Source organism: Microcebus murinus, chromosome 1 (genome assembly GCF_040939455.1).
Source record: "Microcebus murinus isolate Inina chromosome 1, M.murinus_Inina_mat1.0, whole genome shotgun sequence".
Classification (NCBI taxonomy): Eukaryota; Metazoa; Chordata; class Mammalia; order Primates; family Cheirogaleidae; genus Microcebus; species Microcebus murinus.
This window is the reverse complement of record NC_134104.1, coordinates 11,835,902-11,980,080: the sequence shown is the minus strand read 5'-3', so window position 1 is coordinate 11,980,080 and position 144,179 is coordinate 11,835,902. Positions and strand designations below refer to the sequence as shown.

At 44.3% G+C, this 144,179-nt stretch overlaps 3 protein-coding genes, 1 non-coding gene and 1 pseudogene across 5 annotated transcripts; 2 read left to right on the top strand and 3 right to left on the bottom strand.

Moving 5' to 3' along the window:
- Nucleotides 1-10,341: 10,341 nt before the first annotated feature.
- On the bottom strand, nucleotides 10,342-20,338 carry MIS18A (MIS18 kinetochore protein A). Of its 2 annotated transcripts, none has more exons than XM_076000487.1 (5): nucleotides 19,946-20,338; nucleotides 16,437-16,503; nucleotides 15,000-15,122; nucleotides 11,677-11,773; nucleotides 10,342-11,075 (listed from the first exon to the last, which is right to left on the bottom strand). In XM_076000487.1, exons 1-5 carry the CDS (start codon nucleotides 20,295-20,297, stop codon nucleotides 10,995-10,997), a joined length of 720 nt encoding a protein of 239 aa, XP_075856602.1. In that variant the 5' UTR covers nucleotides 20,298-20,338; the 3' UTR covers nucleotides 10,342-10,994. The 2 variants fall into 2 exon arrangements, with proteins under 2 accessions (XP_075856602.1, XP_012636371.2); XM_012780917.2 differs by having other exon boundaries at nucleotides 19,967-20,338.
- A 16,262-nt stretch (nucleotides 20,339-36,600) lies between these two features.
- Nucleotides 36,601-55,914, top strand: MRAP (melanocortin 2 receptor accessory protein). The gene is given in 4 exon segments (XM_012780916.2): nucleotides 36,601-36,816; nucleotides 52,449-52,548; nucleotides 55,348-55,432; nucleotides 55,434-55,914. Coding segments are annotated over 4 exon segments (504 nt in total). The 5' UTR covers nucleotides 36,601-36,710; the 3' UTR covers nucleotides 55,647-55,914.
- A 1,091-nt stretch (nucleotides 55,915-57,005) lies between these two features.
- URB1 (URB1 ribosome biogenesis factor) lies at nucleotides 57,006-128,111 on the bottom strand. Its single transcript, XM_020284712.2, has 39 exons — nucleotides 127,860-128,111; nucleotides 123,577-123,716; nucleotides 122,691-122,842; nucleotides 121,608-121,740; nucleotides 116,985-117,081; nucleotides 114,652-114,737; nucleotides 112,766-112,891; nucleotides 111,812-111,936; nucleotides 107,747-107,942; nucleotides 106,412-106,549; nucleotides 103,230-103,403; nucleotides 102,335-102,464; nucleotides 101,562-101,678; nucleotides 100,233-100,345; nucleotides 98,009-98,128; nucleotides 96,432-96,548; nucleotides 95,842-95,980; nucleotides 94,605-94,775; nucleotides 93,781-93,974; nucleotides 91,830-92,048; nucleotides 91,079-91,258; nucleotides 88,720-89,578; nucleotides 87,711-87,912; nucleotides 84,911-85,097; nucleotides 81,427-81,485; nucleotides 80,565-80,758; nucleotides 79,562-79,672; nucleotides 79,312-79,375; nucleotides 76,486-76,657; nucleotides 75,676-75,778; nucleotides 67,858-68,018; nucleotides 67,206-67,317; nucleotides 65,501-65,607; nucleotides 64,777-64,920; nucleotides 63,495-63,604; nucleotides 62,151-62,348; nucleotides 60,620-60,861; nucleotides 59,378-59,977; nucleotides 57,006-58,421 (listed from the first exon to the last, which is right to left on the bottom strand). The coding sequence occupies exons 1-39, from the start codon at nucleotides 127,990-127,992 to the stop codon at nucleotides 58,240-58,242; spliced, it is 6,807 nt and encodes a 2,268-aa protein (XP_020140301.2). The 5' UTR covers nucleotides 127,993-128,111; the 3' UTR covers nucleotides 57,006-58,239.
- On the top strand, nucleotides 99,418-99,578 carry LOC142875442 (uncharacterized; annotated as a pseudogene).
- On the bottom strand, nucleotides 115,760-115,892 carry LOC142875438 (small nucleolar RNA SNORA42/SNORA80 family). The gene has a single exon (XR_012922791.1). It is a non-coding gene; the product is annotated as a small nucleolar RNA SNORA42/SNORA80 family (small nucleolar RNA).
- Nucleotides 128,112-144,179: the final 16,068 nt, after the last annotated feature.

Below are 144,179 nucleotides of genomic sequence, written 5' to 3'. Positions count from 1 at the left end.
AACTGTCATTTTTATAATGATATGAGTAAAATGCACAGAAAATAGTGGGGAAGAATATATACCAAAATGCTAATAATGATGACTTATGGATACTTGGATTACAGGTGATTTTATTGTCTCAGTTTTCTGTAGTATCTTCTAATTTTTCTACAGTATAAGTACATTTCTTGGGTACTTTCTAAAGTTTTCGGATTGCTTCAACAGGAAGCCTCATCTAGTTAAAGAACAAATGTGCGTTTACACCTGAGGTTAAGTATATTTAATAGCACAAAAGGACAGCCTTTCGGTTTATCACTGAATAGCTATGGATGGTAGACTCAGTTTACCTCTTTGAGGATAACAATAAACGTGTTTCACAAGCTTATTTGATGTCTACTTTTAGTGAGTTTCTCTAGGAAACAGAGGACTAATCATAAAAGACAAACATTTTTTTCACGTCTATTGTGTTGGAATTCTTCTCCCCAGAGACCTTATATATTACCGCTCAAACCTAAATAGAATGAATGCACTTTTTACTGGACAAAGTCGTAAAACCACTGGGCAACCCACCCAAATTGTGCAGAAATTTGTGATCTTTTCTTCCAGAAGATCACTGGCTCTCTGTCCTTTTCATTCATTTGCTTCATTTCCTGTCCTCCCCTGAGCTGCTGTTCAAACCCACCCGCATCTCTTCATTCCTCTGCTCCCTTCCCACCTGGCTGAATCTCATCAGAGGACTGGAATCTTCCTTTACCACCTGAGCCTGTGGCTGTCATACTCCACTAGCTGGGGGAGGAAGCCTTTGTTCCAAAGGCCCCTTCCTGGGAGGCTCAGGAGGGGGGAGCCACACACTGGTTTTCCCTGGACAGTTTATGTCTGTCATCCTGGCTTAATTATTAGAAGTTCCCCCCTTTCCTCTCCCCAGTGTGCCCTACTAACGACACACACAAAAAAAGATTGTAGCCGTTCTGGGTAGGGACGACCCCCGCCCCTTTTTCTGCCTCTGCGTCTTTCATGCTAATCTTTCCCATATTTAGTGACAAACATGATTCCTTTTTCCTGAGAGGATTCTGACTCTCTTACTCCTTAACGATCATTCGCTGCCTCTCAGACTGGCGAGCTGTGTATATTTTGAATAGCCTTTTAACTGCCCGTCACAAACAGTTGAGTTCAAATCCTCATTTCAGAGCTGGAGAAAAACACACGTGAGTAAGACTCATCCTTACAGAGGAGAAAACAGAAGCAGGCTAGAACGGAGGTCTCCCTATTCACGGATTGCTTTTCCCCAACACCGTTTCTCTTAAAAGTCACATCAGGACTGGATTCTCCCAGGTTTTCCTTCGGGGTGGAGAGGAAGACAGCAGCCGTTGCCTTGGAAACTCTGGCCGGTGGGTTGGCATCCGGGGATCCACCCGGCCTGCTCTGCAGTTGACATCTGACCAGCGCTGAATAATTTAAGTTTGCATTGGTTATGCCTTTGCTAAGGAAATACGGTGATCTGGGGGCGAGAACAGGAGACCCTGAGCAAGTGAAATGACTGTAGCAAGACATCTATCTTGTTCAGTGGGAACAATTCAAATGATGACAAAAGAAATCACTGATGCATTTTAATAAGTAAGATCCTTGATGAAACGTTGGCGGCCAGAGACGCTGTTAAATAAAGTGTTCACGTGCCTGTGTTTTAATTCTAGTCCGAATTCCATGGGCTGATTCAAGAATATCTTCAAGACATGCACCTGTCAGCCACCTACAACTGTTCATTACACAGCAGCAATAGCAAATGTGGGCGGCTCTTCTATTAGCAGCCTCTTTTTTGTGTGTGGTCCTGGTTCTCTAAACGGTATTGGATTGTTCCCAGGGTCCATCAGATTACTGATGATTTGTATGGTCCTCTATCAGCTATCGATCAAGGTTTCCATTTCAGATCAATAATTAAAACAGCAAGACCATTCTGATTGCTTTTTAATATTAATATGAGAGGAAATTTACAGAGGATTCAAATGCAGCTTCCCTATTCTATAGATGAGGAAACTGAGGCTGAGAGATGAAGCCAAGGATATGCTAGTCAGAGGCACAGCGGGATGCAGACCCCAGGGCTCCAGGCTCCCAGTCTGGGGGACCTCACTGCACTACCACTTTGCCTCTGCTGTAGTCTGTTGAGTATGATAACTTCATGCACAAGTATTTAAAAAAAATCTGTTTCAGCACATGGAAGTCTGACACAAAATGTCATTGTCTGAATTTACTTTCAAGTTTTGGGAAATATTCTAATCTGAAAAGGCATGGCTTTGGATGCCTTGTCCCACACAAAATGACACTGTTCCTTAGTCTTTCCGAAGGAGCCCACGGCATTAATAACAGGCTAGGGAGGATTCCTGGGAAGTCTCCCGTGAGTCAGATGCATCGGCAAGGTGAGCAGAAATGTGCTCATTGAGGAAGTCTGACACCTCTCAGTTGGCAATTCCAAACCGAGCAAACAGCGCTAAGGACTCACAGGGCACTGGGGGAGGGGATTTGGTAGTGCATCTGAGTCACGGAAACATAGAAAATGACTGCAGGAGAAAACATGATTAACTCCCCAGAGTAAGATGTGAGTGTCTCAGGGAAGAGACTGTGGAAGTGTGGGTGTGAACAATTTAGGGGTGACTCCTGAACAGCCCAACCTGTTGGCAGTCTGGTGGCGTCTGAGGCTGGGGAGGCCTCGACCAGCGTCTTGATGGAGGAGCTTGGTTACAAGAGCGGAGGGAGAAGAGCTCCGGGTTGGGATGGGGCAACCCACCTGTTGGACGGGGCTCCTGCAGACACAGCCACCGCGCCTGTGAACGCGCCGGCGCCATGAATATTTATGCGGTGAAATGCGGCCCCTTGTGGTCTGATTCAGGAACAGTAACAAATCCGACTCAGCCTGAGAGTAATACTAACCTACTTTACAGGGTGTGGAGTAGCGGTGCTGAAAACCCACTGCGGTACTCAGGGAAATCAGTTGTTGCGCCCCAAACAGATGGGCATCAGAAAGGACCATTTTATTTGAGAGCACTGGGAAGAACTGTCCCCTAAGCCCGCTTGTCTCACACCTGAATATGCGTGGGGACCACCTGGGGTCTCGGTGGGTTCAGCAGGCCTGGGTGAGGCCGGAGAGTTTGTATTTCTGACGAGCCCATCCTGAGGGTCTCCAGGGACTTTTGGGAAGGCCCCGGCTCTTAGGGTGGCCCAGGGCTGCTGCTTCGGGGCCCCTGGAGGGCATCCCAGCCTCACTCCTGCCCCACCCCCACCCCTCACCTCCAGGGCTGCAATTCCTGCCCACACCCAAGCACTGCCAAGCCTAGGAAGTCACTTTCCTTTTGTGTCTTCAAGCTTGAGGGTGTGTCTACTCCAGCTCTGACGTTATCGTCTCCCCCCAAGAAAGAGTGTCCTCCCAGGAGACAAAGTCCTCCTCCCTGACACCAACCATTCCAGATCGGCATCCAACTGTGCCTTACAGATGCCACACTAATGAAAGCCCTGGCTTTTTCCATGGCTTTCTTGATCACTGAGAGCAGTAGGTGGTTTCCAACGCCATTTACTTCCAAATCTCCTCCTATGATTCATACAGTGGAGCATGGTTTGTAATGTCTCTGTGCTGGGCTTCTCACACACCCAGACAGCACCACTGAGGCCCACTGTAATTCCAGCATCTTCTCCTGGTGGCAGAGTTGCATTTATACCCCCACACACACACACACCCCAATTCCAAGACTCATTGTATTTGATTAGGAAAAAGAATTTTTTTAATACAGAGTATTTTTAACCTGGTGTGGGAGGAGAAAGATGGAATAAATATGACAGAATGATCACACATGGGTAATTACACATGTAAATGAGTTCAATTTGGTAATTTTCTCTTGAATTCCTATTTACACAGTTAACATTTTATTCTAACCCCACACTACCACTGCATTTTGGGGTAGTTTCCTTTTATTCTTATATGTCAATTCTGAAATATTAAAAGGAATTTAGAACAGTTTGGTATAACCACTTTTCTCAGCTTAGACTTTTTTCAGATTTTGCCATCTACAAAGTAGACAGTGGACAAAAATTCCTCTCTTCACTTAACAAGTATTATTAATTGCTTTCGTGTACAAGGTCTCTGATGGGTCTCTGGAGAAAATAATCCTAGTCATATAGGAACAGTTCCCACAAAACTAAAACACAAAATGTAAATAATAAGGTAAAAAGAACATCCTGAAGGGATTTACAAATGGTGAGATGGGAGAAATTACTTTTGGCTGAGAAATCAGCACGGGCTTCCTGGAGGGAGTGGCATTCAAGCAGGACCTTGAAGGACAAGAACTGTGTATATAGGAAAGGGTCAGGTGTGAGACACAGAGAGTCCATGGAGAGTGTTTGGAGGTGTCTACAGACTGCTGGGAATTCAGGACCAGGCCCGGGGGGAAACATCCTAAGGCTGTGGGAATTACAGACACAGGAATGATCATTTAAATCCTGGCAGACCTGAAGTATCCAAGGAGAGTAAGACAAGGATGAGGACAGAGTCCAGGGGAAGCAGGAGAGAGCTGCCGGCAAAGCAGCAGCAAGGGAGGAAAGAGGCCACTGGACACGCCAGACACCATCAACGCCCAAGGGTGACAGCACCTTGGCTTGTGACTGTCCATTGCACTGCCGCCTTTGAGTCATGTATTTTACTTTATTGTACTTAGAAAATATTGTACTCATAAAAATTTTCAAACATACAAAAAAGTGAAGATAGAATAACCCCCCCCATACCCATTCATAAGAAGCAACAAAGGTAAAGACGTGGCCACAGTCTCTCTTTTGCTGTGTGTTTACTTTACTGACAGTTGATGGCAAACCCCAGGCCCCATGGCATTCCGCCTCTGCACCCTGCATCATGCCTTGTTAAGAAATATGGGCCGGGCGCGGTGGCTCACGCCTGTAATCCTAGCACTTTGGGAGGCCGAGCCGGGCGGATCGCTAAAGGTCAGGAGTTCGAACCCAGCCTGAGCGAGACCCCGTCTCTACCAAACATAAAAAAAAGAAATTAATTGACCAACTAAAAATATATATACAAAAAATTAGCCGGGCATGGTGGTGCATGCCTGTAGTCCCAGCTACTCGGGAGGCTGAGGCAGTAGGATCGCTGAGCCCAGGAGATTGAGGTTGCTGTGAGCCAGGCTGACGCCATGGCACTCACTCTAGCCTGGGCAATAAAAAAAAAAAAAAAAAAAAAGAAAGAAATATGGACAATTGAGAAGAAAATTTCAAAGAAGGAGACAATTTTAAATTGTTGGAAGTTTTATGGATTACATCCAGACACTAACACTCTGTAGGAACTCACTGGTGGCCTTCAAGAGAGGAGTTTCAGTAAAATGCCTGGAGCAGATGACCGAAAAGCCACAGATGAAGTCATCAGTGGGCAGAGTTGGCGTGGTTATAAATAGGACAGCAGTTCATCAAGGCAGCTGGGCCACCGGAATGATCTTTGTCACCAAAAAGAGATTTGAGCAAGCTTGCAAGTTGAGATAAAGAATCAAGGGAGTGGAGGGAGGCTGAAGATGTGAGAAAACAGGTAATGTGATGCAGCAACATTCATTCATTCCATTGAATATTAAATAAGCACGTATTACGTGGCTACATTCCTTTTGGCATGGGCCATCAGATGGATAAAATCCCTGCCCTTGCAGAGCTAGCACTCTGATGGGGCACAGATAATAAACATGTGTGAAATATAATGCTCTATAGTGATAAGTACAACAAAGGAAAATAAATGGCTCAAAGGAGGTGGTGCAATGGGAAGAGCTTGAAAACAGGCCAGACAGCTCCTCGGTGCAGATCTGGGGCCAGAGAATCTCAAGGTAGGCACAGAGGCAGCGGCAGGAACTCATGCTGAATTAGCTTCATTTTATAGAAAAAAGGAAGGGAGAAGCTCATAACTTCTAGACCCTTCCAGACACTGAGACTGCTAATACTACATGAATGGACACTTTGACATACTTTACTGCTAAAATACAAGAGGACATCATCACAACTGCAGCTCAGAGCAGAGCAAGGAGGCAGCAATGCATAGAAAGAAAGCACCAGGTCTGTTTATCAGCCAAGTGGACTCCAGGCAATTTATTCAACTTCTCTGAGTCTCAGTTTCTGCACCTGTAAAATGGGAATAATTATTCCTATGTAAGAGGGTTTTGTGAGAATGGGATCATGCATGTGGCGCTCCAAGCACAGTGCTAGGTTCACACCAAATGACCGTTAAATGCCGTCTTAGAAAAGCAAAGCCATCCCAGAAAGCAGCTTTGACAAAGTATAGCTGTTTCAGAGAAAATCCTTGGAAGGCTTCATAAGACTTCTCTTCAAAATGGTTACATACTCTTCTTTTTGGTTTGGAAAATGTTATGCAATTAAACACACATCCTACTTTGTCAAGATTACTGTTGTCCTCAAACCTCCAAAATTACAAGCCCACAGCTACCGGTAACAACAAACGGAGAGAGATGTGAAGGTGACGGAGTTCCGAAGAGCTGAATTATCCCATTTCCTCACATCTGCAGAGTCAGCTCGCCAATGCTCATTCCCCTCCTTTTAACTATTTCTCGCTTCCTTTCAATCTTATGTGAGCTATAAGGTTAAAGAGCCCTTGAGGGGTCACCTTATTCGTCTCAGCCTTAAAAATAGGTAGAGTATATCAAAAAAACATGGTGGTAATTGTTTAGGGAAAAGAAGTTATAGAGTTCATTTAATTTTGTCAAGCTAATTAGCAGAGGTCCATGGGCGCCGGCTTGAGGGAAATGAGGCCAGTTCTATTTGAAATCACGTTTGGGCCAATAAAACTCTGGGTCCCTGCACTTCACTTCCTCAGAGCACCCTCACCTCCCGCTCTGCCTTCCATTTTACCACAAGGATTTAGACAAGTGTGACGATCCCAGAGATATACTCTAAGGATATAGATGGGCCCCGACTGCACTAGCACCCTCGTGATCAGCTGCATAAATAATGAATTCACCTGCAGATGAAACTCAGCTCTCACTAAAAAAATTAATGATCAGTACCCAAAATATGTCTGGGTTAGATCAAAGAATAAATTATCCTCTCTCAGTTCAAAAGTGATTACCAGCCCACTGTCCCTGCTTGTTCACGGGCAAGCAGCTGCCCAGCTATTTATCTTATTCAGGGAAAACAAAATAGATGTCTGTAACATCCACTGTTGACATAAACTTTTATTTGCTTTCAGGTATTTTGCTTAATGTCCAGGAGAGGTAAAGAAAGTGACTGTGAGCCCTAAAGTCCTAATCTACAGTTTTTCATTTTAGACTTACTAAATGGAAAGATGTCAGGACACGGTCTTTTGGGTATCGAAAACAGAAATCATTTTCTTTTCAATTTTAGCTCAAACAGTATAAGAAGAGATTCAAAATATACTGTAATGTGCTGAGAAACCAGTGGGGCGGGGGAAAGCCCTGACTTTTTTAGCACTTGCTGATTTCTCTGGTGTAACAACCTCATCATGGCCAAGTTACCAAGAGCCAGCTCAAAATTCCTGAAAATTTAACAGCTGGCTCTCAAAAGTTGTTTCTGCACACCAGTGGAGCTAGACAAAGAGGTGACTGGTGTGAGATTTCTTTCATGCCTTCTTCGTGAGTAAACTGAATTGTTAAATCACTTAACAATGTGAATTTCAGGCTATGATCACATTAAATATGGTGTGTCATCCTAGGTAGTCATTAAAACTCAAGTTATAAAAGAATATTTAATGGTGCAGAAATAGATTTAGGAAATACTTTCCGTGAAAACAATGTGCCCAGTATGATCCCAACTTTGCATATAAAAATGACTAGAAGGATATATCCAAAATGTGAATTGTAATCATCTATTAGTTGTGAGATCATGTGTAGGTTTTATTTTCTTCTTTGTCCTTTTTATATTTTTCAATTTTTCTTCAATGTTTGTTATAACTGGGAAAAAATTCAATAAATGTTGCATATTTTAGAGAAAAAAAAATACAGCATTTCAGATTCTTTTATGTCCAAAGAATCTTATGGGTAGACTGGCTAGAAAATTGAATCAGATCAATTCTATTTAAATAAGGCTAAATCTTTGTCCTTTGTTTTTGTGATGTCTTACCGTTTTAAAAGTATTGTCAAATGCATTATCTAATGTGCTTATCCTTGATGCAGGGAAGGCAGGTTATTTATTATAGCCTCATTTTGCAGATGAGAAAACAGAGGTTTGAAATGATTTAATGATTCAGCCCTGCTGGCATGGCTAGGAAAGCCTCTAAACTGAGACTTTCCCCTGGATTCCTGAATGCCACCCCTGAGACCTTCCCTCAAAAACAAGCTGAGGGAAGCTTTGTTCGTGGCTCCTTTGTTCAAGTTCTACTTGCACATCTAGACCTGATTCTGCAAGGGGTCACTCTCCTCGTCTTGCCCATTTTAAATGCCCAGAGTTTAGTCTAGAGACTAGAATCATCCAGGCAGGGCACACTCTGTCCAGGCACCAAAGCCACAGAGAACGACACCTACAGTCGACACTTTAGCTTGGAGATGATGAACATGAGTGGAGAATTTGCTGAGAACTATGCATGATGTTCTACACATACCTATTTACAACAATCTGTAAAGGACATATAACAGGTTCTGATATGTTTCCATATCTTCTAAAGAAATGGGGAGCACCCTTTAAGGGAATGGCTGAACAATTTCTGGGTAGCTCCTGTCTGAAGACTTTGTTGGGTCCTCTGGGATCTGGTGTCTGTCTCCTGCTTCTGGGTCCTCACTCCTGCTCACTGGCAGTGCTTTGCCAGGCCTCATGCACCAGAAACAACAGCACACCAGGCTTCTCACTTGTAAGGGACAAAGTAAGAATGTTGCCTCAAACAGGTTTTAGCAGATATACAGGACAAACTGAAAGAGAAAAACAAAAAACCCCAGCACTCTGACGAGACCTCATGCAAAGCAAGAAAAGCCAGGCCACCAGGCATCAGGAGACAGGTGGGCCCAGGTGGGGTGGCATGCTGGGAGAGATAGGCCCCTCTCCTGTGTCACCATACAATACAAAGAACCACCCAGTCCCACCTGGACCCCTCACAGTGGGCACTCTAGGAGGCTCAGGGAGCCCTTGCCCACCGCAGTGGCAAGGCTACTGCTTCTGCTTCGAGGGCACCACAGGCAGAGGCCAACGTGAGGACTGTCTTATGAGACACAGTGTTTCCTGGGACTCTTAGTTGCTTCAGTGGAGACCATGTGATACAAATATGTGTATGCTGGTTTCCATCTACACCCCAGGGGTGGTTAGCTAACTTCATCTGAAGTACCCTAAGCGGAATATAAGTGCAGGGATAGAAAGCTAATCAAAGGCCACTCTAGAGGAAGCCACTAAGGCATCTGAGCTACACTTATCTTTTGATTCACAACAGAGGCTTAGTCAATTAGCACCACAGGCATTAGAAATTACTTTTCATTGGTAAAATGAATTTTCAAGAAATGTGGATTGTGCAAATATCCAACAGTCCCTTTTGGCCTATTATGAACAAAGCATAAGGAATCAAGGGCCCAACTGCCTACAACTTTGGAATGGTGCCTGAAAATGACTGGAGCATTCTTTAACCTGTGTAACCAGAGTTAGTTGAATCTTGTGGCTAAAATACTCTCCCATCTGTTCTGAATAAATATTTACACAAGGTGCCACCAAAGCACCTAAGAGGACAGACACCTGGGATTGCATCAAATTTATCAAGGCAGGATGATTGTCTTGTTGCCAGTGGGTGTTGACACTTGCTTTCACAGTACCATAGTCTACCTCTTAGCAAGTTTATAAAAGGGGAAACTTAGAGAGTCCACTCATTTTTAATTAGAAGTTGTCAACAATCTATCAAAAAGAACTTGCCAGGTACACCTGTCGTCTCAGCTACTCAGGAGGCTAGATGGGAGGATCACTCAAGCCCAGGAGTTCTAAAAAAATTTTTTTTAATTAAAAAAATAAATTTTAAAAAAGAACTCAATATTTCTTCTGTTTGATCTAGCCAAAAAAAAAAAAAAAAAGAAAAAAATTAAAAAAGAACTCAATAATAATGAATGATCAAGTCAACTTTACTTAGGATTTTTTGCTCTGATAACTTTACTATCCTCAGAAACAATTAGGGAAATTCTGAGTGAAAGCTAAGTGACTCACTATCCACACAGTACTGCCATGTGACTTGATTTGTACCCAGAAACAGAAAGGGGCCTGGGGAAATTTGGGGTTACCTTTAATTCCTTGCATTATCTTACTTACATTCACAGTGCCATGTTCAGTAATGTGTACATTTCATGATATCAGGACTTCTGAACTCAATCAAATACCACAATTCAGTTTAAAAATCAACTTTAAAGCACTTTAATCTTTATTGTACTCCTGATTATAAAAATAATACACTATAAAAGTTTACATTATATAAAACTGAAAAACTAAAAATTCCCCCAGAATCCCACCGTCAGAGGGAATTCCCATCCCTCCTACTCTGATAAGTATTCTTCGAGATTTTTAAAGCATATACTAGTAAATAAACAGGATAAAGTGGAATCCTACTGTACATATGTGCTAGTCTGCTCTCGTGCAAGTTTTCAGATAGTTCTGACAAATAATTCAACTGATCAGTTTCTCCAAAGAGCTTTATGCATTTAATTTTCAGACAAGATTCAACCACACTGTGGGTAGAAAAACCTATACAATTTTCTTATCATTCATATTAAATATTGTCCCAAGTATTAAAGGTAAATTGAAGTTCTTAAAAAATAGGAAAGGAAGAATAATGAACTTGATACAGAGGAGAAAACAGTTCAGAAAATTATCCCACTTTCTTATCAAAATAAAAACTCCTAATTCCAATTCCAGAAAGTACCATAAAATGGCTTTAAAATTGGAATTTGGGAAATAATCACCTCTTCACCATAAAATACAGCTATAAAAGTAATGCTACAATTCTTCTCTTTTAACATATAAGGGTAGAGGGACAGGGCAGAGTGAGGGACACAGAGTAGAGTTCAGGTTTTGTAACTGTCAAAGGGCAATTTTGCTTCAACCTCAGACAGCTGCATTTGTAATGCTTTCAAGACATCTTCCATCTGTTGAATTAAAATAAACACATGAATATGACTAAAAATTATACATGGTAAAACATGAAAATATACATTGTTAATGCAATTTTGAACATTTCATGCATTACATATATTTATTCAGTGTCTAATATAACTATTTAGAGGCATAAACTAAATTTTATAAAACAAGACATAATTCTGTTGACAGTAATTCTCAACCCATAATCTATGGCTCCTTTATACACTCATCACCATCTTGCCTATCTGGCCACAAAAAGATGCTAACATTCAACAATAAAGCTGTTTACACCACAAGAATCCAATCAAATAAAATATTGATTTGAGCCAAAGATATTTTTCTAATTTAACAGTTTTAGAACATATACTGTTTTGATTTTGGCATGAAATGTCTTCCTTATCATTTTGTTGATAAAGCTTTAGCTTAATTTATAGTCTGGTTTCCAAAAATAACTTTACTAACAACTGAAATAAAATAAGCACTCTCTTATTATGCAAGTGCTAAGATCAAAACAGAGGACATTATGAGAATTACTGTTTGTGGAGGAGCCCTTGTTCACTGGCAAGAAGTTGTTCATACAAAGACATAAAAGGTACAGAATAAAATTACCTGTTTTAAAGAATTTTCTATTTCAACTCTGCTTTCAAGATTAAAAAGCTCTTTATCTTCTGACACAATTTGCTTTTCAGCGGACCCTAAAATATAACTAAAGTACAGTACAAAGTAAAAATATGAACCGAGCATGGTATCCCAGCTATGTGGGAGGCTAGCGTGGGAGGAGTGCTGGAGCCCAGGAGTTTGAGGCCAGCCTGGGCAACATAGTGAGACCCCCGTCTCAAACAAAAACAAAGTTAAAATATGAAAAAGGAACAAATGCCAAATTCATGTCAGTTAATAATACTAAAACTCTGTGTATATTACACTGTATGTTAGTAACAAGTAAACAAGTAAAACCCCTATTCTTGTTAATAGCAACCTACCTAGGAAGCTGGACTATATGAAGTCATGTCTTTCTCCTTAACAGCTTTGACCAGATATTTCTACATATTAATCTTTAAGCACTTCATTATTGGAATAAACTTGCTCTTTAGTAAGCTGGGTGGCAAAATATATTCACAGTTCAAAATTCTAAGGGCAAGTTTAAAGATCTTGCAAAAGTCATTGCTTTCTTGCTTTATATAACTTTTTGGAAATGTGTGTTTTCAAATTTGACTTTTAATAGTAATTTGGACAGAGGAAAGACCATGTGAAGACACAGGGAGAAAACAACCATGTGCAAGCCAAGGTGAGAGGCCTCAGGAGAAACCAGCCCTGCCTACACCTTGATCTTAGACTTCTAGCCTCGAAAACTGTGAGACAATAAATTTCTGTTGTTAAAACAGAAATAAGTAATTTATGAAGTCAACTCTTGATTACCTAAATTTGGGCAACTTCAACAGTTATCCTCCAAGTTATGCTTTGCTTGATTCTTTAGAGTTTATGAGATGCTATAATTTAGAAAACTACTGAATAGCAGAAAAATTAACTTGGCAACAGGATGAAAACAGGCCCAGTACTGGTGACTAAATAAATCTAAACAGCAAGGAAGAAAATGCCAGTGTTTCTCAAAAGAAAACTGGTTCATTTGCATTTCTTTAGAAGTTTTTCGTCACATGCAGCAACTTCAATACATCACTTCTTTTGTCAAATAAGAACAGTCTTCTCTTGGAAACCCTATGGGTTATATTCTTAAAAAACAGCACAGTAGGCAAAATTGCAGAAGGCAATTAATGTCCTATTTAGAAAGAGAAAGAGAGATAAGGTAGAAAAATTAAATGGCACTGACTAATTTATAAAACTGTAAATAAATATTATAGAGGGCATATACTTCTAAAACAAAACCAGGTTTCTTGGCATTAAAATCCTGCCCCAAGCCTAAATTCAACTGTTCAGGAAAAATAGCTTCAATACTATGATCCTTGGGCAAAAATCTTCCATGAGTTTTCTTGTATACAAATAATATCATTTTTAAAAGTTGTGTACCAACTCTACTGTATTAAGATTTCATGTTGTTTATAGTCGTATTCTCCCTTACTTAATTTCCACAAACCTTGGTAAAATTCTCACAGAGATTAACAGAGGATTTGTTTGGGCCTCAGTCTTCATTCATATATTAAGACCAAAATAGAATCTCTCTCCAGACAGACCTACACTTCATAAGGGGGAACAGTATTTGTTACATTATTCTTTTGTGTAAGGGCTACATAAAGTTTGCAGATTATAGAATTTTTATCTAGGCTGGATAGTAGTGGCTCATGCCTATAATCCTAGCACTTTTGGAAGGCCAAGGTGGGAGGATTGCTTGAGGTAAGACATTTGAAACTAGTCTGAGTGACAGACTGGGTCTCCACAAAAAATAGAAAAAGTTAGCTGGATGTGAGGGCTCACACCTGTAGTCCCAGCTAATGGGAGGCTGAGGCAAGAGGTTGGCTTGGGCCCAGGAGTTTGAAGTTGCAGTGAGCTATGATAATTCTACTGCACACTACCCAAGTGATGGAGCAAGTCTCTGTCTCAAAAAAAAAAATTGATCTAAACTTGTCTAGTTTCCAAATAGGTGGCAAAACTACAATTACGAAGGAATAATTGAATCAAGGAATAATTAGAACAGTAAAAAGAATACTGTTTTAAATTTTTTTGAAGAGGAAAAAATCTAAGATATTTAACAGGAGTGATAAAATAGCTTGAATAATAAAGTCTAGGCACTTTCTTTCCTTCTTAAATTGTTCCTCTTTTCTTATATGTAAGATTTCTTAGGTGACCTTAAAGTACTGAGGGTTATATCTTTTCCAGGATAAGTGAAAATATACTGCAGTCAACTGATTTATTTTTGTACTTTCTTTAAAGGTCAACGAATTGGAAGACCATTAAGATATCTGTGGCCAGGAGCAGTGGTTCATGCCTGTAATCCCAGCACTTTGGGAGGCCAACACAGGAAGCCTAGGAGTTTGAGACCAGCCTGGGCAACGTAGAGAGACTCTATCTCTACAAAAAAATTTTTAAAAATTAGCCAGGAGTGGTGGTGCATGCCTGTAATCCTAGCTACTTGGAAGGCTGAGGCAAGAAGATTGCTTGAGCTTATGAGTTTGAGACTGTAGTGAGTGGTGATCAAGCCACTGTCCTGCAGCCTGGGCAACAGAGCAAAACTCTCTCTCTCAAAAAAAAGATGTCTGAAATTCTATAACTGATGTCTGTCTTCAGCCCCTAATTCACAGTTTTCTAACACTTTTTAGAAATCTTCAAAATTGAAGGCTTTTCCTTGCGTTTCTCAAAAAAAGCAGACAATTCTTTACAATAGGAAATAGCTGAGCTTTGTATTTCTGCTTTTCCAGAAAACCAAAGTTGACTTCTTTCCTAACCATTTTGAAATTTCTATTTCATGATATTCTAGGAGGCTAAAAACTTGGGGAAGAGGCCAGGTTTGGATTATAGGCTCACACCTGTAATCCTAGCACTTTGGGAGGCAGAGCAGGAGGATTGCCTGAGGCCACGAGTTCTGAGACCAGTCTGAGCAAGAGTAAGACCCTGCCTCTACAAAAAATAGGAAAAAAAAAAAAAAAACCTGGGGGAAGAAAGTTGGACTATATATATTGATCCATACCATAGCTTTAAAACAATCCTATTAAACTACATTTAATTTTTAAAAACAACTAAACATTTTCACTCCAAAACAAAATTTCAGTGTTTTCTGCTATAATTTAGAGTGTCTAACTTTCCTAATAACAAATAAATCATATCAAAACAAAAAAATCACTGACTTTATTGTCAGAAATTATTACTTGAAAATATATTTTAACCAGTGTTGATTTTAGTTCTGATATTTTCATGCCAATTTCTTTGCTAACTTAACTTCTGAGACAGCAGCCATTAGGTAATCATTTGTATCTCAAACTTACCTTTCAACGGCTTTAACACTGAGGCAAAACAAGTCCCTCTTATAATCAAGATGCTTGGGAGTGCATCTATATATGTAGCCAAGATTGAGTGAGCACCCTGTGCAGTACAAAGTCTGAAGAATGCTGCAATAAAGAAATGTCATCACTTTAGGAAAGAAAGTAGCAACTCATTATAACAAAAATCCCATTGTTAAAATCTACAAACACTTAAGTTTCTAATGTTATTCTGGCCATATTAAGTTATATATACAAGATAGGAAAAAAAACGATAGTAAGATATTTGCAATGCAAATGTAAGGACAGTCATCTCCAGGCCACAATGCCTTAAGCATAAATACAAGAAACATAACAAAAGCAATAAGAAGAGAGGATACTAAGGTGGTGTTGTTTTTCTAGAATATAAACCCCTCAATCTGGCATTACGATTTGCAACTATGAGATAAGTGTTAAAGACTATGAAGTAAGTGTTAAAGACAATCTAAAGAAGATAACTACAATGAAACAAGTGTTATTAGTTCTATCTGAAATCTTATTGCCTGGCTGGTTCTCAGCCTGATGTCTAATCTCTCACTATTAAAAGATTTGCAGGGCCTGGGACTGCTGGAGCTCCTGTGTTGTTTGCTTCTGACCACAAGAAACCTTGTCTGTTTATCTCAATAGGGGTGGGTGGGTGGGAGGCTGGGTGTGTGATATGAGCATTTTATGTGCGCCATGACATGAAAAAAGTGGGTAGCACTGGTATAAGGTATCATTTGACTTTGAGATTTTATGATACAGATATTTTCTTTTTCTTTTTTCTACTTTTATTTTTGATTTTCTTCAGCACCAAGCCTAAAGACCCAAAAAGAGAAAGTCAGAATATGCTCTTAGAAATCTAGATGCCGGGCGTGATGGCTCATGACTGTAATCTTAGCACTCTGAGAGGCCGAGGTGGGCGGATTTGGTGAGAGGCCAGGAGTTTGAAACCAGCCTAAGCAAGAGTGAGACCCCGTCTCTACTATAAATAGAGAGAAATTAATTGGCCAACTAAAAATATATAGAAAATATTGGCCCGGCATGGTGGCACATGCCTATAGTCCCAGCTACTCAGGAGGCTAAGGCAGAAGGATTGCTTGAGCCCAGGAGTTTGAGGTTGCTGTGAGCTAGGCTGACGCCACAGCACTCACTCTAGCCTGGGCAATGAAGTGAGACTCTGTCTCAAAAAAAAAAAAAAAAAGAAAAAAAAGAAAGAAAGCTAGAAACACTAACATCTCAAAATCTAAGGGTAACCACAACTGCTCAAGAAATGATACATGTGAATGACTGATTTTATACTGATTACCATGAAACCAGCAGTATCCCAAGTAACCTTACTGGTAGTATTCTTTCAAGGATTTTTACTTGAAAAATAAACATGTTCTCTAACGTACATACTCACATAGATAAAGCCTTACTCACCAACCGTTTTCCTTTTCACGTGTGGATAGCTTCTGTTCCTTATCCACAGAAACATTACAAGAAACACCTAGAAAGAAAGAACTAATGTATTAATGTGGTTTGTAAATACACATGCAGATATCTAGGGAATTTCTTGTCCAACTTTTATTTCAGAATTCAGAGGACCAGAGAAAATAAGAGCCCAAAGTCTCACACACATACACACACAGGTCCAAATTAAACGTCCTGGAGTCTTCTGGGAAAAGATGGCAAAGTAAGAGTTACTTCCTTCCTTTCCCTGAAAACCAATAACATAAAAAAATAAATAAAATTAGAGGAGAAAATTCAATTGATAGTGAAATGTGGAACCATTAGAACCTCAATTCACAAACTGCAAATAGTTTCTGTCAGTGTAATTGGGATCAAGGCTGGGTGCAGTGGCTCCTGCCTGTAATCCTAGCATTCTGGGAGGCTGAGGTGGGAGGATTGCTTGAGGTCAGGAGTTTGAGACCAGCCTGAGCAAGAGCGAAACCTCGTCTCTACTAAAAATAGAAAGAAATTAGCTGGGCGTAGTCGTTCACGCCTGTAGTCTCAGCCGCTCGGAACATCACTTTAGCCCAGGAGTTTGAGGTTGCTGTGAGCTAGGCTGATGTCACAGCACTCCCAAGAATTGCACAGGCTACCAAGCAGGCATTCATGTATAAAAACAAGAAAACATTTTCAAGCACTCAAATTTGTTTTCTTGGGATGAGGGAACCATTGATGATTAATCAAAGAAACTCAGGAATGGGAAATATTTCTTATATTAATAAGAGTACTGGCCGGGCGCGGTGGCTCACGCCTGTAATCCTAGCACTCTGGGAGGCTGAGGTGGGCGGATTGCTCAAGGTCAGGAGTTCGAAACCAGCCTGAGCAAGAGCAAGACCCTGTCTCTACCATAAATAGAAAGAAATTAATTGGTCAACTAATATATATAGATAGAAAAAATTAGCTGGGCATGGTGGCACATGCCTGTAGTCCCAGCTACTCGGAGGCTGAGGCAGCAGGATTGCTTGAGCCCAGGAGTTTGAGGTTGCTGTGAGGTAGGCTGACGCCACGGCACTCACTCTAGCCTGGGCAACAAAGCGAGACTCTGTCTCAAAAAAAAAAAAAAAAAAGAGTACTGAAGTCAAGTAATGAATTCACATAAACATTATATTAAGGCCATATTATGGCTATAGAACAGAACGTAAATGTTACAAAATTTGACAAAGTAAAAATAAACTAACTCCAATTAGGTAAGGAGGGAATGAAAAAGGTTCCAAGAGCTCATTTCTTTGTCTTGGTTGGAGGAGGTGTTAAATCATTTAATCAGATTATCCAAAGCTAACAAATCAAGATATTTATAGTTTTTAAAATTTAAAAACTACTGATATAAAAAAACTAAATAACAGAAATAATAATATTTCTACATGTAAAGCAAAACAAAGAAAAGAGGCCACATGGCAAAAGATAGAAAAGCTATAAAAACAGACTACAGATAAGTGAAAGACATAATACCAAATATGTTATTTCTTAAAAAGCTATAAGCAAGGTAAACTCACTCACTCAAAGAACTTTTATGGTATCAAAAATCTCAACCCAAATATATATATGCTATTCTAATGGTGGCAAGGCTAGAAACAACCTAGACCTCCACTGATAGTGACAGACTGGGTGGATCACCAGCACCCCTATTAGAGAAATCACTTAAGTGGCACTTGCTATGCATTCTGAGTACATGACACACATTAACTTATTTAATTCCCACAATTACTCCATGTGAATATTATCCCCATTTTACACAGGAAGAGAGGGACAAAGAGGTCATGTGGCTTACCCAAGGACACAGAGTTAGTAAGTGGCAATCTCAGCAAGGGTACACCAAGCAGCTGGCAAAAAAAGTGAAGTATATCTACATACACTAATATGGAAAAATATTCAGTACATGTGGAATAAAAAAAGGTTGCTTAACAGTATGAATAATCTCAGGTGTGTTGTTAAAAATTTACATGTTTAAATACGTTCACACATGCATGGAACACATCTGTGACTATAAATGAGAACAAGGCATGTGTAATTCTGGGACTATGGTAGTGTGTGGGTCAAGGGATAAATCCTTTTTACTTTTAGGGTTTGATTTTAATGGGCGCAAAGGGTTACTCTCAAGGAATCACTACAGGAAATGTATGTTATTAGCTTATGTTTAACTACTGTAAAGGGATTCAGCAATAATAGTTCATAAACTGATGTACCCTTATGGAAGACAGCAAGTCCCAGAAAATTCCAGACCACTAGTGGACACTGGTATGCCCCCTTTATTCCCAATATTACATCCAGAAAGGAAAACACTCCACAAATAAGCTGGTGGTGAATTTCTGCCACCAAAATATTTACAGAATCCAAACAGCAAAAACATCACCTTGAAAAACACAATCCAAAAACAACAGCCTAATATTACACCAATTCAGAAAAACGTATGTGAACCACTTTACCGCTAAATACTGTGAAAACAATAAAATGAGGGAATGGTGGGAAAACATAGAGGTAACTGGTAGAACCAGGATTAAAAGCTAGAACTCTGGCCTTGTTAAAACTCTTTTAGTATGTCGTCCTGCCTCTCCAAATTTGATGGGGTTGTTGGTGCTTTTATTGCAAGTTACTAGCAACTCCATGTTTGTAACACTTGAAACTATAAAGGTATCCGATGACAGAACCAGTAAGATCCGAGAAATCAATCTTGACAACGCCCTGCAGAAAGTAGGCAGATGGAAAGTTTAATTTCTCAAATAAACTATTAAAAATATTATTCACTGCTTGGCGTGGTGGCTCATGCATGTAATCCTAGCACTTTGGGAAGGCAAGGCGGGTGGATCGTTTGAGCTCAGGAGCTTGAGACCAGCCTGAGCAAGAGTGAGACCCCGTCTCTACTAAAAAAACAGAAAGAAATTAGCTGGCCAACTAAAAACATATAGAAAAAATTAGCCCGGCACAGTGGTGCATGCCTGTAGTCCCAGCTACTCCGGAGGCTGAGGAAGAAGGATTGCTTGAGCCCAGGAGTTTGAGGTTGCTGTGAGCTAACTTGACACAACAGCACTCTAGCCCAGGCATTTGAGACTCTGTCTCAAAAAAAAAAAAAGAAAAAATTATTCACTAATTTCTGTAGGTATCAATAGTACTGGCTACATCATAAATGCTTACAATCTAATGGCCATTTTTTCTAGAGTCTTTTAAAAAAAAAGTATTGCCATTTGTTTCTAAATAATGCTCACACTGAGGCTGATTCAACCGCTCCTCTTATGGGATGGGGAACCCCAGAAAAAGACAAGTCACTCGTGAGCTCAAGTGCAGAGGTGATCCTTCTCCTCCCCGTTTGCCGAGAAAGCTAACACTCTCAAGATTTTTCTGCTTTTAAAGTTCCTGGGCAGTGCCAAGGAGCCCTCCCCCTCCAGGGCCGCCCAGGTGCGGCACACCTGGGGAGAAGGCGGCCCCAACCTCCGCCCCCACCCTACCCCGGCCCGGCCCAAACTGACTGCGCAGCAGGATGAAGTTGGTGTCCCTCTCGCTGGTCACCCAGCTCAACGAGTCGCCCAGAGGCCGCCGGCAGCCAGAGCACAGAAACACCAGCGGCATCTCCTCTGCCACCGTCGCCTCCTCGAGCCGCGCCTTCCCTGTGTTGCCCACAGACGCGTCCCCGTTTGTGGAGCTCAACATGCTTGCCCACTTCTGCAGCAGCTGGTGGCGGTTCGAGTCTTCGGAGAGCCGCTTGCTCAACAGAGAGGAGTCACTCCACTTGCCCTTATCGCCACACGTACAGCTGATGGAGGATACTCCGCCACAATCCAGGGACCAAGTGCCCGCCATTACCTACAAATCTCCCGCGCCCCAGAGCACCACGGGGAAAATGCCCCTGCGCATGCGCGGGGCGGGGCGAGGTGGCGGAAGCCTGGAAGGAGCCGAGGCCTGAGGGAAGCGGGCCGGCGAGCAGCCTCTAGTGCGCATGCTCGCGGTTGGCGACGGGCAAGCCCGGGCCTGATAGTCACTGCGCCTGCGTCAGATTTTCCACCCTAAGGAAAACTGGAGATCATGCCTTGTTCGCTTAAGGCGGTTATTCAACCCCTCGCCAGGGGGGGACGACGTAGTTGAGAAAGTTACGGGCTTTATACATTACTAGCTCCTCACCAAGACCTTCATTATGGTTAGTAACAGCGAATACGCCGCCGCACGGTACCCAGGTAGAGGGGTTGGGAGCGCACTTCCGCTTCCTGTGGCCTCGTCCTTACCTGAGATGCTGCAGCCCCTCAGACTTTAGCTTGTCCAAGAATCACCTGGGGGGCTGGTTCAAGAAAGCTTGCTGGGCCCCACCTTCAGATTCTGGTTCTGTAAGTGGAGGTTTAACCCTAGAATTTGCATTTCTGACAAAATCCCCGCCAGCCGTGTGGATGTTGTCAGCATTGGCAACTCCACTTTAAAAAAAAATGTGTGTTTGTGTGTCTGTGTGAATTGGCAAATTACAGTTGTGTATAGGCAGCTCCACTTTTGATTACCACTGCTCTAGTTTGTGTGCTTCCAAGGGGCCAAGTTTCCTTGAGGTGGAGAAAGCAGGGGTTGTCGGAAACCCCCTCATCTAACGTTCCTTTGCCCATTGTAGACCCACTGCTAATGGTGGGGAGACAAACTCGGTAAAATAAAGAGGTTTATTCTGAGCCGAATAAGTGTGACTGCAGCCTGCTGAGCCACACCCAAGAAGCCTTGAGTGAGTGCTCCCAAAGTGGTGGGGTTACAGTTTGGTTTTATACATTTTAGGGAGACAGAAATTGTAGGTAAAATCATACATCAGTACGTGGATGGTGTAGTTGGTTTGGCCAGAAAAAGCAGTACATCTTGAAAGGGAGGAGGGGGTCTTACAGGTTAGGTGGATTCGAAGATTCTTTGATTTGTAATTGGTTAAAGAAATAAAGATTTGTCTAAAGGCTTAGAATGTTTTCAGATAAGGAATTCTGCTAATCAGAGAGCAAACCACAATATACCAACTCAGTGATCTGTGAAGCAAACTGATGGTCTTTAGGTGTGACTTAACCTTTGCCTTGAATGGCCTTAGGTCCTGTTAATAATTTAGTGTCTTATTGTCAGAAGGGTCTGTTTTGTCAGTCTTATGCTCTGTGTTTTATCATTAATGCTGGTCAATCCATGTATCTAAACTCCAAAAGGAAGGGGACATAACCAGGCATGTTTGACCTCCCTTCCCTTCATGACCAGGAACTCAGTTTTAAGGTTTTTCTGGGGTCCCCTTGGCCAACAGGGTCTGTCCAGTTGGCAGGAATGGGGGAGGTGGATTTTATTTTGGTTTACACCTAGAAAGGGGCCGGCCCCAGATCACTCAAGCTAGCACTGGAAGAGAAAAGTTGAAGAAGCTGATATGGGCAGCGGCAGTGCTTCTGGAAGTGCCTCTGCTGTTCAGATCAAGGAGCCATTCGCCCTTGCAAGGGATGAGTGTCAGGGTGGTAAGAATAGACTTCCTCAACACTCACAGAAAGCCAGCCTCTGACTTTAAAATACCACAGGTCAGGAGAGAAAGCTATTGGAGAACAGACTGGACATGCCACTGACAACCTGGCAGTGGATATGGGAAAGCTACCCCCAAGGACTTACATCTGTTCCTACTATGCTCTGGGTGTTCCCCAAGTCACTGCCCACTTTGCTGTGTTAGGTAAACTATTTACATAAAAGTTACTTCCAATTTTTGCTAATGGCGTCTTTTTGCCACTAGCAAAAAGCAAAAGCCTTGGAGTCTTCTAGAAGCCCTGGGTTGGCCTACCCCTCCCTCCACAAAGTAGTAAGCGTGTAGGAAACTGTGGAAACACTATTTCCTTCCCTGAGTCTGATTCTTCATGGAGTAAATGGGTCAGTACAGCGCTGGATTGTTAATGAAGATCAAGTGATATAATACACATGAAAATAAATTGTTACCCATAAGCATACCATGTTCTATAATTAGCTTCCAACTGGAAGAAAATGCTTCAAATATTTTAGGTTTTTGGTTTTTTTTATTTTTGATCCATAGAATTTCCATCTCTCCTGCTTTCATGGAGCTAAGTAAGCCTGACCTTCCTGCACTGTTGCTTTTAAGCACAGTATCTCTGGCACAACATTGATACAACCCCCACTCTTATCCTGGAATAAAGATTGCAATGTTGATTAATAGTTTGGACTAGATGCTATCATTTCTTCATTGAGATTCTGTTTGCAACTAACATACCTGCAGAATTATCAACGTCCTAAGAGGGCCATGGCAGAACACAGAGGGCACGCTCAAATTCCAGTTACATGGGAGGGTTTCTTTGCAAAGATGTAGGCAGCATGTGAGAGAGAACCATGGGGGATCGTGCAGGAATCCAGATTGGAAGCATTGGAACCCACACCACCCCTCCCTCAATTCACAGGGTTGCGGGGAGAGTTTACTTACTAGAAGCCTGAAAGTAAGAGATCCACCTTGAGAGGATCACCTTTCCATCAAGGGTCACAGCCAGCTGGTTGACCTCGCAGGGCATGAGGCAGGAGATTAAATTCTCTGACTTCACTTTCTTCTCTACCTCCAGTTTCCTGCCGGAACTCCCCATGGCCCATATCCAACCAGAGTCCAGAGGGTGTGGAGCATATTGATGTCATCCGTACAGGTCCGCCTCCCTCTGCAGAGAGCAGGGGGCAGCATGCATGGGAAGAAATCCTAAATACAGCCTGTCCTTGTGCTGGTCCAGGGGCAAGGGGCAGGCCATACTCCCTGAAGTGGTTCTAAAGGCATAGTGGGAAGCAAAATGTGGCATTTCCATTTCATTTCTATGCTGCAGTCTTTTCTTACTCAACATGTCAGTTACTCAGACTGCCCCATTCAACCCTCTTTTTGGCTTGGCTCAAAACCCTTGATGTAAACAATAAATAAATGCTAGTCTGATTTAATATCAATGGCTAGCACTGGGGGAGGGGAGGAGAGAGAGAGAAAATGAGACTATAACTAGAGGAGAGAAAGAATAAGGAAAAGGGGAGAAGAAAGAAATGAGACCTTGACAATTGTGCTGGAAAAATGGCTTTCTAAAAGTGCAATCGGGGAAAATAAAAAAAAATAATGGCTACTGAATACAATCGCAGGCTAGATTTTAATTGCATGCACTTCCTTACATTTATACATAAGAATGACAATGAGATGTGACAACAGGTTGCTGGAGTCTGTCAGCTGGTCTCTTCAGTATGTGGAGAGCCAGCTGCAGCTGCATGTGAGGACCGCTTGATCCAACTCATATTGGTAGAAATAAGTCTGGGAGCCAAATGGCACCAAAGGCTACCTTCCCTGACCAGCTGGCACCAAGAGAATGCCATGCCAAGCACTCAGCCCCCAGGGACCTGCTGCCACAATCTAAGCCCTCCTTAGAGGGTAAAATGCACTGTGGGAAAAGTGTGGATAGATATTTATATCTCTGTTCCAAGAGTGAAACAATAACTACAGGAATATACTCTACCTTCTTAAAAATCCTCAGAGGCAGGATGTTCTTTAAATAGATCTGTTTCCTTCTCCTATTTAGTATGTGGAATCACGATTTTCCGGTTGTTAACAGGGATATTTGGTTCTCATGCAAGTTAAAAAAGAATAAGGCAAAGAATGTGATTTTCATCAAAATCATAACATATTTGAGCTGAGAAAGAATCCTCACATCTTAACCTGCACGTCTCACTCTACAGATGGAAAAGCTGAGGTCTGGGGTGGTCCAAGAGTCATGGATCTAGTTAGTGTCAGAGATTTGTGGACCTCTGAGCCGAGATACATCTGGTACCCTTCCCCTCCTGGGAAAACTGCTCCTCCCTTACTCCAACAGTATGGCTACGGTGGGTCCCATCCTGAAGGTCTTATCCTCTTCCATCCCATCCCAGAGGTGGGCTATATATCCTAGCCCTGGAGGCTAGTCTCACCTTCCAGGACATCACAACTGGTCCAAGGTGAGCAAGTGACTGAACTAGAGCCAGTCTAGGTCTACCTGGAACTTTTCATGCCAAAACTTGGAGCGGTAGTCTTCTGTTTACTCTTTCCTCTTGAATCATGAGCCCAGAGCTGTCATAAGCTGTGTCCCTAGCCACATGGAACAGCCTGGCATGACACTGACCCCAAGAGAGGCAAGATGCAAGGTGGACCCCCAGAGTCCTAATGGTACCTCACTTCCCACCACTCTCCCTCCAGCTCTGTGGCTACCTTCATAGCATGTTAAACCCCACTGATGTTTAAGCTACTTAGAATTGTGTTTCTGTCACTTCCTCCCAAAAGAATCCTGACTAAATACATATTCCAGTCTAGAACCTAGGTCTCTGGACCGCAAGTACAGTGTTCACACCGCTAGACCAAATAGTTGAAATTTAACATCATATACTTGATAGTGCCTTGAAGTTTTCAAAATACAGTCTTTCAAAGGGGCTAACTGAGGAATTACAATATCATGTAAGAGAAGAATACATTTCCAATATAAAATTCTTAAGACAGCCCCACACTTTCATTCCAGGCACTCCTTTGTATCACCCTAGTTCTGTTCATTTTTCTGAATACAACCAGAGGAAGGTCTCAATTAGAGAATGACAGTTTTTAACCCCTCTGCCAAACATGTATAAATCTCCCTTTTAACTAAAAAAGTGTTCTCTAAACTCAATACAGACTAATCAAAAAGTGGGGGTTGTGACTTCTGAATTTGGAATATCAGAGATGCTTAAGATTACAAATTATGTATTCTTGGAAAGATTCAAGGAAATGTTGCATTAATAATAGAAGGATTGAAAGATAAAGACATTCACAGGAAATGGAATAAAATAAGAAATGTAAAAGGTAAGAAAAGAGACAAGCGGAATAAGCAGTCAGTCCAGGAGGGCCAACATCTGACTAGTAGGTGGTTCAAATAAACAGGAAAGACAAAATAAAGAGAAGAAATAATACAAAGTCCCAAAGATTCTTCAGGTTGAAAGGGTAAACTAATTGCCCAGCACAAGGAATGAAATAATCTCACACTAAGGTTTAGCATTGTAAAATACCAGAACTCCGAGCTTAAGTGAAGTGTCCAAAAGTTTCAAAGAAGAGAAAAAAGGCACAAGAATCAGCTGGCATTAGACTTCTCGTTAGCAACTTGACTTAAGAAGCTAGAAAGTTCAAAGTTTAGTGGGCATATGATATTCAGACCAGAGTTACATACCCATTCAAATCATGATCTGTGTACAGTTGACATTTTCAGATATAACTGAACTTCAAAGATTTATCTTTTATACATCCTTTCTTATTTGAAAATGTGCTGCAACAAGAAATGTGGGAAGATGGTCACAATAAAAGAAAAGCAAATATTTAATATATGAAAAGATACTCAACCATGCTTATTTTTAAACTACATCGAAAACCAATAGCTCACCTATCAGCTTGATAAAATCCAGAAGTTTGACAACATAATCTGTTGTCCAAGAAAACAGGCACTTTCATATGTTGCTGATAGGCATATATAACTTCTGTGGAAAGGAATTTGGCAATTTCTAATACAATTACATGTATCCTTGGACATTTGTGTGTGCACACGCATATGTATATATATCACTTCCAGGAATTGATACCAAAAATACACTGGCAAAAATATGGTAAACGTGAACACAAGGCATTGTAGCACTTTTTGCTACAGCAAAGACTGAAAACAACCCAAACATTCATCAACTATAAATTGAATGAACAAGCTGCAGTGCATCCACATTATGAGCACATTATTATTTGTAAAAAATAGGATTATCTCTACATACTATGGAGGGGTCCCAAGAATAAATTTTTAAATGAAAAAAGCAATGTTTAAAAAAAATGTAATTTGCTAATGCACAGCTAAAAAAGGGTGGAGGGAAAGACATAAATATACATATATATTATATTTTTAAACATTGAAGGATATACAAAACCTTTTAAAAAGTGTTTACTTAGGTGAAAGTAACAGGAAGACAGTAGAGAACTAGGAGCTAGAGATCTACAAATATACCTTGATTTGTATATTTGGCTTTGGCATCATGTAAATATTTTACATAATTATAAAACAAAATAATTCTTTAAAAAGTAATCTTTAAATATTGAAATATGGAATATATACAGTGAGCAGCATAACCTTATAAAGAAGAACTATTTTGAATGATTTTTAAACATGAATTTGATTGTACATATCTTATGGGAAATATCTTAAAGATAAAAAAAATACTGTTCTCCTTCAAAAAAAGATCTTAAACTGTTTTCAGTAATCATGCTCTTATTGTTGTTAGAATAGATATTGTTATTCTGAGATTGTGTGTATAATGTATGTTGAATGATTATATTATTAATAGTATTGTTGAGAATGGGAGTTTAAGTTTTAGAGAAAAAAAGATATAGCTAAGAAAGATACAGTTGAATAAAAAGTCTATGCTTTCATTGTCTGTTGCTGGGTCATTAAAAAATAAAAAAAAATTAGTCTACGCTTGTGATTTTGAAGTGGAAGTATCAGTATGAATTCATGATTTTTTTTTTATCTTAAAAAATAAATACTTCCTAGCTCTCTACGTCAAATAGGCCTAAACATTGTAAACAACCCAGTAGCCATAAGCACCCCTAGCCCCTAGGTTGTGGTAGCTAAATACCATTTACTACTAATAGGAACTTGGATTCCTTGGAGAAATGGCTGAATCCAAGGTCTAGAGCAAGAAGTGTACAAAATGAGGCTGGAATATCTTGTCATTCCAGAAGGCGAAGGAGCTATTAAACAAACAACATACTAATGAAACCAACATGAAGAGTTTCTCACTGTCCAAAAAAGCAATCTTTAAGGTGATGAGGTAATTTGTGTATCAGTAAAGATAATAACTATAATGGATTGAAACACATCAAATAGATTTAAATTCACAAATTCATAATTGTTTTTAAAAAGCTTCTCATTATTCACTGTTGGAAGATGCTAAAAAACCCAATCATGACTTTGAAAACTGACCCCCGCCCCAAAAAAGAATAAACTAAGCATTTTTCCCATCTTTCCTATATGAACTATACCACTGGTAACAAAATAGATCATGGGGGAAGGCTTTTTTTCTTTTTATAAGAATAGCAGCTAATAAATGAAGAAAGAATGGTTGAGTAAGATCACTATTTTTACAGCCCTTGTGAATTAAAGGATCCCAGCAATGATTATCACAGTCCAGTAATATCATAAAAGAAAGAGAAAGCCAGACATTATGTGCCTCCTGAGAAAAGGATGCCGAACCACCTTTGAGGTGTTCATGCCCCAAAATTTGAACCTAAATTTGGTCCAGCTTTAAAATCTAATTTCACATTCCAGGAAATACAGGGAGGGGAAAACATGACTAATACCACCATGGGATAAACAGGCAAACTCTTCAGGGTAAATAACCTATTTCTTCAACAAATAAATTGCAAGTTCAAAAATAAACTAGAAGTTTTCACACTTCTAGTTTATTTTTGATCAGGAGCAAGGCAAGGGTGTCCCCTCACTTCTTTTAGATATCAAACTGGAAGTACTATTTAATGCAATAAGATAAGAAAAGGAAATAAAAGGTATACTGATTAGGAGGGAAGAAATAAAACTTTCTTTGCTCGCAGATGACATAGTTGTCTATGTAGAAAATCTGAACAAATCAACAGAAAAAAACTGGAACTATTAAGCAATTTCAGCAAGGCTGCAGAATACAAGGTTAATATAAACGTCAGTCACTTTCCCATGTACGAGCAATGAGCAAGTGGAATTTGAAATTAAAAACACAATACCATTTATATTAGGATCCCCCAAATTAAATATTTAGGTATAAATCTAACACAATATGTACAAGATCTATAGGAGGAAAACTATAAAATTCTGATGAAAGAAATCAAAGATCTAAATAAATGGAGAGCTATTCCATGTTCACAGATAGGAAAATTCAATATTGTCAAGAAGTTAGTTCTTCCCTACTTGATCTATAGATTCAATGCATTCCCAATAACAATCCTAGCAAGTTACTTTGTGGATATCAACACATTGATTCTACAGTTCATATGGAGAGGCAAAAGACCCAGAATAACTAACACAATATTAAAGTAGAAGAACAAAGTTGGAGGGTAGACACTACCCAACTTTAAGACCTACTATAAAGCTATAGTATCTATACAGTGTGCTATTATCGAAAGAATAGACAAATAGATAAATGGAACAAAATAGAGAACCTAGAAAGAGACCCACATAAATACAGTCAACTGGTCTTTGGCAAAGGAGTGAAGGCAGTATGATGGAGACAAGATGGGAAGGATGAATAGGTGGAGCATAGAAGATTTTTAGGGCAGTGAAACTACTTTATATGGTATTATAATGGTGGATGCATATTATTGCACATTTGTCCAAACCCATAGAATGTACAACACCTAATGTAAACTATGGTGTTTGGATGGCTATGATGTATCAATGTAGGTCCATCAGTTATAACAAACTGATGTACCACTCTGGTGGGAGGCGCTGGTAATGGGGAAGTTATGCATGTGTGTGGGCCAGGAGTATATAGTAAATCTCTGCACTTGCCTCTCAGTTTTGCTAAGAACCTAAAGCTGCTCTAAAAAAACAAAACTTATTAAAAAGAGAGAGAGAGTAGAAGAGAGAGGAAACCTATATATTTAACAAGACTTCAAAGTCCTATCAACCAATTGCAACACATCGACTTTATTGGCTTCTGATCTGAGCAAATTAACTGTAAAAGAAATTATGAGAAATTTCAAATGTACGATTAAGGGAAATTTGAACATTGACTAGATATTTGATACAATTAAATAATTATTGTTAATTTTTAGGTGGGAGAATAGTATTTTGGTTTTGTTAAAAAAAAACAATAGAGTCCCCTTCCGAAATACATACCGGAATATTTATGGATGAAATGATACATTTAGAATTTGTTTTGCAGTGATCCAGAGTAAGCAGAGTGGGTAGGGGTACAGATTAAACTAAATTAACCGTGATAATTTGATAATATTTGAAGTTAAATGATGGTTACGTGGGGTTTCATTAGTCTTGCTGCTATTGCTAAAGTTTGAAATTATCTATGATAAAAATTCACTTTTTAAAACATCATGCGAGGCCAGGCGCGGTGGCTCACGCCTGTAATCCTAGCACTCTGGAAGGCCAAGGCGGGCGGATTGCTCCAGGTCAGGAGTTCGAAACCAGCCTGAGCAAGAGCGAGACCCTGTCTCTACTATAAATAGAAAGAAATTAATTGGCCAACTAATATATATATAGAAAAAATTAGCCGGGCATGGTGGCGCATGCCTATAGTCCCAGCTACTCGGAGGCTGAGGCAGCAGGATTGCTTGAGCCCAGGAGTTTGAGGTTGCTGTGAGCTAGGCTGATGCCACAGCACTCACTCTAGCCTGGGCAACAAAGGGAGACCCTGTCTCAAAAATAAAATAAAAAAAAAATCATGCAAATTTAGCATTTACCCCGCTACGAACTTATGTTTGTTTCAATATTAAAATGTAATTTTATATCAAAAGTCTTTGGTAAAAACAGATGCTCCAGAAGGAAGTGCCATGTTTATTTTGAGGATGTGTCTGCCCACAACATGGCATTGTTGGGCCCCATGTGATAGGCTGATTAATGGCCTCCAAAATATCCATATCCTAATCCCCAAAACCTGTGAATTTTACTTTATGTGGCAAAAGGGATTTTGCATAGGGGTTCAGGACTTTGAGATGGGGAGATTATCCTTGACTATCTGCGTGGGCCCAATGTAATCACAAGTGTCCTTTAAAGAACAGAAGATGTGGAAGAAGAGAGATTTGACTGCAGAAGAGGAAGAAAGTGAAGTGATGACGGAAACGGGAAAAGGTGACGTGACTGGAGACCACGAGCCAAGGGATGAGGACAGCTTCCGGCAGCTGGAAAGGGCAGGGAAATAGAATCTCCCCCAGAACCTCTAGGGGGAACCAGTCCTGGCAACACCTTGCTTTTAGCCTCTTAAGATTCATTTGGGACTTCTGGCCTCCAGAACTATATGATAATACATCAATGTTTTTTTTAAGCCACCAAGTGTGTAGCGATTTGCTGCAGCAGCTGTAGGACACTGGCGCATCCCAGTTTGCAAGGCCCAGAGGGTACTAGACAGAGCATGGCCTGGAGGCTGCCCTGGCTGGCTGTATCCCAGCTCCTTGACCGGAAAATGAGCTTCCCAACACCCGAGGCCTAGTATTGTGAGCATCACAGAAAGCACCTTGTTCAGGTGATCATTCAATAAATGTTTGTGCCCCTCCCTTTCTCTGCCTTCTGGCTTCTCCCCGTACTCAGTGTGTAGTCCCAGTGACTGTTAATGAGTATACACATGTCCTGTAATAGAAAACACTCTAGAAAAAAACAACTTCACCTTCAAGCTTGGGGTTATAAATTATTCTTTTTTTTCTTTTTCTTAGACTCACTGAATCAGAATGGAGTTATAAATTAAAAGGGGAAGAAAAACAATGTTAACAGTCAAGGTCTTTGGGGTATTTGTTAATATAAATATGCCATTATTATCTGAGAGCTGACCTTGGTGGCAGTATTAGTTTTTACTAAAGTCCAAGGGGAAAAAATCTTTTAAATTGTTTTTCTACCAGGATATTCTCATGGATATTTTAAAATCAAGATTATTATCGGTCCAATAAATTTCACCTTAGCGATCAATATTTTGTCAGAAAGAAGTGAAAATTTCAAACTAATAGAATTTAATTATCCTCAGTTGGAAACTGTAGCAAGGAGGGAAGGAAGGAAGGAAGGAAGGAAGGAAGGAAGGAAGGAAGGAAGGAAGGAAGGAAGGAAGGAAGGAAGGAAGGAAGGAAGGAAGGAAGGAATTTATCTATGATTTTCCGATTTTAAAAAAGTCACTAAAAATGTAAAAATCCTCCCCAAACCCCAGCCAACTTCCTAATTTCAATTTTTAGATTTACTTACATAAACTTGATGACTATTAGGAAAGCCTAGAAACTTCTGAAAACTTGCACTTGAGCCATGCCCCGCCCACCCCAGCCCCAGTCTTTGTGTTACTCCCTAAGAGGTACGTCCAGTGTTTGTCCTACCACTTCTCCAGAGGTGGCCGCAGGAAAGGAAGGAGGTTCCGACTCATCTTTGCAGGTGGCACCCAGTGATGTCGCCAGGACACTGTCAGCCTGAGGTCTGTCACATCTTAGAGATGAATTGTACTCATGAAGAAGAATCCCTTAAAGCTGGTATGTAAATTCCAATAGTTGATAAATGTAATTCCTTTAGAAAGAGGCAATCGACCGAAGATTCTTTATATTTGGGGTTTTACTGTTATTTTTTTTGAGATGGCCCTTTTTACAACAATATTTAATTTATTTGCAGACTTTTTTTTTTAAGGTAAAATTTATATACACTGGAAAGCACAGATCTTCAGTGTGCAGTTCAATGAGTTTTTAAAAATGCATACAACTATGTAATTCATATCTGTGTTGAAAAACAGTCATGGCCGGGCGCGGTGGCTCACGCCTGTAATCCTAGCTCTCTGGGAGGCCGAGGCGGGTGGATTGCTCAAGGTCAGGAGTTCAAAACCAGCCTGAGCAAGATCGAGACCCCGTCTCTACTATAAACAGAAAGAAATTAATTGGCCAACTAATATATATAGAAAAAAAATTAGCTGGGCATGGTGGTGCATGCACCTGTAGTCCCAGCTACTCGGGAGGCTGAGGCAGGAGGATCGCTTGAGCCCAGGAGTTTGAGGTTGCTGTGAGCTAGGATGACGCCATGGCACTCACTCTAGCCTGGGCAACAAAGTGAGACTCTGTCTCCAAAAAAGAAAAAGAAAAACAGTCATGCATCACTTAATGATGGGGATACATTCTGAGAAATGCTTTGTTAGTGATTTGGTCACTTTGTAAACATCATGGAGTGTACTTAAGCAACCCTAAGTAATGCAGCCTACTACAGCCTAGGATGTATGGTGTAGCCTATTATTCTTAGGCCACAAACCTGTACAGTATATTATTGTACTGAATACTATAGGCATTTGTAACATGATGGTAAAGTATTTGTGTATCTAAACATAGAAAAGATATAGTAAAACATACGGTATTCTAATCTTATGGGACCACTGTCTTTTTTTTTTTTTTTTTTGAGACAGAGACTCACTCTGTTGCCCAGGCTAGAGTGCTGGGGCATCAGCCTAGCTCACAGCAGCCTCAGACTCTAGGGCTCAAGTGATCTTTCTGCCTCAGCCTCCCGAGTAGCTGGGACTACAGGCATGCACCACCATGCCCGGCTAATTTTTCTATTTTTGGTAGAGATGGAGTCTCACTCTTGCTCAGGCTGGTCTTGAACTCTTGAGCTCAAACGATCCACCCGCCTTCAGCCTCCCAGAGTGCTAGGATCACAGGAGTGAGCCACTGCGCCCGGCCAGGACCACTGTCTTATACGTGGTGCACTGTTGACCAAAATGTCCTTATGTGACACATGACTGTATAAAGCATTTTCATCACCTCCAGAAAGTTCCTTTTTGCTCATTCTCAGACTCTCTCCAGTTGCCATTCCCAGAGGCAATCACTTTTAAAAGATTTTTTTCACATATTAATAGTTTTGCCCATCAAGCATTTACATGTATGGAATCATACTGTATGGGGCTATATGTGTCTGGCTTCTTTTCTTCAAAACTGTTTAGCATTCTTAAAAACAATCTTTAAGATTTCAGTTGTTCTTTATACTCGTCAGTATTTTTAATTTTACCCATTCAGTTAGATGTAGGACTGTCTCCTGGTTAATTTGCTGACTAATGATGTCGGGCACTTTTTCATGTTCATATTGGCTATTGTTACATATTTTTTTGTGAAGTATCTGTTCAAATCTATTGCCAGTTTTTTAATTGGGTTATTTGTCTTTTTTTTATTGTTAACGTATTCTGGGCATAAATTCTTTATTGGATATATAATTTTTCAATATTTCTTTCCAGTATGTGGCTTGCCTATTCATTTTCTTAGTGATCTCTTTTGAGAAACAAATGTTTTAAATTCCAGAAAAATGTAATTGATCAGTATGTCAATTTCTATTTTTTAAAAAGCTGCCGGGATTATAATTGGGATTGCGTTGAATCTATAGATCAAATTGGGGTCATTTGGCATCTTAATAACACTGAATTTTTCAACCGATGAGCCTGGTATCTCTCTCCACATTTTAGGTCTTCTTTTATTTATCTTAGTAATATTATACTTTATAGTTTTTAGTCTTGCACGTCTTTCATTAATTTTTTATTTCTATGTATTTTACATTTTTGACACTAGGAGAAAACATTTATAGTAGTATGAAAAATTAATACTACACATTAGTAAATTACACTTGAAAAGAATGTGCATTCTGCAAGTGTTTGGTACGGTGTTCTATGTAAGCAATTAGAACTAGATGATTGATATTATATTAGTAGCTCAAAGTGCCACAAAGTGGGTGTCTTAAACAACAGAAATTTATTTTATCACAATTCTAGAGGTAGAAGTCCAAGATCAAGGTGTCAGTACAGTTGGTTTCATTCTGAGGCTCCTCTGAGGCACAGAGCTCCTAAAACCCTTGGAATTTCTGAGTGATGGGGTACGTCTTCATTATTCCATTATTCCATTATGAGGAGCGTCTTTCATTATTCATAATAAGCCACTTTCAACAATCTGAGTTATGCTAATATGGCGATTCCTGGAGGATGGGGACAAGTTGTCAGAGGAATTAACCAGGTGATTGGAGGGTTGGAACTTTCACCCCCACCCTGGACCTCTGGGGAGGGGGAGGGGCTGGAGATGAAGTCCAGTCGCCAATGACCAGGGACTTAATCAGTCACACCTGTGTAATGGAACCTTTGTGAAAACCCCAAACAAGGGGGCTCAGCGAACTTCCAAGTTGCTGAACACAGTGAGGTGCTGGGAGTGTGGTGCACCTGGGGAGGGCAAGGAGAATCTGTGCCCCTTCTCAGTGCCTTGCCCTGTGCATCTCTTCCACTTGATGTTCTGAGTTATATCCTTTTATGACAAACCAGTAATCCAGTAACTAAACTGTTTTCCTGAGTTCTGTGAGCCATTCTAGCAAGTGACCCGAGGATGGGGTCGTGGGCACCCTCAATAATGGTGGAGTATAGCTCTCACCTGTAATCCCAGCACTTTGGGAGGCAAAAGTGGGAGGATCACTTGAAGCCAGGAGTTCAAGACCAGCCTGAGAAATATAGCAAGACCCTGTCTCTTAAAAAAAATTTTTTTTTTAATTAGCTGGGTGTGGTGGCACACACCTGTAGTCCCACCGCACTGAGGAGATTCAGGCGGGAAGATCTCTTGAGCCCTGGAGTTTGGAGTTACAGTGAGCTATGAACAGGCCACTGTACTCCAGCTTGGGTGACAAAGTGAGACCCTGTTTCAAAAAAAAAAAAAAAAGAAACACAGCTGAATATCTGGGACTTGTGATTGTCGTCTGAAGTGGAGGCAGTCTTATGGGACTGAGCCCTTAACCTATGGGTTCTGTGACAACTCTGGACAGTTAGTGTCAGAATTGAGTCAAATTCACCAAAAGCCCAGACTTCACCACTACACAATATCTACACGTAACAGAAGTTAACTTGTACCCCCTAAATCTATTAAAATAAAAAATAAAATAAAAATAAAACATGGCCAGGCGCGGTGGCTCACGCCTGTAATCCTAGCTCTCTGGGAGGCCGAGGCGGGCGGATTGCTCGAGGTCAGGAGTTCGAAACCATCCTGAGCAAGAGCAAGACCCTGTCTCCACTATAAATAGAAAGAAATTAATTGGCCAACTAATATATATACAAAAAATTAGCCGGGCATGGTGGCGAATGCCTGTAGTCCCAGCTACTTGGGAGGCTGAGGCAGGAGGATTGCTTGAGCCAGGAGTTTGAGGTTGCTGTGAGCTAGGCTGATGCCACGGCACTCACTCTAGCCTGGGCAACAAAGCGAGACTCTGTCTCAAAAAAAAAAAAAAAACCCACACTTAAAAAAAAAATAAAACAACAACAAAAAAGGAATTGAGTTAAATTGGAGCACACCCAGTTAGTGTCTGCTGAGAATTGGAAATTGCTTGATGTGGAAAACCACATGCATCTGGTATCGAAAGTGTACAGCGTAGAGGAAGCAGGAATTTTCTTTTACTTTTCAAGTGGACCTTTTGCCTCCGCATTTTGGAAACCCAAGAGCTCATTCCTCCTTTTCTTATCAATTGAACCGCCTCTGGGTGATGCCCAAGGAATGCCTCAGGTGAGGCAGACCTGGCCCAAACCAGCAGAGGGGCTCAGGTTATCTGGGTTGACTTGTCTACGCTGTCAAAGACCAGCTTTACTCTGGCAGTGTCGACCTGAATCAACAACACAGGAAAGCTGGGGTAGTGGAGGGAAAGCCCCCGTAAGCCTGTGTTCAGAATGTTTGTCTTGATAGACTTTAATGATCTTGGAAGACCTAGTGTGTAACTTGGAGTCAGTCCCCTACAGAAACCCAGAAGAATCCTCGTCACTCGTAGTGTCAGCCAAGCACCGGGTGGCCCCTGTTTCCCAAGAGCTCGGGCTGGGTGGCTCTTGTCTGGATCGATCTGAACAAATGCAGCTGACTGGCTGGTTCTTTGGGGCTTAGATAAAAGGTGAGAGGCGCACACAATTGGGGCAGGGGGCTCTTTTGGTTTTCATTCATTGTCCCTGAGAACATGAACCAGGTTACAAGTTCAGAGCCGATAGCACTCAATTTCTGCCCTCGGATATTGAATCTAAGTCAGTGAGTAGTTTGCTAGTTGCTTAATAGCACTGAGAATTGCCTAAATCAGTCAAGGGCACTCGTTGTGAAAGTTGGGCTTTCATTTTGATGTTGGTAACTTTTCCAGTATTTAAGGCAAAAAGCGATTGTCCTCTGTCGCCCTAGTGGGCATCTTCTCTTTCGAGAGGCATGGGGCGTCTGTGTCCTGCGTAGCTGTCTGTCCTTATGCAGGGGGCATTCGGGAGCCCGCCTCCCAGCTCTGTTTGCTTTGGAGTTTTATCAAGAAGGGGCAGGATGGGAGGCTCTGTTTGTATGCTGAAGATGTCAGGCACACCCCCTGACCTTTCTTCCAGCGAAACGGCTCTGATAAGTGGGCAAGCCTTGAGCCTGGAGACCCACAGACACACTTGATGATTCATTGTTCATACAGAAATCACTTGGGCAATCTCCTCCGCGGGTTCCGCACCCGGCCCTGGAGGCGAGCCCTCTGGCCCGGACACTGGCTTCCCGGTGCTGCAGACATGGCCAACGGGACCAACGCCTCCGCCCCGTACTACAGCTATGAATACTACCTGGACTACCTGGACCTCATTCCTGTGGACGAGAAGAAGCTGAAAGCCCACAAACGTAAGTCTGAACTAGGGAAGCCGGGCAGGCAGGGGGTTGGCCCAAATGACTGGGCACTTCTGGCCTTTTCTGTATTCACTTAACTCTGGTAAATGTCACAGGTAAGCAACAATACGTGGCCAGGGCACACGTAGACATAAATGGCCTGGCGGCAAAACTGTGTCTGTCGTCTTCTGTACCAACTTTGGAATCACCCTGCTAAGAAACTAAGACCCTTTGGAAGCAGAATTTTTTTTTTTTTTTTTTTTTTTGAGACAGAGTGTCACTCTGTCGCCCAGGCTAGAGTGCAGTGGCCTCATCACAGCTCACCATAACCTCAAACTCCTGGGCTCAAGCAATACTCCTGCCTCAGCCTCCCAAGTCACTGGGACTACAGGTGCATGCCACCACGCTCAGTTAATTTTTCTATTTTTAGTAGAGACAGATCTTGCTCTTGTTCAGGCTGGCAGAATATTTCTTTTAAGATAGATTTCTTTCTTTCTTTCTTTCTTTTTTTTTTTTGAGACCAGGTCTTGCTCTGTCGCTAGATTTCTTCTTGATAAAGTTTAATTTGTTTGGGGCTCCAGCAAGCCGAGTGAGATTTGTAGATTTTGCCTTTTCCATTGTTTGTGTTTAGGTTTAGGAGAGTTATTCTCTCCACCCCTAAGATGTAGGACTTGAGAATTTCTATTAAAATGCCATTAAATGTTTAATCTTCATGGTTTCTGCAAGGACAAACCAGCATGAGTTAGAGTCGGCATCCTTTCACTCATCTGCCCTCCTGTTCCTTATCTCTTGGGTAATGTGGCCCTTTGTGGACAATCTTCTCTGATCAGTCCAACTACTAGGCAAAGATAACAAGTGAGCTACAGAAATGAGCATGAAAAACAAAGCAAAAACAAAAGCCTGGAATATTGGATCTTAGCACTAGAAACCTGTCCATTGGCTATGGCTTAAGAAGTCTTGGGCTCCTTGGGTCTTTCACTTACTCTTGTGTCTATTTCACCCCTATTGTGTCTATCAAAGGAATGAGGTGCCTTTTCTATGGAAGACAGAGAGTCATTTACACACCCATTCAAAACTGAATGTGACTAATAAAGTGAGGGAAAGCCCAAGTGGAACTCTTGGGGACAGCCATCTAGACTATCTCGTTAGGTAGCGTTCTTGTTTCCAGTTTCATTTACAACTTCCAGATGTCCAGTGCAGTACCCGTCCACATCTGCTGAGGACTGACCATGTCCCCAGCGCTGTGCTAAAGCTTCTGGGGGGATGGCAGGCTTGGTGTGTGTTTTCCAATGCAAGGTAGATAATCTCGAAATCGAAATGCAGATTTTTACACGCGCTGTACAACTCACAAGAAGCAAGACCCATAAGAAGAAAGAGGCAGAACAGAGATAAAAGCTCACTCTTACATACTGCCAAAAGTTTAGAACTTCAGGATGCATATTGATCTGAACAAAACAAATGTAGGCTTCAGAAAAGTTTTCTTTTTTTCAATGAACACAAATTAGATAAAATTCTGGGTCAGCTTCAGTCACTCCCATCTTTTTGGGAGCCAGACACCCTGCTGGGTCACCATGTGGGCTCTGAAGCTTTGGGGAGGTGGTGTCAGTTTACCATTTTAGTATTCACTATCTCAGCCTTCTCCCTCTTAACCCATAAACAACTTCCATTTCTGGGAAAAGAGGTTAGTGTTCTCTAAGTTACATGTGAGCTTTGAAAAAGTGTTCTCTCTTGCACACATGAACTAGAGTTGGAAGTTTACAGCCTGCTGATCATAGAAATGAGGCAAAATAAGCAAGTCCCCCCCTAAGCTCCCAAATCTGACAAAGATCACCTCAGTGAGGAAGATGTAGCCAGGGAAGGGCCAGTCGCTGGGTCCCCAGACACCCTAAATATTGGGGGCTTGACACCTATAAAGACCAGTTGCTGGGACCGCCCCCCACAAAGATTAAACAGCTATTGGTATTTTTATAGAAGTTTTTCGAGTTATACATCTTAGAGGACAGACATCATAACTTCCTTCGAATTCTGCATATAGACAATGGAAAATGTGAAATCTATAATTTGAAGAACGTCACCCAGGTTATTGGAAACCCAAGGAAATTAAATTCTATCAAGAAATCAATCGTGGCCGGGTGCGGTGGCTCACGCCTGTAATCCTAGCACTCTGGGAGGCCAAGGCGGGTGGATCGCTAAAGGTCAGGAGTTTGAAACCAGCCTGAGCAAGAGCGAGACCCTGTCTCTACTAAAAATAGAAAGAAATTAATTGGCCAACTAAAAATATATAGAAAAAAATTAGCCAGACATGGTAGTACATTCCTGTAGTCCCAGCTACTTGGGAGGCTGAGGCAGTAGGATCACTTGAACCCAGGAGTTTGAGCTAGGTTGATGCCACGGCACTTTAGCCTGGGCAACAGAGTGAGACTCTGACTCAAAAAAAAAAAAAAAAAATCAATCTTCAAAAAATATTTTGTTTCAAAGGTGTCTTAGTTTCTGAGGAGGTTAATTCCAAGTTTATTATAGAAGATAACTGATACCATTTTACCCACTAAGCCCGTGAATGTCAGGGGTCTTTGACACACACACAGAGATGCTCCTTCAGGCCTCTTTTATTCCTGTTTGTATCATAGGTATCCCAGTCTTTATGCCTTATGTGAATTTAATTTCTATTTTCTTTAAAAGAGAAGTTTGGGGCCAGACAAAATCCTCCACTCCACAAGAATATTTAAACCCCAAATAGGTGGTTTGCGAGTTTTTTCTGGGGGACAGGCCAGGATGCAGGGGCTGTGAGAGGCTGGGCACAGGGACTCCTGAGCCAGCCCTCTGGATTCATGTCTTAGCTCTGCCACTTACTGGCTGTGTGACCCTGGTCAGATGTGTCAATAAAGCTAGCCAGCAGGAGGAGAGAATTAGAACCCACCTCTCCATGGGAGAAGTGTTAAAAATGGGAAGCAGTCTTCAGTGCATCATCAACAGGGAACATATGGCAGATGGTACTATGTGGTTTACCGCAAAATAATAAAACCAGAGCAGGGGGAGCTGGGGCATCCTTGAACAGGGCAGCAGGTGAAGCCCACCCAAGGCGACCTGGGAGGAGGTGAGCCGTGGAGCCGTGAGGACATCTCAGAAAGGAGCCTTCCACGCAGGGACAGCTGGGCAAGGGTTCTGAGGCAGCCGAGTACCTGGGGTTTTCAAGGAACAAGAAAGTGACCGTTATCCCATATTTTTGGAAACTACCCTGGAAATATTTTTTTTTCTTAAAATGGAAACCACTTTATTTCGTAATATGATACAACCCATAATTCAACAAGAAAAAGAACAGTAGGAATATGGGCAAAGGATATAAAAAAAGAGTAACAGAAGAGGGTATTCAAATGGCCCATGCATATGAGAAATGATCGGCTTCACAAGTGGTCGAGGAAATGCATTGGGGAAGCGCAATGAGGTGCCCCATCACAACCGCTGGATTAGCAGGAATTAAAAGATTGATATTCGAAGTGTTGGGGCAGGAAGTATAGAAATTAGAATTGGCATACGGTGCTGATGGGATGAAAATTGAGTCTAGCATTTCAGAGAGCCACTTGGCAAGGACTGGAAAAGTTGAAGATTCCCACGGGACACACAATTCAGCATTCCCCGTTGTAGGCCTGCTGCAATGCTAGAACCCGTGGAGTCCACTGTTTGTGGAGCCAGAAGCTGAAAATGAGCTGATAGTCACCAACAGGAGATGGGATAAACAGTGGTTGTGTTCCTACAACCACTAACACACAGCAGTTACAGTGCGTGAACCAGATCTACACGTGTCGATATGAATTAATCACTAAAATGTGATCAAGGAAAAAAGCAAGAGGCAAAATGATACATCCAATAGAATTAAATGATATGAATCATTAATAATCATATCATTTGTAACTACATCGACTTAAATTATAAATGAATGTATTATAATTAATTGTATACTTTGCATAATTTTTTAACATACACATAATTGCATAATTTATGAGCATAAACATCCACATGTTATGTTGTTAATGCGGCCACACATGCACGGCAGAGCACCACTGTGCACATCAGTTCCAAGGCCGTGGTTTCCCCTGGAGGGGGCCCAATAGGATAGACGAGGTTCCAACTGTATCTGGAATATTTTCATTCTGTTCTCGTAAAAAAAGAATCTGGATCAAATATGGCAATGCGTGTGATGGTTTTTAGAAATATATATTTTAAAGGTGAAAATGCTCTTAGTGAAAGGTTTAGATAGTAAATTAATTACTTCACCCCACCACTCAGGAAAAAAGTCAATATTAACACATCTCAGTGCCCAGCCAGCTAGAGTTTTCCTGTGTCCGTACACTCGTGTACACAGAGACACACACGTGTGTGTGCATGTGGACATACATGCAAACGCACGCAGCCACACCCCCACACAGATGGACTCCTACTCTACACGCTGTTTCCAATAACCTTCTGCCCCCCGATCCTGAGGGGAAACTGAGAACTTCCTTGGGCCGTCCCTGTCTTCCCTGGGCCTGTCTGGGACTGGGGCCCAGTGGGTGGGCGGGGGCCACCCTCCCCAGTGGAGGGCCGAGCTCAGCAGGAAAGGACAAGGACCCTGAGTCTGTAGAAAGTTGTGTTGTTGTCAGCTGGTATCAATATAAGGGTGGTTTGATGGAATTTTAGACATTTGATTTAGTTCATTTTGACAAGAATCCTCTTTTTTAAAAAAAATTTATTTTGTTTTTTTGGTTTTTTTTGAGACGGGGGTCTCACTCTTGCTCAGGCTGGTCTCGAACTCCTGGCCTCAAGCAATCCTCCTGCCTTGGCCTCCCAGAGTGCTAAGATTATAGACATGAGCCAGAATGAAATATTCTTATTCTTCTTTTTTAAATCAACTTCCCTACACTCTGAGAAGAAAGAAATATATTTGAAAAAATAAATAAATGTTTACAGGCAGCCACTTCTACCCATGTCACCTTGAGGCTGACAGGCTCCTGGCATCAAAACAAACACTCGCAGCACGGTGATGGGAACCAAACAAACTGGTCACCAGCCGAAGACTATTGTAGGTGGCAGAGGGGACATGGGAGCCCGCTGAGTCCCAGGAACAGTAGCCACGGCAGAATGTCCGGGGACCTGGTCACAAGGGCGCTGAGCGTGGGCGTAGCTGAACTGGCAGAGGGACCCAGCATGTCCATGCGTCAGAGCACTGTCATGACCCCCACATCTCCCATGCTCAGTCTGGGGGGAGGGACACCTCCGCCCCCAGCCTCTTGCGTCTTCCACTGGCTTCCTCCTCTGCGTCCAACGCACACATGCTGCACATCCCACCGCCCCGCTGGACCATCAGCCACTGGCTCTTCCACCTCCGGACGCCACGCTTCCTGAGCGAGTGGCCACCAGCTCCTCTGCTTCCTCCTTCTCTGGGTCCCTGCAACTAGGCTCTGCGCCCACCTCCTGCAACACCCCTTCAGAAACCCCCAACCTGCCTCCCTCACGTCCTTCCTCCCCCGGCCTCTGGGAGTCTCTGTCTTCCATCTCAGTCTCTATTTTTTTTTTTGAGACAGTGTCTCACTTTGTTGCCCAGGCTAGAGTGAGTGCCGTGGCATCAGCCTAGCTCACAGCAACCTCAAACTCCTGGGCTCAAGCGATTCTGCTGCTTCAGCCTCCCAAGTAGCTGGGACTACAGGCATGCGCCACCATGCCCGGCTAATATTTTTTTCTCTATATATTATTTGGCCAATTAATTTCTTTCTATTCATAGTAGAGACGGGGTCTCGCTCTTGCTCAGGCTGGTTTCGAACTCTTGACCTCAAGCAATCCGCCCGCCTCGGCCTCCCAGAGTGCTAGGATTACAGGCGAGAGCCACCGCGCCCGGCCTCATCTCAGTCTCTGTCTTCTCTCCCTCGCTGCATTCTCCTTGGGGCGACTGTCTGGCCTAAATGTTTGTGTTCCCCCAAAATTCATGTGTGAACCCCAAACCCGCCAGAGTGATGGTGTCAGGAGAAGGGACCCTTGGGAGGGCTCTGCCCTCGTGAATGGGGTCAGTGGCCTCATAGGGGGCTGGGGAGACCAGGGTTCTCCCCTCTGCCCTGCGAGGACACAGCAGAAACACCCTCTATGGAAGCAGGCCCTCGCCAGACGCCAGCCTGCCGTCCTTAATCTTGGACTTCCCAGTCTCTAGAACTGTGGGGAATAAATTGCTGTTGTGTATAAGCCACCCAGTGTATGCTATTTTGTTACAGCAGCCCGAATGGACTAAGACGACAGACCCACCTTCTAAGTTTTCCCAGGACAGTTCCAGTGATAGCATGGAAAGTTCTACATCCTGGGAAAGGCCAATGCATCAGGATGGTCACCCTAATTCTCCTCTTCCTCAAGTCCCACAAACATAGGAACAGAGCTGCCACTAACTCGTATCGTAAAGAAAATTCGAAAAAAGCCTCTTCCTCTGGGCACACAGCTAGTCACAGCCCGTTCGGCTGGGCTTTCTTGAGCAGTGCACAACCTGTGCGACTCTTCACAGTGTCACTGTGCAGGAGGGACTCCAGGCTCAGCCTCGTGCCCTGTCCTTACTCTCTGTTCCTGCTGTACCCAATAAGCCTGAGTCCCCCTATTCCTTCATGTGGGCCGTCTGAAATTGGTCCTGTGAATTTAGTTCTCCATTCTTCCCAGTGAGACTCACTTCCTCACCATGCCAGAGACACATGCTGCTTTTGCTTACCTTCTTGCCTTTGCTTGTGTTTAACTCAACAGTCAAAATTGTGTGACTGTCCGTTATGGGCTAGACATTGCACTGGGAGCTCGAGGCACAAAAGCAAAAGGACTAAATCCGTGCCCTTGACTTTTGTTCAAGAACTATTTTGTTACGATTATTATCCATTGTATGGTGACGAATTGCCAAGTGGATTACAGACATCGTGACATTCCTCCACCAAATGCTTCACTAGGAAACTATTAACAAAGAACGTGAAATCGGTACACCTAAAACATCCCAATCATTGTTTCTTAGTAGCGTTTAGTCCTCAGTCTATATTCAACTTTCCCCAGCACGTGCCTACGAGCTGCTTTGTCCGACCCACGTCGATGTACTGCATCTGGTTGTGATGTCCCTTAAGACTTTTTGTTCTAGAAAAGCCCTTTCTGCAGAGGACACTTGATAGGGAGATCAGACAGGCTGCTCTGTATTTATCTGCCTTTGTCCAGCCAAGTGGGAGACAGAGGTCATTAATAAGCTATTGTTCGATTGATGGTGTTATGCCGGAGGTTTGCAAATGGTTCTAGCCGAGCACAGGACACCCTTAGGGAGAAGTTAAGAGGTCTGGGGACAGATGGGTCCCAGGGGGTGCAGGAGGCTTCCCAGGAAAGATACAGTGAAGCAAAACAGTCAAAGGGAATTTGCCTGATAGACAAAGGGCCCACGTTGGTAGAGAACAGTTCAATTCCCTACATAGAGGAGCTGCCTTTTGAAGGATGAAGAGGAGGGCGTTTTCAGGAAGAGTGACAGAGTTATAGCTACAGGCCACAGATTCTCGCAGGCCAGCCTCAGAGGACTTCCTGCAAGCTGTGGGGAGTCAGGTAACACTGTGAGCAGAGACGAGACAAGGGCCAGTTTGCTTGTTAAAATCATCCCTCCAGTTTAAGGGATATTTGAGGGTGTAAGGGACACCTGGCCAGGACTAGCTGTGAGCTGCTGGGGCTAGACGTGTAAAGTTGGGAAGATTCCTGCCCTTAAGAGCTGGCAGTCTGGCAGGCAGAGGCCAACAGAATAAGTGAGTAAGCTATGGTGTCCTAGAAACAGAAGCATGCAGGGGTACCGGGCCCAGAGAAGCCAAGTGGCTTGCTGAAGGGGGCCCAGCTTGATGTTCACAGAACTGGGGTTCCGATGCCTCCAGGACTCTTCCCAGGACGCTTGTAGTGATCACTGGGCAGATTCTTACCAGGACATAGGATCCAGGGAATGGAACCTGGACCCTGCTACTGAATCCTGCCTGGCACATAATACACCTTCGCTGAATGGATGAGTAGGGAAACCAACATGAAACAGGCAGCTTTTGCACACGTTATTAGCTTGCACGATGAATGTCTGTGTCAGCTATCCATTTATTGCCCCTCAGCTCTGAATGCACCCTTCAAAATACGCTGAGATAAACGATGGGGTTGTTTTCAGTGCTTCTCCTTTAAAGCGAGCAGACAGGGCTCTGAAGAGGCATCAGAGGAGGGTCAGGGTGGGGTGGGGGTGGCAGTGCAGGTGCGAGGACATCTGATGGCACCAGCCCCAGTCACTGGCCAGAGAGTGGCCCCTCTGACATCTTGCAACCTCAGTGGGCCAATAACCTCTGTGCAGCCTGCACACAACCACCTGTGGCTGGGGACACACACTGTGTCCTGGCTGCACCCCCACACCTGCTCCCCACCAGCGCTCTGGAAGGTTGGTTATTTATTTATTTTTTTAGGCTAGTCAATAGAAGGTTGTTTATCGTTGGTCCATCAGCTTCAGATCAGCCCAGGCCCTGGCTAAACCAGCCACCACCTCTGCTATCTGGTGGGCGAACTACACCTTCTCCAAAGAGGTCTGAACCCCATCCAAGATCATCTTTCCTTGATTTTAAGGGCCAAAATTCATATGTGGAAGTTCTCACTCCCAGGCCCTCAGAACGTCTCATTATGTGTGTGTGTTTTGTACTCCCTTCTCATTGGCCTAACGATGTTTTCCTGTCATTAAATATTCTTCAACAAACTTTATAAATAACTGCATGATGTTCTAGAAATTTATGGCTTTGAACATATAGAATGTTTCCTGGATTTTGCTATTATAAACAATGGCCTTGGGGAGAGCAAAACTTCTTCCACCACTGTGTGTCAAATGAATATCTCCTGTGTACTTTTGTTCTCAGCATTTGAATTCAAATAAGTCTACTAAAAAAATTCTAAAAAATACAGAAACAGGCTAGGCATGGCAGTTCATGCCTGTAGTTCCAGCACTTTGGGAGGCTGAGGCCAGATGATCACTTGAGGTCAGGAATTCGAGATCAGCCTGTGAAGACCCCATCTCCACAAAAAAATTTTTTAAAAAATTAGTCAGACATGGTGGCACACGACTTTGGTCTCAAATCCTTGGGAGGCTGAGGCAGGAAGATCACTTGAGTTCAAGAGTTGGAGGCTGCAGTGAGCTATGATCATGCCACTGCACTCTAACCTGGGCAACAGAGCGAGATCCTGTCTCTAAAAAATGTTTTAAAAAATGCAGGCCGGGCTCGGTGGCTCACACCTATAATCCTAGCACTCTGGGAGGCCAAGGTGGGCCGATTGTTTGAGCTCAGGAGTTGGAGACCAGCCTGAGCAAGAGTGAGATCCCATCTCTACCAAAAATAGAAAAAATTAGCCAGGTATGGTGGTACATGCCTGTAGTTCCTGCTATTCAGGAGGCTGAGACAGAAGGATTGCTTGAGCCCTGGAGTTTGAGGTTGCTGTGAGCTAGGCTGACACCATGGCACCCTAGCCAGGGCAACAGAGTGAGACTCTATCTCTAAATAAATAAATAAATAAATAAGCAGAAACCATTATTCACACTGTGCATGAGACCCTCTCTCTAAAAGATTTTTTAAAGAATGCAAAAACAGAAGCTATCATTCACACTGTGAATGATAGACATCACTATCACTATGTCACTTTTGCTTTCTGTAATAATCAGCTAAAGGCAGTGTCAGGTGGTCTCAGGGATGCTCTGTAATATGCCTTTAGAGGCAGGGTCAGGCCAGCATGAGTTTAGGTGAGGGTGGACAGCCACCACGCTGCAAAGAGCGGGTCACCTTTGCTGGCTTCCTTGCTGATGAATCTTTCACCTGGGTCCCCTTGTTGGTCAAACAAACTGGAAAACATCACACTCCAGTTCTGGAAACCTCTGTAGCAGTGCATGTCAAAGACAGGAGAGGCTGGGAGTGGCTCTGAGAGCCCAGGGGCGCTTCAAGGTGGGCATAAAGAGGCAAAGCTTTGGCTCAGAGGTTCTGGGTAGAAGGTCCCCTGGGGTCGCAGGCTGAGATGTGGCAGGCCAGGCTGGGTTTGAGAAGAGTCAGAATTAAAAGAAAAATACTCAGGGATCCTATTTTAACTTAACAAGCAGGATGGGTGTTAAGATTTTTGTGTTCATATCCATATGCTGGAATATATTCCACCATGGTTGGGCAGATATTTGGAAACATCTAGGGATTTATGCTTTTTTTTTTCAATGCCGAGTTGAAGGCTGTGGGCTGCCCTTTCCCAGGGAAAGTGCCTGTAACAAAACCTGGTGTGATTTTGTTACAGGTATGTTTTGCAAGGAAGTGAAAATCACTGCACCCTTGTGATTTTTGGAGGTAGCTTCTGACTGTTTCAATGAAAAGTTAAGAATTTCCCCAACACTGTCGACAAGGTGAAAAATGCACATCTGTTTTCTGAGGCTCTGCCTGAATGGACTGTATGTTTGATTTTTCTATCTGTGCCCTTTTCAGAGGCTGAGTTTAGATGAAAACCAATCCCATACTCTAATCTTATAATAGCAATACAGATTATTCTAACAGGATGAGTCTCTAGGCACTGCCAATCCCACATTCTAATCTTATAGCAGCAATACAGATTATTCTAATAGGATGAGTCTCCAGGGACTGGCTTAATGTTCACTCGCAGAGAAGCAGCAAGATGGACTGATTCCCCTTGAGTAATGCCTGGCTTTAATGCTCTATTATTTACCTTTTGGGTCAATATATCTCCTTCCCTTTAATTAGGGGGTAGAAAGAATTTGTCATAGTTCATAGTGACTTCCACTGATTCGCTGCCTCTGGCAGCTTCAATAATAAGACAGTCTGTTCATCTGCTTCTCCGAGAGCTGCGAGCAGAACAAAAACACCACTAACCAATCTCTTCTCAACACAGTATAGAGAATTCAAGGTACAGATTGAACAAAGGACCTGCATGCAACTTTTTTCTCTCATTCAGAGCAATCGATTTCAGGCTACAACTTTAACTGTGACTTCAAACTCTTCAGCAAATGGTCAGCATCATGGGCATAACGTTAATTAGTGAAAGTGATTTTTATTATTATTATTATTATTATTTTTTGAAACAGAGTCTCACTCTGTTGCCCGGGCTAGAGTGCTGTGGCATCAGCCTAGCTCACAGCAACCTCAAACTCCTGGGCTCAAGCAATCCTCCTGCCTCAGCCTCCCGAGTAGCTGGAACTACAGGCATTCGCCACCGTGCCCGGCTAATTATTTTTATATGTATATTTAGTTGCTCAGCTAATTTCTTTCTATTTTTTTAGTAGAGATGGTGGGCTCACTCTTGCTCAGGCTGGTCTCGAAGTGCTGAGCTCAAACAATACACCCGCCTCAGCCTCCCAGAGTGTTAGGATTACAGTTGTGAGCCACCATGCCAGGCCTAAAAGTGATTTTTAAACAACATCCCAGAATGTTTACCTCTGAATACATTTCCAGCAAACTACCCCAGGGAGGTACTATGCTTGATAGATTCTGTTATTGCTCAAAAACTTTTTGGAATTGACTTTTGATGGTCACAGCACATTCTATGAAACATACATAGTAATAAATTATGTCTATATTTTGAGGATGGATTTTCTTTCTGAAAATAGTTAAGATTCACCCAGAAACAAGTCAGGTGAATGAACTGGGTGATTAAGCTGATTGATACCATCTGGGTATCAAAAATGAAATATAATCTCATAAAATAGCAAAATTGTGGGGGTGGGGGGAAGGAGAGAGAGAGATTGATTTACAAACTAGTCCTTGAAGGTAATTCCAAAAGAGGAGTTCTATAAATGTTTGATCAATATAAGTATTTTAGTAAAAATGATATGACTCCATCGTAGAGAAAGGATGATTCTTTTGAAGGTCAGCCTTCATCTGGATTTTTAAGTTCTGGTATGTTCATGGAGAAAGTTAAGTTTCTTTACTGACATGGTAAGAAAATTGATTACAACTAACAGAGTACCCAATGAAACAGAAGCTGGTTTCTCTGTTATGTAAAAGTCTGCAGAAGTGGGGTGTTGAGTCGAATCCACAAAATCCTTAGGGTCCAGCTTCCTGCTAGCTCATTGCTCTGCCATCCCTAGGATGTGTCCCTCATCTTCATGTTGCAAGCCATGCTCTGGCCATCATCACATCCACATTCAGGCAGCAAAATGGAGTATGGGAGTTAGAAAAGACAAACTGTACTGAAGTTTAGCCACCCTTTGACGGTTCCACTCACATCTCATTGGCCAGAAATCATCACATGGTTCTAGCTGAAAAGCAGCCTGGGAAATGTAGTCTTAATCCCAGGCAGCCATGTGCCCAGCTAAAAGCAAGGGTTCTACTACCAGGGAGGCACGCAAGAGCAGACATTAGGATTGACAACTAGCAATCTATGCCACAGCTACCTTTACTTACAGCTTACATTTTAGTGAGCTTGAAAGACAAAGTGATATCATAACTTGCCACAAAACGCTCTTAAACAGAAATAATTGTATTTCTAGTTAAAATCATTTCATGGCCATTGAACAAGAAACTGTTTGTATGTGCATTATATATACATATTGTTTTATTTAATTATCCTAATACCCCATATAATGGCTACTGGCATCCCCATTTTATAAACAAACAGATTTCAAGATGTAAAAATCCCAGATTGAGCAAGATGACATACATAGCTAGGAAATGGCTGAGGTAGAACTTGAACTCAAAACTATCCATCTCCAGAGCCTGGGCTCTTAACCACATTGTTATTCCCCCAAAAGGGAAAGATCTTGAAAAAGCTGATTGTTTGCTAGGACTCTGGGACTCACATGTTGGTAGTGTTTGGAAGAATGCCAAAACTAAGATTTAGCAGTTTTCACTCAACAAAACTGAAGTGCCTTCTATGAGCCCTTTGATGGGATGAATTTGTTAACTCTAAGTATGAAGCCCTTCAAACTGTCCAGAAGTGTTTTCTCTGCTTTTTCATTTTTTTATTTTTTGAGACAAGGGGGCCAATTTTTCTATTTTTTTGTAGAGATGGGTGTCTCACCATGTTGCTGAGGCTGGTCTCAAACTCCTAACCTCAAGCGATCCTACCACCTCAGCCTCCCAAAGTGTAAGGATTTACAGGCTTGGGCCACCGCACCTGGTGCCCAGAATCATTTCTTGCCACTCCACTGATGATATCTAATTCCCTTCATCCCACCAGTGTGGATGGGAAAGGAAGGAAAGAGAGGAGGGAGGGAGGAGAGGAGCAAGGGAAGGAGAAGGGGGAAGGGAAGGAAAGGAGGAAAGAATGGGAGGACAGGGAAGTTTCTAGGGCTAGCCCAGTTTCATTGTCAACTCAGCCTGGGTCTCCTTGTTGTGAAAAGATGGGGATGTTTAAACATTTCCATGGCTGGGGAATAGCAGTTCTTGCCCTTGGAACAAAATGTTCTCTCCAAGCACTTGGGTGAACCTTCAGTAGGAAGAGGAAAAAGAACCGTATTTTCTTGGCTGCCTTTTTCAACAGAGCATGATGAAAGCAATTTTATTATAGTACCGAAAATGGCTAGTGGCTGCCGATCGCCTTTTTGGTCTGACAAAATTTAAATTCTACTCGCCTGAAGACACTGTGTTCCATGAACAGTGTGGTCTCATTTTGTGCTCAGTGTCTGGGAGTAGTGACAAGGGCTAAAGCAGACAAGCCTGAGCCCGGGAGAAGGGGTGCTCTCAGCTGCTACATTTTTGAAGCTGTTTTCTTAGAGTCCCTGGCTGAACGTATGTAGGTATGAAAGACCTCAAATCCAGCATTATTTTTGTGAAGGAAAAAGAGCATTAGTGTCTGCAGGAATCTAAAACATCCTTACAGAATAAAATCCCAAACCAAATTTTCTGCAGGCACATGTACTCTTATACTTTAAGGGTTATGAAATAAATTGTGACTCTTGGGGAGTTAGAATAATGACCAGTGGGCGGGCAGGAAGTGCCAGGAGAATTGGAGGCTTCTTTAACAGTCCTTCAGCTTAGGACAGACAGTCCACTCTCATTTCCCATCCTCCAGGAGCCCAGAGGTCCCCCTAATCAGTTTACTGCTGTAGGGTGCCACTGTCAGTTTCTCAGCTCAGGACAGGAAAAAGAAGCCCTGAGAGCCAGCCTGGCAGGGGTGGAGGGTGTCTTTGCTGAGCTTGTCCCTCTAGAGCAAGGGTCCTCAAAGTTTTTAAACAGGGGGCCAGTTCACTGTCCCTCAGACCGTTCGAGAGTGTGCACCGTGGGCCCGGGACGAGTTGGCTGCAAAGCAGGAGAGGCAGCACACGGCAAAAACACACGGAGGGCCGGATAAATGTGCTAGGTGGCCCGCATGTGGCCCGCGGGCTGTAGTTTGAGGACGCCTGCTCTAGAGTGTAAAGACCAAGTTGCTGATGCATTACAAGGCAATGGACACTCACGATTCACAGTTTTATTATACTCTGTTTTCAACGTCAACCGTTAGGTTCAAGATCAACTCACAAGTCCTCAGTTTCTCCTTCCATCCACCCAGGCTCATGGAGAGCAGAGATGACACCCTTTACTCAAATACTTCACCCTCAAGCTTCTACCCCCACCTCTGTGTAGAGGTGTCACATCTCTAACAGCCCATCCATTCCTTCGGTGGTTTGTCCACGCCCTCATTCATTTGTTCACTCATCAGCATCTTTTCGTTTGAACACAGCGCAAGGCTGTGCAGGGCTAGTACCGGAAGTGCAGCAGGAGTTCAGAGGAAGTGAGGGGTGAAGGGCATCAGCAATTTCTCATGTGCTGGTTTGGTCCCTCGCAGAGCCTGGCTCACAATAAACACTTGTTGAATCACCATCCTTTGGTTGCCTCTTTTAGACATGCAGGTGGGTGTCTAGAATATCCCAGCTTGGGGCATCTTGTTCTGGCGGTCATCCAGTTGGTCTGGACAAGAGGCTTGCAGACACCAATGACGCACCTGTGCCCGTAGCCATGGGCAGCCACCACGAAAAACTGCCCCACTGCAGCTGTTCCCTGGCAACTTGCCAAATGTCCCCAAACTAGAGGCCCCAAACTTGCCAAATGTCCCCAAACTAGAGGAGAAAGTCCCCTCCTGACCTGCCAGATGCTACCCAGGGCCCCAAAGAGGCTAAGTACGTTCCCTGATTTTTCCTGGCCCCTCTAGCCTCAGGCCACAAGCACAGTCATAATACCGGCTGCAAAAGTGCTTTTTCTTTCCTGCCACTGCCCCCGAGATGAGAAAGGGACTTGGTCTTTCTTCCTCACCCATCCCCGGCCTGAGCAGGTCTTGGCTAACTCCCCTTAGCAGTAAGGGCCCCGGGCCGCACTGTCCTCCTTCCAAGTCTCGAACCCTTGGGGTCTCTGAAGCTGCTCCACCGAAGGCCCCTGGTAGGTGCTGCATCACTCCCAGGGACAGGAGCTCCATCCTGTCACACGGAGCTGCCCATACATAGCCCTTTCTTCTCCCTCCCGGGAGAGAAGGGGAAAGAGGCCCACCTCACCCTTCAGGTCGTTCCTCTGAGTGGAGCCATACAATTTTATTCACTGTTTTTTCCCTGAGAAAAAGCCACTTCCTTGCTTCCTTCTTCTTTTTATGGTTAATGGAAAGACTTCCCAACAAAGCAGACACCTACACTCAGGGCCCTAATCAAGCTGCATCTCTTCCTCCTGCAGATTCTGTTGTCATTGCCTTCTGGGTGAGCCTGGCTGCCTTCGTGGTGCTCCTCTTCCTCATCTTGCTCTACATGTCCTGGTCAGGCTCCCCACAGATGAGGTAAGAAGGGGCGTGGGTATGTGGGTAACTCAGATGCAAGAATGGTGAGCATCGGTACAGGCTGAGAAGCCCTCATCCACAATCCTCAGGACCAGAAGTGCTTCCGATTTCAGACCTTGGAATGCTGGCATTATCCTTGCCGAAAGAACATCCCAAATCCAAAATCTGAACTCTGACATGCCCCAGTGAGCATTTCCCTTGAGCGTCATGTCAGTCCTCGAAAAGTTCTGGATTTTGGAGCATTTCAGATGTTTGGATTTGGGATGCTCAGCCTGGACACCCATGCAATGGAGCAGCACCCAGCAATAAAAAGGCATGAAGCACTGATTCATGCCAACAGCACGGATGGATCTCGAAGGCATCGTGCTAAGTGAAAGGAGCCAGACACAAAGGCCACATGTACCATCCCATTCACATGAAATGTCCAGAATGGGCAAATCCAGACAGACAGAAAGCTGGGGGGAGGCCAGTTGCAGGTGGGGTGATTGCTATGGATTTCTTGTGGGGATGACAAAATTGTTAGATTTATGGTGGTGGTTGCGCAACTGTGAATGAACTAAATAGTATCCTTTAAGTGAGTGGGCCTTATGGCATGTAAAATACATCTCAGTAAAGCTGCTACAGAAAATAAAGCCAAATAACCCCTCTTTCAGGTAAGTCTTGCCAGCCACCAGGAAAATGGGGCCCTAACTCAGGCACCTACAATCACCATCTCTCACTGAGTACCTGCTGTGCACTGCAGTGGTTAAATGGAGCAGAAATCCAGGAGCTCCAAGTAGTACTTAGAACCTGGCCGGTTATGTTAATTCCCCTGCACTGAACAATTAGCTGCGGTGACATCCCATTTTCCCTTCTAGGTCAATCAGCCCCCACAGCTGCTGCTGACCTACTGACCGTTCTTACAAGGGACCCTACATCCTGTCATAGCTGACCAGACCAATGGTGGGCAACTGACCCAGAGAGGGTCCATCCCCTAGACACTGGCCAATGCCCTGTGTCCTGGCAGAAGAGCTGGGCCCAGGTTCCTGTCTTTGGAATTTGCATTCAGGAACCTGAGAGATGGACCACGCAGTTATGGGGGTCTGTGCTGAGTGGTCCAGGAGCAGGACGAGGGTTGGTACCAGTATGGACCTTCATGTCCCTGTGGACATAAGTCTTTGGCAGAGGAAACCATGAGTAACGTAGGAAGCTCGTCAGAGAGAGATGAGCAGAGCTGTTCTAGAGAGGAAGAGGTGAGGGGCCTTGGAGCCCCTGAGAGAACCAGAGGGCAGGCTCTATACCTGATGGGGTCCTACCCACCCCAGTTCCTGTGAGGAACCTGGGAATTCATGCAATTTCAGGATGATTTAGTCCATTTAGTGTTGCTGTGACAGAAATCCTGAGACTGGGTAATTCACAAAGAAGAGGTTTATGTGGGTCACGGTTCTAGAGGCCGGGAAGTCCAAGAGGCATGGCGCTGGCCTCTGCTCGGCTCCTGGTTAGGGCCTCGTGCTACCGACACCACTACACTGGGGACTAAGCCTGCACATGGGTTTTGGTGGGGACAAACCATGTCAAGCCATAGCACAGAGCTCCCTCGGAGGGGCCTCTGACTCTTCCCCTCCTGGTGCTCACCCTCCCCTGGGAGTCTCGCCCACCGGGTCTGCACACACCAGGTCGTTTCTGCTCACCTTTGGCCAGGCATGGGAGGCAGAATTGGAACAATGAAGAAAATCCATTCTGTTTGTTTTTAGAACTCACACTGAATTTAAGCAGGTTTTAAGCCCCCTCTCCCCAGATACCTGAGGGATAAACGAATGAAGTCATCTTTCTTTGCCACTTTTCTGAGGTGAAGTCCTGTGTCAGGGGCAGTTTGCAAGGGTGGTCAGTAATCCTCCCGGCAGAAAGTTCCTCTGTCTGGTGGGCACATGGGGGCCGCCTCTGCCAAGTGCCACTTCAGCAGTTGGCACAGGCCTCCTGGGCTTCAATTTCAAAGGGTCAAATTGATGACGCTGTTCGTCCTGACCGGCCGCAGGGCTCAGTAAAGGAAATGCTCTCGAGGAACTTGGCAACAGACGTGGAATGCTTCTGGCAGCAAAGCTGATCCTTAGCGAGGTTTAGGAAAGAGAGTCCCTCCCTGAGGAGTTGATCTCTTGGGAAGGCAGGCACAGCGGGGTGGCAGGAGGGAAGGTGGGCATGTCCTAGGCTAGCGCCATGTGGCAGGAGGCCTCTGCCCCAGCAGGTCCCTCCTGGTGCTCTTCGTTCACACGAGCACCGTAACCACGTGCAAGCTTGTTTTATAGCTTGGGCAGCCATCAGTACATCACCTCATTTCATCCTGATGACAGCTACTAGGAGATTACTGTCCCATTTTATGGATGACACCAAAAGCAGGCGGGAAGTGGTGGCGGGGGCTCACACCAGGCAGCCATGTCCCCTGCCCCAGCACCTCCCAGGGGCAAGAACCATCCAGTAGGGATGCATTTCTAGTCAAGATACAAGCTGGCTTGGGGGCCGGATAGGAAAAGAGCTATGCTCAGATACGTGGCTGGAGGGAGGTCAAACCTGTCCCACTTGTAAATGAATGTAAGAGGAAGTGACCCCGAGGAAAAGACTTGAGGCCTCGGTCCAGACAAAATATGTCCTCTCTCTTGAGCTCTCTCTACGATGGCCACCTCTGTGAGGCCCTCCTGAGGGGTGGCTCCTGTGACCTTCCCTACAGGCTCTGGGCAGGTAGGAAGGTGTGGCAGCAAAGCGCCCGGGACGGACCCTCCTCCAGCCAGCTCCTCTGACGCCTGCCTCATTCTGCTCTGTCCGCAGGAACAGCACCCAGCACCACCACACCTGCCCCTGGAGTCACCGCCTCAACCTGCCCCTCTGCATCCAGCGGCACCTGCAACGCCACAAGGCCCCCCCAGGGGACCTTACAGGCTCCACCAAGCTCGGTGGAGGACCCAGGGAGCAGAGCTGGCCCTGACCAGTGGCCGCAGCAGGACAGCCCCTCAGCCTCGCTCCCCCAAGCCAGGAGCTGGCCCTTGATGGGGGGCCCCAAGGCATCAGCTGACGTCAAGGACAAGCCCAGGGAGCCTGTCCCGGTGACAAAACCTGTCAATTGCTGAACTGACACCAGTAGATCATGGCCATAGCTAAGCGAACAGTGCATCAAACCAACCTGGACACACACTGTCTTTCTAGAGGCCTTCTGCACATAGCAGAAAGTGCGACTACAGGAGGTACACCACGTGCCTCTGACAAAGGCGTGCACATGGTCCTTCGAGCACAGAAGAGTTGTCCCAGGTACTGATTTTATTTGGCACACTTAAGCTGCTTCCTTATGGCTTACGTTCACTTTGGGAAGGACGGGAAAATAAATATATATAAAGTAAGAGAAAAAGATACTCACTTACTAAGCTTTAGGATGCTACTTACCTGTTCCTTCTGTAACATTTCCTCAGCCCCAAGTTCACCTGGTCCATCTGTAGCTTGGTTGGGGCACTGGGGAAGCCACAAGGGCCCCATCCATCTTCCACTGATGCTCCTGCTCGCCCAGACATGGTGGTGTCTGCCCTGCCAGGTCAGGGGACCTGAGTCACACCCCTAACTCCCTGCAGACTTTCAAAGACAGAGGCCACGAGGCATCTCTCCTGCAGGGAGGGCAGCCAGGGCCCACAACCAAATGCTATCACAGAACGTGAGGAGCTCTTGAAGCCGCAGGAAGGGTCCCATTCCGGATGTGACTCTATGTGACCACAGATCTGAGATGCTCAAAGGATCTGGTGCTCCAGTCCCCGCAGCCCTGTCCCAGGGGAGGGAGACAACATCACACTACAAAGCCCTGAAAACCCACAGCTTTCAGGCAGGGAGGGGGCTGGTGGATTTTTAAAATAACTGCACCACCCATTTTGTACCAGAGCATTTAAAATATAATGCAGTGGGGACAGGCCCGGCCTCCCCACCCTCCAGGGAAGGCGGGAAAACAAGCTCCAGAGACGCTGAGAACGAGTCCTCACTTTACTCAGCTGAAAGCCAGCTCTGGAGCGCTCGCTGCCACCTACCATAGCATGTATCTGACTTGTTTCTGTCAGGTACCACCCACTGGAATGCTCCTGGAGGGCAGCCCACCGCAGAAAGGGAGGAGGGGACAGAGTCACTCCAGTGCTGGCGCTTGGGCACCCAGGGAAGGCAGGCAGGACCAGGGAGCTCCAGGGCAACTCCCCCTTCCCCAGGGCTCATGACAGGGGAGGGCAAGGTGTCGCCATGTCAGCTGGTATGAGCCCACCCCAGTCGTTGGGACCTAGGAACCTAGGAGGCAGTGGAGGCCTGGAGGCCAGGAGGGAGTCGTGGAAACCTGCCCCCCTCTCCACCCCTCCCTGCGCTCCCAGAGGCCTGGAGCTCAGGGTCTTCCCCAGACCACTGTCCTTCCAGCCAGCCCCTCAGCAAAGCCAGCAGAGCTGCCTGCAACCAGAGGAGTCTCTGCACACAGGCTGCAGAAAGGTAAAACAACAGGGAACCAGGAAGGGAAGAGAAAGGAAATGCAGCCTTTACTGGAACAGTGCTTGTGTGAGTGCGGCTTGGATTTAAATGCAGGATTTCCACTTCAGCCTAGTCTCGAGGAATACTGCTGCGAGGTTTTTGGTGGGGGCAGGGAAGGAGACAGAGGAGGGAGGTGATCCTTGCTTTTTAGACAATGCACCCTATTTGTGGGGAAGTGATGCATGCAAACAAGCATCACTCTTGCCTTGGTTAAAACCGCAAGTCACCTAAACACACAGAAAACATTCTAAAGAACACTGGTGGCATACAAAGGGTAAACGTGTAAGATGAAACCAAGCCATTTCCAGCACTATGTGTATCATATGGCAAATAAGACAGCCACCTCCTAGGTGACAGAGCAGACCCCAGGAGCCCAGTGTGTGCAGGAGGGTTTTAAACAGACAAGAATTTTATCTGTGAAAACTGTGAAATTTCATATTGACTTTCTTTTCCAGCTACAACACCAACTAATACATGAACCTTAAAAGTCAAATTCTGACCTATAAAACGCAAGCCTCTATGGAATAAAAATAGCCTGTTAACCTCAAATTAGAGCACAACACAAAAACCTTACAAAAATAGAGATTTATTAATAAGAAGTAATAAAATTCAAAATCCCCTCCTTGAACCATAACTTTAAAAAATACAGGGTTGTCTTTGCAAAGCAAAGACTTTATACTTTAAGGATTTAGTGTAACATCCCTTTATTTAATAAAATAACAAATGCTGGCAGGAACCAATTTATTCAGAAAGTCACACTAAACTTTGTTACAACTTCTTAGGAAAAACCCTTCACAACTCTCTGCGCTCATCAAAAAATATCAGACATATTTTTTTGACATTTTTAGCTTTAACATCCACGAATCCCTTCTGCACTCAGAAGTACTATAATACCTCGACTGAAGGTACTTCTCTGAAGAATGAGAGAGAGGCTCTTCCCTAACTGGCCCGAAGTGCCCCACACTCACCGCAGCTCTGTGCTTGGGACACAGGCCCTTGAGTTTATGATCCACTGGTTGGTTAAATAAAGTCTTCTCAACTCTTCTCGTCAGAGAACTGCGTCAGCGTGCTGAACCTGCCATTTCACACGCCTTCCCCAGGAACGCCCGACCGCACCAGCCTTCTAGAAGCTGCCGCTCGAGGCGCTGGTCACCGGGCGAGTCCGCAGCCAGCAGCGAGTCACACGTCCGAGGCAGCGGCAGCGAGGTCCCTGCAGAGCACGACAATGGCCTCCTGCCCACTGCTGGGCACATCCTCTGCGGCGTCACAGACCATTCGCACGTGGGCTCGCAGGGTGTCTGGCCGCTGCGCCCCCAGCCAGACGTCCTTCACGTACAGAGACACCAGGAAGGCTGCGGAGGCTGAGGGAGGGTGAGAAACAGGCCGTGAGGATGCACACCTCCCTCCTCAGCGCCTAGCAAGTCACCCGCCCTCGACGCAGGGGCCCTGCCACCCGCCCAGAGGCACCACGCCACACGTCTGCCAATCGAATAACTGACTTTCGCATTAATGTTTTTTGTTCATTTTATAATTTGTGTCTTCTGATGAATGTATGTGGATCCCCTAAAGAAAGGTACAATAAGACAAGTCTCTTCCTGGTTCTAGCCACCCATGCCAAGAACCAGAACTGAACTCAGAGAAGAACCTTCCAGAATCATTTCATATCATTTCCTCAGTGGTATGGATGAGGAGGAAAAGAGAAAGTTTTCACAGGCAAAAAGATTCAACTCTCAGACTTCGGCCATTTGAGAGAAAGTGGTCATGCTGCTGCCCCCCCACCCCGTGAACTCTCTCACAGCCATCCAAAGCCAGTGCAATTCGCTTATTCATTCGCTACTCATGCATTCAACCTCTAGGCTCCTGCTAAAGGCCAGGTCCCTGGAGCGTACATGTGTGTATCTGAGTGCTTGTGCAGATGCACGTCCGTATGTGAGTGCGTGTGTATACACACATACACATCTGGGTGTGGTGTGAAACAGTTCATTTGGGTAATGGTCAGAAACCCTACTGCTTTGCAGGAGGAGGAGCCCCTGGCGTGACACAGAGGTTTTGAGTGGGGCCTTTCTCCGCTGCCAACATGACTGGCACTGCCGGGTTCCCCTGAGAGCCAAGGCAGAGACTTCCTTCCCTTCACGTTCAGTGCCAAAGAGTAAACTCCCGGCAACTCCCAGAACTGTGGCAAGGGGCCACCTAAATACCTAAAATCCCACGCTGAGGAAGTTTCTGGCAGAAACCTAACAGGCCCTAAGGAACAGAAGCTACTCCACCCCAAGCCCACTCACATGTTTCTTCAGCCTGACGGAAGAACCAGCCTTACCTCGCGTGGCTCCCTCCTTCCCGCTCAGGGAGGAAAGGGAGAGGGCCTCCACTGCGGCGTGCAGGGGGCTCCCGGCCCGGCCCTGGGCGGCCACCAGCTGCAGCATGACCGTGTTGAACAGGCAGGCCACATCCTGTGCGGGCCCCGCCAGGCCCTCGGCACCGCAGAGCCGGCTATACAGCCTGAACAGGCTGCTCCTCACGGCACTGTCCCTGAGAAGCTCAGCCACAACCACCCGGTGTGGCAAAATGTGGCCCTTCAGCCAGCCGAGGAGTCCTGCAGCCTCTGCCCTGCTGAGTGGGTGCTCGGCCACAGACCGCAGCACCCAGCTGGCCGCCAGGGAAGCGGCGGCGTCCATAGGACCCGGTGCCTCACTCTCGGGGCTGGCCCAGTCTGTGAGCTCCCGAGCAGGCTCAGGGCTGGGGATCACTGGCCCCCAGTGAGTCAGTATGGACCTCAGGAGGCCTTTGCACGTCTCCAAGTTGGACGCCTTCAGCCCAGGGTCGGTCACTTCCTCTGCCTTCCCGGGCCTCCTCTTTCGGCCCCGAGGGCCTTTGGCTCGGGCTGTCACGACAGGCTTGTTCTTATCCTTGAGCATTTCTGTTAAAAAAACAGAGCATTTCTGTTTAAATGCACAGAGAAGAAGGGTAATGGCACTGGTGTCCTTCCTGCCCACACAGATCCAGAGTTGTGGGGGGTGGGGTGTGTGTGTGGATGGGGACAGACAGGAGGGAGGGAGGGGCAGCTGACTTATGCTGAGCACTTGGCACTGCTCCCACACTTGTAGTGTGGTAAGTGCATAATATTTCACTGGGACTGTCAGCATTGCTATTATAATGAACTCATCAATCCTTGCAGCATGGGCAGGTGCCATCATTATCCTCTTTTACATATGAGGGATCAGAGCTTAAATCCAGGAGGCCCGGCACCGGTCTGTTCTTTTTACCGTACACTATATGGTGAGGTGGGGACATGTAATTCTTAGCCATTCCCTGCCCCCGTTCCAGGTGAGCACCCTGACGCTCGGGCAGGTTACGTGATTTATCCAAAGCAAAAGGGCGGCTAAGCAGCAGAGGCTCCCCACCCCCTCCCTAGAGCTCCAACACAGAGGTGTCCCATCTCTAAGCCTCATCAGCTTTGGAAACGCTGCTCAGAGAGGAAGTGAGAGAGAGACACACACACTGGCTGCTCTGGTTGGGACTGGAGCACAGTTTGGGGACAGTCACGGGCTCACACACTCACTCATCAGCTCCCTGACTTGGCACTTCTCAATGGCTGCTCTCAGGTCTTCTTGAAGCTTAATGTCTCTTTCGATGAGGCTCCACTTGTGCAAGAGGACAAGGACGTCCTTGGTGGAGAGCACTGTCTCGTTCACGGTGAATCGGTTCATGTCCTTGAATGCCCGTATGACGGTAACCCTGTACCTCAGCACTGAGTCAAGAGTCCCGAAGAAGGCGATCAGCTGGGTGGAGGCCAAGGTGGGCCTGTTTGGGAGCCAATGTTACAGACTGAGCAAAAGCTGCCTCTTGTCCTGGCAGCCAGGACTGGGGGCGGCCCGTCAACACTGCATACCCAGAGGTACAAACAGTCCATCCAGGAACCAGGTTCCCTTTACAACAGATATCTAGTGGGGGCCCCCAGGACATAGAACAGGAAAAAGTGAGCTACTCCACGGAGGCAGAAGGGAAACCCAAAGTCTGATCTCCACCCTGAAGGCACAGAAATCTCCTGGGAAACCCTGGCTAAACCAGGTAGCCAAGCAGAGAGAGCTTGAGGGTCAGGGTGCCAAGAGCCCAGCAAACTTCACTCCAGGTCTGCTGATTTCCCTCAGTTTCACGGCCTATCAGCCTCACGTGAAAAAGGCCCAGGAAGGCCCTCGGACAGAATCACCACCCATGGCTACAAACTGGAGTGAGTGATGGTCACCAGCAGGAAGACCTCTCTGAACGTCAAGTAATTTTAAATCCTATGATGTATGTTCCACATAATTTTAAAAGTAAAATCATTATTTCAAATCAGTTCACAGACACCAACGTGTGTCTTCTGACAACCCCAAAAGAAGAAACATGACTATCGCATTGACTTAATTTAATTTAGAACAATATAAAACAAAATGCCCTGCTCTTGACAAAGATATTTTTCACTTTGAGATCACAATCCGTTTGCTATCAGTCTTCTGGTTCTAGTTAGCATACCCCAGCTCCCAAATCAGAAATATTGAGTGCACCCAGTGTATTTTCCACAACATGGTGGAATATGAGAAAAATTTAGCTATCCTGAAAAAACCAAAAATATAATTAAAAGACATCAGATGAAAATACTGAAATATTCCAGAAAATTCATGGACAAGTGAGTCTTTGCAGGCTAATAAAGGCAAAAAGACAAGTTTGGGAATACCCTGTCTTAGGTTAGGGTCATGGAAAATATGTTCTTTCCACAAAACATCACTTTATTTAAGTGTTTGAATCAAAACATCAAGGTAGCAGGTTTACCTGCTACCTGCTATGACAAATTCTAGGTTTCTAAAAGTATAGTAAATACTCAGGGCCTTGACAGGAAGCCTTTTGAAGTTGAAGGGCAAAGAAGGAAGGAGCTAAATAGATGTCCTGATGCTACCTATATGTGACACTGGCACTCTGCCCCAATCCACACCAGGCCACTGTCCTGAGCACACCTGTGGAGTCGCAACTGGGACGTGGTGTCCACAGGTGACAGACCAACACAGCACCAAACAGATGCACCAAAGGGTCACCCTGGTGGGGGGAGGGCTCACCTCAGGTGCTTCATGAGTACGACAAGAACATAAAGGAACTCGTTGACCAGGTGCAGGGCAAGCAGCTTGGGGGGCTCCCGGGCACTGGGCTGGCCGGGAGGCTGGCTCTCCAGCTCCACTCCTTTGTCCCCCAGGTTGGTCACCCACAGTGTATGCAGCAAGGAGATCACGTTGGACAGCAGAGAAGTCTCCAGAAACCTGAAACCAAATATGGCAGCTTTCAATCTTGGCCACAACCTTGCCTTTCAATGAGATCAGACTGTCGGAGGTAGGGTGGTTGTGAACCTCAGAACAGAGTATGACAATAGTGGCAGTGCTGAGCGTGCCCCCTACTACCAACAGATAGGCTGCCTGCTGTGCAAATGCAGCTTTGATACAGGACAAGGCCCCCTGCTCCTTCCTAACCAGAAGACTGCCCTAAGTCCCTCCAGAACTTCCAGAGCCACTGCCATACTCTCATAAAAGCTGTCCTGTTCCTGACAACTCAATTTCTAAAACAAAATTATCAGCTAAGGATAATTAGCCAATTATGCAATTTATAAATCTTAAACAGTCCTGAAGTTGATGTTCAAAGACACAACTTAATTCTAGACTTAGGATATTACTTTTTTGTTGTTGTTTGCAGCTATGTTTGGCTATATCACGTTCTTTAAGAGAAATTTTAGAAAATACTTTTTAAACATGCACAAAAGGGCCCGTACACTCCCCAGCTAACTATGGCATTTAGTTCTTGGAAAGGCAGAGCCCTCGCACCGAGTGCTGTCTGCTGTGACGCGGCCTTCGCCTTTCCAGACAGCCTCAAACCCAGCAATCAGCCCTCATCACCATTCCAGCACCAGCTCCTCACCGAGCACCCAGACCACGTACGGACATCGGAGCCCTGTAACTCACAGTCACACTGGGGCCTTGGACATGCCTTCCTGAAACCGGGGGCTTCTGCTTTCTACCTCAAGCAGAGGCTGCAGTCGTTAAAGCCTCAGGTAACAGGACGCTATCTCAGACCACATACTGCTGGCCTGCACACCAGGGGAGTTCGAAGTGCACGTAACAGAGCCAGAACGGCCGGTGTGAACAGCAAATGTGAACAGCAGCTAGTGTCTGTCCTTCCACGGCAGACAAGAGACACTCAAAAAAAAAAAAAAAAAAAAAGCATTTTTGTGGAGGAAAAACCATTTTGGCATTACCAGGAGCCATTTTTACCAGGCATATGGTGGCATGAGAGGACACTGTGTTTCAAAGTGCATGGATTTTACTGGACACGTCGAACTGACAGTAATGATGATCGCCGTCTGCATTCCACTCTCTTCCCATCCGACACACACCCCTCATACCAAAGGTACTTACCTGCTCTCAAGAATGTGTAAGATCCACGTTAAAAGGCTATAGTCCCGTATGATTTCATAGGCAGATTTGGCAACCTGTGCAGCATTCTGTAGAATTTCCAGAATACAATTCTAAAAACCCAAAACAAAATATTACTCTTTCGTGGGAAAACCTTACTTACTTGATCAAAGGAACAATTTTTAAAATGTAATGGTATACTATAATTACAGGTGCCTGTTGCAAATGAAGTTTGCTTTACTAAGTCTGTTAGAGTGGTGGCCATACAGGAACCCACCTTTCCTCACAGGTGACAGCCAGAGGACACAGACTCCTATAGCCATCACAGCCCCGGGGGGAATGCCCACTTCTGCAAATCTGTTATGTGGAACCACCCACAAGCAAAGATATGCCATGGAAACTAAGCAGCCCAGACATGCAGCAGCCTGAGCAGGAAGAAAATGTGGGCAGTTCACTTTGTCCTCCAGGTTTTACCACCTGGAAAGGATGACACAGAATGGGACTGCCTCCTGCACTGTTCATAGGCTGCTTAAGAATTCTCACACACTGTAAGGAACGAAGCTACCGTAATATTCCAATTCAGTTTATTCAACCGCGTTTCTCAATTCTCACTTGCTCTTATTTACCCACATTTTACGTAATATCAGACGTATGAGATGAGCAGGCTAGAAATTAATCAAAATACCAAAAGCTTTTCCTATTTACTTCTTCCAACTACCTGTGGCATTTAGAGAACACACGGATCAGCTCACGGTTCTAGGGGACAGAGCGAACGCACAGGCTCCCTGATTAGCTCAGGGAGACAGTTCATTCCACCCTGACTCCTGCTTCCCGGCCAAGCTTTGGTGACTCACAGCTTCTGGACAGTACGTGAAATCCTGGTGGCTCAAGAGCTCCTCAAAGTCCCTCCATCACTCACGGGGAGAATCTGTTTCTAGACTTCTTGGCCAGCTCCTAAGACTCATGATTACTGCTGATCAGTCCCTCTCTCTCGACGGCAAAATAAAGAGGCCTTCGTATCAGCCAAGGCCACAGTGAAAAGCATTTCATCAGAGGACAAATGATACTGGGAGTTACAACACTGCGGCCTCGGCTGAATCCGCTGCCCCGCAGCCGGGCAACAGGAAGAGCATCAGCAGTACCTCACCTTCCCTAACTGAAAGCTGGGTTTGGGTCTGTGGTGTCCAGGCTGGGAACAGAATTTCCCCGGACTTGGCTTCTAAATAAAACCTTGAGGAAGGGTACAGACCTTTGAGCGGTAAACGAACTGGCAGAAGCCACGTACCTGTGCCCCTTCGTCACACAGTGGGCTGTGGAAGAAGGACAGGATAATGTGAAACACGCCGCGCCGCGCGTACAGCTCATAGCAGTGCTTGTCACGGATGCCCTGCTGCAGGACGCCGAGCACCCACTCCTGCTCTGTCTTTTGCTGTAAACCCAGGCACACAAGAAACGGTGTTAAACAAGTGAAAGCCCCTTTATCCGACAATTCTTCCAACACGTCTATTTTCAAGTGGTGGCAAAGACTGTGCCACAGCAGCCTTGACCTCCCTCTCTGATGATGTTATTCTGCGTCCCTAATTTCATCTTTCTTCATTCCATTTCTTTTTTTCTTTTTTTTTTTTTTTTAGTTGCATTTGAGTTTGCATTCATTCCATTTCTTCAGGAATAAAGGACCAAGTCAAGTGTAAACACTGAACTTCAGTCGGTCTATAAAAGAATATTTAATATTTAACCCAGTGATTCACCAAGAACCATAAAACTCAAGACTCTAGAGTTTTAAAGGTTTGAGAAGCTACGTAAAAATTAACTGATGGAACGAAGACACTCCTGCGCACCAGCCTGCGTGAGCTGTTAGTTTTGTGACCTTCTTGCTCTCACGCTGCTTGTGCAATCATGTTGGCTGCTCAGCAAACAGCACTGATGGGGAAAATGTCAGAATGACAACAGTGGCAGAATAACTCGACCCAGGAGTCTCTGGAGGACCTAGAGGGCTCTGGAAGCATTACCTCAAAGTCGGAGCTGTAGAAGAACCGGTAGAAACCTGGCACTTTGTCCATGTTCAAATACTCATGTGAGAGCAGGAACTTGCTGATCTTCAAGTACATGTGCTCCTCTGAGAACACAGACAGACAAGTCACTTAAACGGGCACTGGCAGGACACCCCATGGTCTGGCAGAATCGGGGGTAGGTATTTTGGGGACAAAAGGCCCTGGTTCTTATGGAGTTTTTGTCCCCTTGCCCAGATTACTAGTTCTCGAGAACGAGAAGACAATGAGATACCTCAATTCTACACTGAACACAACTTCCTCTCCTGGCTCAGAAACCACTGCTGGGGCTCGAGCCCTTCGCAGACCTCACCCTCTCCCCAGTTACTGTCCTACTGCACGAGCTCAAATCAGCGGGTGGGCAGAGGGGGACTGGGCTACACACATGACCGATCAGGGCTGATACCACACCCACCAGCCCCACCTGCCTCCAGCCTCTCTCTGAAAGAACTGTCACAGCAGGGGAGGCTCGGGCACCTACCTAGTCCCTGGGCTCTGGAAAGCAACAAGGCAGGAGGACAGACACCTCTCTGCCACTTCCCCCACCCTTGGATCACGGGCTCCAGTCTGTCCAGACCAGTGGCAGCCTCTGAGTCCACCTGTGACCACTGCTGCCCTCCCTACATGAGCAGGGACAGAGCTGCATATGGGACCAAACCACCATAGTCTCGGCTAATTCTTTTCTTTCCTCCCCAAATTTATAAGGTAAGGATAAAAATGAAATGGGAACAGATGAAAATCAGATCTGAATTCTAATAGCAACTGATTACAAACTAATTACGGGGCCCTGGCTTGGGGCCTCAGTTGGTGGGTGTGCGGGGCGGGAATCAGTTGCGGGGGCTGTTTCCTCATCTGAAATGTGACCACATTACACTTAAAGAACCTTGTGGGCCCTGATGACACAACATTCTACGATTTTTCTCTCGATAACCTAAAAATAGGTCTTATGAAGAACTAACTTCTCCTAGTCACACTACCTTAGCAGTGGTACCCGTTCTCACGAGTAACAGAAAGGAGCCGTGTTCCGTTGCCTTGGGTTATACGTGCACAGTACTCAGAGGCCAAAGGCTTTCTACCCTAAGCACGAATCAGTGATTCATAATTGCAGTCATGGTGGCGGCAGCTAACACTGACGGGCACGGAGCATGGTCCTCGTCACCCTCACAGCAGTCCTAGAGGCAGGGGTGCTATTATCACCTGCATCATGCAGAGAAGAAACTGAGGCAGGGAGAGGTCCAGGACACTCTGACTTGAGTCTGTGCTTTTAGCCCTGGGGTTACAGTTCCTACGCTGTGATCAGCCCAAGTTTTTATTTCAGTTTTATCTGCTTTCACCACAGTTTTATACAACTACAAGCAGAGATGACTATGCGTCCTTTCCCCCGAGAACACACTGTTCCACACCTTGCTTTTCCATTTAACTTTTTCTGGGTTTCATCCCCCAGGGGTCCACACAGCTTCCTGATACCCATCCATTAGTTACTGTCCTTTACCAATGGGCATTTACAGGGCTCCAAACCTTCGCCGTTATGAAAACTGAATGACGCTGAACATGTCATTTCTCACAGATGTGTGATCAACTGTATCTGTGGGATTAATTCCTAGGAGTGGACCTTGCTCAGCCTCAACTTTTCAGTTTCTCTTCAACCTAATTCTATCAGCAGTACCTGGTTTCAAAATCTGCAAGGCTGCTTTGGCAATGAAGAGAGCCAAGGTAAAAGTGAGTCTCATGTTCTGAGTTCGAATCCCATTCCGGACTACGTCCAACAGGTAAAGGAGCTTCAAAACAGAAAAGAAAACAACAGACGAGCATTGTCAGAACTTTGGCCGGTCTGGCCTTGGACAGCAGACCCACGGCTCTGCAGCATGTGCCTGCCCCTCACAGTTCAGGGACCACCGGGGACAAAGCACATGGTAGCAGATGCTCTGCTTGCCACCATCTCAGGAACACCTTTTGTTTTCCTTCTCGGAGTCAGGCGTGTGCTCGACGGCAGAGAGAAGACTGGCACCATGCCCTGAAAATCCAACCCACTCTTAGCTCTCTACCACCAGGGTGTGTGGGTTTCTGAGGTTCAACGTGCTATGGCTACCTTAGCAACTGAGTTCAGACAAAAGGAATGTTCCACAGAAGTCAAATCGTTTTGTCTATCCACAGCACAAGCAGAGAGTCTGTAAGGAGAAACCTCTCCAGAGGGCTGAGGATCAAAGGCAACTGCCTGCATCACCCCTTGAAGGAACAGACTCTGGCTCTTTGGCAGGTCTCCTGGTGCCGGCCAGGCCTGCCTTAAGCCCCAGAGGATGTCCCCTCTTCCTACTTACCTGGGGCTGCTCCCGGAACCGTGCCCCCTCCAGGTGTGAGTAGTAGGCTGCCAGGACATGGTAGGCCGCGGCGCGCATCTGGGGGTCGTAGCTGCTGAGGGCTGCGACGGTCAGGCCCAGAGCATTGGAATCCAGAAATTTCCGACAATCCACCACAAATTCTACAGGAAACAAAATACAGCATTAAACACATACAATGTGATTTCAGGATTCTTGTGTAACCTGGAGAATTAAACTTCCTTTTGCATCTTACCACTATCAGCTACTTGTGCTAGGCACAAGGAATCTCGGCTCCCCCTAATTTCTGCTAAAGTCAGACAAAAGACTTTCCTCCTTTCTGTGGTGAAAATTACAGTGCCTTCAGTTTCTAAAATGTCTGTATATCCCAACCGGGATAATCTCATTACTTCTCATAAATGCCCAACGAGCCAGAGGGGAATGAGGCGACACTGAGCCCCACTGCTGAGATGCTGGAGGCCTGGGGAACACAACTAGGGAATCAGCAGAGAAAACCAGCCCCCCATTTCCACCTTGTTCAGCCCACTGCCCTGAGATTCTTGTCCACAAGCACCACTGAGGAAAATATGTAAGGCAGTGAGAACAGGGAAATTCAGCCGGCACAGACCAGCGTGACAAAGGATCCACTTCCATCCACTCTGCAACCCTAGTTCTTTCTTCAAACAAATAAGAAAAATCTCAGGGAGGGCCAGGCATGGTGGCTCATGCCTATAATCCTAGTACTCTGTGAGGCAAAGGCGGGAGGATCGCTCCAGGTCAGCAGTTCTAAACCAGCCTGAGCAAGATCGAGGCCCCCCTGTCTCTCCTAAAATGAGAAAGAAATTAATTGGCCAACTAAAAATATATAGAAAAAATTAGCCAGGCATGGTGGCGCATGCCTGTAGTCCCAGCTACTTGGGAGGCTGAGGCAGGAGGATTGCTTGAGCCCAGCAGTTTGAGGTTGCTGTGAGCTAGGCTGATGCCATGGCGCTCTAGCCAGGGCAACAGAGTGACTCTGTATCAAAAAAAAAAATCTCAGGGAGGAATGGCCCACCAAGCTTAAGCAAAAGCCACAGTAAAAAGTGGCCGATGTCCACCTGCCACCAGTGAGGCCTTGAGAAGCTCTCAGTCACTCTAGGAAAGGACGAGGCTGAGAGAGAGGAAGCCAGATACTCATGGGAACCTGCCTTACCACAACCTTCAGGGCACCGTGACTGCTCTGTAATAAAAACCCAGGCCTTTTCACAAGGTAAACACTGTCAAGAAGAACCTCAGAATTGATAGGTCACCTTGTTCAAAACTGATTAAACCAATCATAATTACCCATAATGATGTTCTTTAGATTGAGTTACCAGTGACTTAATTAGGAACCAAATACAAGCCAACTGAGATAACTATGCCAAATGAGTAATCTCAGAATACACTATTAGTAAAATATATTCCATCGATAACATTTTTTAAAAGTTAGAAGAAAGATTGAGCATGTTAAATAGACACACAGAAGATATAAAAACCCAAACCAAGCTTCTAGAGACGAAAACTGCACTGAATGGGATTATCAGATTAGACACTGCAAAAGAAAAAGATTAGTGAACTTGATGACAGTAATCAAAATTATCCACAACAAAACACAGAAAGAAAAAATGATCAGAACATCTGTAGGCTGTGGGACAATTTCAAACAGCTTAACATATGTGTGTAATTTAGGTCCCTGAAAAAAAATAAAGAAATAATCACCAAAATTTTTCCAAATCCGACCAAAAAACTATAAACTTACAGAGCCAAGAAATGCAATGAAGCACAAAGAAAATCATTGTTTGAGACCAGTGAGATATATATATATATATATATATATATACACACACACACACACATATAGCTTAAAAGTAGCCATATAACAGGAATAATGGAAGATTTCTTATTAGAAACAATCCAATCCTAAAACTAGGAGGAACATCTTTAAAGTACTGTTAAAAACAACAACAACAAAAACCCTGTTAACCCTGAATTTTATAACCCCATCAAAATCTTTAAAAAGTTAAGACTTTTTCCAGACATACAAAAGCTAAAAGAATTGGTCACCAGCGGACTTGAACTATTATAAGAAGCCTTAAGGAGCATTTTAGGCAGAAGGAAAATGATACCAGATAGAAATCTGGATCTACACAAAGGAATGGCAAGCCAGAAATGGGAAACTATGTGGCAAATATCAAATATTTATTATCTCTTTAAAAAATAATAACTTGGAGCAAAAATAACAACCTATTATGGGTTTTTTAGCATACTGAAGTGTGATGTATAATAAGAATAGCACCAAAGCCAGAAGCAGTAAAATGGATCTACACTTTATACCTTACTGTTTTAAGGTTCTTATACTAATATGTAAAGTGGTGCCATCTCACTGAGGGTAAACTATATTAAACTGCAGATGTGTACTATAACCCTAAAGCAACCATCAAAGACAAACACACACATAAGTTGTAGCAAAAAGCCAACAAAAAAGGTATTATAAAATGGAGTCAGATCATAATTACATTAAATATAAATGATATAAGCACCCCAATTAAAAGGCAGAGATGGTTAGATTAAATAAAAAGCAGAACCTAAGTACATGCTACCTATAAGAAAATCACTTTTAATATCAAGATACAGATTAAAAGTGAAAGGATGAAAAAATAATCAGATGACTCTTGGGCTCCAATGGCTTAGGAACAAAACTTTCTTATTTTTTTTTTTTTTTTTTTTTTTTGAGACAGAGTCTCGCTTTGTTGCCCAGGCTAGAGTGAGTGCCGTGGCGTCAGCCTAGCTCACAGCAACCTCAAACTCCTGGGCTCGAGTGATCCTTCTGCCTCAGCCTCCCGAGTAGCTGGGACTACAGGCATGCGCCACCATGCCTGGCTAATTTTTTATATATATATCAGTTGACCAATTAATTTCTTTCTATTTTATAGTAGAGACGGGGTCTCGCTCTTGCTCAGGCTGGTTTTGAACTCCTGACCTTGAGCAATCCGCCCGCCTCGGCCTCCCAAGAGCTAGGATTACAGGCGTGAGCCACAGCGCCCGGCCAAAACTTTCTTATTTTTAAAAAGTGATTATTTTTGATGTGGGGAGGGGAGAAACTCCAAAGCTTTAAAAGCATCAAACTGTGGATAAAGTTATATTGTTTTGGAAAAGATGAAATGTGTTTAGGAGACACCTACATACCTATATAACAAATACACATAAATGGAATAATACACTTGGGAAACAGAACAGTCTAAACATTTAATATTATACTCACTAAAAACAGCCAGTATTCAGCTCGCTGGGATATTTTTAGTGATTAGTGATATATAAGACAAATGGATTTTCCAAGTGTCCATGAGGAAAAGTCAATTTCATGCTTTGTGGTCATCTCTGCTATTCTATGGAAGTCTTGGCTTTGTAACATTTATGGAAAAGAGCTGCCCTTGGGATATGGAAAATATAATAGGCTATTTAAAAATAGTTATAAATGCCATTCTCTTTGTTTCAAGAACCTCACGAATAGCAATTTGGCCTTCCAATAACAGATCTTCAGATCAAAATGTCTTAACCTGGACAATTATGAAGGATTAAAATAAAAAGTGCACCAGTTTTAGTGGGCTTTAGAAGCAGTGCAACTGTGCTGTTGGATCATCAGAAATCTTCCTTAAGACTCTTTTTCCACAACATCCCCCAGAGGTGTACTGCTGGGTAAGGCTCATCACAAGTGAGAAAAGTCCACAGGGTCTTTCCTCTGGTCATCTGGTGACGAGGCTCAGAGAACTGCAAATGGGCCTTCCTGTTCTGGCTGCTTTGTGGCATGTGTGAATTATGAGCTGCAGATTTCAACCCAGTTCTGTTGAGGACAAGAGTTCACTGTGGAAAAAGCATTTGTCACTGCCATTGCTAACAGCCTTGGCTGGCCCCATCTTCTGGCCAAGGACTCAAAGAAGGGAAGCAGTAAGGTTAAGAAAATAGGTTCCCATTTTCAGCAGGGTTGAAAATGGAACAGTGAGACCATAGTTACTCTGAAGACTGGCAGCCACACAGAAAAACTAATCGCATGCCCAATTTAGGATTGCAAAAAGTTTAGCAATGCCTGGACCCAGGTGCCACTGCAGGAAGTAAAAACATACTGTGAGACCTTTTGCTACACTCAGTACAGCTAAATCTCACAGATACTATGTGGGATAAATGGAGCTCAACAGAAAAAAAATCACATCATGTATAAAAGCATTTAAGTTCAAGCACAGGGGAGAAAGGGGCTTGAGGAGCTGCCAATTTGCTTTATTCCTTATCTGGCTATTGGATTTACCTAACCTCAAACCATGCATATATAATTTGTGTACTTTTCTGTGTGTTACACTTCAACTAACTATAGTGCTAAGAATTTTCCTTTGCCAATGAATTGATATCCTTCCGTTTGGTAGTCAATGAAATTTGTTTACAAATCATTTTTTGCTCAGGATGACAAGTAGCTCAGAGCAACATCTAATAAACCTACTTTTGGGGGAAGGGGTGTTTTGGTTTTTTGCATATCTATTTCCCTTTCCACCTCTAGGCTTTTTGAAATGTTCTACTTCCATGTGAATTTTTAGTGTAGTATTTTAAGCAAATGCTTTTCAAGATTAGGATAGATATGCTCTACACATTTTTCTACTTGATTATACCAATAAAACTTAAAATAAGATGTATTCTGAGATTTAAAGGTAAGAAAACTGATGTCTAGTACATATTTCTCTAATTTGAAAGACCATGTACTAGTTAATATTCTTCAGAAATGGCCTTCCAGACTCTGCCCCACACCAAGAAGAAAAAGTACAGTATTCAAGATTTTGTGCAAAATACCAACCTCGGCCGGGCGCGTTGGCTCACGCCTGTAATCCTAGCTCTCTGGGAGGCTGAGGCGGGCGGATTGCTCGAGGTCAGGAGTTCAAAACCAGCCTGAGCAAGAGCAAGACCCCGTCTCTACTATAAATAGAAAGAAATTAATTGGCCAACTGATATATATATATGTAAAAAAATTAGCCGGGCATGGTGGCACATGCCTGTAGTCCCAGCTACTCGGGAGCCTGAGGCAGTAGGATCACTTGAGCCCAGGAGTTTGAGGTTGCTGTGAGCTAGGCTGACGCCACGGCACTCACTCTAGCCTGGGCAACAAAAGTGAGACTCTGTCTCAAAAAAAAAAAAAAAAAAAAAAAATACCAACCTCATTTTCCTACTAAAAACTTTCCAAGCCATTGCCTTCTGTCTACTAAAAGCTCTATTTCAAGACAGAGGAATAGACTAAGTGATTTGTTATAATTCACAGAAGTTACAACGTTCAGCAACCTCACATTTTTAGGTTGCGGAAAATTTATTTTCATGTTTGATGAGAAGCAGACGCATCCAGCACCATCAAGGCACAGGGGGAAATCAGAAGCGCTTCCTGGCCAGAGATGAGTAGAAAGATCTGTCTCAGTTAGCCTGCTGCTTAATCTTCACCAGGGCAATTAAGATATCCACTGGCTATTACCATAATCTGACACTTGTATGAAATGCCTCCTGCTCTCTTGCAAATAAAACCCAGCTTCAGCAACACAGCACAGCGCTCACCACGGGGAGCCAGAGCCAACACAAAGGGCTATTGTGGGGAAATGGCTATGGAAAGCCAGCCCCCTTTGATTCTTTTAAAGGGGATATAAAAGCAGTGGTGGAGGATCAGCAAATCTTTACATAAGTAGGATCATTTGCATATATAAAGGAAATTTTCAAGTTTAAAAGGAGGGAAAACAGGACAAATTGTGGAACAGTCTCCCTGACGCATCTAACTCTACCGTAGAAAGCAGCCTGGGGAGCCCTTTAGGGATCGTGCTGGCTCTGCGAAGGGGCACATAAGTGAGACACAAGCCTCCCTCCCACCACCACACCCACCTGGGTGCTCGCAGGCCTCTAAAGCAAGCTGGCCCCAGGAGAACAGGCAAGAAGCTAGGACCGTGGGTTCCCTCCAGAACGAGAAAACTATGACCAGAGGTCAAGTGAGGAAGAATTTTCACTGTATACCCTTCAGCGCCTCCTGAACTTGGAACTGTGAACCTATTATCTAATGTTAAATAACTAAAAATTGGACTTCTAATTCTGTGAAGATGGAGCAGATATACTTTTCGCTATTCTTCCTACAAAGTACAACTAAAAACTCTGAGCTTTATACTTAAAACAAGCCCTTTGTGTTGGTTCTGATAAGATGACTCTGAAAGGTTGAAAAAAGTAGAACAGCTAGTTCTTGGGTTGTCTTTTTGCCTCCTATGTCCTAAACTAGAGCTGAAGAAGCAAAAGCCCAAACAAAAGTCTGTTCCATCTAGCAAAAGGAGCGGCCTAGAAAAATAGAAAACTTTTACACAATAATTGCCCCACTCCTGGTCATGCCAGCAAAGGCAGGTAGGAGCCCAGGCTCCTACCCCTGCCCGGCTAGGAGGTACCCCAAATCCCCTGCCAGATGGCATCAGAGAAGGCCAGCTAGGAAGGCAGGACTGTCCTCCCCACTGGACAGTAAGGAAGGTAGGACTGTCCTCCCCACTGGACAGTAACAACACACCTCTCCTGCTGCCCACTGTCAGAGTAAGCCTAGCAGAGAGCAGGGACTTTCACCACTGCCCAGGCTGACAAGGCTCCCCTCATTTCTACCCCTCCCTGCCAGGGAAAGGTCTATGCAGGCCTAGCAGGCAGCTGGGACTCACCCCCAGGCCCAGCACCCGTGAGGAGGAAAGACGCCCTTACCAATAAATGGGAGTTGAAACAACTGCACCTCAATGGGCAACAAAATATGAACCTGGACCTAAACTTCACCTCTTGTATAAAAAACTAACACAAAATAGATCATGGGCTTAAATGTAAAGCATAAAACTATAAAATTTTAGAAATGAACATAAGAAAAATTCCTCAAGATCTAGGGATAAGCAGAGTTCTTTGACATCAAAAGCAGGATCCATAAAAAGAAAAAGTGATAAACTGGACTTGATGAGAACTAAAAACTTTGGCTCTGTAAAAGATCCCATAAAGAGGAAGAAAAGCTACAGACTGTTAGAATATTTGTGAACTACAAATCCTTCAAAGGACTAGTATCTGGAATAAAGAACCCTCAAAACTCAGCAAAAAAAATAAATAAAAAGTAATAATCCCATTAGAAAATTCAAGAAAGACATGAACAGACATTTCACCCAAGCAACATGCAGCCGACAAATAGGCCACAGGGTGGCCACTAGACACACGCAAATTCCATTAGCCACTAGAAACATGCAAATTCAAACCACGAGCTATCACTACACCATTTCAGAAGGCCCCAAACCAACAGATCTGACTTGGGAAAATCACTGTCTTTGCTAATGTGTGCACATGTATGATTTTCATTTTCTCTCTGCCCCCCCCACCCCCCGCCGCCTTTACCCACAAAGACTCCCACCCTCAGGCCACTAGACATAAAACACAATTTCTAAAATATACTTAAACTAAGAAAAAGCCAACCTCAGCAGGCTCTGACTCATTCCCAAGTATAAAGTTTCTCATTTCTGTTTGTATTTGATCACTACCTAGTAAAAATTCAGAAAATGCTTATCATTAGGAAAACATCAAGGACAAAGGGACACTCCCAGATTTTAAATTCCAATTTTTTTTTAAACCTGTATATTCAAAACACTAACTGTGACTCTGCTGAAATGAACAAAAGGGTAAAAAGATGCCTGAAGATCTTTTAAGAATTATTTTCAAGCTGCAGCTCCTCGCATGGTAATGATGCCAGTAACCACCACAACCAGCCTGGCCCCGAGAGGAAGCTGCGGTTACCTGGCCGGGTCAGCTCACTGAACAGTTGAAGGAGAAAGCAGGGGTCGTATAGGCTGTCGAGATCCACTGCGCTCTTGTCTTTGAATATCAGCTCCTGTGCATCCTGATAAAGCAGAAACCAACAAAAATGTGCAATTCAACCACAAAAATGTAATACAGGCTGAGTACCCCTTATCCAAAATGTTGGGGATCAGAAGTGATTTGGATTTCAGATTTTGGAATATTTGTGTATACATATTTTCTGAATGGGACCTAAGTCTAAACAAGAAATTCATTTATGTTTCATATATACCTTATATACATAGCCTAAAAGCAATTTTATATAGAATTTTTAATAATTTTGTGCATGAAACAATGTTTGCATACACTGAACTCTCAGAAAGCAAAGATGTTCCTGCCTCATGTCAGTGCTCAAAAAACTGGATTCTGCAGCATTTTGGATTTCGAATTCCCAGGTTAGGGACACTCGACCTGCACACTGTTAATGTTTATCCACATTGTCAGAGCTCAAATTATTTTGAATATTTAAGGACATAAAGCAAAAGTGGTTCTGTAAAAAGCAGTGCTTACACATGACATGATAGAATCTTCATGATTTGCTCCAAAAAAATATTTTTTGGGGGCAAGGAGTGTTATAAACGAAACAAGTATGGCCAGTGCTCATAACCACCGAAGCTGGGTGGTGAGCATACGGGAGTCCAGTCTCTGTACCTTTGTATATGGCTGGAAATTAACACAAAGTTGAATAAACAAAGCTGAGGGCATAGAGGAACCCTTGAAGGAGAAGGGACAAAGCAGCACCAGCCGCACCTCAGGGGGCAGCAGCCTCCGCTTCTGGGGGAAGTGCAGGATGGTCTGCAGCATCCGGTCCCGATCCAGCAGGCGGAGGATGTCCCCGACGCTTGGCTGCTGCCACAGCGACTTGCCCAGGCTCCGGCACGTCTTGTGATGTTCCACGGCCGCTGGGCCCCACAGTAGCACCCTGCAGCCAGAAAGGGGAAAACAGACTGGTCACAGGGTCCCTGAGGAAAAGAATTAATAACAATGGTAATGATGATAATGAACATAATAGGTAGCGTTTGTCAAGCCACTAGTTCACGTCAGGTGCGGTTCTGGGCACGTTGTGTGTGTTATCACTTAACCATCATCACAGCTTATGAAGTAGCCGGTGATGATGGCGACGCTGAGGGTGGGTGACAGTGTCAGTGATGATAATGAAGCCAGCACCTACACAGAGCTTATGATGTGCCAGGCCCTATCCTAAGCCCTTCACATGTATTAATTCACTCAACCTGCACAAGAACCCTATAAGGTAGGCACCATTATTGCCCCCCTGTGCAAATGGGAAAAGAGGTACAGAGATGATTAAGAAAGCTGCTCAGCTGATCACCTGCCCAGTGGTCAGCGGCAGGGCCAGGACTCACACTCGGCAGTCTGGCCCTAGAGTCCATGCTGGATCACAGTGGCAGAATCCTGACTTTCTCCCTGCTTATACATGGTCAGGAGTGAACCAGGCCTGCCCGCACAGGCCTTCCAGCCGGGTCCACCGTGTGCACACCACGCGCAGCCTGCACACCACAGCCCCCAGTGCTGCTGCCAGACGCCCACGTCGCCTTCCTCCTGGAACACGACCCAGGCCTCCCTCTTCCTCCCCTGCCCCACCCACCGCCCCACCGCTGCCAGGCCATTCCCCTAAAATGATGAGTTCCACAGCTCTGATGAGAGCCAGTTCTCTGCTGTATCCTGGAGAGAAAGGGAAACGCTTCGGTCTGGTACTTACGCCCTTCCCAGCCAACCCATCTGGCCTTCCCGCCCCCCGCTTCCCTGCACGAACCCTGTGATCCAGAGCTGACCTACTCCCCGTTCTCTGAAACGTCCTGACTCTCCCACCTCCCATCCGTCACGTGTCTGTCCTCTCCCGCTGCTGCTCCGGGCGCCTCCAATGACCTCACGGCATTCAGATCCCTCTCTCACCTTCAAATGCCAGCCCAGGTGAGAAGCATCCCCGGAGCACCCCAAGGGCATGACCTTGCTCTTATGCTCCTGTGACAGCTGGCTTACACCACAGGTGAGAGTCAACTGCCACTTTAAAAAGGATTAAATTTATGACTGTCTCACACCCTCGGTAGATGGGAAGACTGTGTCTTACTCCTCTTAGTTTTCCTGAGCGCTGAGCCCAGCACCTCATAAAATACCAGGCGCTCAACAAACATCAATTGAATTAAATGCTTCTAGATGAAATTCTTCTAAATACAGACTTGTTTCTATGCAAGTAAGCAAAAGTTACTAATATTAAATAAGGAACAAACCCTTTCAGAGGGTGCTGGCTGCTAACCCCGGTGTCTGGCAGGCAGGCGGCACACACTGGGTGCTCCCTGCCAGACCGACCACCGACCGGCAGGGGAGCCACCCCTGGACGCCCAGAGCTCCCGGCACAGGTCCCCAGACTCTGGCCTGCTCCTTCAGCTGAGGGGATATTTACCTGGAGTCTAAGGAAATGCTTCCGTAATCCTTTGAGACACAAAACCCATGAGCTCCACCTCCTTGATTTGCTGTTTTTCTCTTGGGAGCTGAAACTAGACTCCCTTATAACCAGCTCTAACCTGTTTATTCACTGGGCATCCCCATGTGACTTTCCCAGTGAGAGGGTGCGCTAACGCAGATAAGGATAGTCAGAAGGACTCTTCCTTGTGACAGAACTTGCCCCGTTTGCTCTGCTCTCCCTCCCACATAAGCAGGGACAGTTCCACTCCAGAAAGGACACAACTGACACAGTACCAGCTCCCAAGCAGCGAGAGAGCCAGGCCAGCACATAAGAGGGGGTGTGTTCTGAACTAATGCAGCTTTTATCTTTAAACCAAGCACTCTGAAATGGAAATAGTTTTCTCCTCCCTAGAGCTCTCCTGAACTACTTTCCCTGGCCCAGTCGGCTCACCTCCTGTCTGAACACACAACATCCTCTCCAGGTACATACTGGGCAGATGTCAGGGTGCTGGTCCCAGAAGATGAGAAGAAAAGAAGGATCTAGGGCAGCACAGAGGATCCAGCAACAGCACATCTGATCAAGTCCCCGCTTAGCCAAGGCAACTACAGAGATGGGGCAGGACCCACAAGGAGAGGCGTCAGGCTAGCTGCTCGGGACCAGAGCTGCGCCAGCCAAGCAGTGCCAGGGAGCCCGGGAGACACTGACACGCATGCATGTGTGTGCACACACAGACAGGATAGACCAGATTTTGTGTCCAGTCATCCCTCCTCACACTTCCCCAGAAATCTCCAAGGCATAAGTCGTCCCACCTATGTAAGGCACAAAGAGAAAGGTTTTCAGAAAAACTAATCAAACAGGATGAGCAGCCCCAGGGGAAAGTGAGCCTGGAGGCAGATGCATGACAGATAGGCACCCATCAGTCAGCAGGGTCTGCCCAACCCTGGTGGTCCCCTGCCAAGAGACACAATCCTCATGGTGGGAGGCCAACCTTTTCTGGAGCAGCCTACACTGGGGCCAGTGTAAGCAAGGGGAGTTCCATCCTCCTTGACCTTTCCCTGAGTATCAAAATGGAACAAAAGAAAGTCTCATGTCTGGAGCCTGCTGAGTGGAGAAAGGTCTAGATTCTTGGGACCGCCAGCCCCTACACTCACCTGAAGTTGATGAGGCTGAGCTTGTTGTGCTCATATGCCCGGAGCAGAAGTAAGATCTTCTGGTCTAGAAGTCAAACAAGGGTCAGGTTAGAAAGCTGAACCCTGCACACACACTCCAGGATACACCACTTGGTCCTCACACCCCACCCACCACATCACAAGGTCCTGACACCTGCTGCTCGCACCACCAGACCCTCGTGCCCAACCCCTCTCCAGGTGCCACCCCCCTGCCTGGTCCTCCTGCCCTCACCCAAGATGCTGAGAGTGGCACCGTAGGCCCCGAGAAGCACGGCAAAGTGGCTGCTCTCACAGACGGAGGGGCACAGCCTCACCACCGCTGACATCAGGTCCACGAGCGCTTCTAGAAGAAAACAACACTGAAACAATCACACAGCATCTCAGGGGACGTACATGCTCTGAATAAAAGTCGAGGAGGAAGCACCACAGGGAATATTTAAATGTCTGACATATCCTCCTTTGAATCATGGTGTTTGGACTCATCTAATCCCTTCTCCATTTTTAAAAAATTATAAACATGTCTTCACAATCACCTATTCTTAGGCCTTTGACAGGCTGAATATAAGTCCCACTCACTCCTCTTCCAAATTTTAAGCCACCTAAGATTTTAAAATCCAAGCATTTCCCCCCCATGAGTATGCTACCAAAACCTCTGCTATTTCTGTCTCCGTCTGAATAGAAGGGTGGAGCCCTTTTTACTTTTCCTACCACTCACACCAGTCATTTAGCTAATGGCTGTCATTAATTATCAGGTTGTTACAGACTAATCCTGCGGTGATTCCTGACAGTTTTGGGGTGTTAATTTTGCCTCTCTAAATAGAGCAGTGAACGTCAACAGCCACATTCTAAGCCTTTTTCCTTGATAAAAGTTTCAATCTTCCCATGAAGAAATTTCATGGAACTAATCAATTTCTCTCAGGTCAGATACACACAATTTCCCCCCACATCTCCTAACTTCCTCTAACTCCCAGATTCTAACCTAGCTCGTGACACAGCAGTAAGAGCGCAAGCAGACTTCTGTCAGTCAAACAAGGCCTTGGAAACAGGTGTGCATGTGCTGTCTGACTGTAAGCCAGAGGAAACATTTCTCAATCCTGGATCTGGCAGACACAAAACACTCTAACACTGTTGAGACTCTGAGAGCCGTGGGAGACAGGCTTTGGGGCACAGTGAGTCTGATGAAATCAGGAGATGAAATCTGGGTCTGAAATTGGAGGGTGGTGGTGAGGGGTCACCTTTTACTTGAGCGTCTGGGTTGTCCCCCTCTTCAGACTTCAGCAGACTCGGTAGAAACATAGAATGCTGGGTGAGCATCATGTGGACCACGGGGAGTGGGACGAGCTTTGTGCTCATGGAGTTTTCTGGGCGGTACAGGAGCTGTATGGCAGCGTGGAGGGTCTTTAAAAATGTGTGGTCCTGATACCGAAACCTGGGAGGCAAGAGTCAAAGGGAAAAAAACTTCACTAAAGGGGAATTCTATTTCATACAAAACAATAAAAAAAAAAAAGTTCCCATCATTTTATTAAGAAAATTTTCAAACACAGCATGAAGTTGAGAAATTTATAGTGAATGTCCCTGTACCCAACACCTAGATCCTACCACTGACACAGCACGACACTCACTCTACCACAATCCATTGGCCACCATTCATAGGGAGCCCTTCTGGAAACAAGGCAGGGATACAATGCATTTATCTCCTCTATGACTTGAACACCAAGTAAACTTCCTGCTTAACAGAAATGCCAGGAGGTGTGGGAACAGCAGAGCTGAGAAAGCTGACACCCAGCGCCCCCAGCCCACCTCACCCCAGCAGCCTCCCTCTTCCTCACTTCCAGCTTACTCAGAACTTTCCTGTATTTCCAAAATATTCTAGTTGTTAAAAAGCCTGCTTCTCTCATCATTAGAAGCACCCTGCAAGTCAATAGGCAAATCATTTAACTTCTCTAACAATCCTCATCTTCTATCTCTAAAAATGGGAGGATACTTACTCTACCACAGGTATTAATTATGCTCATAGCAAGCTACAAAAGAGGTTTTGCATGATCAACGACATTCACACCTTTACTAAATGGCACCAAGAAAATAAAATCAACTTACTTGAGTCCTGTCTTCACAAATTTCTGCCAATCACCAGGATCGACTTCACTAAGTGCATGCTACAAATAAAGTAAACAAGAAATATACATGAAACATCTCAATTAATCTAAAAAATACTGAAAGGCCCCAGCTGCAGAACCTTTAGGAAGGCACCTACTTCCCCAGGTCTGATGCCTCCTCTATAAAACACAGGATCAGAAGGTTGAGAAAGAGGCGCTCAGTGTCCCCTCCTGCTCTGACACCTAGGATTCCACCCAGCAGCTCCTCTGCTCAGCCTCTTTGTGCCCTTCCTTTTTTTTAGTTGGAGAGCAGGCCTACAAATTTATCAACACATGGGGTGAATCAGAGTGATAACCTCTCTTTGTGTAATTCTTGATAAGCACTTGACAGCTCAAACGTACAGGGGTAGAGAGCAGAACCAAGATTAATCTTAAAACGAAAACTAAAATTCAGAATATGGAATTAAAGTCAAAGCCATTCAGTAAATATGAAACACAGTTATCTAAACAATCCACAAGAGCATTTTTTTGTTTTTTACTTTTGAAAAAACTGGTTATTTCTGCTAATATGCTGACATTTTATTAGCATACCTATGATCACCAAATAGGCAAAAGGAAATTTTGAGTAGTCCTGTTATTTTTTCCTTTGCCTACCATTCCCAGACAGAACTAATGGATTTCCAATTAGCTTTTTATTAAACAGCAAATGAAAACCACTAGTGTGACACCTTCACCCAGCCCCCAGGTCAAAGGGCACTGGCTACATGACATGACGAGGTCTGTGGGACTAGAGAATCGATGCTGGTGCCAGAGACCCACTGAGGGCATGTGTGCTCAGGCTGCTGTCTCTACCAGGCTGGCCGTGTGGTGGAGATGAGACCACAGTGCAGAGGCTACAAAGGAAATCCAGGCACTGCTGGACCCCTCAGCCGAGGCACACCTCACACTCACCACATTTTTAAATATATGTTCTCTTTGCCCCAACAGTTCCTCTTTCAGGGATTCACCAGGAGATACCTGATCAAGTATGTGAGTATTTCAGAACATGCATGACGTTCATCACAGCGTTCTTTGTAACAGCAAAAAACGGGAAGCTACCCACAGGTCCAGCAACATACAACTACCTCAATGTGTTATGGTAAATGTACCCAGGGAAAGACCACTGCACCACTAACGAGGCAAGTCCACACACACTGTTGTGGGACAACATCGCTAACTATTTTACTACACTAGAAACAAAACAAAAAACCAGGCTACCCATGGTATGCATACTATTAAATAAGATCCTATTAATATAGAAAATTATACATAGTTTTATCAAGTATACATGCAGCAATACATAGCAAGATCTCTGGAAGGACATTCACCAAATTTGCAATGGGATAGGCTCGATAAGATGGAAGATTTTTAATTTCTTCTTTCTATTTTTTAGGATTGCTTATGTATGCAATAAGTATGCTTGCTAGCTTTATAATCATAAAACCAGGAATTCCAAATTTTGTGAGAGTGGCTAGGAGGGTGAACATCATACAATGGAATACTACTCAGCAACAAAAAGTAATAAACTACTCATTCCCATAACGTGGGTGAACTGGGAAAGCATCACTGAACTAAGTGGACATACAGAAGTATACATACTGCATGAGCATACTGTATGATTCCAAGTCTTCGAAGGTCTAAAACAGGCAAAATAATCGAACGGTGACAGAAATCAAAAGAGTAGTGGCTCTGGAGGAAAGGGGATTTGGGGATGAGGTACAAGAAACTTTCTGGGATGAAAATCTCCTTGATAGGGTACACCTGTATATGACTTGCATACATTTCCCAATTAAAGGTTTCCCAATTAAAAGGTTAGTAACCCTGGGTAAAGATGAACAAGCATATAGCAAACACATTCATAGGTCACAGACCAAGTCGTTTGCTTATTTGTTTTGAGAAACTTGATAACGTGTACTTTCTGACTAAGTTTGTGCAGCACAGGTTTGTAAATGTCTTGAAAGTCTTAGGTTCAGAGTTTAAACACAGGTCATAGACTCTATGACTATTAATGCCAATTTTATACTGTGCATTGAGGAATAACACACATACTTATATTAACCTTCAGGATGTTAATTATTTCCATACAAAAATATAATATTTATAAAAAAGGACACTTTAATAGGAGGAAATAATGACCAAATATTTCTAAATTTTATGAAAACCATAAACCCATAGACCAAACAGCTCACTGAACCCCAAGCACAAGAAACTTGAAGAAAACTACACTAAGGTGCATCATAATCAAATTGCTTTAAATCATGTTTTAAAAAAATCCTAAGATCAGGCAGAGGAAAAAAAGACATAACCTATAGAGGAACAAAGATAATGACAGATTTCTGATTGGAAACAAAGCCAGAAGATAATAAAGCAACATCTTTAAAATGCTTGAAAGAAGGAAAAAAAACATCAACCTAGAATTTTACACCCGGTGAAACTTCCCAGCTCATTTTATGAGGCCAGCATTACTTGATTCTAAGACCAAAGATATTACAGGAAAATAAGATTAGAAACTAACATCCCTCATGCACACAAATGCAAATGTTCTTAATATTCACAGATCAAATCCAACAACATGTAACAAAGATACAGATACATCATGATCAAGTAGGTTTACCCCAGGAATGCAAAGTTGGCTTAACATTCAAAAGTCAATTAATAGGCCGGGCGAGGTGGCTCACGCCTATAATCCTAGCACTCTGGGAGGCCAAGGCGGGCGGATTGCTCGAGGTCAGGAATTTGAAACCAGCCTGAGCAAGAGCCAGACCCTGCCTCTACTATAAATAGAAAGAAATTAATTGACCAACTAATATATATAGAAAAAATTAGCCGGGCATGGTGACACATGCCTGTAGTCCCACCTACTCGGGAGGCTGAGGCAGGAGGATTGCTTGAGCCCAGGAGGCTGAGGTTGCTGTGAGCTAGGCTGACGCCATGGAACTCACTCTAGCCTGGGCAACAAAGTGAGACTCTGTCCCCAAAAAAAATAAAAAAAAAAAAATCAATTAATAAAATTCACTTTATTAATAGACTAATCAAAATATAAGACCTTATATAACATCTCAGTAGATGCAAAAAATCTAACATCCATCCCTGAAAAAGGATGGCTCATTAGTTCCAAGGCCACCCTCACCTGACACTCTGCCCCTAGATACGGCCCTCTCACTTTCTATAGGGCCATGTTCATGCCACCTGCCTTGCAATGTATATTTGTAAGACCTGGTTTGTCTAGCACATTTAAAAGAAATGTTTTTTTTTTATTTTTTTTTGAGGCAGGATCTAGCTCTGTTGCCCAGGCTAGAATGCAATGGCATCATCATAGCTCATTGAAACCTCAAACTCCTGGCCTCAAGCGATCCTCTTAACCTTGGACTGGGATTACAGGTGTGAGCCACCATACCCAGCCTCCCTTAAAAATTTAACCAGGATCTCTAAGAAAAGGCACCTACCAACAGCTCATCTAATCTGAGCAGCATCTGCTTCTCCTGGTCCTGAGTACTGTCATCATCTTGCTGGCCACCACTGAAGGACACAGTCAGCCACTTTATACAGGACTCCAAAAGGGTCCTTCTCCAGGCACACAGCTCTTCTGCTGACCCTGCCAGGGCTGCTGAGACACAGTCTGCCACGACCCACCTGCAGCAGGAGACAAGAGTCACAGAGTTGAGCCATGATCAAGAATGTGGTTGAAGAAGCAACCTTTTGAGATTTGTCCATCTCCAATTAGACTCTTAAAGACATTGAATGCTTAGAAACTAATAACATTGGGGGAAAAAATGACTTTTTAATTTTTGGTTTTCTGGTTTCTTAGACTCTTTGAAAAGATTTCTGGTGAGAATGGGTAAGTTTTGTGGTTCACAGTAAAAACAAATCTGTACATATTGCTTGTTTTTTTGTGTGGCTTATTATTGTACTTCTGCCCTGGCATGTCACTAAATGAGGATGCTGTGTGCTGTGCATGAGATTTTTAAAAGGGGAAAATTTTACTCTGCAACCTAATGGTAACATTTCTGTGTCTCAGTGCCCAGTGCATGAAGTGCTACATGACTAGTTTTTGTTTTATTAGAAACTTCAAATTCAGCCCCATCCCTTTTTCCCCCGTTTTGAATTTAATGAGTTGGTTAAAAGTAACAAAAACACTTGTGTTAAGATTAAGTATACATATTTGGTTGCTACATAGACTAAAATTCTGATTTCCAGATGTTGAGGGCCAAATAACTGTATTTTAGAAAATCTATGATGAAAAAAGAGTATTAGCATTTATTGCAAGGTTAGGATGCATACAGTAGATGTTATCCATATGCTCAGCTTATGGGAAACTTTGTTGATGGGGATGCATTGATTTTCCCTCAGGAGTATTTGGAAGCATTTTTAAGTACTAATTAGGGCAAAAATTTATAACATGGCTATGTTTGTAGAGCAAAATTGGCTTTCCGAAATTTTAAAAATTAAAATCTCTGTGGTTTCCAATATTATTGTTGCAAGGCTGTATAACTAATTCTTTTTTTGGGGGGGTCTACTGTTGTTTAATTCTGCTTACCTGGTAGACAGGATAACATATTTTAATTTAAAACTATCTGGAGATATTTTCCATTTCTAGAATAGCTGAACTTTAAAAGTAAATCATTTATTCATTTTTAGCGCAAAATCATGCAGTGACATCTTAATATTTTCTATCAATCTTTCTGTAACTTTGTGAATCTAAGGGCTAACAGTTTTTAAGCAAGAGGAAGAGAATTTAAAAATGTCAAGTATTTTAATCGGCCCAAGCCTTAGTACCTAAGTATCTTTCCTATAATGATTTATTTTGTCTCTAAGAATCTCTAATTTTTGATAGCTTTTTATAATTTTGGTACTTCAGAAATCTTGGAAGCTCCTAAAACTACTATTTAAAGCAATATAACCATTCTAGATGTCAAAAGTGTAATTAAGCCATGGACAACTACTTGCAGTACTTCTCAGCTAAGGATTTTAAAAATCCAGCTCTCAGCTTGCTTTTGATGTGCCATGTAAAGGCACGTTATACCCCTTCCATCTCATCAGCATGATGCTTAAGCATTTGCTGTTCTCAATTTATCACGGCAAAGCTGTTTTAACTTGATTTAAAAATCTCTTTGCAGCTTCAAGCATTTTGAATTCTAACCTTCAGAAGAATTTCTATTTGTAAATATGACTTTATAATGTAAGGTCTCAGAAACAGCTATTTTTCTTATGCAAGTACCCAGAGTACAAGCATGTGATAGGAATGTGACCATGCACAACCATATCAATGACTGTCTATGTTCTCCTTGGTGAGGGGGTAAAACATATGACTGAATTAAAAGAGAAACCTAAAGCAAAAACTGGAAAAGCTAGGGATTTTTCTGGATTACAGCTAGCAGCAGCAAATGTTTTCTGTAGACTATGCTAATACTATAGTATTTGTTTTAAAGGCTGTTCTGCATGTTGTTTAGTGCCAAGGTAACTACACAAAAAGAGCAACATTGTAAATTGAGGTTGAATAATGCATGACTTTTCAAATAGTGAAAAGTAACATGAATCAGAAAACTCAAGTGCATTTTAGGCCACTTGAAATCAAATCTATCATACAGGATTTTTTTTTTTTTCCTATAGTCTATCAGTTACCAATGCTTAAGCTGATCTGCTGCAATGAAATAAAATATAAATTGGAAAAAAGTCACAGAATTCGAGGGACAGCTTAAACCCTTCTGGCTTCATGTACCATCTAACGTCATGAGGTCCATATGGGACAGATACACCAAGTCCTGCTCCCCACACGACCTACTCACATGAACCACAGCCTTCCCTAGACTCTTAATCAAATGCCAAAAATGTACCAGAATTTCTACAACCAAGAAAACACGTTAGCATACCAGAAAAAGTGTTCACACTTTGTCTAGATCAGGGTTTCTCAACCTCAGTACTACTGGTATTTTTAGGTCAGAAAATTCTACCCTCTAGAAGCCAGAAGCAACACTCTCTCACCCCAGTCATGACAATAAAAGGGGTCGGGACATTGCCAATTGTCCTCTAGGGGAATTGCACCCCTGAGAACCACTGTTTTTGGGGAATCTGACTCGCCCACCACTTGATGAGATGACCCGCTGGAAGGAAGGGTTCTCACAGGAACCACCTGCTCATCGATGCGCACAATGGTACCACAGCAGTTTTGCACTGATTGATTTTATAAATGCTAAAAGGAAACGTGAAGCTGAGAGAATAGCCATCAACCAACCTAGGCCTTCATACCTCTTGTGACTGCTCGGAGCATGCAGCACACTGGGCAGGCGGCCCACGAGGACACTGAGATCCTTGGCTCTTGCAAATGGGACCAGCTGGGCCAGGACCTCCTCATGCAGCCCAGACTTTGGGGGCCCATCTGCGCTGAGAAGCCTGTTCTGCAGCCGTCTCCACAGGGCCTTCCTCAAGACGGGAACGACAGCGGTGTACACTAGGGCAGAGACACGAGGGAGGGATCATTACAAGAAATGGTGGTACCCAGTGACCCTGGTGGCCTGAAATTGACGTTGGCAGAAGTTCAGACACCGTGGCAATTGGCAAACGCTATAAAGCCATCTCCTCCCAGGGTCCTCCTCCTCGTCAGCCAGTGGGCCCTGGGCATAGCCCTGGTTCCATGCTCTCGATTAGACTGTGTACGCCAAAGTTCTGGATTCCCATGGGATTCCTTCTTCAAGGGCAGGGGACAGGGAGGGTAAAGGTGCGTCAAGGAACCCTGGCTGCAGGGGGCTAACTTTTTAGAACACCTGTCATCACTGATAGGAACTTATGTAAAAACAGAGGTAAAATAGTGAATTAAAGAAAATCATTCATGCACTCGATAAAAAGGAATTAAATTCAACCTGAGGTAATCAAACAGTGCCTCAGACCTGAAACCCAGCGATGGAGAAAGAGCTGGACCTGCTGCTTGAACTCACATCAACTTCCCAATGTTTCCCTGGAAGGTGGGGAAGTGGGATGGGACCATGGATGGATCAGCCTTGAATATCCCCACCTCTAGCCCTCCCCTGCCCCAACTTCCTGTCAGGCAGCCTGGGACTGATGGGGCCCAAGAGGCGGCATGAGGTGAGGTGGCGACAGAGAAGCACCTCTCCACCTCTCCCAACTCCACAGCCAGGTCAGATACTAGAGAAGAAATGGAATTACTCCACATCCCAGAGCATGAAGTTCTAGGGTTTAAAAATGGACACCTGCTCAGCCCCTCCAACTCCCAGCTGCCCCAAATCAGCCTCTCCCTTACCTCCTGCTGGGCGCATGAAGTGGCCGGGAGTCCTGCACTGGAGGTAGGAGTGGAGGAGGGGGAGGAAGTCGTCCAGGTCCTCCTCCTGCAGGCCGAGCCCTGGGCCAGCCTGCAGGCACCAGCGCTCAAACCACAGCAGGTGGGTGCCGCTGTGCTGAAGGAGCAGGGCAGCGATGCCCAGGGCCGCCTGTGTCCGCCGCGCCAGGCAGTAGTCAAGCAGGTCGACCCCGACTGCGGGGGCCAGCGTGGGGTCTTCCTGCAGCATGTGGAGGAGGACAGTGTCCAGCTCGCACATGGCCAGCGCAGGCAGCAGAGCCCCCAGGCCTCTCACGTACTCGGAGGACCACAGGAGCTCGCCGCCCGGCAGCTGATCCTGCGGGCGGCTGCTGAACAGCTGCACCAGGCTCTTCCCAAGAGCGCTCAGGTGTCTCTTTTTCCCGGGCGACTCTGTGGGTTGCTGGGTCACCAGGTGGGCCTCGGGCAGGCTCAGCAGGGCTAGGGTGACCTCTCGGAGCTGGGCGCCCTCCATGTATGGGTGTAGCTCCCTCAGGGCCTCCAGCTGTGGCAGGGTCTTTGACAATGACGGGGCTGGGCCCCCCCTCCTGCTCTGCAGCTCTTTCAACACGCTTTGGGTGATGGCTTCTGAGTACCTGGCCAAGAGGCCCAGCTGATTGATGTTCCGCAGAATCGGGGCGCTCACTGCCAGTAGCTGAATGACGCCTGCACTGAAGTCAGCGGCCAGGAGCTTCACGAGGATGGGGCTGAGGGTGTGTGGCGGGAGAGCCTGCTGCTCCAGGGCCAGGAACCAGCCCTCCAGCGTGGGGTGTCTGAGGATGGCCACCAGCACCTCCTCCAGCGTCTGAAATGCAGTGAGGAGGCATGGACATCACCCAAGGCATGGGGTCAGGAGAGGGGCAGTGGCTGCCACGTAAGAATTCACTGTCACCATACGGGACAGAAAGCAGCTTTCCCTGCCCCATTCCACCCTCGAGCCTGAGTTCCAGTCCCCTTCTCAGCACCCCAGCCACGCCCAGGCAAAGCTGTCACCCCATCAAAACATAACTGCCTCCCCTCCGTGCCTGTGCATACCGAGGGCAGGACTGTGCGGTGCCAGGGCCCTGTCCAGAGTCAGGAGCCTGGGGAATCCAGCCTGGACGCATCTACCACATGGCAATATCATGCCCCACAGTCACTCAACGGTCAGGATGGGCCATGGAGAAATGCCAACATGTGGTTAGGATCAATTAGCTGCTGCTTTCTCCTCCCTGCCTTGCCCTCTTAAATAAATCCTGTTGTCGGATGTGGGTGTCTCCTGACAACTGGGGTGAGGTGGTCACATCTTAGACGAGACCATGTGTCTGGGGACAGGGATTGGGACTGAACCACTGTGAATGTCCACGATGCCCATCTGAAGGTAATCCTGTTCCCCTAAAGAGGAAGTCTGGGGCTCACTGCACCCCTGAGAAACTCGCTCTGACCCGGCCAACTGAGTTTAGTGCTGCTCCAAAAGCAGCTGAGCATCCTTTGAGGAATTAGAGAGTAACTCGTTTCAACTGTTCTTCACAGCCTGCTGAACACCATTCCTAGCTGATGAAGCTACACCAGCCCCCGGGGACAGAAAAATATTTTCTTTCCTTATTTATTCTTAAGGGAAGCAAAGAGGAGCCTATCACACTTTCCAACTGAGCTCTGCCAGTTAAATACAGAACAGCATGATTCCATGTTAGGAATGTTTGCCTGGCTGACAGGTGATCCCACCAAAACACACACACACACACACACAAGTCAACTTGGACATCAAAAAAAGAAAGCGACGTATTTGAAGTAACTTGTGAAATGAGGAACATGTCTGCCATCTGAACCCAGTAGACAGGTTAGTTACATGGCAAACCGTGAGAGAAATAGTCACCCTGACCCCAATTAAAGAGCCTGCCTCATAAGACCAACTATGGGAGAGAAAGCCTTGCCCTCCTCGGGGCACTACATTTACTGTGCGTATTCCTGTAAAGAGCCATACCCACTGCCTACCCTTTATTCAACACAGGCTGCAACTATATGGGAGGGAAACATTCACCAAGTTTCTCGAGGGCCCACCTCGCACAGTGTGAAGGAAGCTGCCTGCGGGAGGGTGACTGTTCGCAGAAGAGTGGCTGGATGGCAGAATGCCCAAGTTACGCCCTGCTCATCTCTGGATGGGGCCTTATGAATGGCTTTCAGTATCTCTGCCACAGTTTTCTGCATTGTCCTATTTTTCTACAATGAACACAGACTTGCTTTTCATCAGACGTGAAGAGAAAGGCACTACCCACGGCTTTATGGGAAAAGGCTAACTGGCCCCCGTGGAAGAGGGAGGTGGTACCTGGTCACTGGCCAACTCCAGCGAGGCCACGGACTTCATGTCCAAAAAGAGGTTGGATTCGGCCCGGGCGGCCTCCAATTCCTGCCGGTTCTGGGCATCCAGCTGCTCACAGTGGACGACCAGGCGCCGGAGGAGATCCAAGAAGAGCTGGAGGAGGGGGGGGCCGGCACTCCGGCGCAGCTGTGGGGAAGAAAGCACACGACCCTCATCAGGGAAGGGCCGTCAGCCACCACACAGACAAGGAGGCTCAGGAGGCAGGCTGAGGTGGCACCTCCTTTACACGCAGCCTTTGTACAACTCACCCATCACCTCAAAGTCACGTCTCAAATAGAAAACTTGCCTTCCTAAATATTGATGAAATACATAGGTCTGTTTTGACTAAAATGACAAGGACGGGCCTCCCTCAAAACCTAAACCAAAAACCTGTGAATATCAGGGACAGAAGCTCAAAAATGAACTACTAAATTAATAAACTTAGGACAGAGGGAAGCCTGGCCACCGCTGGCCCAGTCCACTGTGGGTGGGAAGGGCCTTGTCCTGACCATGCGCTGCCCTGACGACCAAGTGCTGCCCCTGGGTCCCCGTCTGCAGCTGCTGAGGGACACGTAGGGTTTGCAAATGAGGCCTGGAGAGAACGGCGCTCACACGGCCTCCACACACTGTCCCTCAGTGTGGGCCCGACTCAGAGCAGGCCAAGCTCTCTGGCAGTGGGGCCCTGGGCCCGTGTGGGGGCTGGTGGGACAGCACTGACCTGGCTGAAGTTCTCCACAGTGCTCCTGAGGTAGAGCAGCACCTGCTTCACTGCGCGCAGGATCTGGTGCATGGGGAGGCGCAGGACGCTGGCCTGCAGCTGCGTCTGGATGTGCTCGTCTTGGAGCATCTGGCTCTCGTAGGCCGTCTGCAGCAGGGCGGCGAAGGAGGCGGCCGACGAAGCAGCAGGGCGTGTGGTGCTGCCCGGCACCTGGAGCGGCTGAGAGAGACGGCAAATGGCCAGGGAGGAGAAGGACGGATGAGCAGATGGAAATAGTCATGGGCAGAGCACAGGAGACATCTCACAAGAATCACACACTATCAAATACCAGACCACACACCATTTTATTTAAGTTCCTACACTGTATTGGTCACACGTATTTTCCTAGAGTGTATCACTGCTGACAGAACGTGAAGGCACCCAATCAAGAGGTATCCACACACCTTGGAGAACAGACCCTGCTCACAGGAGCCGTGAGTGACAGGAACAGGATCTGAATCACAGGAATCCTGAGAAATCAGCCTATGAAGGAGCTCACTCTATGAGCAGCTTGGCTTCCAAAGGCCTCCCCAGGAGCCTCGTATTTATAGAATGTCTTGCTCGAAGAACAGGAAGACAATGGATAAACAGAAATTTCTTGCATCCTTTTGCTTCAAATTGAAGCTGTTCATTTCTTCTAATGTCCTGCCTTCTTTATTTACCCAATGTGGCTTATATCATTGTAACTCAACACACTCAACTTCCTAAGGGTAGCAAAACTCAAGGTTATATGTGCCCTGGAACTAGGTAATCCTCAAAGTGTGGTCCTGAGACCAGTAGCAGCATCACAGGGAACATGAGAAAAATGCAAATTCTCAGGCCCCACCCCAGACCTACTAGATCAGACAGGCAGACCCACTGGGGCCCAATCCCTCCAAGAGTTCTGACACATCCTGAAGGGTATGAACCAATGCTATGACTTACTCAATATAAACACTTATACTTCGTGCACCCATAAGGGGCAGCGTGGAACTTCTAGTGGTTCCACCTAAGCAAGCTGCTGTCTGGCTATAACCTTGGTCTCTGCGCAGAGGAAGGTGGCAACAGCTGTTAAGGGAGTGGGCTCTGGATCCAGACTGCCTGGGCCAAATCCTGGCTCCACCACTGATCGGCAATAGAGCTACTCTTGCCTCGGTTTCCCCATGTATATAAAGGGTAGTAAGAGTTTTGACCTACTCCTCAGAACTGTGAGGATTAAATGCCTTAAAACACACACAGCACACTTAGTATGGGGCCTGGCATGCCCCCTAATAAACAAGAAGAAAACTTGCAATTAATGTTACTGCCCCTGCCAAGGTCACAAGACAAAGCAGTCCTAAGCTGTCCGCTTTTGCAAATGCAGCTAAAACTGAATACACAAAAATGCATACTGTAAAGTTAATTTCTTGCCCCGGCAGAACTTGTAGATACTCTGCATTGCAGCCAACCCAGTTAGAAGAATGGAGTCCCTACCAAAAGGAAACATTTTCACCCCTTTCCTTTTCCAGTTTTAGTAGAATGGAGCCTGCGGGGGCCCTTGAGGGGCCAGGTCTGACAGCTGAGCATGGGAGGTCTAGGGGCAGGCTGCGTCCACAGAAGGGAGCTATGAGACAAGCGTGCACAGATCACTCAGGAAGGAACAAAAGAAAAAGGCAACCTCCTGCCCACGCTGCAACAGCGATTAGCCAATCATCATTATCATGGAGCCAGTAGAAAATTTAATTTGGCTGCATCACTGAGCCCTTTGTGTTAGTTACATTAGCTGAGTAGCAGTAACACCATTGAGCTTCTTCTCTCACGCAGGGGAAATTAGAAGGTTAAGAAATTTCACCCTGTTTGGCTACCCCGCTGCACAGCTGAGGTACAGCCACCTGCGGCCCTCAGGAAGAAACCCCGCACAGGAGCCGTAACCACAGGCTCAACTGCAGCTCACCCAGGCCTCTCGGGCTTGCTCCGGGATCCAGAGGCTGTAGTATCTGTTAAACAGAAAGAGCTGATGGCAGCAAGGTGGGCAGGGAGGCTCAAACTTGTCGTAAGCCTGGAGCAGAAGACACAGAGCGAGAGGGTCCCTCTGGGTGTGGAGGAGGTCAGTCAGCACCGCTGTCAGATAGGCCACGACGCTTTCCACTGCAAAGGAACGGGAAGAGGCTTACTGGGACTGCCTTTTGTAATCCACCAACACTATTTCCTCCCAAATACATACAAGACCCAGAAAAATTCATACCAACTCCACAAGGGGTCACACAACCACAAGGGAAAGTAGGTGCTAATGCTGCAGACTATACTAGGCTTCATGTTATTAAATATACAGCACATGGAAAAACTTCAGGTCCCAAGGCCCCCAAATGAAGACCCAGGTATATAAAAGGGGAAGGCAAAAGCCACCTAGAACCAGGACTTGCTAGAGGCTGACCAATCTATCTCTCCTACCTTGGCACACAAGCCTCTCTTGCAGGTAGATCGGGATCACGGGATCACATGTCTGATTTGGTCAATTCCATGCCATGGCACCCCGATTGACTGTCCACTGTCTCCGTGGACAGAGAGCCACATGCTGAGATGGCATAGCTACAAAATGGGAGCAGCCTGGATCCCTAAGCTACCACCTGGAGGAGAGCCACCCAGAAGGGCCACCTGGCTTACACTAGACCATAACTTTTAAGCCAATGATATGTTGGAGCTTTGAATCCCACCTCCCACCCCACACAGACCCAACGGACCTAATGCGGCCAAAACATCCTGACTATTCTCAGGTACCTGCTTCATTTTCTGTCCCGAGGAGCAATTTATTCCTGGCTTCCAGGGCCGCGGGGACCACAGCACTGAACGGGAACGTGAGCAGGATCATGTCTTCATTTAACAAAAACCCAATTTCCTCATCCAGGCCTTCGCTGCCCTCCACCAGGACGTCCACCATGTCGAGCACATCTGAGCCAGAAAGAGAGGCAGCTGAGGCAAGGGTCACCAAAGCACTGCACTGCAAACAACCCCACCTCGAGGAAGAAGAGAATATTTGCAAAAAGGGGAGGAAAGAAAAGCTAAATTTCTCTCGGGGAGAAATGCTTAACACAGTTTGATCCTAAACAGATGAAGACATTGCCTGGAAGGTCTTTACGATCTTTGCCTGACAAAATGTAGGATAGTCAGTTGAAGTTTCCTTAAGTGACACGAGAGGCCCAGGAATTTTAACCTGGATATTCAGGCAAATAAGCCAAAATCTGAGAGGCAAAAAGTGTGAAGGTTACAGCACAAACCAAAGCCAGAGTGTCTGGGTTCAAATCTTGACTTTGCTACACAGCAGCTGTGTGAGCTTAAGTGAGTTCCCAAACCTCTCTGTCCCTCAGCTGCCTTATTGATACATAAAATGAGGATAATCATAACACTCTCCTAAGTTTTTATTTGTAAAGAGCTTAGAATGGTGCCTGGCACACAGTAAACACTGCACTTATAAAAACCACCCAGCAAGTAAGTTCTACATCCCAGTAAACGAAAAAATAAGGGGATTTTGGCCAGGTGAGGTGGCTCACGCCTGTAATCCTAGCACTCTGGGAGGCCGAGGCGGGTGGATTCTTGAGGTCAGGAGTTTGAAACCAGTCTGAGCAAGAGCGAGATCCCGTCTCTACTATAAATAGAAAGAAATTAATTGGCCAACTGATTTATATAGAAAAAATTAACCGGGCATGGTGGCGCATGCCTGTAGTCCCAGCTACTCGGGAGGCTGAGGCAGGAGGATCGCTTGAGCCCAGGAGTTTGAGGTTGTTGTGAGCTAGGCTGACGCCATGGCACTCACTCTAGCCTGGGCAACAAAGCAAGACTCTGTCTCAAAAAAAAAAAAAGGGGGATTTCATTTCCAGAATAGGCTAATCTTTGAGGCAAAGAAATGGGAGATCTGCACTTTGCCTGAGGCATTAGTGCGATTTTTCTCCTCTGTCTCTAACATGCCACTGTGGCTCCCTCTCCAGACATCCCAGCGGTGCAGAAGAGCAGTACATACCATCAATGTGGGAGATGGGAATGCTGACATCATCAGCATCTTGCTTCGATGCAGTGGCCTGCAGGGTGCTTGCTTCTTGGACATAGTCAGATGCTTTGTCTGTGTATGAATAGGGATTCGCCACCAATGTCAATAAGATCTGGACATCGAAGAGCCAAGTGGAAAGCATTTAGACAGTCACAAGTGAAAAGAAGAGAAAAAAAAAAAGCCAAAAAAAAAATGCCACTGGTCAAAATCAAGGGAAGCGCTAAAATGTTTAGTTCTTAATTAGAACAATTTTATTGCAAAGTGGTTTTTCTTTTCAATTTTTTGTTGTGAGATTTAAAAAAATATCTTTTAATATACCATTGCTTGTAATATCGCTTTTAATATACTCCCATTTCCTTATGCAAAAACAAATTCCCAAAAGGAAATTAAACAGCATGCTGTAATATATTCCTACTTCACACATTCTGCAGTCTCAGCAAGAATCAGGAAGTAAGCCAGGATGGGAAGCCTTTTGGCGCTGGTGCATCAGAAATGCCTCGATTACACCAAGAACCTAATAAAATTATCTCTGAACATGCTCCTTTCCAGGGATATGTGCTTACACGTTCCAGAAACTGAATCACAGTCTCTTTGTTCTCTTCCATGGTGCTGTCTAAGTGCTCCAGCCACAGGTCCAGCTCCTTCCAGGTGTGCTCAAACACCCCTGTGTCCTGCAGAATCTGTCAGGAAGCAGGTATCGGTAGAAAAGTCACAATACACCCTGCTTTCCGTGGGAGCTGAAGCATTTCATGGTGCTCCAGCACCCCACAGAGACCCAGGGAGCACTAGGGGGGGTGAAAATTTCATCTCAAGTTTTACTCCAAAAGCAAGTCTTTCAAAAAACATCCCCCTGTTGAGGGAAATAGGAAGTGCAATCATTCTGTACTCCATCAAAGAAAACAGAACTCCTTGTCTGGATGCTAAATATCCCTTTTCCTAAATAATTTCCATAATAATAAGGGGAAAGATTAGGCTGCTACTTAGGAGGCTGGTTTTCCACCTGGATTTTTCACAAAGACCCAGGTAAACGTGATGACTTCCTCCAAGGTCACAAGCCAGTTCCATGTTGTCACTGAGGTGTGGCACCTCAAAACTCAGACCTGGCCAAGCAGCATCCACTGTCTTCAGCAGAACAGAATTTGGTATGAGGCAGGACTTGAATCTACAGAAATCCCCAAATGGCCTGAAGAAGGAGACTCAGTGTCTCAGGGGCTTCCGCACCAAAGATCTGATTGTGCCCACCCCACCTATCTATAGTTAGTGACCAGGAAATCTGGCTGGGGTCAGGTTCACACCTGCACCACCTGTAAGGAAATGGCAACCTGTGAAGGTCAAGACTTTGATGGCCTCATTCTTCAAGTAGCTCAGGTGAGAAGGTTAAAGTGCAGCAAGATCATCAGCACTTCAAATAAAGGTGAAAGGTTAAATCCCTGTACTCTAAAAACAGTGAATGTGATTTTTGTAGCACCTCTCCCCGCCTCCCCCCCCCCAAGATGTTTGCATAAAACCAAAAAACTAGATTTCCTACTGCCACAGCAAGATCTGATGTAGCCCTGGAAAAACAAGTATCAGCAAAAGAAGGAAAAGTAAACAAACTCTTTGTTCCCTTCCACTGACCTTGACCCCACACCCCCTCCGCCCCCAGGCTGTAGGTGATGGATGAGGGCAAAAAAGTGAAGGCCAGAGCCTGGTAATGAGGAAGAGGCACTGCCTGTTGGCTCCCCAAGAGAACAAAATCTAGTATTTATTGAACCTACCATGTATTAGGAATGATCTACTACTTTATTACATTTAATCTTCTCTGCAACCATAAGGTTTTATCATCCTCACTCACCATGGGAGAACTGAGTTCAGAGAGGTTAAGTAATTTGCCCAATGCACCCAGGAAATAGCAGAACCAGGATTCAAATCTACGAATCAGACTTCAAAGCCCATGTTTTTTCCAATTCCCCACACTGCCTCTCAGGAATGCAGCTAAGTTTAAGACACAGTAAATTAAAATTGCCATAAAACCTCCTATTTTAAAATTTACAAAAGTCCTGGTACCTCCTCAATTCAACAACCATTTACTAAGCACCTTCTATAAAGGAGACCTATGCAAAATGCTTTTCAGAATTAGAGGCTGGTACAAAATGCTCACCTTCATGATCAGAAGTTTGGTTGATGACTTCAGCTGTGAATGACTACTGGTCACAAACATTTTCATCAGTAAGTAAAACACTGATCGCTCGCCTCCAATAATTTCTGCATCTGGGCCTTCCTAGAGTTTGAACAATATTATTAATATATATTTTAGTACAGATATTATACAAATAACACATAATTATATAATATATTACACAAATAAAGCACTTGCTGAGCAAACAGGTGACTACACACCCAGTATGCTGCCAGATCCTTTACTTCATCTCATTTTAACTACAACTCGGCAAGATTGCTATGATTTTACATATAAGGAACCTCAGAAGTTATGTAAAACTCTTTCAAAACCCCTAAATAGCAGGTGTAGTAACAATAGAGTAGTAACAGTAAGCACAGGCAGCCCTCTTCCTATGCTGGACTGTTTTAGGCTCCTCACATAAACTGACTCACTTAATCCTCCCAATGACCCTTAAGGTGGGTGCAGTTGTTACCCTATTTTACACAAGTGAAAACTGAGGCTCCAAGAAGGTCACTGGCTATTTACTGGGAACCGAGCCCTGGCACAGCCACTGTGCTGCCTGGTGGGTGCTAGGAAGGGAGGGACCGCAGGGCTGTCAGACTCCATCAAAGGATGTCCTTGTTGCATTTTATCAGGAAGCCGGTGCTAACGTGTAATTGATTACTTATATATAATTTATCCTCCCAAAAAGGCCTTTAGGCTTAGAACACTCATCTCAGAGAAGCACACAGAGCTCCAGATCCCTAACCCAAACTCCATCAAGTCTGTGTTTCCCTGCAGCCCTTTGGCAATGAGGATGACCCTGAACCTAGTAAAGTGTTGGAGTTAACTTATAGTGACCCAGTAGATTTATCTTATAAGCATAAGGTGGGGCAAAGGATATAAATCAGTATCTTAATATCAGTTCTTTCAAATTAAGAGGCCTCTATTCACTTTCCAACTAAATCATCAAGGTCCCACTGACCCAGTTCAGCTGGAGTAAAAACCAATCCACAAGGAGCCTAGCCTGTCACCTCTCTGAGGTCAGCGGCAGTGACCTCACAGCTTGGTGTGAGGGCTGTAAGCTGGGCTCTGGGTGGCACTGCCCAGGTCCCATCCTGGACCCACGACTCTTGGTTGGGACCTTGCAGAAGGTTCCTAACACTCCATGCTCAGCTGCCTTGTCTCTAAGTGGTGTGAACTGAGTGGCCATGTAAACATTAGTGTCCTATCTGGATACTGCTAAGTTCTCAGTAAGAATTACCCTCAGATGCAATGCAATGGAGCCCTAGAAAGAAGGCTTAGGGGAGAAAAACACAGATCCCAGAGCCACAGCATTCTCCAACCTTTCTGAAAATGTCATGTAAAAATGTAAAATGCCAATGTAAAATGCCAATAATGCCATATTGGCATGTAAAAATGCCAATAATATATTTCCATACTATTGGTTTCTTATAAGATCTAAGTCATTAAAAAAATAAATCAGTCCCATGCCAGAGCAAACTGTGGCCCCAAACCATTGCTTGGCCTGTGCCCATAGGCTGCTGGCACTGAAGCAGGTTGCACAGTGGGAAAAAATAAAAATTAAAAAAAATAATAAATCAGCTCAGATTATGAGAAACACTTAGACAATGCTTAATTTTGCTTGATCATTTCCCCCCTCTTTGCATGGAAGTGCTATACCATCCTGGGCAGGTAAGTAACTGTTACATCCTAAGCTTCCCTTTATGATTCAACATTATGTTTTCTGAAAAGTCCTAAGACGTTATTACAGACACAGGAAATGCTAGCAATGTTTTCTGATTCTTCCTCCAGCCTGAACCCTCTTTTGACTTGGTATTTATTCCCACCTCTTTCTTAAGTTCTTCTAGAATGAGGACAAAGGGGAAGAAATATAGTTTATCTTCATTCCAAAAAGGTTTTAAAATGATCAGGAAGATGTAAAACAGTCAAGATAAAAAACACGAAAACTCCCTATACCCAATAATAAGATATATTTGCAGTGAGGGCAAGGTAAACACCATATTCTACAAGCAAACAGGCTCCCAGGTCTCCTGGTTCACAAATCAGGGTCTGGCCTCTGCTCTGGGTCTTTCTAAGATGAGGACCATTAACCTCGTCCATTGTGCCCCCAATTCTGCCCAGTCAGAAATTCATCAAGCCAAGAAAGCCATGGGCCCCCATGTCAGCTATTGGCAGAAGACTGGAGATCTCTGCTTCCTACCTGTGCCTTTAACCACAAAAACTTGTTGGCGGGCAGTTCCAGGGCCACCTTCAGCATGTGGTGCTGTAGGATGGGCGGCACTTCCTCTCGAAGGCCCTGCTCAGAGATGACACCTATGGGTGGAAAAGAGGAAACTGAGAAACAGTCACGTGGAAGCGAGTGCCCAGCGACTGGGGCCCTGGCCAGAAGGACCAGATAAGGAACTCCATGCCCAGAAAGAAAAAGGGAGGACATAGGGTTCTGCTCCCCATATCCTGAGCTCACCCTCACACGGGCAGTGCCCAGGCATACCTCTCCAGACCCGTCGCCTCTGCCCCCGCGATCTATCCAAAATCCTTCAGCAAAAAGCCCAAATCCCACTTGCCCACAGAAGCCCTTCCCTGCCGCTCAGCCCATGCTAACCCCACACAGCCGGAACCGCTGCACCCATCATGCTGCCCTCCACTGCGGCTCTCGCTAATGCTCTCCCCCCTTGTGTACAGCACAGGTCTTGCTCCTCGACAGCAAGCATTTTGTGGACAGAAACTGCAGCCACCCGAGCTGGACTGGGTCCTCATCCTCTAGCCTGGACACTGGGTTTCTCCATTGCTTGGGAAGTACACAGCTACTAAATGTTAAGTGGCCACATTCTAGTAGATTTCATATTCCCACAGCAAAGAGAACTCTTCATCCTCAAACGATTCACATGTTAATTATAGCTCTTGAGAAGGATTATTTCAAGAATGGTATTTTTGCAAGTTTTCTTCTGTAGGCCCAATTATAAAGTTCATTGCATTTTTACTTTTATTTTTTTCCATATGTGAAATGCAAATTGAATAAAGTTGATTTTATTAGATAAATTTTACCACCAACGAAACGTGACCAGACATGCATAATGTTACTTTTACAAGTCTGCACCTGCCTCACTGGGGTAAAACAGAGAAGTAATTATGTCAAAAGTGTCTGCATGAACAGGATGTCCCTTTTGCAGGGTTCTCGTTTCTGCTACACACCCTGTACCCCTGCTCCCTTGAAAAGTGACTTTAGAGTTAATGTCACGTGACTTGATTTGTGGCTCATTTGCGCAGGTCACTCAGCACTCAGAAGCTGGCTGGCTGCTTCTCCATTCTCACTACTACTCAGTGTTCATCTGATACTTCGTTAAAGAAGATTGGCTGTTTAAAAATGTTGGTCCCAAGAAAATTACCCAGGCTAGTGGATCACACACGCCAGCGAACTGCCACTAGCCTTCCTGAGCCTCAGCTCCGAGGACTCCATTCCAGTTTATCAGCACTTCCTTCCCCACCGGCAGAAACAGTGGGGGACTGTCTGCAATTCCTCGAGACCCACCTTTCAGGAGCTTGCTGAAGTCAAAGTTGTACTGCATGACCACGTGAGGGACCACCTTCTGGTAGAGACATATGACTTGGAGCAGAACGGCTTTCAAAAGAATGGTTTCTGCATCATCTACACCAAACAAAACAAAAAAACCCAGCTTAAATTCAAGGACCTATTGCTGTCCTCTATCATCAATAGGTGAGCAGCCAAGCCAGTTATGACATCACATCACAGCCAACAGCACGCTAAACCCCAATGCTGTAAAGAGACTACCTTGTAGCTGGATTTAAGGAGTCAATGCTGTAAAAAAGGTTAAGACTGTGCAAAAGACCTAGGCTTAAATGCTGTTTCACTGCTGTGACCTTGGACAGGTGTCCTCATCTGAGTAATAGGGACACACAGCAGGGCCTACCTATATAAACCTTAAGATGCAAAGCCCACTGGTCAACCAGGTCTTAGTCAACACATTTTAATACAAGGGGGGACCATGTAGCTCACCTCTATCTACAGAGCAAGAGAGCCCCCTGCCCACTGAAAGTCCTGCACATATGGTACCCAATGTTCAAGTCTTTACACAATGCTTAGATATCAATTTCTAACAGATGATTATTTCAATCTACAATCCCACTCTAATTTTCCTCACTAAGCAAAAAAGGACAGACACATTCATAGCCAGAGGTGCCGTGAAATGAGAACTGCTCCAGGACCCTCCAGACAGGAGCTGTCCCAGGCTGCCAGTGTCAGCTCTGTGCCAGGCAAACAGCAGAGGCTCCCCAAGCCCTCACCGCACTGGGGAGCCACGTGGGCAGCCGGAGGCTTGTCACCCCTTTTCTTCCCTTTCTCATCATCCTCTTTGGTCTCTTGCTTTTTTAGTGACTGCCAGACCCACACAATAGTGTTCAGGTCTGGCAAAATCTAAAAGAGAAAAAGAAGCAAAAAAAAAAAAAAAAAAAAAAATTAGTCATATTCAACAATAAAGGAAAACAAATAAACTGCACATATTAACAAGAAGCAGAAGGGAGGGTGCAAGTCTATGTGAGTGCGAGTGTGACTGTGTGTAAGAAGCACACGGGAGGATGGAAAGAGAACAGACCCTCCTTTTTTAACTCTGCAGTATAATTTCTAGAACTGCACACTGTAAGGATTTGGTGGACAAGCAAGTGCTGATGATGAAAACAGATCCCTTAAGACTCATTCATCTGAGCAAAAGACACTGTGTACAAAGAAACAGCTTCTCAGGGCAGGCTCGGGGAACCTGCCCTGCATGACCAGGGCTCTCAGAGCAGCCGGCCAGCCTGCAGAAGACCAGACCTCCTTATTCCCAGAATCTGCCACTGCACCCATCTCACAGGGGCCACGGTGCAGTATGCATAGCGGCAGGTGGGGGCAGGGGCACAGCCACAGACCCGGATGAGACCCAAGGTCCCTGCCAGAAGCAGAACCCTGTGTCCTGTTCCTGTGGGAGAAAACATGTGTCGTTTAAATTCTTAGGCTGCACAAGCACTTTCAGACTATGCTCTAAGCGTGTCATACTGCCTATAATCACAAGCGGTAGGCTTTCTTGGTCTACCCTTTACACCTACACAATGCTGCCCACTCACCTGTCCCACCCTGCAGCTCCCAATGTGGCCTTTTCTACCTGGTGTACTAGCAGAGTCCAAACCTGGACTTGATGCCTACCTTGCTCAAGGCTTCTCTGAACAGCTGCACAAATTCTTCCATCATCACAGCCGTGTACACGCCTGATTCTTGCCACACATCTTTATTCAGGCAGTAGTCAATTGTTTTTAATGCTCTCTTCAAAATGACAGAAATAAGGGATAAAGCTGTGTGCTTCACTGATTTGCTGTCCAGCTGGGAAGAAAAAGAGTTAAATCCACAGATGTATCTAGGATATGCTGGTGGACACAGACTTCCCAATCCCTGGGCTTGGCTGGCTCTTGTCCCTTCTTGGGTCACTCCTCGGGAAAGCCACAGGAGATGGATGGTCTTTACAAGAGGTGACCCGGGGACCTTGCCCTGCTGATATCCCTGGGTCCGACCTCAGCAGTTGCTGGGAAACTGGCCACTAAAGGTAGAGTCAGACAGAGGTTTTGTTTTTACTGTCTACTTTTCAGTAAGTCTTCTCTGACAACCACTTAGCTAACAGCAGCCAGATCTCACCAGAACCCACTCCCCCACTATTAAAAGCATCAACATCAGGTGGAGGAATGGCAAGACAATGCTCCAGGTACTTAGCATGAAAAACCACCTCCAGGCTCAGTAAGCAAGCAGCCCACATCACACACCTCTGGCATCCAAAGTTCTCTACTTCTATTCGGAATGACAGCCAGGAGGGTCACTCACGGCAAGGACTATGTCAGGTTTAAGAACCTGTGCTTCGATTGTTTACAGTAGCACAGTTCACAATTGCAAAGTTGCAGAAATAATCCAAGTGTCCATCAATACATGAGTGGATTAATAAAATGTGGTATATGTATACCATGGAGTACTATTCAGCTATAAGAAACAATGGTGACATAGCACCTCTTGTATTTTCCTGGATAGAGCTGGAACCCATTCTACTAAGTGAAGTATCTCAAGAATGGGAAAACAAGCACCACATGTACTTACCAGCAAATTGGTATTAACGGATCAACACCTAAGTGGACATATAGGAATAACATTTATCAGGTGTCGGACAGGTGGGAGAGGGAAGGGGATGGGTATATATAAACATAATGAGTGAGATATGCAATGTTTGGAGGATGGTCACGCTTGAAGCTCTGACTCAAGGGGGTGGGGGGCATGGGCAATATACTATACATAACCTTAACATGTGTACCCCCATAATATGCTGAAATAAATAAATAAAAAGAACCTGTGCTATCACCAAAAAGAGGAACGAGTCCAGGCCCTGTCTAGTCACAGTGTGTTCCTGGGCCAGCAACAGTGATGGCATCTTTTGCATTTGGTAGAAATGCAGAATCCCAGGTCCGGGCCCAGACAACTCAAGCAGAATCGACACCTTCAAAACCCAGGTGATCCCACATACATTAAAGTCTGGGAAACCCTGGCTGGGGTACCGCAGATTGACTGTGAGGTAGAAACTAACAGCTTTCTGATTTACTTTTAGCTTAATACCCACAACACTGCAGTGCCCCAGCATTCCAATTAACTGCGGTTTCAGTCTGTGTGCACACTGTACACTAAAGCAGGACATATGAACTATCCTAAGCCAATAATGGCTCCCCCATAATCACTCCAAAGGCAGGCCCCAAACAAGTGTTCACATGACACCCAAAGGGCGTGGAGCACAAAGCTCAACCAGCCTGGGACCCTGCTTCCAAAGACCTTCTTGTTTTCTGTTTCTAAAATAAGCTAAAGCTTCTCTTTCTGATTCTAAAATGCATGCAATTAAAAGTTTTAAAGATAATACCATTAAAGAATAAAAGAAAAAAAAAAACAACAACAACAACTCATAAGCCCAGCTCCCAGATGCCCTCCCCTCTGACCTGCATGAAAACATGGTCTTGGCTCCCGGAAAGGCGCTGTGCAGGGAAGGCCGGGCTGTGGCTCGGCAGCTCTGGCCCCGCACAGGACGCAGCAGCCACCAGGAGGAGGGGAAGCTGCATCCTCTCATTCCTTGCGACCACTCTGCCCAGGGGATGAAACACCCCTTTAGAGGACAACCCCTCCCTTCTGGAACAACAATGAGAGGGGAGGGGACTTCCAGGAGCACTTGGAGGGGAGCACAAATGCAGCCCATAAAGGAGGCATCTCTGACATATTCCTTTCAACTCGATTCTCCTATAAGCTCCCTGGGAAATACTGTCTCCCACATTAATTAAAACAGTTGGGCACACTAACTGCGTCCTAATTTTTTCTTATGATGATTTGAAAAACAGAACTCAAGACCTTTCTGCCTAGTCCCACACAGACCTCCTTCTCTCTACACCTCACCCTGCCACCCACGCTCAGTATTAAAAAATGGTTCGTCCTAGTGCACAGTCTCAAGAGTCTACTCCACTTTACAGTGACTGTGCCCGTCACCACTGGGGCCAACTTGTGCCTGTGCGACCCATCACAGCTGACCCTGTTCCCACTGATGTCACACAACTCAGCCTGCCAGGGAGGATGAAGACGCCCCTCTGAGCACCTGGCCTAACACCTACCTGGGCTTGGGAAGGGCTGGTCGGGCCCAGGACCCAGCAACTCACAGCCACTCACCTAAGCCCATGATGCTGTGGGGAAAGAAACATTTGCCTCTCATAATGTGGCTTCTGAAGGGACTTGGAGACCTTTATAATAAATAATGAAATATGAAATTTAAGTATCAATTTTTGCCATGAGTATGCCCTCCAAAAATACCTAAAAACAGTTGCTCCTCAAAGTAAATGTTGTCTGGACATCTTAACACCATTCATTTAAACCACAAAGGAAAGGATTTGCTAGTAAATTTCAGTCCTACTCTGTTCAGAAATTCTAAGCTAATGAGTTTTTTTTTTTTTTAATTATCCAGCCCAAACTGTCAGCTAATAAGATTTTAATAAATGAACTTCTCTTCCTCTGATTCTGACATTCTTCTACTCTCGGACAGGACCAGAGAGGCCTGGAGGGACCCAAGGGTGCCCGCTGTGTGATGAAGCAGAGCCAAGGACGTGAAGTCAGTCTCCCCTGGGAAGGAATGCTCCAAGGTCTCTGTTCCAGCCGAGTGGACCTGCCACTCGTGGGCTCTTTCAAACTAAAGCTCTGTCCTGGAAGTCTCACTAACAATATACCACCAAATATGTCCAGGCTGGCATTCACAGAACAATCACACAACACAGACAGTGGGTTTGGCAGGAGAAAGTTCTAGAAGCCAGGTAACCACATGGCCTTACATTTAATGCTTGGGTGAACATGATCTTATTGCACACAATGGGCACAGTGGTCACCATCACCATTGCCAGGAGCCGAGGCAAGGGGATAAACTCTCTGGTCTGAAACGCCCGGGAAATCTCTGGCTGGGCCTCATAGATCTAGGAAAAGGAGAAAAGAGAGTTAGTTGGTGCTGGAAGTAAGTTTCCTGAGGCTAATTTTAGGCACCCAACAGTGAAGCCATTCATTCCAATCAAATAATTACAGTGATAAAGGTCCAAGATACTTTACAAGGAACAGGGTTCAGAAGATGAGCCCCCAAATCCACTTGTTAAAGATAAGTCAGGTGACAAGACTGGCCATTAGCAAAGAAGTGACCTTCAAAGCAGAGCTTGGCCTGGGGTCTGGGTAGTCTTGTAAAACCTCTGATGGCAAATAAAGCACTGCTAGAACAGCCAATGGCATCATTTACCAGGTACTGCTACAAGTGATGGGCACCTGACAAATCATGCCACCTTTTTAAAACTTCCTGACAACTCTCTGGGGTAGGAACACTTTCCATTAAAAATCAGATGTGTTTATAGGTGATAAAACTGGACCTCAATAAAGATGAGTAATTTCCTGAGGGCCATACACCTAGTAAGCAACCAAGCAACAGCCCAAGATACACATGGGACTGCACATATAGGCACTCAAGTAGAATTTAGGGAACACAAGAATAAAAGCTTGTTTAAGGGTAACAAGTAAACACAGTCGTAACATGGCAATGGGTAAATTTCCTCCATGGCCAGGCCCAGGCTGAAGTCCAAGAAAACAATCCCAGGTATTTTAGCACTAGGCTGGCCATAAATCAGAGAGAGAAAGCTTACCGAGCCAGGCATTACTGCCAAAGAACTGACAGTAATGTCTCTGTGGGTAGATGGGGTGACGCTGACCTCTACGATCAAAGCGAAGTTAACGCATCTCCACTTAAACAAACAGGCCAACATTTCACAGCTTATTTCAAGTTGTTCTAAGTACTTCAAACAATCTTTAAAAACTACCCAACAATCCAGGCATTTTACTAATTCCAGCCTGTGCTGAGACTCAATAAGATTTTACTCTAAAGCAAAAAGTCTCAGTGAACAAGATAAATTGGCTCAACAGATTCAAAGAATAAACCTCAAAATTCAGCTCAGTGAAAAGCAAAATGCTAGAGAGGATAAGGACACCAAGTTTACGTTGTCTAAAATATTCCCCTTTTATCCCTAAAAGTCTTCAATTGTACAGTTTATCAGATCAGAATGCCTGCCAGGCCCCCAACTCCTTAAGCTCTGCCCCCTACATAGCTAACAAAGTTCTAAGTATCATGATTTTACCTTGTTTAGAAGTTTGATATTATTTAACCAAGTGGACTTCTCTCGTGGGAGAAAAGAAAACGTTACTTCCTTAAAATACTTGTGCAGTAAGTCTGGGCACACTTTAAGGATGTTCACCACCAGCTCGGCCACCAGCTCATCATCTGCGGCAGTCTTCAAACCCAACAAGAAGTGCAAGAGTGTCAGGTTTCCTCCCCTGTTAGAGAAAGAGATGAGGGGGAGAGGTTAGCAGGGAATGTCCTTAGAACTGTGACATAACGTTCGCATCTGTGACAAGACGGTGGCTGAATCTCCCGCATGGTGTAAAAGGGACTTTTCACAGCCTGTGGGACTCCAGCTCTCCACCAAAGGGCTTTCCTTTCCATCCTCTACTGAGTGGCTGAAAAAGTCTAACTATCTTGCTCCTATCTCTTCTTCCCTTCTTCCTCCCTTGAGTGCAATTTGATTTCCAAAGAAGAGGGGAAAACCCATTCTCTCTCCCACCCCAGCCACCTACCAGTCTGCCTCAAAGTCACGGCTACTGCAAACAAAGGGAAAGTCAGCAGGAAAAAAATCCACACCCCAAATTCCATTTTGAGATTTTACTGACCTCCTTCCTCCAACCACGTATGACAAAAGCATTATGTAAATATGTAGGTGCATGTAAGTATAAAAAATACAGATAAGGCATTTTTCTCTTGAAAAAATGAAGTGCTCATGAATTGTCAAATGGTCCAGAATGCTATCAAATTATTTCTAAAATTTTACAAGACAGTATAAGGTCTTTGCACAGATCTTTTGCCTGTGTTCTCTGTTTCCAGCTTATTTCAAATTCCTACACCTTCACTTAGCAGGTGAAAAGAACCGGGATGGGGGAAAAAAATCTACTGTAGAAAAATATTCAAAACTTGCCCCAAAAGGGGTATGCAGTCTTTAAAAATGTCAGGTGATAAAAGTAAGAAGCAGGAAAACCTACACAAAGTAAACCTTCCGTAAAGGGAGCCACCATGCTAGGGTACTAGGCTATACCTGCCACGAAGCCTTTTCCTGTCTGCTTGACCTAGGAAGTCATAACATCCAAAAAAAGACTCAGAATCTGCCTCATGTGTACACTATATGCTGATTGTTTCTAGGGCCCTCAGTGTCTTGTATCCTCTTATAAGTTGAGTGAAACTGCAAGACTGTATGACAGCTTTAAGTGTAATTTAAAAAATTTAAAAAAACGGAATTAGAGTATAATTCTGATCAAAAAATCCCTTCTTGTATGAATTTCATTAACGAAATATAGTTTGCACTGTCAAATGACCAGAACTACACACACACATTATTTTAATCAACAACAATGTAATGAAACGGAAAGCCCTAATATTTACACAGTGCATGATTCATGCCAGTCACTGCTCTAGGCAGTCACCACACTCCACGTCTGAGGCAGGTGCTAATTTTACTCCCATTTTACCAACAAGGTAACGGAGGCAGAGAGGATGCATAACTGGCTCTGGGTCTCAGAGCTAAGTCAGAACTGAAGCGCAGCTGTCCTGACTCCAGAATCTGCTCTCTTAACCTCCACGCCAGGAGTCGGCTAACTAGGCCCTATCTTTGCAAATAAAGTTTTACTGGAACACAACGGCACCCATTTGTTTATGTCTATGGCTGCTTCTGTGCTACAGCAGCACAACTCAGCAGACACAACAGAGCTACATATCCCAACTAGCCTAAAATACCATCTAGCCCTTCAAAGACAAAGTTTGCCAACCCTTGCTCTACACTATAATACTTTGCTTTCAATGAACACCTACTCTGTGCCAGGCACTGTCCTAGGAACTGAGTATCCAAAACAGACCAGTCTCTGTTCTCCCCACTTCTCACCGATCATGAACAAGCAAATAAATAATAAGTCAGCAAATAAAGAGACAGAAGCCTAGGCCAAGCAAAAGGACAGTGACAGTGGAGGGGCTGCCTGGGAGGGCCTCCCTCAAGTGGTGACATTTACAGAGACCTGAATGAAATTAGGGAGTGAGCCACAGGACTACCAGGGAACCAAGCACTTCAATTTTCCTAAAGTTTTCCATTACTGTCCACCAACAAAACTCCTTCTTCTCCCCTAAGCACAAACATTTGTCTTTTGTCCATGGCTTCAATTCACATAAACCACAGCTTAGTCCAAACAGACCACACCCACAAGTGGATGCAATATGCTCATTAAATGATCATCTATTTCATGGGTCTGGTTATGGAGAGAAGAAATGCTTTAAAAATAGGAGAAAATGCAAGTGTTTTAAGCATGGTATTATATTGCATTAGACTATAAAAGTCTGCTGTTACATTTTAGCAGGAAAATGAGCTCATTGTTACTGACCAGAGAAAAAAGGGGGCAAAAAAAAAAGAAATGATGTGGCCAGTTAAATCATAATAACCTCAGAATCAAAACAAGTCCAAAGTCATAAGCAGCCAGAAAAATTCTCACCATGTTATCCCATTCTGAAGGAGTCAGTCATTTCCTGACTGGTTGAAACTAGAAGTAAATCAAATTGCCTAAATCCTTAGAACAAAATGCTACGAATTCAAGGAGTAAAAGATGTCATTCACAATGACCAAAAAATATGTCCAATATTTTAATTGTCAAATGAGAAAAAAACAGGTTGATGAACAGCAGCTCATTTTGGTTATTAAAAAAAAAATTACATGGACCTGTGATATGGTTTGGATGTTTGGCCCCATCAAATCTCATGCTGAAATTTGATCCCCAAATGGAAAAACAAATATCACATGTACTCACGTATAAGTGGGAGCTGAACGATAGGTATATGTGGTCATACAGAGGGACATAATGGACTTGGAGACTCAGAGGCAGGGAGGGTGGGAGAAGCGTGAATGATCAAAAAATTACTTATTGGGTACAATGTATTCTACTGGGGTGAGCAGTACACCAAAAGCCCTGACTTTACCACTCTATAATTCATCCATGTATCAAAAATCCACTTACACCTCCTTAATCTATTGAAATAAAAAAAAATCTATATTTGTAAAACAAAATTTTTTTTTGATCCTCAGCATTTGAGGTGGAGCCCAGTGGGAGGTTTGGGTCATGGGGGCAGATTCCTCACAAATGGCTTGGTGCCCACTCCCCAGGCCTGCCCCCAGTACTGAGTTCTGGCTCTATTAGTTCCCGGGAGAGATGCTGGTTTAAAGAGGCTGGCACCTTCCCCCTTCTCTCTTGCTCCCTCTCTCACCATGCAACACGTCTGGTACTTTTCACCTTCCACCCTGATTGGAAGCTCCCTGAAGCCCTCAGCAGAAGCAGATGATGGCATCATGCTCCTTGTACAGTGCAGAACCATGAGCCAAATAAACCTCTTTTCTTTATAAATTACCCAGTCTCAGGTATTCCTTTATAGCAACATAAAGCAAATTAACACAAGCATATTGTAGTTACACGACTGCAAAGAAAAAGTTGCGAAGAATACAATCAATATTGTTAGATTTGGACTTTGTTTCCTTACTGATGAAATGTTATAATTGTGAAGCGTGAAACAAAATGTAAAAACACAGTTTTGAAATCCTAACTCATTAGCAGCCTGTCACTGAGGGAGGACTATTTAGTTATGAGTACTAGTTTTGGATTCCCTGTGTTCAACACAAGCTATTTCACTTATCAGGGTAAGTCTTGACCTCTCTGTGACCATTTTCCTCCTCTGCAAAATCAAGGTAACATGGAACTTACCTCAGGACTGCCACAAGACCCATGTCAGAGCCAACCCTCTCTAAGGCCAAGTAACAGACTTTCTCTTCGATCCAGTTGATACCATCATCTTTAGGTAAAACATGCACACCACCCTGGGTGAAATATCCCATCATCTACATGTCTAAATTCATGGCTACTCTGAGACCCCTGCCCTGAAGGCATGCAATGATTACAGGATCTCTGAGTCTCCAACTGCTCATCTCTAAAATGAGTTAATGTCTACAATTCTACTTCTAATCTACTACAATTTCATTATTTAACCAATTTTCACTAGACAGTCATACATATGATGACTTCCGAGGAACACACACCCTGGGGTTCACAAGAGTGTCATACTTTACCTGCCAAAGGTACCAAAAGATGCATCATAAAAATTAATTCCATGCTTCAGCGAACAGCAAAGATCCATCAGGAAGTTATGAACGAGCTCCCTCACCATGCTTTTCCCTGCATCTTCAGCAGAAACCTATGAGGGTTTTCAAAAAAGTTGACGAAAATCTCAAGCTCATAAACCTTAGTAATAGCTACAGAGTGAAAACAGGACAGTATCACCTGCCTGATGACAACTTACAAAACATTTTAAATTAAGTACTTAGTATCTTTTCAAAAAATAACCCTCCCCCCCGAAACAGATACATTGATCCAGATAAAAGAATACTCTTTAGGGGCAAGTTTAAACCTATGTTTTTAAAAGCTTAAAAATGACTTAATTTCTCTTGTACTTTTGAATAAAATTCCACATTTGGGAGTGTTTTTATGAAGCCCCTGAGGCTTCCTGGTAATAGAGCATACAAAAACATGTTCAAAACAAGAGGACACGGGCAAGTCTCCAAGATAAAAGGAAGTAAAATAGTGGGCTCTTGAGAGGTAAATTATTATAAAGTTAACAGGAAGTCTGAGCCTTCTCTACTCTGGCCAAGTCCATGTGCAGAAACACCCTGAGGAAAATTAAAATGCACATTGGCGCTGGGTCAATGTGAGAGCAACTGTTTTAATTTAGCACTTGAGTTAACTATTGCAAAATAAATTATACAAGGCAGTGAGGATCCCAGACACACAGGATTGTGAAGTAAAACAAACAAGCCTTAAAACTCCAAAAGTTGGATCTGAAAGAATGGAAGGAGGGAAAAGGAGAAGTAAAGCAAGGGGAGAGAGAGAGCCTGGATGAATCCCACAGATCTATCAGGCAAGCACTCCAGGGAAAATTAAGATATTGTTCAGCCAAAGGGAATAACAGTTTTCTCTGAGGATCATACACCATCATGAGGTCAACTGAGACCCAAAAGTGACCGCACCTTGTCGTTTTCTGGGTTCACATCAACGGTCCCATTCCAGCTGTAGAGAGATGCTATGTGGTTCAATAACTGCCCAGTAAAGAAACGCACTTTTTGGGTTTTTGTGATATTTGGATTCTGAACCACCTAAATACAACAATAAAACAAATGAAGTTCAAGGAATTCAAATATTTTTAAAATAGTGTTTGCTTTCTTACCATTATAAAATCAAAGCATGCTAATGGTAGAAAATTTGGTCCAAAAAACAGGATAAACATAAACAGAAAAAAATTCCCCCAAATTCCCAATCATTCTAGGATACCCAGTTACTATCTTGGTGTATTTCCTTTCAGCCCCCACATACACACACAATATTCATGTATATGTACTGACTTTTTTTGGCCTGAGATTATATTTATATGTGATTTTGTGCCTGCTTTTACTTACAGAGCATGAGCTTTTCCCACATCAATAAAAATTCATTTAGAACATCATTTTGGAGGGCTAAATGCCATTCTATCCTACGAGTGAATGATAACTTATTTAACCAGTCCCCTGGGGTTTACAATCAGGTTGTTTCCAAACCCAGCCTATTCTCCATATTGCCATGATTAGCATCCTTATGCACAGTCTTCACTGCAGCTGACTTATGGACTTGGCACGGATTCTTATAAAAAGGAATTGTGGCACCAAAGTACTCAGCTCCACCCAAACCTATCCTTCCCTCCTGACTCTCTGAGGATGAGGCCCAAGTGTATATATTTCAAATACATTCCCCAGGTGGTTCCCAGGAAACCCTCCCTGCCCCAGTTCAGAACAACTGTATGTCAGGGTCCATGAACATATTTAAGACCTGTGACATATACTGCCAGAAACGCTATCTTCCAAGCAGGCTGTAACAGTTCCTCCAGGAAAGTATCTGATTCAAAGCTACTTTGCTAGCACTGAATATTACTGTTTTCAAAAGTCAATGCTATATTGGTAGATGAAAAAACCTGTATGTCACTATTTGCATTATTTTAAGGTTTCTCAAGCTCGGCTCTATTGATAACTGCGGTGGGGACTGTCCTGTACATGGTAGGATGTTTAGCAGAACCCACCAGACGCCAGTTGCACCTCCCCAGCTGTGTCAACCAATCAAAAATGTCTTCAGACACTGCCAAATGTCCCACGGAGAGTAAAATCACCCCCAGTTAAGAATCACTGTTTTAAATACTATGAAAATAAAGCCTTTTCATGTTTATTAGCCATTTTTATCTGAGCTTTTCACAACTTTTCAGATTGAAAGGGTCAGAGTGGGGGTGCTTCTGTATTAAATGATGCTTTTGTATGGTGCTCGCAAAAGGCAGAATATGGAACAGGCCACAAAATAATATTCTGCTAGATGTGTAAATTATTATTTGTAATTTACAGCTCTCAGTTATTATACTGGGTTACTGTGAAATGCTCATCAACAGCTTTTCTGCAATTCAGTAGAACAGCAGCCTTGCCTGAACATCAGGGGCTGCTCCAGTTACACTTAACCTTCTAGTCCAGGATTTGCTCATCACCAACAACAAGTTTTGGCTTCAGAAACAGTTCTCCACCCAACCTCTGTAACAGGGGTCCTCAAACTTTTTAAAAAGGGGGCCAGTTCACTGTCCCTCAGACTGTTGGAGAGTGCACACTATGGGCCCAGGACAAGTCGGCTGCTGAGCAGGACAGACAGCGGTGGCAAAAACACCTGGAGGGCTGGATAAATGTGCTAGGTGGCCCCCATGTGGCCCGTGGGCCATAGTTTGAGGACGCCTGCTCTATAACAATCTACATAACATGGTGTAGCTGTAGTGTCAGGCAAAGCACTAGAGAGCATTTCTTCATTCACAAGGAGAAAGTAGACAACAGAAACAGTGATCACCAACACATACCTTTGTTTTCAGTGTGGATAACAAAATATTGATAGTAGAAATCCTATCTTCCTTTATGCCTGAGCTAAAAATGCAAGGAATAAATTCTGAAAGTAAAAGTTTCAAAGCATTAAAATTCAAAAGTATTTGAAAATGAGAACAGAGGAGTGAATATTACTATGTAAATTGTACAAAAAACAACTCCATTCACCTTTTTTTTAAGTTTTGTCTTTTTTAACTAAACAAATTCACAGTAGGAACGGCCACCTTCTGTGACATAAGAAATCAAGAGTACCTAAAGGTGAACCAATGACAGAACTTGTAAAGCGGTTCAGTAGTTCTTAGTTCCATTTTACTTTCCTTTTCTCACATTAAGTAAAATTAACATAATACTGTTTGTAAGAGAATGTACAGTATAATAAACTAATAAAATTTCTTGCTTAGACTTGCTCAGAGGTATGTTTAAAGTGATGGTCATCATTTTACTGGTTGATGGTAGAATTTGGGGTGATCTTGTTTGTTTGCTTACTTTTTGCTTTCTCTTCATACTTTCTGATCCCCAGGGAAACAGCCACCAGAGCTTGACACTGGGCCATCACTAATGCACTGGTGACAGTGAGCAGAAACACCAAAGCAATTATAATTTTACTTGCTCCATATGTGCTCATGCGCACATATAACTTCTACAAAAGCCAATTCCTTATTTTTAAACAAAGAAAAATCAGAAAATGCCAGACAAAAGGATAAAACTAAAAATCAGTAATAACCCCACTACCCAGAAGTTAACACTGAGTTAACTGTTAGCCTTCTTATGTATCCCTACTGTCCTACTAAACTTTTAGTAACTGATTTTACACCTGATCGTATATCACTTAAAAAACTGCTACTGTCATTAAGTACAATCCTAGATCATCTTTAACAGCTATATTCTACCTTGTGACTAGTTTGCTCAGCCAGTCCCTTCCTGGTAGATAGTTAGAAGTCCAATTTTCAGCTACCATGGAAAAAATATTCCCTAACAAAACCTCTACTCACATCCTCAATTATTTCCTTAAGATAAATGAACAGATGTGAAATTGCTAGATCAAGCATCTTAAAAGGTGTTTTTTTTTTCTTTTTTCCCTTTTTCCACTGTGTGACCCACTTCAGTGCCAGCAGCCTATGGGCAGAGGCCAGGCAATGGTTCGGGGCCAGTTTGCTCTAGCATGGGGCACTATGAGAGACCCAGGGGGTATAGGCCTCTCAGAAATCCAAACCCATGCACAAGCATCTTAAATGTTTTGATGCATATAGCCAAACTTCCTATAAGAAACATACTGCAGTACATTCCCGCCCTCTTCAACAGGGTAAATGGTTGGTACCCATTGTCCTTAAATAAGGCTAGATGGCTGAGATGACCCGGGAGAATTTTAAAGAAACTGCTAGCCCTGGCAGCAGCAAGACATCCTGAATCTAGTTCCCGGTAATAGGCCAGAAAAAAAAAAAATTTTGTCTGCTGCATCATGCAAAGAGAATGCATTTCTGTTCCCATGTTGCTCTACCACAGCAGTGATGGAGCACCTCACAACTCCAACCAAGCCGACACCACCCTTAAAATGGCCACAGCAGTCACATCCTAGAGAGGGCTCAGGTTTCCCAAAACCTGGCAGAGGTGGGAAAAAGGCTGGAGACACGACCACCCTGACTACAGCACCCTGCTACTCCTCCTCCAACAATTCCCAGAGTTCTGGCCAGGACAGGGGACCAGTCCTCATCTCCAGACTGCATGATTCCAGGTAATCTTACTGAGCAACTGCCATGTGCCAAGCTAGGTGCCGCCATTGACTATCTCACTGAATCTCTTCATAAAATGTAAGCGGCCCTAACATATTAAATGATGCCATGCCTCACTCTGGGGGGACAGCCACAGAAGGTAGTCAGGCTGGAATTTCCTGAAGGCCTCTGACTGATGTTCTGGCAACACGGCACAGAACTGCCAAAGTAATTAAACTTTATTTAAAATGCAATTCCTAAGGAAAGCCAGGTAGCCAGGGCTATGAATCTGTGCATGTTCTAGAGCCATGAAGCCTCCTTTGTTTGCCCAAACTTGCTGCTCTGAGGTGTGCGTTTATGCTTTGTTACGACAGTACTATAGATGGCATAACAGGAACACTGCTGTTCATCCTGACAGCGATTATCAAAACAGCATTGACAAACGCTTTGCCGCCCCCCCAACACACACACACCCTCAGTCCAGTGTTCACAGCAGCTGCAATGGCTGCAAACTTTTTTCTAACCTGGAGAAAACGGTTTGCAGGATTTTTTTAAAAACAGTCGCAAATGAGTTTTCGTAAGAAACAAAGGGGAACACCTACCTTTCACTTCCAACACTTGCACTATAGTGCTGTCATCACCAGCAATTAAAAAGGAGAGGGCAAACTGAATGTAGGCCAGCCGAACATCGTGCACTCCCTGGAGGACAGAGGCGACCGCATGTCACATGCACATTCCACACAGAGTCAAAGGAAACATGAACGCAGTGGGCCTGCATGCACTTTCATGTCAACATCACCAGGCCCCAATTCTGGTCCCCAGTCATCAGGGGATGCAAGTCTGAAACCAATGCTCACTCTTTACAGAAAGCAAAGGGTTTTTCTTTGCTCTTCCCCCTCAATCTTTTCTACTTTACCTTCTCTTTCAAGCCCTATTCTTGATACAAAAGTATGGGTAAGAAATAGTTGCGTCCCCTTCCCCAACTGTAATACATAAATGTCTTTAGTTGACGGACCACTTTGGCATAGAGCAAGATTCTCAGCCTGCCTGTATCCATCTCTTCTTGTTTGATGAAGAAAATAATCCACAGCAATTCTGAAAATCCAGAAAGACTGGTGCTGCTTTTGATAAGACACCAATGTGGCATGTCTGGTTTTTATTAGATATTGTGAATAAGTTCTTAGTTCATACCAGAAACCAAAGCATAGATGTTACGAACCCTGCGTGGCCTTCCCAGGGCTGTAGTCCGTACTGTCCCATGTGCATCAGGTGTGACCCAGGGCAGCGGGCACACTCAGTGAGGGCCCAAGGCCACACAGCAGCCAACACTTCCGGGGAAGTCATTAGGGTCACTTGATCAGTTTCCCCTCCCAGTATGGTTACATCAAAGCTGTGTTTCATTATCTCTTGTTTTACATCTAAGGAACCCAAGGCTGTGGTCATTGCAGGTCTCTCATCAGCTGTTCTAGAACCAGCACAAGTATTCAGATTCTCCACTGCTTAAACTAGAAACTTTTTCCTGCTTCAGTTATTCCAAAGGCCCCTTAATGCACTGCCAAGAAATATGTCAATATCACAACAAATTATTGCCCTGAATGCCTGGAAAGATTAAGGAGTATTCTTTGTCTTCCAGATAGTTCCAGCCCACTTAGCAGTAGAGGTGGTGCCAGAAGTCACAGTGATGACGATGACAGTAGTGATGTTTACTGAGCACTACTATGTGCCAAGCACCATGCAAAATGCTGCACATCTATTATCTCACTTACTCCTCATAACAACCTGAGGTAGAGATGCTTACACCACACCCATTTTACAGATAAGAAAACTGAGCCTTTAAAAACTCACTCAAGGACACACAGCTACCAAGTAAGTAAGTACCAGAGTCGGGGTAATAAATTGTACAAACATACTGCTTTACACTGACTAGAGAAATTCTTTCTTCTTCTGACAGTTCCTACAGCATTTTCATTTCACTTTTTCTCAGGGTGCAGGGAGCATACTTAGCACCAGGTAGGTCTCTGGGCACATACCTAATTAATTCCATCTTGTTTTGTTGGGTATATATATGCTTCTTCTGGAGAAAAGGAAGGATATCCAACCCATGCTTTCTAACGGACCATGGCCTTGCACATTCATATTTAACGAGTCTATCTCTATTCATGTTACATAGCATTTCAGCAAGACCTTATCAGACCAATGTGGGTTTATTCCAAATACATTGAGAGCCCTAAACTATTATCTCTATTCTGGGGGACCTATCCACATGCCTCTTCACAACAAGGAATTGGGGTGCGATGATAACCAGTATTGGGAATGAACTACATACACTTCCTTAGAGTGCCAGCAACATTCCAATGCCTTCAATGACCAACTCAATGTTTATAAAACACCCATTGTACTCAAGATGCCGTCATCTCAGGCTAAAAGAGGTGGCAAAGATAACTAAGACACTGTCCCTGTCATCAGGAAGATTAAAGTGACCATTGATCCCAAACCATCTAGATGCTTCGTCATTCAATAAACATGTCACCTAATTCAAGCAGTTAATTTGGTATCTTGGTCTACATATGCCTTGTGTTTCAAATGAATGTTGGTAAAATGCTAAAACTTGCCAAGCAAAATTTAATTAGGTTTTATCCTTTGCATGCTAGTAGAAAGGTTCCACTTCTTTTTTGGGGGGATGGGGGAGTGAGGGTTATTGCTGAAGTAACAATATTGGGAGTCAGGGCCTCGGAATGCTGGTCCCAGTTTTTCTGCCATTCTAGATCTTTCTATCCTGCTTGTACCAAGCAGAATTGGACTGGATCCTCTCATGGGTCCCTTTATCAATGAATTGCTAAAGCAAAAGGGACTTAGTTATCACCTTCTGGCTCTCACCTTGTATATCCCAGATAACCCCAAATTTCAGTTTCCTAACACTGTGGAGGAACTAGGTGAGACCCCCAGAACACAGCACCTGCCTGCTCCAGGCTCACCACTGCCGTGGCTCCTGCTCAGCTCCAGGCCTCCACCCTCCACCTCCAGCACGCTCCATCAAAGACAGCCGTCTCCCCCTGCAAGAGGACCACACGCCTGCTCCTCATTCCTACCCTGTGACCTCACAGGGTTATTATCCCAGGAAGAAAACGTCCTGAACCCTTTAGGGCTCGTTCTACAAAACACTGTCTAAAATAGACCAAAACATATTTGGTAAAACTGCTCTTTGGCACAGGATTTTAACAATGCTTTCTTTGGCTGGATGAATATATCCTCTTTCTTCATGAGGCTTTAATAATTCCCTCCAAAATGCTAAAATGCACTCATTGAAAAAAAAAAAAAAGCAGAGGGTAGGGTGGGGCAGAAAAACTCAAAAGATTCAAAGAGAGTTAATTAACCAAATGCAACATGTGGACTTTGTCTGGTCTGAACCACAAAGTGCAAAAACATTTTTGAGATAGGAAAAACCTAAGACCAAACTAAGTAACGGATGGTACTGTGAAATTATTAATGGTGTTAGGTGCAATCATGGTACTGTGATTTTTTTTTTATCTTCAAAAGGTCTTTTTCTGTTAGAGTACCTGGTGAAATATTTATGAGGACTCATGATTCACATCTGGGACTTGCCATAATAGACACCCCCCCCCCAACAAACTGACAAGGTTGGGGGACAGAGGCTGATGCTGGATGGCAGGTCCGTGGGGGGCCTCGTGCTGCACTCTGTATTTTTGAATGTCCCTGACATCTCCTATATTAAAAAAAAACTTAATGTCAAGACTCCATTTCCTACAATATATAAAGTATTTAAGATAATTAATATAGAAGATTATACAAAAGAAAGTAAAAACACTTTCTACTTGACAGTAACTCCCATCTTGCAGATCCTAGAGAGGTCAAAGAATCTGCACGGATACCTGAGATAAAAGAGCTTGTGCACAGGGCCAGTGTTCAGGAAGGGAAGCCTTAGGTGGGCTCTCCTGTGGTGTCTGGGCTTGGTGGGTGGCCTGGGTACTTAAGCCTATCTTACTTAGAAGGCTGGGAGGGCTGACATTGAGAGAGAGAGAGAGAGGGGTGGGAAGGGGAGGGTATTTGATGCAATTACTGCCAGGCTTCCTGCCAGGTAAGACCAAAGAGCCATGGTATTTGCCCCAGTGTGCAAACAGCACACACATTCTTTTTATGAGAAATGCACTTAAATGTCAGCAGCCATTACTCACTGAATGGAATCTGTTGACATCTTAATAACACATAGTATCTAAGAGACACTAAGACCTGGAATTTTCTTCTTCGGAGAATACCTTATTCGTAATTCCAGCAAAACCTCAACACCAGGCCAATCTCACAGAGCCATAACAGTTACTTGGTGCTATTATTAACCCTCCCGTCTATTTCTTGGCAATGTAAAAACTCTTAATTCCCAGGAATACTGAGAGAACAAGGCAGCATATGGTTCCAGAGAAGCAAATCATTCTAATGAGGGCTGGTAACTGTCTACCTATTCTTTATGCTCACGACAGAGGGTGACTGTCACCGGGACTGGTGATAGCACCAAGTGCCAGCAGAGAAGCCTATTTGGCAAGAGGGAAGAGGCCTTTGACAACCTGTAGCTAGCGCACTCATCTCTCAAGCTGATGAGTCCTCAAACTGTGCTTTCCCCCCAAGAATCTTTCCAAACCCAAGTGAAACCTCCAGAACCATCACAGAATCTTTCTTTCACATCTCTCCTGAAAAACCACCCATCCACATTCTCTTTGGCACAATCCAGCCCCTACCCATTACAAGATTACAATCAGGAGGCACAAGTCGCTTATTAAATAATGAGCCATAAAAGTCCTCTTTGAGGACGTTACTGGCTTAGAATTCCAAGGGTTCTTTTTCAAAGTGGACAGAAAGAGAAAACAGAGGACTGGGACCCACTATAAGCTTCATGGCCAGGAGGCATGTGGAAGTTACTTCGCTTACTCAGCAGAAAAGACACTCACAAGCTAAGTCATCCTCACAGCCAGGAAGGCACCATACCACTGACCCCCCCCAACACACACACACCAGAAACTTCCTCAGATGTCCCCATTGTTCAAGCTCTGCTGGGCGACTGGCCTCATCGCCAGGCAGGATTGAGGCCTGCCCTCCTCACAGACAGATGCTGTGGCTGCCATGGCATGCCCCTCTCCACAGAGGCTTCATTTGTCTGTGTGGGAATCGGGGGCAGGGAGACACATGGGAGGCACGAGACACTCAGGCTTCCTCACCTTTGAATCCCTCTTGGTCACCAGGGCATACAAGGTCTTTTTATTCAAATCAAAATGGCTGCAGACATCCCTGGCAGCTTCGGGACCCTGGGTCACCATGGCGGCCATCAGGTTCAGGCAGGCTCGTGCCAACCTGCACAGGGACAGGGACAATAAGGTCAGACAGTCAAGAACAGCAGAAGCACAGAGCCACTTCACCATGAAGCCAACTGCACATGTGGTTGTATAATTTGCTACCCCCAAACCAGAAAAAAGAAGATGACATGTTAAAAAAAAAAAGGGCATAACAAAAACTTCAAAAAAAGGCTAAAATTTAATACTGAGTAGGATCAAGATCCAAAGAAGACGGAAATTTCTCTTGAGTAAATCATCACGTGACTGAGACTACACCTCAGGCCCTGTGTTTGTGGCACACAGAGAAAGACTTCTTCACAGAGGCGTCTCCAAGAGAGCTCTTGGCTGCCTTTCTGTTCTGCAGTTACCCAGAATCTGTGATTTTCTGAGCATCTGCTACATACAAGGCCCTGTTCTAGGTGCTGGGAAAGTGGCATTTTATAAACAAGCAAGGTCCCTGCCTGCATGCACCTTGCATTCTAGTGGAGGGAGACAGTCAGCGGACAGTTATAGAATATTGTGTGAACAATACAGTTGTACAAATAGTTATGTGTCTCTATGGAGAAAAATAAAGCTGGCTCAAGGGATAGAAAAGGACAATGGGAATGCCATCCAACATAGGATGGCCAAAGGAAGCCCTGCTGGGTGACACTTCTGCAAAGGCCTGAGGGCAGAGAGACAGCTAAGACTATCTGAGCTGTCTCTCTGCCATCAAGGTGGAAGGAACCAGCATTGGAAAAGCATGTCTGGGGTGTTCCTGGGACAGAGAGAGGGACAACAGGTAGGAGGGGAGTCAGGGATAGCAGGGGCTGGTCCACAGAGGAAGGAGAAGCAGAGACATAGTCATGACAACCTCAGAAACAGCTCAGCGCTCCTCTGCAAGCAGAGGTAGAGATCACACTCCCTAGGGGAGAGGCAAGCAGACCAAACCCAACAGCTTAGTCCTTTGCCACCCTGTAAGCAACTCACCTGTACCCCGAGGCATACAGGGCCTCGCAGATGAGCTTCATGTGGTTGTTCATCAGCTTTTTCACAATGTTGGTTCCCACAGTATGAAAATGTGAAAGATCACTTGCTGTCCTCAACAATATGGCCTCGAAAACTTGAAATATTAATAGCATCTGCAAAGCCAGAATTGAAATGCTTAGACATCATCTCATTTCTTTCCCTCTTATGCTTCTCTTCTCTTAGCCACAGTTATTCACAGACTTAAAACCTTCAACGTGCGATTATTAGGCTTACCCAGATCCTGAGCAAAAGGTAACAAAGGTGAGGTGGGGGTGGGAGGTGGTGACAGCTTGGCAGGCTGACCTGCCAGACCCAGGCTCTGCACTTAGCCTTGCTCTCACAGTCTAGTGAGACAGAGAACAGCTTACAATTACACAAAATGAAACGAAAGGAGAAAATTTTCTTAAGGACTGGGCCTCACTGCTTTAAGGTCTACAGCATCATACCACGAACCCTGAGATTTCAACAGGTTCATAAATACCCCAAATTTTTAACCTCTTTGGAACCAAAAGACAACAAGTAATTCAGTATGTGTTCTGAGTCTATGACACAAAGTTTTTACCTGTTTTTTTGTTTAAACAAACCATATGGAAACCAAGTGTATTTTGACTAAGAATCTATCATCCTTCCTTATGGATAATAAGAAGTTAGCAGTTTCCACTAAAACATTTTCAAAAGTCATGGAGGCAAAAATGAATATCTTCCTATTACACAGGGACAAAGTAGAATTTTCTATAAAAAGTTGATAATGTCTTAGAAATTTATATCCCATTTCTCTTCATCAAGCTTAACACAAGAGTAGCATTAACTTTCTTTGTCTTCACCAAGCCAGTAAGGAACAACATACTTCACTTTCAGGTCGCTTCTCTCCACTCAGGAGCTGGAAAATTTCAGCACACTCAACAGAAATCTTTATATAACCTTCCACAACATCGTACATGTCTTCTCGTGGTAGCTTCTTGGCAGCAGATACAAATGCTTCCAGGGCTGAAATAAGAATTATGTTCAAAGATCAACAAGGTCATTCTCCTTGGAAATAATCACAGCCTGCTTTCTGTTCTGTGACCCTCCCCAACCTAAATACACAGCACAGAAGCTACTGTGAATGCTACAGACTTAACTGTTTCTCCCCATATTCATATAGTCGTAAGAGGCCCTAATCCAATACGACTGGTGTCCTTATAGGAAGAGGAAGAGATATAAGCGAGCTAATATCTGAACTCCCACAGCTCCCCCCACCAATGAGGAGCCGCCTGTGTGCCCGCTGTCCACGGAACTCTCCCTTTAGAATCTGAGCTCTAGAAAACTGCCTCTCTCTGTTTCAACACTTTGCCTCTCTTTGGTTTATACTTCAAAAGGAAAGGACTAAATATTTCCATTAAAACACTCTTAGTCATTAACAATGAGTAAAATGCAAAATACCAACAGCTTTTACAGAATTCAGTCTTCATATAAACACCAAGGTAGGGTGCTCTGCTTTTGAAAGCCCCCCCCCAGTATCCCCAAGGGACTCTTCCTCTGCCTCCTCTGGGGACACAAGTAATGGGTTCCTTCTCTCCCACACTAGCTGTCATCTTGGAATCAGATGGCAACCATGAAAGCCAAATGCTTCCTTCAACCTCTCTGCAGAGATTATAGTTTTGAGATCCTTTTGTGTTCAGACCAATCTCTATGTCCCCTTGAAGCATGAGGCCCAGAATAGGACTTGGTACTGCAGGTGAGGCCACCAGCTGGGCGGAGCAGACCAACAATACCTCTTTCTTTCCAGATAGCAACTCCGTGTCTCTGATTAGTACCCTGATGCGCACACAGTGCTACTAAGCAACATCCATCCTGGGACTCATGACCTGGACCTTACGCCAAAAACATACCAGTAAGAAAGTAAAATGGAGCCAGATGCTTAGGCATGCATCCTAGCCTGATTTACTAGCTGTGTGGTATTGAGTAAGCCACTAAGCTCTTAGCTCTGGGTACCTCTGGTAAAGTGAGAACAGGACCTACAAGACAGGGTTTGTATAAAGTATAAAAGGGCCAATTTACATGTAAAGCATCTAGCATTGCACTCAGGGCCAGGTAAAACCTCAAAAATTAAAAAGCCCCTAGTGGTCCACAGCAGCAGCCTTGGACATCTGGTCACATTCAGCCTCTGCCATCTGCCACGAGATGTTTTCAGATCCCGTTTTATGCTGCAACATTTTCTGCAGCAACCATGCTCATTCTTTCAACAGCTACCGACCCAGTAAATACTGGGTGGGCAGGCACTGCTCTGGGCACTGGGGCCAGACTCCATTGCTGCCCGCCTGAGGCGTAGTCTAGTGATGATTATAAGTAAGGCCTATGGGTGTTCTGGCAGAGGTGGCCATAGGTCACAGGGGCGCAAGCCTCACAGGCACTCCAGAGCCACTCACAATACATACTGTCTCCTCAGAAAAACACAGAATGTAAGTGACAGCAAAGCCTATTAATGCAAGAAGAGCAGTGCTAATACTTACTCTCTTTTAAAGGAATCATTTGCTAAACTCCAGCACATAACTCCCACAGTCCAGGGTGCTAGTGGGCGGGAACTGCTGTTCTATCACATTTGCCATCTCTCTGTGTGTTCATCCTCCAATTCACCATTTACTGAGCACCTACCGCATGTACCAGGCACCAGCCGTGCCTGCCACCTGCTGGTGAACAAACTGAAAATGGCCCCTACCCACATGGTGCTCACATTCTAATGGTAGAGACCAATGTACATTTCATAAACATTTATTAAGCACCTACCACAATCGCTTAAATCAACACATATTACTGTAGTAACTGCCATACAGCAAAAGTTACGGATATAATGAGAAGCTAAACTGGGAACATAATTTAGGTAGAAGGTTGGGAAGGTATTCTTTGAGGGAATAATGCCGAACATGAGAATGGTGAGAATGGTGAGAATGGCAGGGCGGGCAGGTGGGGAGATGAGACAGTGGACTGGGGGAGGTGAGTAAGGGAGTAAGTGGGGAGGGCAGCCCGAGATGAAGACAAGTCACAGGATGAAGAGATGGTAATGACTTTGGATTTCATCCTAAGGGCAGCAGGACACCACTGAACAGTGTCATGATAGAAGTGAAATGACATTTTAAAAGATCATCTGCCTGCTGCGTGTAGCACAGGCTATAGGGAAGCAAGAGTAGAAAAGAGACCAACTCTAGGTAGCTGCTGCTAGGACTGATGCTTGGACTAGAATGACGACCAAGATGAGAGGGTAGCAGAGAGGCTCCAGAAATACTCAGGAGGAGAACCGCCAAGGCCAGGGGATGGACTAAGGCAGAAGGAGGTTTCTGGAAGGAACATCCAGGTGATTGGAATTATCACACACAGGTTTCCAGTGGGAAACTCCAAAGCCATGTTTAGATAGGGAGATCAAGGGTTTTAACCTCTGGTATACTCATATTTACAATACAGCCTTTTCTCTATCACCAGAGAAGTCATGGGCAAAAACTTCCAAAGGCACTGGCTTGGAGCAGAATCTTCTTGATCTGGGAACCTCCCTGAAGCTGACATTGATCCACTCCTAAGCAGCCTCTGGGTCTCCACCAGTCTAACCCTGCAGCTCTCATTCGTCTACTACATGAAGGCAGCATAATCAGTAACCTTCCCTCATGCCCTAAAGACAAAATCCCCTAACTCAATTCCACTTCCCTGATCTTTCAGTGATCCTATCACAGGAAGTTATAAGAACATATCAAAAGGGAGAGAAACCAAGATAGAGATCAGATTCAAACACAAATCCAACACAACCTCACATGAGGGATTCACACTTTCACCCACTGACTTCAGCTTTGCCCCATCTTTCAACTACTTCACCTACAGCCATCACCTGTCAACCCAGGTTTCCTTCTGACACCTGTTCAAATGATGTAGCACCTGAATGTCACAGTGCTCTCTGTGCAAGACCATGAAATATGGATACTACATCTTTTCAGTAATTAAACATACTCTCTCTTCTGCCAGGAAGGCTCTTGTCCCTGTCCCACCCTTTTGAAAAGCCACCTTCTCAGGGTAGCCTTCTTTGATCTCTCATGTTAGATCCAAGGCCTGTTAGGCACCCTCAGACACCATGTACCACTCCTTTGGAGGACTTTTGTTTGAAACTGTATGCATGTGATTTTATTGGTTAATATCTGCCTTCCCCACTTGACTGTCTATGAGCAACCACAATGGCAAGGCCAATGTCAGATTTTTATTCACCATTTTATCTGTACCCTAGCAAATAAAAGCCCCTAGTACCTACTGAACGAATACTGAAATGTATAAATTCTGTGCCAAAGTAGGTATCATCTTCCTAACACTGACTAGCAGGTTCAGGTATCAAAAGTTTAAAAACAAAATCTGTAGAAAAATTGGAAACTGAAGATACTCTGGCCATTAATTTATTCCTGGAACCTGGGAGAAACACTTTCACTTTTATTTTAGCACAATGTTTCCACATGGCAACATATTCAACTGTGTTTTTCCCAAATTGGATTACAAGTAGTTGTGAAGGGGGGGGGGGTTGTCACACTTTATAAAAAGTGAAATTCAATGACAGAATCTGCTTCATCTCAGTCACTGGTCCCATCTTGGTCAACTGACAAGTAGTTGTGGTGGCTTCTGGTAGCTTGTTACATGCTATTGAAAATGGTGCTGACAGCCCAAGGAGTAGCAAACGGTCCCACTGAACTGCCCTGAGCTGACTCAATAAGAACTCAACAAACCTTTGTTGTGTGAATGAGTGCGACGCTTCATTTACTTGCCTGACAACTGCAATAAGGTTTCAGAGCTTGCTGAGGGATGCTGCCTGCACAAGGGAAATGCCGAGCCCTGTAAAACTGTCACAACCAAGCATGTCGGGGCCCTCCTGCTGTCGCTGACAGCTCAGGGCAAGGAAGCGCAGCACGCAGCCCTGCAGCTGCCCCGGAAGGTCCGGGGCCCTGGACGCTAGTCACCAGGGCCCCAGTTTACTGCAAAATGGGAGGCTTGGCACTGACCCTAGGTGACCCAAAAGCTGCAAAAAAGAGAGGTTGTGCTGGCACACAGGCGGCCCCGCCGAGACCCAGGCCGGGAGGCCACCTCGCAAGCGGTGCTCCCTGCCTTGGCCTGCCGCCCCGCACTCACCTGGCGCGGTGTCCTGCGGGTCCCTCAGCTGAGCCTTGAACCGCACGCCCGTGAGCTCTTCCTTGCCGGCCCGCTTGGCTGCGCCCGCGGAGGAAGCCTGGCCGCCCCGGGCCTTCCTCTTGGGGACCCCCATGGCCGAGAGGGCCGGGGCGCGACGGAAATCACACACCCGCGGGAAACTGGCAAAAAAAAAGGCACACAGACAGCAGACACGCGACTCCGCTTCAGATGCGGGCCAGGAAGAAGCGTGGATTGGCGGAAGAGGCGGGGCCTTGAGAGCTGAGGCCGGCGGAAGGGGCGGACCAAGGGGGCGGGACAGGCGGAAGGGGCGGGGCCTATGAAAGGGGTAGGTTAGGGGACGCCCGCTACACTCCAGCCGGAATGTCACGGCTTGGGGCTCACCGGGGCGCGCCTCCTGCCCCTGGCGGCGCTCTCGGGGGTGCTTGGCAGGAAAAATTCCCAGACCCTTCACCACCCCCGCCCCTTAGCTTATGTCACAACCCCAATCAGACCGGCTTGTCTCGTGGGATGTCGTCCCAGATTGTCCAGCCATGCTTCCCCTAAATGATGGGTGGGAATACTTGCACCGTGTGCCCTGCAAGGTGGGAGGAGAGGGTCAAATGAAGTAACGTCTGTGAAAACCCTTCCTGGACAGCGTAGGGCCTCCACATCTAAGTTGCTGTCACTGAAATGGTGACAGCAAAGCCAGCCCTACCCAATCCTTGGCGCTGTTATGAACAGCAAATGATGCAAAGTATGAAAAACTGCTTCGACAGGGGGAAAAAAAATACAGTGTGGTTTTGTAATTTGTTATTGATGGACTTGTGAGTCGCATTAAATGATTTGAAATAAAATGGAGATGAAAATGAATACAGGCTGGTTCATTTTTTCAATACAGCTTCAATCAATACTTGGGTATGTGTTCAAATAAATCATGAACCAGCTCATTAGACAGCTGATTTGGTGATTCCTGGAATTCTCCTTCATGTTGTTATCTAGTGTGAGGAAATACCATCATGTTTTCTGTAAGCAGGTGCATTTTGAGCATCTGAGGACATGGTCTTTTGTGGCCTATTGGGGTTTTCAGAGTTTCTGGTGGGAAAAGCACATTGTGTTCACTCTGAGTCTCTGGCCTGGCAAGAGGATTGTGCCTGTGGAAATGCCTTTGATATAGGGAGTTCAGACAGGAGTTGCCCCAGCAGATTCAAGCTGATTTGGAGATATTAGAAGAAGGGGATATGCTCAAAATTCAGGCTGTAAAGGGCAATGCTCTTATTAGTAAAGACAGACTTAATTTTGACTAATTATCCACACTGGTCCTCTTTGGTTAACTACCAACCACCAACTTTGTTTTCTGCTGTGGTGGGTCCAACCAAAGAGGCAGCAGAGAGAGTTAGGAAACAGTCAAAAACCCTGAGTTCAGTTTCTGTTTGTGTGACTTTGGGCAAATTACCATCTCCCTGGACTGGTTTGCTTTACAAAGGTTTAGAGAAGGCCAGGAACTAGCCAAGACCACCCAGCTAATAACTGGTAGAGTCAGGATTCATCCAGTGTATTCTAGCCCCAAATTAAAGCAACAGATGTTGGCATTGCCCATCCCAGCCTTAGCCAGAGGCATACCTGATGGCAAGTATAGCTCAAAGTGCAAATAGATGCTACAGACTAACTTAACCCAATGCCATGAATCACTGATGCCAGGTCACTAGCTCCTAATTCAGATGCCACGCTCACCAACCAATCTCTGGATAGTGACTAGGCTTTCCATGTCAAAAGTCTACATTATTTGCCTCTAGGAGCATTGTGGTCTGTTCAAAACTGAGCATCACTGTTCCTGGGACAGTCTAAGCTGAAATCCACCTCAGGGCTTTTGCACTTGGTCCTTCCCTTTGAAACTCTTTGCCCAGAACTGAAGTGGCTCAGACTCTCACTTCATGTGAGCTCTTCCTGTCCATTCCTCACTCTCTGTCTTCTTATCTTCCTCTATTTTCCTTTATTGCACTTATCACCTACTAGTGATGTTAGATATTCATTTGTCAAACTCCTCTATTAAAATGCACACTAGATAATAGCACAAAACAAAGTCCAATGCTACGTTCCCACTAACTAGAACACACATCATAAGTTATATCATAGGGCTCAATAAATATTTATTGAATAAATAAATGCCTATATATATGAATATAAATAAATCCTGGTCTTGAACTTGGTTAATATTGGTCTATCCTAAAAAGTTCACTCTTGGAATGCTGTCAAAAGTCCTCTGGATTCAGGTGTTTGGGTATACGAGCTTGTGAACCAGCCTCTGGACTATAGTGAATTAGCCATGGAAAGCATCCAACCTCTAAAAGCCAACCAGTTCATCACCAGTGGCCACATTTCTTATTCACACCTGTTAAATGTACGTGTTTATTTACTACCCATTTTAATCTTACAAGGTTAAATCCAAGTTCTGGAAAGGGACAAAAAGAAGCTCAATCAGAACCCACATCTAATTCATATTAAAGTATGTTTATCATAGGCTTTCAGAATGTGAGAAGTATACATTATTGTACACAAAAAGAAGTTATTTGATGGTTTAACCTGCATTATTTCATCTAGATAAAAGCTCATTAATGCAATCACATTCCAAAGAGGAGAGGTATGGAATTCCTTTCTCTCTTCTGATACAAGTTTTAATGCCTTTATCAATGAGTGTTTTAGTGTGTCATTTACTGAGATCAAGACAGTTCTGTTATCTGCTTGTTTAGCAAGAAGAATAAAGCATTATTTCAAAGACAGTCACTGTGAACCCCAGTGAAGGACATAGTTTTCATGCGCTAGAAAAGAGAAGTCTGTGGCTTCCCTTCAGCTCAAGTCAACAAAACAACAATATCCGCCAATATCTGCTCTGTACACTGCATTATACAATCAGCCACAGTAAACTCAAAAAGTGTAACAGAGAATACCTACCCTCAAGGGACTTGGGATAATATTGGGAAAATGACACACACAATAAATGCCATGGCAACAAAGAATTTAACCAAGACTCCAAGATAATATGAGATGTTACAAGTCCATGTGATAATTAAATGAATTATTTGGGCGATAATAGCATTGCCTTAGTAGAATCCAGTTACATTGCCGTGGGCTTCTTACTGAAATAATAGTAAAGTGGATGAAGAAAAACAGAAGCATGAGCTTGTCTTTTTTTTCCTTCTCTGAGGCAAAACAAAGAAGTATGTGAAATAAACTTGTCCAATATGAAATAAAATAGCCATAAATGTGAAGCCAATCTTCATAAGAATCATGACACAGATGAAATGTGTCTTCTTAAACCTCCCCAAATCCACTCTCTGCTCACTCACACCCCCCCCACACACATACATAGCACTTGCTCATTGTCCCTACCATGTGGAAGCCCCTATTGCTGTAACTTTCTTGGAATGAATCTCCCTGGAAAATGCCTGCCCTAGAATTATTCCTTTCCCGCCTCCCTCCCTGTGCTAACCTCCCCTTCTTTCCCCCTTTCCTCCATAACCTGTTCCTTAAAAAAGTGCTTTCAGGCTGGGCACAGTGGCTCACGCCTATAATCCTAGCACTCTGGGAGGCCGAGGTGGGCGGATCGATCAAGGTCAGGAATTCAAAACCAGCCTAAGCAAGAGCAAGGCCCCGTCTCTACTATCTAAATAGAAAGAAATCAATTGGCCAACCAATATATATAGAAAAAATTAGCCGGGCATGGTGGCGCATGCCGGTAGTCCCAGCTACTTGGGAGGCTGAGGCAGGAGGATCGCTTGAGCCCAGGAGTTTGAGGTTGCTGTGAGCTAGGCTGACACCATGGCACTCACTCTAGCCTGGGCAACAGAGTGAGACTCTGTCTCAAAAAAAAAAAAAAAAAAAAAAAAAAGTGCTTTCAGCCAGACATGAGAAAATGAAGAAATTTGACAAATTCACCCTAAGGTATTGAAACATAGCAATTTGCAGCCTACTCATGAACATTTTTACACTTTAAAAGAGGACATTTGGAGATCACAACTTCCAAAATGAATTTCTAGTAGCTGTGTTCTAGTCACTGTGGCACTGAATGTGGCAGTGAGGAGGCAGGTCACTGGTCAAGGGAGAAGAAGAACTTCTGAACTTTGTGCATAAATCTGCCTGTGAATTCCAGCCATAATTCCATATATTATATTTTGTAATTTTGGGACATGACTCAATTTTTAAAAACATGCTTTCTTTTTTTTTTTTTTTTTTTTGAGACAGAGTCTTGCTTTGTTGCCCAGGCTAGAGTGAGTGCCGTGGCGTCAGCCTCGCTCACAGCAACCTCAAACTCCTGGCTCAAGCAATCCTCCTGCCTCAGCCTCCCAAGTAGCTGGGACTACAGGCATTCACCACCATGCCCGGCTAATTTTTTCTATATATATTAGTTGGCCAATTAATTTCTTTCTATTTATAGTAGAGACGGGGTCTCGCTCTTGCTCAGGCTGGTTTCGAACTCCTGACCTCGAGCAATCCACCCGCCTCGGCCTCCCAGAGAGCTAGGATTACAGGCGTGAGCCACCGCGCCCGGCTTAAAAACATACTTTCAAATGCATTCTGAGACGTACCCACTGATCCTGATAGGACATTGCCCACAGGGGCTGTATCCTCACTGAACATGTATCTTGTTGATGACTAGGGTCCCAGAGTGGATGACTCAAAAGCACCACATTGCTGAGTTGATGACCCTGCTCTTTAAACAGAAAAGTGTACCAGGCTGGGCTTGGTGGCTCACACCTATAATCCTAGCACTCTGGGAGGCCGAGGCGGGAGGATCCCTTGGGGCCAGGAGTTCCAGACCAGGCTGAGCAAGAGCAAGATCCCCAACTCTACAAAAAATAGAAAAAATTAGCTGGGCTTGGTGGCACATGCCTGTAGTCCCAGCTACTTGGGAGGCTAAAGCAGGAGAATCACTTAAGCCTGGAGTTTGGGGTGGCAGTGAGCTATGATCACATCACTGCACTCTAGCAGGGGCAACAGAGTGAGACTCTGTCTAAAAAAGAAAAAAAGAAAGAAGAAAAGTATACCAAAATTCATGCTCAATTTAGAGATTAAAATATCAAATGATAAATTTCTTCGCAAATTTCAATTGCGAAGACTGATCTAATATCTTAATCACTAGACAGAATATAGGAAAATTAGGAAAATTTGGACAAAAATGTATGTGAATGAATAGATAATAGGACAACTTTGTGCCCACAAACACAAATACAAGTTCTTTTCAAGTCAATATGAAACAGTCATAAAACTTGACCATACTCTAGGCCATAAAAGAGGCTCCAATCAAAATTCCAAAAAATCAACATCATACAGACCATGTTCTCTGACTCTAAAGCAATAAAATTAGACTTTGGCCATAAGAAGATAGGTTTTTTTTTAAAATCCCATAGATCTAGGGTGGACATTTTTCTACTAAATAATCCTTGGAAAGCATAAGAGAACATATGAAAGACTTGGAATGCAACAAAATGAACACTTTATGTAGCAAAATCTGTGGGACACAGTGCTTACAGGAAAATTTATTGCTTTGAATACATTTATCAGAAAGCAAGAAATATTAAAAACAAATGATCTAATAATAAATGTTCAAATCAAGAAATTGGAAAAAGTACAATGGAAACAGCCCCCCAAAGTCATAAGGATTAAGAAACAAAAGATAAGAACAGAAATCAATTATAAAAAGAATGAAAAAGTCACTAGAGAATATTCACAAATCAAAAAGTGGGTTATTTTTGTTTTTCAGATTAAAAATTCTGACTGGGGACCATAGAAAAGACAGAGATACCCACTATGCTACTGTCTATTACCAAAGGTCTTAGCTAGTGAGAGAAGGCAAGGCAAAGAGATAAGACTGTCACCTATCAATACTTAGAAAATTCAACTGGAATACAAACTAAATAAAAGTTTAACTAGGTGATCTAGGTCAGATCAAGTTACCAAAATCAATAGGATTACCTCTACATTAGCCATAGCTATTTAAAAATATAATAGAAAACAAAACACCATTTGCAAAGGAAAAAAAAAGCCCTACAAATTATCTCAGAATTAAACTAAAAAAGACTGCACAACACCTTAAGAGGAAAATTGCAAAAGAAGATCTGACTGAATACAAAGGTATACATGTTCACGGAAGAATGTCTTCACGTTGCAAAATTATTAATTCTTCCTAAATTGAACTGTAAGATCATTGCCACTCCAATAAAAATTAAGAAAGTCCCAAAAATCATGATACATTTATATGGAAAAATAAAGATTCATGAATGGCTCAGTCAGCCTGACAAGACTAAAAGGCATGTCTTCATGCCTTATGCATGAAGACACACCTCAAAATTATAATGTAATCAAATTAGAATGGTAGTGTCAGAAGAATAGATAAATAGCCTGGTGGGATGGAACTCAGACTCCCAAACCGACCTATGTCGTGGAGGTATGGGTTAACGAGTCTGAAACTGCTTTTCATGTATCCTGAGGTTGAAAAATAAGTAAACGGATGAGGGATGGTGACAGCCAACTCACTATTGAAGAGGGAAGTTAAATATAAGCAAGAGGGTAAGGCTGGAATGAACCCTGTGGTACCAGATTAGAGTTAGAAGCATCACTATGATCTCATGTTTAGCTTAATATGGATAGAGATTGACAGATACAGAAATAAGTGTAGGTATGTATTCTACCTGGGTTTTTACACACGCATCTATTTCCTACCTCTGTTCACTGACAGGGCCTAGAAGCAGTGACATGCCAGTAGCAGTGAGCACACCCTGTGTTCAGATCTTTGTTTCTAATACGATTATTTATTTATATTTTGAGACAGAGTCTCACTCTGTTGCCCAGGCTAGAGTGAGTGCCATGGCGTCAGCCTAGCTCACAGCAACCTCAAACTCCTGGGCTCAAGTGATCCTCCTGCCTCAGCCTCCCAAGTACCTGGAACTACAGGCATGAGGCACCATGCCCAGTTAATTTTTTTTTTCTATATATTTTTAGTTGGCCAATTAATTTCTTTCTATTTTAGTAGAGATGGGAGTCTCACTCTTGCTTAGGCTGGTTTCGAACTTCTGACCTTGAGCGATCCACCCGCCTCAGCCTGCCAAGAGTACTAGGATTATAGGCGTGAGCCACGGAGCCCGGCCTCTAATACAATTATAAATTAAAAGAAGCAGCCTCCTTAGAGAAACGGCTGACTCTGGGATTGGGACAAGGAACACATAAAATGATCTTGGAGCTCATATTATAGTACCAGAAAGTAAGAAAAGCTTCAAAAACAAAAGAATGAGAGTATGTCACGGGGACACAGAAACCAACCTGAAAGAACTTCCAATGGAACAGTCTGAGTGGCAAAATAAACAACATAGTATTGGATTATAAACTGACATACAAAATAAATGCACATAAGTCTATACTGATATAATGGTTGTATAAATAAATAGGGGAAAAGAGATAACTCTTCCTTACAGAATTAATCCAAATAATATAGGTACACACTTCCTGCTTCAAGAGTTGGAGCTTAATTTTCACGCTCCCTCCCTGCTTTCCCAGGGTAGGTTCAGTGACCTACTTCCAATGATTAGAAGATGAAAAAGGAAAAAAGGAAATTTCATAGTAGAGAAACATGGCAAATGCGCCTTTATCCAAATGATCAAAGTTAACACATCGTGCACATGCCGTTACATGTACGGTAGTCGTGTTGTACCCCCATTGTGATGTGATGAGGACTCTTGGCCTCTGTTTATCCTTCCCCAAACCCATAAACCCAGCCCAGTCACATGAAAAACGCCAGATAAACCTGAATGGAGGGACCTAAAAAAATACATACGTACTCTTAAAACTGTCAAGGTCATGACAAATAAAGAAGGACTCCAAAATTGTCAAAGGCCAGTGGGACAAGACAGCTAAATGCACTGTAGTGCCCTGGAACAGAAAAAGACCACTAGGGGGAAAACTGGTGAAATTCGAATACAGTCTGGAGTTTAGTTAATTGTGATGTGCCAATGCGGGTTTCTTAGTTTTAACAACTGTACCATATAACAGTGAAAAATATAAAACGTTAGATGAAACAGGGTGAGCGTATACTGAATTTTTAAAACTCTTCTGTAAATCTAGAATTATTCCGAAATAAAGTGTAGTCAAAACGAAACAAAGACCTATGCCTAGATAGGAACTTTTTATTTATTTTTTATAACAGCTTTATTGAGGCAAAACTGATATACAATAAACTACACACAATACACAATTTGATGAGTTTGAACATATGCACACAGCTGTGAAACTATCAATCACAATCAAGATAACAGACATATCTATCACCTCACCAAGGTTTCCTTGTGTCCATCTGTGGTGTGGTTTGTTTTGTTTTGTTTTGTGGTAAGAACACTTAACATGCTATCTACCCTCTTAACAAATTTTTAAGTACATAATACAATATTGTCAATACATAGTAGGCACTATACTGTATGGAAGGTCTCTAAAACTAATTCTTGCACAACTGAAACTTTGTACCAAATGAACAACAATTCCCCATGTCCCCCTCCCCCCGGGGTCCTGGTAATCACCTTTCTAGTCTCTGTTTCTGTGAGTTTGACTATTTTAGGTACTTATTATTATTATTAAAACTTATAAGTGGAACCATGTCCTTCTGTGACTGGCTAATTTCACTCAGCACACACCTAAAAGAGTTGAAATCGGGGCCCTGAAGGGATATTTTCACTGTCATGTTCATTGCGGCATTATTCACAATAGCCAACTTATAGAAATAACCCATCAACAGATGAATGAAGAAAATGTGGTATGTACATACAATGGAATAGTATTCAGCCTTTAAAAAGCAGAAATCAGCAGGGGTAGTCATTCAAGTTTGCAATCCCAGCACTTTGAAAGGCTGGGATGGGAGGATTGCTTGAGTCCAGGAGTTCCAGACTAATCTGGGCAACACAATGAGACCTTATCTCTAAAAAAAAAAAAAATTAAAAATTGGCCAAGTGTGGTGGCACATGCTTATACTCCCAGATACCCTGGAGACTGAGGCAGGAGGATCTCTGGAGCCCAAGAGTTCAAGGATGTAGTGATCTATGATAGCACGACTGCACTCTAGCCTAAGTGATAGAGTGAGACTCCATCTCTAAAAAGAAAAAAAAAAAAAAAAGGCAGGAAATCCTGCCATTTTCAACAACATGGATGAAGTTGAAGAACATTATAGGAACTTGATACAGGATAAAGGTAACACCAGAAATCAATGGGAAAAGAATGGTGTGGGAGATTGCAAAATATGGCCACAAATCCCTCCCACACTGATATGCATGCCCCTTTCAATTTGAGTTTGCAGTTTGCAGTTCTTGTTTCTTCCTTTGCAGGGGAGCAATTTGGAGTCTTGGGTCTCCAGGAGTAACTGAGTCACTATGTTGTCATCATCTCTTTATTTAACATCTCCCTTTAGAGTATTCCTGTCTTGCCAGTTTAAATTGTGACAATTTCATGAATTTGCATGATTTTATTTACTTCTTTTGGTCTTTACTACTCAGTTTGCTTCCTTTTTGTGCATTCACATTTCAATTACATCAACTCTGTACTTTTGCTTTATTGCTATTGAAGTTATCCTGGACTACTAATTTCATATGTAATTATATTTTCAGAGAGGCTTGCTTTGGGCAAATCACTCCCGACGGTGCAGGAAGACTGATGGAATGGCAGGCAGGTCACCACCCTGCAGATGAGTCAAGTGGGTACGTGTACCTGGGGAGGGCGGGGGCCAGCAGACACCCCAATGAGTTAGGGAGGAAAGCCAAGGCAACCTGTGGGGAAAGAGCATTCCAAGTAGAAGCAGATGCAAAGGCACTGAGGTGGGACAGGAGCAGAGTGGACGAGGGACAGCAAAAGGGCCAGTGTGTCTGGAGGTGAAGGAGTGAAAGAGCCATGGTTCATGCAGCGCCTGGTTGGCCAAGGTAAGGTCTTGGTGACATTTGAATTGTCTGGATTTTCAGTTCCCAAACTGGGCACCAAAATGCCCAGAGCACTGCAAGAAACTCACAATTTGCCTTGGAATATTTTTATAAGCTAAAGGAAATACAGCGATTCTTGACATCTGTTGATTACCAGGCAAACTACCAGCTCGAAGTAGTTTACATTTTAACCATTACTTTCCTTTAGGTGATGCCACAGGTTTGCAAAGCTGGGTTTCCAGTGGTTACTGTGATAAACAGCAAGTACCAAGGAAAGAGAGAGGAGGTGAGGATGATGGTGTCCAATCTGATTTCAAGGTTGAAGAAATAGTGACATGCTTAATAGGTGTACACGGTCATTAGTAAATAATTGTGCTTATTTAAAATAAATCGATCCCATTCCAGTAGCAGTAACTAAAAAAAGAAAAAATATTTTTAAAATAATGATAAAAATAAAATTAAGGCCAGGTGAGGTGGCTCACACCTGCAATCCCAGCACTTTAGGAGGCTGAGGCTTGAGGATCGCTTGAGGCCAGGAATTCGAGACCACCCTGGGCAACATAGTAAGACCCATCTCTACAAACAATTTAAAAAATTAACCGGATGTGTGGCTCGTGCCTGTAGTCCCAGCTGCTTGGGAGGCTGAGGCTGGAGGATCACTTGAGCCCAGGAGTTCAAGGCTACAGTGAGCTATATGATCACACCACTGCACTCCAGCCTGGGTGACAGAGAGAGACCCTGTCTCAAAAAAATGTATTTTTAAATAAATTAAATAAAAATATTTTTCTTTCAATTTATGTGTATTTTTTCAGTCTGCTACTTAATTATTAGAACATAAATACTTATTAATTTTTTGGATCTAGCTATTTAATAAGCATAATAGTTTAGATTTTTTGTTTTCATTTTGTCCTGGGACACTGTAAAAAATTATTGAGACACTAAGGATGCAATGAACTGAGGAAGTTTGAGAACCTCTGGTCTAGACCCTTAATCACTTTATATTAATTCTAAATTCTCTTTTATGGACTTTGATTCATTTTCTCTTCAGCAGCTTTAACCTTTCCCTTGAGAATGATCATTTAAAATTTTTCATTTGTTTGTACACCCATGTTCATAGCAGCACTATTCACAACAGCCAAAAGGGGGAAGCAACCCAAGTGACCACCAATGGATGGATGGACAAACAAAATGTAGTGTATACATACAATGGACTATTATGCTACAATGGACTATTTTCCAGCCTTCAAATGGAACAAAATTCTGACACATGCTCCAACCTTAAAGACAAAATCCTAAGTAAAATAAACGAGTCACAAAAAACCAAATACTTAGGATTTCACTTATATGAGTTACCTAGTGTAGTCCAATTCATAGAGATAAAAAGTAGAATGGTAGCACGCCAGAGGCTGGGGGAAGGGAGGAAGGGAGTTAGTTTTTTGTTGTTATTGTTGTTGTTTGAGACAGAGTCTCACTTTGTTGCCCAGGCTAGAGTGCCTTGATGTCAGCTTAGCTCACAGCAACCTCAAACTCCTGGGCTCAAGCAATCCTTCTGCCTCAGCCTCCCTAGTAGCTGGGACTACAGGCATGTGCCATCATGTCTGGCTGATTTTTTCTATATATATTAGTTGGCCAATTAATTTCTTTCTATTTTTAGTAGAGACTGGGTTTCGCTCTTGATCAGGCTGATTTTGAACTCCTAACCTTGAGTGATCTGTCCACCTCGGCCTCCTAGAGTGCTAGGATTACAGGCATGAGCCACTGAGCCCGGCAGGATGGGGAGTTAGTACTTAGTGGGTAGAGTGTTTCAGTTTGGGAAGATGAAGAGTTCTGGAGATAGAAGGTGGTGATGGTTGCACAACAACGTGAGTGTACTTAATGCCACTGAACTGTACACTTAAAAATGGTTAAAATGGGCCAGGCATGGCTCATATCTGTAATCCCAGCACTTTGGGAGTCCAAGAAGGATCTCTTGAGGCCAGGAGTTTGAGACCAGACTGGGCAACATACCTAGACCCTGTATCTACAAAAAATGGTTAATATGGTAAATTTTATGTTATGTGTATTTTACGACAATAAAAAGATTTTTGATATTCATAGGCCCCTGTCACTTTAGGTAAGACATAAATTAAGATTCCCACCTACAGAGGGCGCCATTGGCAGTTCCTAGTGGCATTTAGGGGTCCGGTGGGCAGGACCTATGACTGCCTGAAGCTCCATGCTTCTCTCTTCTGTAGTAGCCAGCCTGTGCAACAGTCCTGAGCCTCCCAGCCTCTCCCTCAGCTTTCTGTGACTTTTGTTGAGGGGATTTTACTGCTGCTGACCAAGGGGAAGCCAACTGGGCATATATGTGACTACCCTTCTCTTATCTTCCTTTTAGGAGAGACAAAGTCACTAGAGGGGCTAACATGGTATCTACATACAACAGAATATCATTTACCTTGGAAAGGGAAGAAATTCTGACAGATGCTCTCATAGGGATGAACCTTGAGACATTATGCTCAGTGAGAGAAGCCAGTAGAAAGGACAAATACTGTATGATTCCACTTACACAAGGTACCCAGAGTAGTTAAATCCACAAAGGCAGAATTAGAATGGTGGCTGTGGAAGAGGAGAATGAGGAGTTGTTTAATGGGGACAGAGTTTCAGTTTTGCAAGACAAAAAGAGTTCTGTGGATAGATGGAGGTGATGGTTGTACAAGAATGTGAATGTACTTACCGTGTTTCTCTGAAAATAAGACAGGGTCTTATATTTATTTTTCCTCAAGAAAACACCCTAGGGCTTATTTTCAGGGGATGTGTTATTTTTTTTTAAGTACGGTACAACAATCTACATTTATTCAAATATAGTTAAGTCATCTTCTTCTGGAACATCATCATAACTCTCCAAACTCCGAATTTCATCCTGAATTTCTTGTGACTCTATTTCCTTTAGAACCATTGGCTCCCATCTTTCATGTTGAGCAACAGAGCTCTCATGGGGCAGATGAGAAGGGCTGCTCGTCTTCTTTACCCCTCCGCGAAGAAATGCATGAGTTGTGCAGATATGCTGAGTAGCCACGCCCGTCACTAGGTATTATTTTCAGGGTAGGGCTTATATTGTGCAAATGCTTAGAAATCCTGCTAGGGCTTATTTTATGGGTAGGTCTTATTTTTGGGGAAACATGATAATGCTGCTGAATGGTACCCTTAAAAATGGTTAAAATGGTAAAATTTATGTTATATATATATTTTACCACAATAAAAAATAATTTTAAAGAGAAAAATAATTTTTAAAAAGATATATATATATGTATATTCTGTGTGTGTGTGTGTGTGTGTGTGTGTGTGTGTGTGTGTGTGTGTGGTATCAGGTCTTTGAGGACTTGAAGAGCTCAAGTCTGATTTGGTTGGCATTTCAGAGGAAAGCCAGGTCCCCAAAACTTAGGTATGTCACAGGGACTTGGAAAAGGGACATTGCTGGGGAGAGGAAGCTGATGAAGATATGAGCCAGGCCTATGGGGACCAACAGAGTGGACCAGGGGTGGGGAAAGAAGCAGATATTCAGAAAGAAGTGTTGGGGAGAATGTCCCAGAGAGTTCATAGAAATACAAAAGTCTGGTGGAAATTCCCACTGCTGTGTCCCACCAGAGGATGAGTGCCACTGTCATTCAGAGAAACAAGTTGGAAGCTGTTCCCATCATTACCTAAGAGGGCAAAGTGTCTTTGATCACAGAGACATTCCTAGGGGTTCAAATTAAAGCCAAACACCATCTTATGCTCAATGAAAAATAACATGCAAAGTCCGTAAAATGATTGCCTTTATCGTCACAGCTGCCCATGTCCGAAGCTTCTACTCTGACCAGCTCTTCAAGCTCTGAACTCCACCACAATCCACAATGCACATACCAGACTTGGCAGAACTGGGATTTGGACCTTGAGCTCCAACCAAAGAGCCCATACTATTAACCACTGACTGCCATAGGCTGTGTCCGCTTGCAGGGTAAGCTTGGTTTTCTAGAACCAGAGCTGCTGCTTTCCAACATACTGGGGCACTTCCTTCCACCAGCACACTTTCCTTTCAGATGGCAGAGAACTCGGAAGGAAGAGTGCCTGGTCCCCCAGTGGAAGGGAAGGTGGAAAGAGGGAATAGGCGGTTCTGGAGACAAACTGCTCCTTGCTCTCAGGCAGGGCCAGGACAGCCCTGCTCCCTGAAGGCAGCAGGTTTCCCGCTGCAGCCTCTGGACTTCTGGTGGAACCGACACCTTCCAGCCTTGGTGGGGACCATGCTGGTGCTTGGTCCAGGATGAAGTCCATGCTATCTTCCAGAAACTGAGTGTACCACTGTGAATACTTGGGAACTCCCACACTGAAAAACTGCCATGAATCAGAATTCAGTCCCTCACAATGCTCCGAGAACCCCCAAAGGTATGCTTGTGCTGAATTCTTCTTTTGCAAAGAGAAAACTGTGATTAACATATACAAACAAATTGATAGCATATGCAAAGATAAGTGTAAATATATATTTAAGAAAACATTAAGGGATGTCAAGGAATCAGTATAGATTTAGCCCAGTTTTTTGAAATGCTACATGTATTTTAAACAGGTTATGAGCTTCTAGAGCCAAAGTGGACTTTAGAATTCAGCCTTTTCATTTAGCAGATGTGAAAAAGTGAGTGGCAGAGAGATCAAGTGTCCCTGTGGGTGGCGGTCTCTCCGTGGGAGAGCTGGGGCTTGACCTGAGGTCTCCCGAGCAGCTGTTGAATATGAGTAGACACTATTGGACTTGATGCCTTTGACCTTGGATGCTACAGACATCAGTTGACTGCTGGGTACATGTTCTTAAAGGACTCCTCCGTTGGCTTTGGGACCAAATCTTCCTCATACAACCTTTCTAGTGCATTTCTGGCTTTTGATGTCCTCATCAAGCAGGCTCCTTGCTATTGATGTGGCTCTGTGGTGTCAGCTCCATAAACAAACCACCATTTGTTGCTTTCTAAAAATAAGCCTTTTTAGCTCTGGACAGCATTCAGCCTTGCTCTTCCCGAGCTGAAGTGTTGGCTTCTTTGAGGCTGACCAATGATGACTTATGTCTTCTCTGAACGGCTACAGCTCATCTGTTGGAAGCCAAATGCCTTACCTTGAGGGCCCAGGTGAGAGGGCATGCTCAGGGCTGGAGTTTGAGTACACAAACTATTTTGTACACAAACCTATTTCAAAATAGTCTTGGATATGTGAGGAGGGCAATATCCAGGATCTCAAGGAAGAAGGAAAACAGACTTATCACTTGGAGCTGGAAAGGATCAGGGATTGCTTTAGAAGACAACGGGAGGCAGGAAATAAGACCTGTAACTGACAATGTCCTGCAAGTGTGCCTCTCGCATATAGAATGAATGCAGCAGACACAGAGCACTTTTTTAAACTCAAGCAAGAAAGGACAAGATTGTTCAATGGTGCCATCGCATAAAAGGGAACATTTTTATTTTACTTCCACTTCAGTGTTCATCCCACAATTGCTGTGTCTTTGCAGTATAAGAGGGCATCAAATCCTGGCCTGGAAGGTCCATGTGAGTTTGTGTCCTCAGTTTCCCCATCTGAGAAATGGAGTCATTGGTAGTACCTGGGCCATGTTCATGTGACATGGGCAATTTTTGCTCAGGGGCTAGTGCTCAAAGCCCATGCTTGGTTTAATGCTCTGCTGCTACCATGTTGGAATTCTTAAGGATTTTGAACAAGGGAGCCTGCATTTTCATTTTGCACTGGGCCAGGAAATTATGTCGTCTCTCTTGGTTGGTATGTATGTTAATGGTTGTTGTGATTATTAATATTCTGGGAACACTTTACTATCTGGCTCACCCTTCATCAGACTGAATTTAGTTTAATTCCAGCTCATGTAACCATGCTGAATAATCAAATGGTTATGTTTTTTATTATTCAAATTCCATCACAGAGGAAAGAGTTTAGGGGGAAACTGCCTTGGTGGAAAAGATCATCCCTTTTCAGTTCCCAGATTGATTTTACAAGGGTTCCCTCCCCCCTTTGCAGCATGTACTTTCATCCCCATTTTCCTGGCCTATGGGTTGTCACAGTGCCTCAGGGTTTGGGTATTTGAATCTGTAATATTGAGAGAGAAGGAAATAGGGTAGGGATATTGGTTTCCAGTTGGCTGGGAGCACAAAAACGTAGGGAGCACAGAGGAAGATAATAGAGTAATTTGGTTTTCTTGCAAAATATCAAAATTCTTAGATAAAATTAGTACTAAAAACTCCTGTTTTGATAGCAAGGGGCTGTGGGCCAGGGCAGAGGGAAGCCAGGGCATTGTCCTTCACGCTTCTCCCTCTTATGCCCACGACCACTGGGTCACATTGGGCTGTCCATCCACCTCCCAAACCTCCTTCCA

Bases quoted from the DNA above. Each gene is read 5' to 3' on its own strand.
- URB1 (XM_020284712.2), bottom strand. From the start codon at position 127,992: ATGGGGGTCCCCAAGAGGAAGGCCCGGGGCGGCCAGGCTTCCTCCGCG. The intron at 79,673-80,564 runs GTGACCCCTCAC...GTTTTCTTCTAG, and splicing joins CCCAGACGCTCAAGTAAAAG to AAGCGCTCGTGGACCTGATG. The intron at 65,608-67,205 runs GTACTGCTGATA...CTGTGTTCTCAG, and splicing joins CTTGCAGATTTTGAAACCAG to AGGAGCACATGTACTTGAAG.
- MIS18A (XM_076000487.1), bottom strand. From the start codon at position 20,297: ATGGCGGGCACTTGGTCCCTGGATTGTGGCGGAGTATCCTCCATCAGC. The intron at 11,774-14,999 runs GTAAGTTTGAGA...ACTGTACTTTAG, and splicing joins AGTGTTAAAGCCGTTGAAAG to TTATATTTTAGGGTCCGCTG. The intron at 11,076-11,676 runs GTAATTTTATTC...TTAATTCAACAG, and splicing joins TAGAAAATTCTTTAAAACAG to ATGGAAGATGTCTTGAAAGC.